Genomic DNA, 144,179 nt, shown 5'->3' with positions numbered 1-144,179 from the left:
TCATACATAAAACCATGACCACCAAATTGGAAAACAAGGACACATAGCAGCCACAGGCTAAACGCTAAACAACAGACCTTTAGCTAGCTAAAAATAGAAGTGAATGAATGAATTGTAACTGTGATAAACTTTGCTGAAGAAAAGTTAGTTATACAAAGTTGTAAAGAAAGTCTTTGTTGAGCCTCTCGGTCCTGAATGACAAAGTCCTCCATATTTTATGCAACTATGAGGCGGCGGGCAGATTAAGGCCCACAGCAGCGGACTTTGACGGAGGAGTCCAGTGGACTCACAGTTCCCATTTTAAGGAGCAGAAAACAAGAAGTCCTCACTCATGCGTTTCTTAGTGATCAATATGCTAACTCGGGGAATGCTAAAATCCAGGCGGACGCTTGACAAAGATGGATAGATTTGCACCGTCCGTGAAATGTCACTGATTCAGTGGAGGATGTCACCTCGGGATCGCTCGGCTGTGTGATAAGCCTGACACATCAGCTCGGGGTGGAAAGTGGCGGTGGAGCCACTCTCTCGCTCCCTCTCCCTTCTTTTCCTGTCAGAGCAGACGGATGACAGCGACCACCACGGCTGCATGTCCGGTGGGACTCCAGGTAAAAGTGAACGCAATTAAAAAAAAATGGATGAGTTGCAATCTGTGGAGAAAAGTCAATGTGTGAGGTTTCGGGTGGTTAGCGGCTTGAGTGGACGCAGGAAAATAAAATCATTAATTTCAAGTGAGGGTTGTCAATCTGGATTTGATAGAAACACTCAGAGCGGCAGAAAGTTTCTTTTTGATTCGCTTGTTATCAAAGCACTTGTTTTTGATTGGCACAAAGTGATCAAATTCCAGCTCGTTAAATTATAAAACGCAGCCACCTCGACACGGTGCGTTAGGCCCACGTCCTCTGTGATATATTCAGACTGACATACATCACTTTGATTTCCAGCACATCACACACTCCTTGCTGGAGATTTCACTGATAATGGGACCAAAGCTCTGTCATTTTATCGTAGATAATGTAATGGCCATAGGGAATGAAGCCATAAAAAACTGGCAATAAAGGTTTTTAATTTTACTGCCTTCCTGCAGAATTTGACCCTTTGTGGTGCCCATGTTTCCTTACGCCTCGAGGCAGGCGCTCTGAAGACTCCTCTCTCTCTATTTGTTCAGGATCAAAAGGTCCGTCCAACAACAAGCGGCGCTGACAGGCCGCTTTGCCGTTTGTTGGGGCCCCCTTCTATTGGACCGCGGGGGAAGGTGAGAGAGCGGGAGCTTTTTCCAGCTTACTGTTGTGCTCATCACTTTTGTCAGAGCGGCTCGTCTCTTGAGACTTTTGGGCAGTTTGTGTGGTCAAAACAAGAGAGGTGGGGAGAACAGCAATCACCACACGGGGGTACTTTAAACCAACCCAGAGTTTAACCCGGCTGTCAAATTCCCCCACACCTTTTTCCCATTCTGATGTTAACCTTTAGGCCGTTCTTGACTGATTGGTTTTGCTTTTGTTTGGCCTCTTGTTGTTCCTGCCGTCTCGCTTCTTTCCACTTCCAGGCAAACGGGGATCATATCTCATATTGTATCCCAAAGACTTCTGATTGTAATCCTGTTGTTTTTCTGAAGGAGAAAAAAAACACCTCCAGCAGCTGACAGGAGACAAAGCACCATCCACCCACGGGATCCAGGGGTAACTAATAGCCCAGGTCAAAATCTGTCCTTTTATTTATAATCCTCAACAGGATGAAATATGAAGAGGTAGATTGAGATGCATAACTTCAGCCCCCCTTTTTTTTTTTTTTTTGAAGCAGGAAGCCCTCAGACACCAAAAATGATGAAATGCTCGGGCTGAGAGGTAAACTATTAATAGACTCCTCCACCTGAAACTGTCACTGTGATCCCCGCTCTACAGCCCCAGCATCCACACCAGCAGCACCTTTCAGGGACCTGTGAAGTGCTGCTGAGAAGGACTATGGCATATGCTGAGGCGCACACAGAGCCTACTGTACAGACGGCACGCTCATCCAGAGACCAATATGTTCCATTATTGATCGACGCGTACATGTGTCAGAGAGCCGATGATGGCAATGTAAAGAGAGAGTGCATGCAGATTCTGACTTCAAATCTCTTCCCAAAGTGTTGTAGAGTCAAATAGAGGATGATAGTAAAAAACAGGCACGGCTGCATTTTTCATGGCCAACTAATTAGCCGTTTCCCCCTAAGAAGCCCAATAAGAGCTCTTGTGTGTGTCGCTGCCGTCTGCTGTGCATAATGAATAAAACGCTCATTTTAAATATTTTTCGGGGACAACTTTTCGGGGATGTAAATCAGCCGGCAGTAAAGTTATGTCAGAGGGAAAAAGTCACTGCCCGTAGCGACCACATTCCACAAATGATCATTTATTACCCAACACTATTTTTAAGGGGGGAAAATGGCAGCCTCTCTTTGTCAAATCTAACAAGGGAATAGCTTTCAGGTGCTTATACCGCCATAACTCATCTCTGTGACCTTTTGAGCAGGAATTAGGGCACTTTCATCCTTGCTCAGGTGCTTGTTGGGGAGTCCATTAGCATTTTTAAAAAGTGCTGCCGAGTGTAAAGAAAAACAGGGAATCTTTCATTAATAGACCCAGTGAACTTTAGCATGTTGTGTAAATTATGAAAAAATGCCCAGATAAGGGATTATTAAGAGTATAGCCACTGACTTTATTTTTATAGCAGCAGGTAATGATAAGGCCAGAGATACACTCGCTGTTGTTTTTGGTGTTTGCGTACACAACCGGGTGTGTCATGAATAAAGTTGTATTATGTACTTGACTTTGCGCTACCTGTGTTTCTGGAGGATTCCTGTAGAGCGGTGGTTTCTCAACTGGTGGGTCAGGACCCAAATGTAGGTCGAGGAGCGGTTTTCAGTGGGTCACGAACATGTGCCTGCGTCAGGGGAAAAAATCATGTCAAAAAGTCAATATGGTTTTTATTTTTTATCTATTTATATATTGTATCTTATTTTTTGTGAGTTTTCCACTCTTGCACTTTAATTCTTGTCTTTAAACAAAGAGGTCTGTTTGTTGGACTGGGGGGGGGTTGTTTATAGGGACAAGTGATACTGGGTTTTTGAATGTTTCTGGGGAAAAAAAAAGAAAAATGTTGACTGCATCCCAATTGCACTTTATGTCTTGCACTTGCTTTAATAAAAATATGTTGAAGAAAGAAAAAAAAAGTCAATATGGTGCTTTTTTAAACATATTTGTTTTGTTCTGTTTTGTTATTCTGTCACATGTTTTAAACCACCTGAGGTCCGAGCTGCACAGTTCTGACTGGTTGGAAAATATCACACATTTGGGTCGCCATGGTTCATGAAGGAGTCGGTGGTGCGTCATGAGGCTAGACCAGTTGAGAACCAGTTCTTTAGAGAGCACAGCAGAGATCTCAGGCCATATACAACTACTTGGTGAGAAGGATGTAAACAAAAAACAGCAACACTCAAGAAGGTTACTGTCATGTTAATACTGAGAGATCAGAACTAACATACTTACATCAATACTCAATAGTTACATCAGATCAGCTCAGGAGACAATAACCAGGACACTACACACCATCAACATATCCCTACTCCATTTCTCCAACATGTTCCTCCATGCACAGGTGTATCAGTCCCGGTGTTTTGGATTAAAGAGTGACCCTGTCAACTGGCGACTTTAAGCCAAACATGTCGATAGATGAAGCAGCTGTTAAAACAGAAAGAGTCCTCGCAAGTGTCTCTTTGTTTAATTGTATTTTTAAAATATTCTCATCAGCTTTGTATTTAGTGAAAATCAGAACAAAAACTAATTTAGCAACGGACCATTCACCTGAAAGTCACCAGTTTGCACGGTCACTCGTTGAACCAAAACACCTGATTTGTTTCCACGTCGGCTTTTTAAATGGAGTTTAACAGTGAGTCTGATGATGCAATGGTGATGACACATCATCCAGACGTGGATGATTCCTGACTCTGTCTTTCCGCTTGTCTCTTAAACTGACATTGTTGTCCCTGCTGCTGTGTTGATTCTGTCACATCCCCTCTGCCTCTACACTGCCCCTGCTGTTCATCTGCAAACTCCATCTTAACGTCACAAACATTTCTGAGGACGTGTGAAACAGACGCAGGGGACGCGAGGCAGCCATCATGCACATAGTAAAAAAAAACTACATCTCAGACATAAGAATGATTTGAGGTCTATTTTAAAGCTTTGTCTATTTTTGCACATATTGAAGAATTGGTGACGACCCTAAGCACAGGCAGAGCAATCATGGATTCTTATTTCCTTTGTTTCAATTGTTTCAGTTCCTCTTTTATCATTATTCTCAAATTCAACATGCTCCTCCTTCAGGGAAATTACACGAGCCAACCCGCCTAATCCCAGTCGAGGTGAGTGCTATTCGGCGCTAGCAGAACCAAAATTAAACATCTGACTGAGATTGCCAAGAGAGACGGGACGCACACGTCTTGTAGCCGGTTCTCTATTTTTTGAAGCTTCTAAATAATTCATAGATAAAACAAAACACGGACAAATACCTCGAGACGTCGTGCTGCGCGGTAAGTTAATCCGACAAAATGAAATAGAACTTTTATCTTGCAGCTCAAATTGAAGCAATACGGTGATATTAAAGTGTGAAAGAGAAGACAAACAGTGCAACAAATTACAAAATGCCAGAGGGACCACGCTCGGTATTACAGAGGACAAGCAGATAGCGTTTCATTTTCCAGTGTGGGACATGCAGTTTAATACTATCCTTATTGTCAATACATTGCAACATGTAAGCTAGTTGGAGTCGTATCAAATCACAAAGTGGATGTATGATGGGTTCTTTTTAGGTTTTTTGCACAGTCAGAAAATCACACAAGACGAGCAAAATGACTGATTATAAAAAAAGGTTAGGTTGGAGTGAACCAAACCAAGGTCCTTCACAACCCCCAAAGTGGCAGATTGTGTTAAGATGTCATACCTCCTGCTGTCTCCTGCTCGTTTTGTATTACCACTTTCGCTGTGATCAAAAGCATTAATCTACAAAAAAGGGGATATCTGAGTGCAAATATCATCTTTAAGCGGCCATTACTTATTAATCTTTGTGTTAGGCCACGGAGACATGTCACCTCGATGTCCTCTGAAAGCAAATGGGCCCGACACTTTGTATTGAGTTACATGTTGCCCTGTTTACTGGAAAAGCAGGTCTTGGAGATAACAAGAAAGGTGATATTTACTGTAGCCTGCGGCGGTGTGATGTGGCCTGCCAAGTCACGGCTCAGGTGGGGTCGAGGAGTGACGAGACGGTGTCAAGAGAGACGCAGCCAGAGACGCATTTACAGAAGTGAACTCTGAGAAACGTACCCGCATGACTGATCCACTTTATTGTGCTTACACATATGATTGTTTCAGGTCATTCTGTAGAGATTGATTCTGTTTGTCTTGGGTTTTATAGGAAGTCACCTTGGGCCCTGTGTCCACCTAGCGTTTTTTCTATTGTTTTCAATGAGTAGAGAGCGTTCGCAGCAGCAAAAACAGCAGAAAAAGTAGCTCTCCAGCAAATGCTTTGATAAAAGAATGATCAAATTATCTCTTTAGATGAAATAGTCCATAACTCCCATGGCTCCACATCCACTGTGAGGATGTCCTACTTTTTCTTAACTTAAATGACGGTAACATGAATATTTGCTTTTCTGTTTTCTTTTAGACTAAACAACGCTTTAAAGAAATCGCTCTTTCCTTTAACAAATCTTTCCTTTTAATTGTATATCTTTTTTTTTTTTAGATCATGCATTTAATCCATTAATTAAAATAACAGACAGAGGAATGATGAGAGGAGTGGTTAGTTGAGGCTTTACACCAGGTGTTTGTGAGTCTTTGCTGTGGCTGAAGGGTAAAAGAGAGTGTGGAAGAACTTAGTTATGGTTTAGGGGTTGTGGATGTGGTTTGTGGTCAGATTTTGGTCATAATGAGAATTAGCATTTTACCGAGAAGACCGATATGGCATTTTTGGGGCCGATACCGATATCAATAATGGGAAGAGAGGAAAAATCAGATAGCGATATGTCAGCCGATATCTTTCTTAGCTTTATGAAATAGATATAAATGTACACATGTATTGCTTTGATCCCTCAAATGCAGTTATCAAAAACTTATATTACGAAGAAAAATGGCCACTCAACAGGAAAGTAACTCACATGTACATGCATCACCGCTTGACACTCTGGAGAGTGATGATGTTTGTTGTAATCCATATAGCGCCCTCTGCTGGTGACAGAGAACTGCTGGTGTAATACAATGAAACTCAAATTAAATACTATTTGACTGGTGAATAGCTTGAGTAATATCTGTGATATGTTGGGCTGGTTAAAAAAATTGTTTCATCAATGCATTGCAATTATTAACGTCCCGATTAAATTCTCGATTCAGAGAAATCCTGAGATTGATTTTTTTTTTCCAGTTGCAATGACACCCCTCTCCACTGGGGACACTGTGGGTGCTGTGAATTCAGGTCAAGCACAATTTTGCACTTTAGATCATACTGTACTTTCATGTTTTATTCTTTGTTTATTAAAGAATGATGCAGTGATAAAATAAAAATTTTGAGTCAGTTTGTTTTAAACTAATACAAACACATAATTATTTAACAAATACAAGAAGGTACTGTGAGTAGTTATCTGGGTATTTCTCTGATCTATGTGTAATATTGAATCGATATCGAAGTATATTGATGAATATCTAATTGTGAGGTTGTTGACATTACCCAGCTCTAGTGATATGTACCATAAATTTTGCCGATAGTCACTGGATAAGCTAATATCGGCCGATATTATCGGCGGTCCGATGAATCTGTCTGGTTTCTAACATGTACTTCTCTGGTTTGATGCATTGAGCATGTTATTTACACTTTTTGAACAGTTAAAAAATCCCAGATGTTTTCCTGATCTGACTTTGTTGAAGTTTTCAAACAGCATTTATTGATTTTCAAAGTTTATCTCTTCAGTTTTCTATATGTTGTGGGTTATACACATAGTTTCTTCCTAGAAGAACCTCTGTTACATCGACTGCCTCATGGCAATATGTGAGAGTGAAACATTTAGAGGCAGAGATAGAGCAGCATACGAATGAGAGCACTTTATGGTTAATAGACTGTTTTGATCGTCATATATAGGACTTGGGAAACAGGTGCAGATGAAACAACTGGAACACATGGTGCAAGCCAGAAGCTCGGCACACCTGTTCCCTTCCTGCTAAACAGCCTCGCAGCGGATCGTCTCTGGAGCACAAAATAACTTCCATATCACACACACACACACACACACACACACACACACACACACACACACACACACATTCAGAGCGAAAACATTTCTCCGATTCTAATAGCACAAAGATGGAGAACAGACATTTGTCCCTTTTAGGGCCAATAGCAATGGTGATAAATGAAAGCAGGACTCTTTCTCTCTGCTGCTGGAAGATCTTAATGTGTTTTCCTTTGGTCTGTGTAGACAGAGCGCTCCGCAGGGAGGGAGGGGAGGATAAGTAACTATAGGAGGTGGTAATGGTGTTGGTATCGGCTGGTGTTGTTTGCCCTAGCTGTATTGAAGCGATGGTCCCTGAGGAGCCTGGCACAGGGAGCCGGGTTTGTCAACCTTGTCTGAGGGACTTAATATGAAAACAACACTAATGAGAACCATTTCCATTGCTCTGTTTATTTTCAGAGATGCATTGAGCGGGGCATACACACGGCTCAGTGATCGCACGTTGCATTGCATTCATTATGGGGCCCTGGATGGGCTACTGATACATTACACACAAACACACTTATAATTGCATTTTTTTTTTTTTATTGTTCGCTGCTACTTTTAATGCTGCTCTGAAGCAAAATGGGCTCCATCTGACCAAACACAATCATAAGGTTATGCATCTGCTCGACGTCTTTTATCCTTTTTAGAAATTGTGACTAAAAGCTTCAAACATAAGAAGTGGAGGAAGAGACTACATCTGTACCCCCTACAGTAGATTCTATAGCATCTGAAGAGGTTTTTCTCTTCATCAATAAATGACAAGCTTCAGCAGACAAGTATCATTTCCTCAAGCAAAATGAATCCTCCCGCGTCCATCTATTCACTCACAGACATGCCATTTTCAGAATCCCTCTAAAGTGACACTACTCCTGAGATTGAAACCACTATTTCATTGAGCAGAAAATTGCTATTGAATTTGGAGCTGAATAATTGGAAGCCATGTTCCAATGCGGCCCCGCAGAGAGAAAAAAAAAAAAAAGACGGTAGAGTTATGTTTTACTGTCACACTCAAACCAATGACATTCTGAAGCTGAGCGGCACAAATGGTGTGTTCGGGTATTGTCGGACGGGACATTGCTCTCCTTTGTATATGAGCCAAAGCAAGCGAGGAGTTGGAAGGCAATTTGGAAAAGGATGCAATTCACTTTGATTTGATAGAGGGGGCATGGACGGGATGAAAAAAATAAAAATATCAGAGAAAGGATACAAGCATTCAGCAGTGTCGTAACAGTTGCTATGTTTGTTAACGACGGATCAATTCTGAGGAAACTTGTTACACTTATTTTGAAAAAGGTTCAATTCTTGATTTCCTTTTTTTTTTTTTTTTTTTTTTACGATTTTTGTACATCTGTTATAGGAAAAGAAGGTTTTGACTTTAATGCCACTTAACATTTAATCTTCAGTTTATTTCACATTTATTTTCCAGTAATGAAATGGAAGAACAATAACTCCACCGTTGGTGTCATTCTCCACTATTCTATTCACCCTTTTTTTTTTTATTAAGTTGATATTATAAATGTCTCAGTGAGGCTGCAAACATTTCTGATAATGTTCAACCAATCAGATTTATTGAATGAAAAATTGTGCAGTAGACGGTACCAAACATGTGATGGAAAGTGAACAAATTCAACAACTTTAAAAATATTTTTTTACACCATTTTTCTTCCAGGCACACATTCATGACCGGCTGTATATGGCTTCTGAACCCACTTTGAGGTCCCGTCCCACCAGCTGAGAAACACTGGTTTAAACCATGTCAACTGCAATACACAGACAGCAACAAAGCAAAGCCTGTTAAAAGCATTCTGTTTTCTGATAAATATCTTAAATCAGGCCTTTAAATGTAACACTACTGTACCTCTTCAGACGTGTGAGATATTCAGATTTAACTTGTATTTAAAGGAAACTCCTTTGGATATATAAACTGCACATTTACAGTATGCATCAGCTGATTTTTAGCGCAGTTTGCTACATGTGGCTTCTTGCCCGTTTACAGTTAGCTCTCTGTGATCAAATAAACACCAACTGGGACAACTGTGGCCTGGTGTTTATTTAGCAGCATCCATGTACAGAGGCTGTAGTCCGGGTTCAAGTCTGACCTGTTGCTTCTTTCCTGCATGCCACTCCAGACTCTCTCTCCCTCCTTTATTTATAACTATATCATTCCTGTCTAAATAAAGGCATAAAAGCCCAAAACTAAATCTTAAAAAAGAAGAAAAAAAAAATAGCGAACAGTTTGCAAGGCTGGATTAAACTAGCTAAAGGTATCGCTGCTTATTAACAGGAAAATTAGAGGAAAATGTTTTTCATTAGTCGTTTAAAAAGCCAAGTAGAAAGTTGTTGTTGTCTGTTTTTAGAAATGAATATTTAGTGCATGTACATAAAGTCATTACAGTGTTTATATTCAAGTATCCGGTTTTAAAGTCAGCACAAAATGCAGCCACCATGTAACTTCACGTAAACCTGTTTTGGTCAACAGTGTTTCTGTTGAACTTGTTTCTGTTTTTTCTCAATCATCACTAACTCCAATAGTGACTACAAAAAAAGTGGAGCTGCAGGCTACCCTGACGCTCCCCTGTGTCACATCCGATGGCTTTATTCGTCCCTTCAGACCGCACTAATGGTGTGGAACAAAAACATTGAGAGGATTGCCAAATTATGTTCCTTTTTGATTTTGATCAGGGCAATTCAAAGCTCTTTTTGATAAATCAAAACATCTAATTGTAATTTGTGACACCCCTAGCAGGTATAGAATATAAATAACATGTTTATTTAACTATAAAAATTAACTGTTTACATGCAGCCCAATCAAAATCGACATCCTCCTGATGTGGCCCCTCATCTTAAAAGGCGTCTTCACTAAATTCTCACAAAGAAAAAAACAGCCACCATTTAAGACAAGAAGAACTGCTTCAGCGGCTCTTTATCTCTTAGCTCTATTTCTTGTGCTCAGCTTGGTGGCACTTCCTCTCTTCCTCCCCCCTCCTCACCCTCCTCCCCCTCCTCCTCCTCCTCCCCGCCCCTCCCCTTCATCCAGTGATCGTTTTGTGAACCCGTTAGCCTGTCATTGGTTTAGAGACTCCAAATGACCCTGTGTTTCTGCAGAAGACTCATTCATCCCCTCCCTCTCCCTCCCCAGGCCACTGGCAATACTGATGACCGCCACAAAGACACACATGCACAGACACAAACACACACACACACATGCACACTTTCCTACAGACATTAGCACACACACACACAGAGGCACTGATGGCGGCTGTGGTTTGCTGGTGTAATGTGCTTTGTTGTGTGAAGGTATCAATCAGAGGGGAGCAGATTATTAGAGTGTCTGAAAGAGATCAAACAATGTTGCCGTCTGCACCCACACATGGCTGATTTACAGGCAGGCTGATAAAGTACTGCAGCTCTCTGTCAGGGGCTACATGACGGCTCGCCGCGCTCTTAGGATAAATTATTGCAGAGGCCCGCGGTAATGTCTCTCCACCTAGCAACCAGCCGCCCCAGCCGCTGCCAGGGGAGCCCTGCCTCGTCTGCCATAATGGCACTGTGTCCGGGGTCAGCAGTTACTGTATCGTAGCAGGATGGGAGGGATAAGTACACACACACACACACACATATATATATATATATATACACACACACTCGCTTGAATGCACGCGCTTGTGCACCATTTCTCGTTTGTCTCCACACCTGCCATTGGAAGCAATGCCAAAAGACACTCAGGGATGACTACAGGAGGACGGAGTGGACACAGGGGAGGTGCTGATGTCTCGCTGCAATTTTTGCAGGAGAGCAACATTTTTGAAAAAGCGACGCCGAGGCGACCGAACAAGACAGCGCCGAGAGAGGAGGGGAAGGCCATTATCCAAAAAATAAAGGCTTGGCAAAAAACATTAAAGACGGCCGTTTGTAACAGTGAGTCTAATATGTGATTGGCTGAGCGGCGATTCTACAGACACATTCTTTCACACTAAGCTGCCTCTGTCTCCGTCCTTATGTCAGCATGCAGGGCCTGTAAAGAAAAACAATCACCTCCCAGCTGATAAGAAGGAAAATAAAAGAGAGGGAAGGGTCATCATTATGTCAGGCAGAAGCATCGTTCCCAGACTTCTATTGAAGGTATAAAGAGCGGACATGACATGATAACCCCATATTACCCATTATGTTTTTTGTTATTTTACTTTTTGCTGAGGAAACTTTTCCAAATAATAAGAAAGAACACATTATCTGGAGCACATATGGGCCTAGCGGTTATGTCAACGCCCAACGTACGGAGACTATAGTCCTCGTCGCAGCAGCCTCTCGGCCTTCCTCCTGATCTCTCCTACCAGCATTTCCTGTCGCTATTCAGTTTTCCTATCCAATAAAAGGCAACAAGGCCCAAATAAATGACGCATTGTCGGATGCTCACTGTCATTGTCTTAGAACATCGTGGTCATTTGTTGTCCATATTGATCTTTGAAGACGTCAGGACACTGACCACAAGCTGCATATAGTTCAGAACAAGACAAACAAACAGGCACATTGGAATAAAAAGACTTTAAATATCAAATTATATGTTTCTTACTATTTTTGTGAAAGCTTTATTTTTCAGGGAAACACCTTAAAACACTGGTTGTTAGGTGTCCACTGGATCCTTCCACTATACCTCCATTAGAAGAGTCTGGTACCAAAGCAGTGTCTGGAAGACTTAAAGCCCCGTTCCACCAACGCTCTCCAAATCCACGGTATATTTAAACATGGTGCGTTTTGTGTTTGTCCTTCATTATCGCTGTCGCACGGAAAGGAATTCTTTAGACCAGGGGTTCCCAAACTTTTCATCCCGCGACCCCCAAAATAACGATGCGAGAGACCGGGGACCCCTTCTGTCCCTGGAAGTGGTTAAAGCATAACGGTGCACACAGCAGCACGCACTAATGGACCTATATCCAAACACTGACATTAACACAACAATAAAAAAATACAGCAGCCTTAAACTAATTGAACATTTTTGTATGTCATTTCACAATAATAGGTCAAATATGTCATTTCCAGTTTGCGTTTGTTTTTGGAAGGTAACTCGCGACCCCCCAGGAGGTCCCGACCCCCACTTTGGGAACCACTGCTTTAGACCAATCAACGGACTGCAGTGTGTCCGACTTCAGCCTTTAGGGTCGAATCGGTGTTCTTGGCACCCGAACAAAAGGGTACCAAACAAGTAGAACGGTACAGATCGGTTTATTTTGGTACCATTCACAACGCCAATAAATGTGTACCAAACCGAACCCAACTGAACCGGACCGCTTGGTGGAAACAGGGCTTTAAGGACTCGTCTACTTTACTTTGATGGGAGTCTAACAGGGACATTATAAATACATATGTTGTCATGACAACACAAAGATTGTAACTGATCCATTTTTATTAAACAAGGCGACATTTTCAGAGCTGAGACTGAGTTCCATTTTTAGATGGATGGACGGGAATCAAACTGAATAAGTCACCAGTCAGAAGTGGATTTCACTTACAGATGACGCATGATTATTTCATATCCCGACGGCCTTTTATTTACTCAAGATGGTTTCTTTTTTTTTTTTCTCAGTACACTGGGCAAGGTCGGAGGTTTCACACAAGGAATTGGCAGGAAAAGACTGAAAGAGAGAGACGAAAAAATTATAGCGAGATGCTAAAAGATGGATGCTGTCGATTGAGCGTAATGAATATTTTACAGAGGCTTTCTCCATTAGTGCTTCTCTGCAGCATCTTTCTGTATATATATATATATAAAAGAGGATATGTGAGAAATAAAAAACAAAAACAAGTAAAAAATACATTCCATCCAGGCGGTGGTCAGGAATTCAGAAACAGGCTTTGGCGAGTTGTCTGCCATTTTCGCAGTGACTGGGTGATCGCCTCCACCCTGCCCCCCACTGCCCCCCCCCCCCCCCCTCCCCTGTGTTATCTCGCTCAAAGCAGTGCCATCCTTCCATTGTAATAATGCCGCTTCCTAGCAGCCCTTGGAATGACCTTTCTTTAATTAACTGCATCTTGATGAGCAGATCTACATAGAATGTGAAGGTTAATTAATGAAGTATCACTGCTTAGTCTTAAAACCATCACCTAGCGGATGACAGCCTGCCCACCACTCTCAATTTTACCCCCCGATCTCATTAGCAATGGTCGGCCAACGGACAGCTCGGCTCTGGCCAGTGGATCTCAAGCAAATTGTATCAAAGCCAGGCCGTTTGATATCTTTCATATGGCTGCGTACAAGCCATATTCTGACTCTACACTTTGAATAATATATGAGGAACACTCACAAATATGCACACACATTCTTGCATCACATTATGTGTTTTTCTAAAGTATGAACGTAGCCGGCAAAACCGCATAAATAATTCAAATGAAGGTAAAATAATATTTCAATTAAGATCCATGTAATCTGTTTCCTGCTACAAAAAAAAACATGACGGATGGTGATGGATAATTCCTGTACCGTTGCACAGTTTCATCTTGATAAGCTTTCGGTTTCCGTGTGATTTCATTTCAGGGGGCGCACTTCAGCGTCGCTTATCGTCGCCATTTGGAAAGAGGATCCACATCAGCAAATGTTGCCCGACTACTAAAAGTGTCTCCGCGTGGCAGTTTGAGCGGGTAAAAGATGGGACGATGATGACTCGGGGTCTACAGTTACAGCACATCTCCCCAAACTGTCTGTGCTCACGCAGCTTCTTTTTTTTTTGTCTATCTATGATCCATCACAGCCGAGCAGGAGGTGAGCTATCACCTCAGTATGCACACAGCACTTAGAGAGCACAAACACTCGGTGGACATGTGACATGATCCATCACCATGGATGCTAGGTTTTTTGTTGCTTGTTGATTGCAAGGTTCCTCCTCTCCTGGGTATCGCAGGCCAGGCGAGCCACCTGGGCTCATTTACCTCCCCACCTGGCCCGGACATTGGAAAATTAAAGTGAAAGTATCCAAGATGACTATCCTGGGCTGGGCTCTCTGGCTCCATTTAATGTTGAATGAGAACCACAGACAAAAGGGAGAGCTTTTAGAATCCATTCAGATTTTACACATAATTGGATTTTGTGCAGATTTGTAGTGTTCTGTCTCAGTCTTAAAGACGAATGGAGATTTTATTTTCAAAGCTTTTAAAGATAGATGCGTCTCCAGGGCAGTGGTTCCCAACCTTGTTTATCCTCCTTGTTTATCCAGCCTAATAAAAGCTGAACCCCCTCCATCCCCACAGGAACCACACCAAAACAGTGATACTTGTTTGTTAAAAACTAAAACAAGCTTTAATTGATAAATGTCTCTTTTTGGTATTAACTAAAAAAATATATATTTTAACATAGAAAGTAATCCTACATGTTATCCTTCTGGCATGTGCAATATTTTTTATATTCTGTTATCTGGCAAGATACTTCTTTTTTTAGACTACATGCTGTAAATACTCCTACCATACATTGCCCCATCTTACCCGAATGACAGTTTTGGTTGTTTTTGGATGCCTGTCATGTGTTTGCACTTTAAGGTAAAGCTAAATCATTTTGTCGTACAATTGTATAACGACAATAAAGACATTCTATTCCATTCTTTTCTACACTGCAACACTTGAGATCTTTGGCACCCAAGGCCCTCAGGTTGGAAACCAATTCTCAAGGGGACATTACTGAACCCGGGGTAATAAAGTATTTCTGATTGCAGGGTGGTCACATTATTCAATATTTCGATGCTTCTCAGTAGCACATGTTTTGAAGGGATACGATCTCAATTTTATTTATGATTAATAGAAATGCAGGTGGTAAAAAAACTACAGGTGTTCAGTCATGTTTTTAACCTAAATCAGAGCAAAATAAAGAGACCACTGTTTAAAATGCACAAATACATTGCCAACATAGTTGTGCAATTTAGACAATGTGCAGACATTCAATGGAAAAACTAAAACGAACAAATATCCGGTGCCGAGGACTTCTCGTTTTTTCCCCTGGAATCGATATCATTTGATTTTTACTGCTATCATCTAAGTTTAAAATTCTAGTATTGTGCAGCTTCTTTTCTCCAATCTATTATGCAACCAAAAACTTCTTATGGTATTTGAAATTATTCATACAATTATCAATTAAATGCTTCCTGAATAAGTTAACAAGCTGTATTCTATTGGACTTTAAGTTAGTTAATGATGTATTAAGCTAAAGAGAGACTAAAGGCATGTGGGGACAAATGGTTACTCCTAATGTCCCTGATATCATTTTGATTACCAATGGTGAGACCGCAACAAAAATCAAGCTGAAGAATATCAACAACTTGAGCTAATGTCAGCTTGGTCATTCATTTAGAGGGAGTAGAAATGGTCGGCATGTTCCAGAGATACATTTTAGGACTCGTACTACTTTGGTTAGGGTCTTAACTCGGTCTCAATCTCTTAAGGCTTGTCTTGATCTCTCCATCGTGATCCACTTTGATCTAAGGCATGATGATTTAGGTGGTCCACAGTTCTACCAACATGATGCAAAAAATGTCTGCCAGCTTTTCTGCATGGTGTGCATTTTTTTACAGACACCTTACAAAGTCTCTAAGTGGCTGTGTGTGTTGCCGCTGCAGTATATAAATGTAGCTCTCCATTAGGGAAGTGTCTCTCTGTGTTTTCCAGCTCTGAGAAAAAAATGACTGAGGCTCTCTGGGTAACCTTGCTTTAGCCCCTAAAGTCAGAGTATTAATGCACGGCTCGACTTCGGGAAAGCAGCGGAGGCACCACAACAAACATCCACATGACAGCAGAGTTTTGACAAGTGCGTGTTTATCCTTTTTTTTCATCCGCTATCTGCAGAATAAAGAATAAAATATGACAGATATACCACGGCCATCTGGATTGCAGCTAGCCCATGAGGAAAGCTACCAGTCTCTATTTGTGTCTGTTAGAGCTACAAAGTTATTGATTCTTACCATTTACCACTACAACCTTTTGACAGCAGACACAAGCACGTATGTAAAAGCTGACATGGCTGACTTTGTGACAAGCTAACAAAGAGTGATATCCCCCTGCTGTCTCTCACTGCTGTCTGTGTATTTATGGATAGAATAGAGGAGAATTTCCTTCCACCTGTGCTCCCATCTATACCTTGTTTTTTATCCACATTGACAATGATTTTCCAAGCCTCATTTATGGATCAAGTCATGAAGAGAGACAGAGTTTTGTTTCCCATAAATTGTTCAGCTTTTGGCAGCGTAAACCCGATCCCTAATTGGTGTAGCTTTTTCGCTTCCACTGATACAGTGTCACACCTTCACTGATGACTGTCAGGTAAACTTTCCATATAGAAGTATTTCTCCGCTGAAGTGTCTATCTGATTTCTCCTTTCAGCGCCTCGAATGACACCCCGCTAAAAGCTGGCACAATACGCTCCCCGCACACACACACACACACACACACACACACACACAAAACGCTGTCACCAAAGACAACTCGGGGAGAGAAGCGAGTGTTTTGAGAGTTTGAAACAAAATAGCTGGTGCAGCATTTCCCCGTTTCCGTCTGAAATCCTTGACACCAGAGGATTTACAGTGAAGTGAAGTGAGGTGGGTTTGCCGCACGGAACAAGCTGTGGGGGCTGAGTTAGCTCGAGTGGGAGGGAGGGATGGGGTCCACACACTACACTCGTGCTGACAGGGATCCTCCCTGTAGCGCGTGCTTTTTTTTTTTCCATTAGTTCTTACTCACTCTCTTGCCCTCCAGACCTGCAGAGTGAGGGAGATTTAAGTGGCCAGTCAAGTGAAATCCCCAAGGTTTGGCAGGTGTGAGGTCTGGCTTCATTATCTACAGACACCTCTGTCCAATTATGAGCCTTTCTCCCTCTGTGACGATGATGATGCCACATGTGTGTGTGTCTCTCTAAGAGTACAGTATGTGTGTGTGTTGCCCCATTGTTATCTGTCTAACTATCACGATTGCCTCCTCCCTCATGACATCATTGACAATTTCACACACGCGGATGTATGTCGGCGCACACACATTCACGCCTCATGCATGCACATACATGCACAGATCTTTTGTTTCGATTAAGAGTCCAACAGTTTTGTCCGTGGTATGGTGGCCCACGATGGCCTTTCCTGGATATATTTCTTTCTAAATGTATGTATTGTTTATTGCTGATATTTAATGTTGTACCTGTACATAAGAGAGCACAGTTAACCAAAGTTAAATTCCTTGCGTGTGTAAGCATACCTGGCCAATAAATCTGATTGTGATTCTGATGTATGTTTTATGACATGTAAACATTTCACAGAAAATATCGTCCAGAAAACAATAGGGCCCGACCGATGTGAGATTTTTGAGGCCGATATCGATATTAGAGAGGGGAAAAACAGCAGTTACCTACATATCGACAAGATATCTTTTTTTAGATCTATTATCAATCTGTAGAGATAGATAGATAGATATACACATTTATTGTGTTAATCGCTCAAATGTAGATCAAACACTTGTGATGAAGACAACATAGTCACTCAACTGGAAAGTGACTGTGCATGTACGTGCATCACGGCTTGACACTCTGGAGAGTGATGATGCTCGTTGTAATCCATGTAGCACACTCTGCTGGTGAAAGAGAACTGCTGGTGTAATACAATGAAACTAAAATGAAATGCTGTTTGACTGGTGAATAAATCGAATACTATCGGCGGATATCTGGGAGAAAATTAGCTGACACCAAAATCGGCCGATATTATCGGCGGACAGATAAATCCGTCAGGCTCCAGAAGACAATACTTGGGGCGCTTGGTTAGAAAATGTGTCATCATATTTTTGTGTTCCACAGAGCACGTTCTAACTCAAGAGTTTCCATATGTATCCATTTCACCCTAATTTATCGTGCTATTAGTGTGTTATCTTTGTTCTTATTGTTCTTTTACTCATAATTCTTTTCAGTGATATTGCGTTCAGAGAAGTGTACAAACTTTTGGTCAACTGTGTTTGTCTTGAATGTGCTGCCTAAGTCAATTTTGACTTTGACTTTTAGTTACCCATACTCTCAGCACTGTCTGCAGTGCATCACAGCTCAGCAGTCCATGGTACGCACTAGAATTGCTTCACACTTTATTAAAAGGTTAATTGGTTTAAAAAAAAAAAAAAAAAACAGAAAAATGAGTCATATGTCAGAGCGTAACTGTTGCAAAATTGATGCACAATCCACTCAGAAAGGTATTTTTTCAGTCACACTCAGAGTATATCTCAATCAGCTTCAAGTATTCACTGAATGTATTGCCCTTAAAAAACAGGTATCAGGTGCATAAATCCAAAAAACATCAGGCACTAGTTTAGATTTAGTGCTGAGGGTCCAAAATATTTAGTCCATGGCTTCATCTCCTTCTGTAGAAGTGGAACAAAGCAACACCTGAAACCTACTTGTGCAATAATGTTAATGATGATCAGGCCCCCAGACTCACTATAAAGAAAGCAAAGAGCCACGATAAATTACGCCCAAACCATCCTGTGATCAACTGTCCTGCTGCGTTTGATACATCTCCACGGCTTCTCCATTTTGCTGACCCACTGGTTCCAAAATGTCAGCGACTGAAAACTGGAGCACTGCCTTGTAAGCTGCTTCAAACAAGCACAGGGACTGCTTCTCTCTAGCCTGATTTTGGACACCCCCTGCTGACACTAAAACAAAAATACAAGCCTACACTCAAGTACCTGGCTGGCTGGACTCCATTACAAATACTTTTTTTGATTCACATTGAAATGCACTCTTAATTAAGAGGAGACGGAAAAGGGATTTTTTTCTTCCTCTATGTTACATTTTACAGCAACTACAGCTTGAATGACGTGATTGTTTACTCTTCAAAAAATTAAAATAAGTCAACTTGAAAGTATAAAAAAAAATGCTATTCTCTTTTAAAAACAGTCGCAATTGTATCTTTATTTTAAAATCGCAGCATGTGGAATACTCTCCTCCTCAGGCTGTGTCCTGCTATTGTCTCTGAAGCCACATGTACTCCTCTCCTCTCTGGTTAGCCTGCACTCATCTGCAGCCCTATCATCTGCATCAGTTGGCAGATACAAAGAACATAGCGCTGTTTTTGCGTGTGAGCATGTGCGCCTTTTGTGTGTAGCACTGCTGCACTTGCTCGCAAATATCTGTGTTGGTGTGTGTGTGTGTGTGTGTGTGTGTGTGTGTGTGTGTGTGTGTGTGTGTGTGTCTTTTTATATGATAGAGTGGGAGTGTTGGAGGCATCTGATGGTTCCCAGACTTTGGCTCTGTTTTTATCTGATGCTGTGATGGCAGCTGTTGACCAAAGGAATTCATACATGTGTGTATAATTTGTCTTATGGCTCTAAACAAACACGGGGGGACTCTGGACATCTTTTACCCCTTCGATTTGACGTGACATGGTGTGTGTTTTGGTTCGCTTGATTATCATTTCGGGGGGGGGGGGTTGTCTATAAATAGAAAGGACCACAAAAGAAGTAATCACAGATTTCTCAGATCGGTATATGTGAAGTGATGCAGGCTAAAGCGTGTTGCATCACAGCTTTGAACTCATCGTGTTGTTTTGCTTTTCCTCTTAATGATAATAACCTCAGGACTGGCAGCAGCAGCGAATGAGCCTCTCCTGAATCGCAAAAAAAAGAAAAAAAAAAAATGACATGAATTAATAATGAGCAAAATTACTCAAACTCTGCACACCACGACCTGCTGCAGCAACGGTGAGCAGCGGGGCCCGAAGGTGACATAGCTGGATAAATATTTGATTTCTAAATATGATTTCGGGGTCCTGAGTCTGTTGTGGGACACTCCTGCGCAGGTTATTGCAGCACATGGATAAACCATTAAGCTTAAAAAGGGGGAGACTTGGGATCCATCAGCAGGCTCTTGTCTGGACAGGATCGAGACTCAGAGATCTGTTTTTTTTTTTTTTGTTGTGTGTGTGTGTGTGTGTGTGTGTGTGTGTGTGTGTGTGTGTGTGTGTGTGTGTGTGTGTGTGTGTGTGTGTGTGTGTGTGTGTGTGTGTGTGTGTAGCAGCCAGCCAGCTTCTGAGGCTTTTCCAGTGAAGTGAGTAGACGGTGTTCTTTGGGTGCCCTCAGGTGGAAGCCTGCTATAATTGCTGTTGACAACCTACAAGTCATTGTGCAATTAAAGCATCTGCCGCTCCTGTGTGGCAGCGGGCTGTGATGCCTTGTGACAGCTCGTAGCCATTAAGCAACTGTAAGCAGCTGGCGTGCCTCGATGGGGGAAAATAATGTGACAGAGGCACTTCTCTCCCCCCCCTCCACCCCCCTATTGTTGCCCTTGTCTCATTGGGGGAAAAGAGGGACATTGCATCACTCACTGGATTCTCGGCCATATCAATAAATGGGAAAGGGCCACGTCTACAAACGAGAACCGGCACAGCTGGACGTCTGAGTGATACTTTGGTTCTGAGAGCAACAAATGAATACGAGCTTATTGTTTTAAAGGACGGGGGGGCTAGAGTGGAAAAACAGTCGCTAGCGTGCAGCGTGCTCGGGTATTACTGCGGCGCTAAAACAATCTGAAAACTGATCAGTTAAGTCAGTCAACAGAAAACAAATTCAAAGCCATTGTGATAAATGATCAATCACACGGTCCATTTCTAATGAAGGAAATTGTCTTTTCATTGTTTTATATGATGATGAAGTTTACTTCGAGCTGCAACAAGTAACCATTAATGGACAGTCAGTTCAAAGAAAACATACAAGGCGACTATTTAATTCACTTTTTCCGTACATTTTTAAGCAACACAGCAAACACAAGCTCATCCCGTTTCATATGTGACAGAATCTGCAGCTTCTGTTTGTCATTTATGATAGTGAATAAAACGTTTGGGGGATTTTTGGAGCTCTACATTAAAAGAATATATATTTGGGGGTCTGGATATTTGGTCGTATCAAAAACAAAACAAATTTAAATCCTGGGGCGCCCGTAGCTTAGTGTTTATGTTGTTCGCCCCATGTACAGAGGCTTTAGTTCTCATTGCAGCGGCCGTGGGTTCGAATCCGACCTCGGCCATTTGCTAGATGTCATTCCTCACTCTCTCCTCCCGATCTCTCTTCAGCTGTTCGATCTAATAAAGGCAAAACGGCCTAAATATATATTGGGAAAAAAAACCCATCTGAATCCAGTTGCACTCTATGTTTTCTACAGAGAAATAGTTGTCGTCTTATAAATAGGATGTGCATGTATATGTTGTAAATATGATCACATTTGGGATTGGATGTTCTTTGATTGGCTTACACAGAAGTGCTGTCACAGTTCTGCTCTACTTCCTGCTTTCCTGCCTCTTGCATTAACCAATAAGTGACTATTCACTGTGAGCAGGACTGTATTTAACGTTTTCAGATCTGTACATGTACTGTTTGACTGAGGACTGAAGACGCAGTGTGAGGAAACGTTAGTCCTTTGCACCTTTTGTTAAATTTGCCTGAAGTGATTTGTGTGCTCCAGTATTACAGTAAGAAACCCACCCAGTATTCATCTACTTACATATAGCTCTGCTTATATTTGTCTCCAGCTGTCAGTCCAATCAATGTCCACTTATATCTTCAGTCCTCTTTAATTAATCTTATAATTTATATTTAAGTCTATCTTGCACTGACTTAGCTGCTCCTTATTTTTGTCATCATGCTCCTGCTCTGTGTGCCTTTGAATTTTCCCCCAGAGACAAATAAAGTGTCTTGAATTGAATTGAGAAACCTTTTTCCAAATATCAAGACCACAAAAAAACATTTGTAATAAAATAATTGGTAACTGCAGTCCATGTTTCCTTTTACTTGTGATGATACACATTACATTGCTGCAGTGTTCCCTCTCCAATAAGGACCAGTGATGAAGTGACTAACTGTTAATCGTGGTCACACTTCTTCCTGAAGGGATTTCTTTGCCACAAGTGTGAAAATCTGACAACAACAAAAAAAAAAAAAAACAGATTTACGATTCTTTTGATTGTAAAACATGAAGTCTGGATCAAAGCAGAGAGAAACACTGGCCTGTTCTCCACTGCTGGAGAGATGACATAAGTCTTTCTTTAATTAAGCCATCTCTGAGTCATTCGTCTGCCACATGTGAGTGTGCTCTTTGATGTACGTTTAAGTGTATTGAGTTTGTGTGGGGGGATTTATGTGCATATGATTTGCACGCTCTTCGGTCAGATCTAATTATTTATTTACTTATCTCCTTTTCATGTCTTGTCTTCCTCTCGACCGAGTCATCAATTTTTCGAAAAATGCCCAAAGAAAACATACTTTCCCCCTAAGATGACATAAACGGTTAGGATGTATTTATCTGAATATACAAGGACGATCCTGACAGAATCAAATCCAAAGAAAGCAGTAATCAACCAGTCAGAGACGCATATAGGCAGCCCCCTGAAAGCCCTTACATTGTGTGTGTGTATGTGCGTGTGTGTGTGTGTGTGTGTGTGTGTGTGTGTGTGTTACCTCCTGTCTGTCTCCAGGATTTGCTGTTTCAGCAGGGAAGGAATCAGTCCTGTGCCTTTGCCGTGCAGGAAAGTCAGCGTAAGGAAATTCCTGAGCTTCACAGTGGCAATCAGGCAGTTAAGGACCTGCCAGTGAAAATGGAGCTGTATGTCAGTCACTTTCATAGCTTATTCACACCAGCACACCACTTCTGGCATAAAAAAAAAGAGGCATTCTCATTCACTCACCCCAACAACCTCATAAATTGCCCTTAGCTATACTTGAAAGACGACAGTGTATGTATGTTTAAGTGTCTTACAACAAACTGCTACACCTGGGGCTCACCTCTCAGAGGAGTAACACAGGTACCACAGGAGGTGCCACCTCTATTTCTTCTTTAATGTGCTAAAGTTGTAGCTGAAAGTGGACTTTCGTGCCAAGGTTGGTTTTAATGATAAATAATTTATCTGCTTTCACAAAACAATACTTTTTGCTTCACTTCAAGCCATTTTGGTGCCTTTTAAAATACGCTTCCACTTCGATAGGTGGCAGTCACGTCACCTTTGACCTTATATGACCTTTTTTCAGAGATGAGGACATCCCAACAGAGGGGCAGAGTCGCTCAAATTTCAATTAATATGAGGAAAATGTTACTTTTTACACGTTACATCATTTCATCCGGGCTTTTGTTCTCTTTAAATGAATTAAAATGAATTTGGACAAAGTGGACGAGCGTTTGAAGGCCACACACACAGCACAGGTGATGCTGCTTTCAAGTACCGGTGAATGACGTATGACACTGTCGGTAATAACAGCGTTTTCACCTTTTTTGTTCATTTAAAATCATTTATGCAATACACGACAACCTTTACACTCAAATTAAAAAAAAAACGACACAAAATAAATTCACTTTTGTTGCATGATCTACCACTCTAAGAGGTTGAATGTTGGCTTTTCCCCCTCGTTGTAAAGGCATCACGTGACGTCACTCGGACGGAGCACGTTTGCACCGGCGCTGCCGTAAACTTCACGTAGCATGTCGTAAAAAAAAACAAAAAAAAAACAGCTATCGTTTTGTTTTCAAAGTAGCAGACTTTTCTGTTCACTGCTGTCCTGACTGTGGTGCGTTTTAAATTGTAAATTGTATTTGTGATTGTGCAGGAGGCCTGTTCAGTCGAGTCTGCACACTTTAACAACATGGTGGACGTCGTGAGGCTCTGAGGAGCCAGAGAATGAGGAAAACCTTCAGCAAAACGAGCACGAACATGGCAACTTACAACGCCGAAGGTAGAGGGAAAACTGCCATTCAATAACAATATACCCTTTCTATAATATCTGCAGGATCTCAGTGGTGATTTTGTCTCAGTTTCAAACAAACTTCGTGTTATAATGATGGGTTCTGTTGTTGTTGTTGTTGTTGTTGTTGTCTGTCTTCTGAAGTCGCTGCAGGGCATTCTGTCTTGGTGGAGGTGAGTCCAGACATCCACATCTGCGGCTTCTGCAAACAGCAGTACAACAATTTCGAGGTGTTTCTCGCCCACAAGCAGAATGGATGCTCTCTGCCCACCTCCGACACATCAACAACTACCACACTGCCAGGTAAAGTAAAGTGCAATTACTACTGGGTTTGTTATCACCTATCCACACACACACACACACACACACACACACACACACACACATGCAAACTGACAGCCTTGTGCACTGTCCTCCTGTCCTGCTTCAGATCCCAGCACTGAGTTTGTATTTGAAGAAACCTACCAGTCGTGTGTTCGGAGAGGTGTCAAAAAGATCCTGACCAAAGCGCAGAAAACACCTTCGAAAAAATTGAAACCGGCCCTGACTTCAAAGAGACACAGCTGCTGTTTCTCAGGTCGGTGCCTCTCGCTCTTTATGACTGTAACACGTTCCCTTTTTCTCTGTACTTCCTCCCCCTGTCAAGTCCCCCAGTCGTTAGCCTTTTCTTTTATTTATCTACTTTTAGATTCACTTTCAACAGGTGCGCAGGCTACACACACACACACACACACATTGTAAAACGCAACAATGCTGATTTACAGGTTGCACTTTTAAGACACAGTATGGCCAAAAAGACATGGAGCGGCATCTTAAAACCCACACCGGTAAGTTCAATCCCCTGTTTTATTTCATTTTTGGCTGATTGAGCACTTCAGTTTCAGATCCTGACATGTGTCTTTTTTTTTTTCTTTTTTTTTTACACGTCCTCCATCCAGGCGAGAAGCCGTTTGAGTGCGAGCTGTGCCACAAGCGCTTCAGTCGACGGGACAAGCTCAACATGCACAGCCGCTCGCACACGGGCGAGAAGCCGCACAAGTGTAAACACTGTCCGTACGCGGCGGCGGACAGCAGCAGCCTGAAGAAACACCTGCGCATCCACTACGACGAGCGGCCTTTTAAGTGCCAGATCTGCCCGTACGCAAGCCGCAACTCCAGCCAGCTCACTGTTCACCTCCGCTCGCACACCGGTGGGTTTTTAAAACATCTGGAGTTCCTGATTTTGATGACTGTATTGATGATTCATTTGTTTTTCTTCTTCTTCTGATTTCCCAGGGGATTCACCTTTCCAGTGCTCGCAATGTGACGCAAAGTTCAAAATCAACTCCGACCTGAAGAGGCACGTCCGCATCCACTCGGGCGAAAAGCCTTACAAGTGCGACTTCTGCGATTACCGCTGCGCCATGAAGGGCAACCTCAAATCCCACATTCAGATCAAACACAACTCCGGGGACTCGCTCAAATGCGGCCACTGCGACTTTCAGTGCGCCAGCAAGACTGCTCTGCGGCAGCACACCCGAGAGCACCAGCCGGTTCAGCCCATGCAGTGCTCCAAGTGCACTTACTCCTGCACCAGCAAGGGGGCGCTCAAAGTCCACGAGAGGATCCACTCGGAGGAGCGGCCCTTTAAGTGCGACTTCTGCAACTTCGCCTCCAAGCAGCGCAGCAATCTGGTCATCCACAAAAAGAAGTGTCACTCGGATAAGCCCGAGAAGGGCGGCAGGGGGACGGGCGGTAAACTAGGAGGGAAGAGCGGAGGAGGCGATCCTCCTAAACTACCTGCGGGCTCCAGGTATCGGGCGAAGCTGGAAGCGGCTCGAGCTTTCTGCTGTGACTCGTGCGACGCTTCTTTTGTGAGGGAGGACTCTCTGCGGAGCCACAAGAAGCAGCACAGAGAAGCTCAGAATGTGTTGCAGCTGCAGACCTGCACCCCGCCCGATGCCGTCAACATGGTTCCTGTCGCGACGTCGCAAAACGGCGCCCAGCTCCATGTTCCTCTCCAGTCCGACTCGATGGCTCCTTACAGCAGCGCGCAGCTCAAAATAATTGTATCGCACCCTCTCAGCCAGGAGAACACCTTAATCCCAGCCACTGTGGATGCTCAAAGTAAAACCAACATGGTTCTGCTGAGCCCAGAAAGCCAGGACATGGTGGTGAACTCTATGATCCATCAAGTCAACCTTTTAGCGCCGATTCAACCCCTCGGTTCCTCCCAAGCCGCAGAAGCCACCGTTGAACCTCAGGCGGTTCTTTTGACGCAGCTGGCTCCTGACGACGCCAGCAGCCAGCTCCACCAGGCGCTGCTGCACACGGCCATAACGGCTCAGGACTCCAGCGGCGGCTCCCAGACTTTCATCACGACCTGCTCCGAACTGGAGGGACTCAACGCTCTGATCCAGGAGGGCGGCACGGAGGTGACGGTGGTGACAGAAGGGAACACCGCCGTGGTTATGAATCCCCCCGACATGGTGTGCGGACCATCGGAAGAGCCAGTTCAGAGGACAGTTCAGAGTGCCTTAACCTGTGAGGAAAGTGCGTTGCTTGTGCCAAACATCACTCTGAGCAGCCAGAACGTCGTCATCCACAGCGTTCCTCTCATAGTGTCCACACAGGCTCAGCAGCTCTCTCCTCACACACTCTATTCAGATTCACACACACTTGAATGAGGAGAGGGTTTGCTGTTTTCTCAGAGTCTAAGACTGTAAACTGCATCATAAGCTATTTCTTCACCAGTAAGAACTCTTAGGACTAAGGTTGCGTACAGTATGTGCAAGCCTACAACACCTTTTTGTTTCTAGAGATTTCATCATGAATTATTTAAGTAAAATACTGTTTAATTTGGAATTCATTGTTGTAGTAGAACCACAGTTTAATCCTCACTGTGTCATGTTTAGCACCAAATATGACAATCCATCAGTTGGACATCATCTCATGCTCAATTTTTAGGTGTAATTTTGTATAAATAGACAATAAATCAACTGAATGAATTCTTCAATTTCAGGTTACATCTCAAAGTAGTAAAAAAATAAATAAAGAATGGAGCCAACAAGCTCAACTTGAAATTGAATGTCTCTGCCATGAATGTCTCTGTTTTGTCCAGTAGGTGGAGGCAGAGTTACACAATTAACAGGTAAGTTTACGCTGAGGTTTGGAGTACCACTGTCTTGAAGTATTGAGTCTGAAATGTATTTTATGTGCAGCTTAAAGGAAATTAACATTTCCAAGTCCCCATTCTGAATCTAAAAAGTAGATGTCTTATATATGTTATAGGAAACATCAGGCTGAATGTCAAGGTTGTCCTTTCTGAAATGCATGCAGCTCTCCCAATGGATTTTCAATAAAGTGCCTTGACTCTATCTATTATTGTGGCCATTTTACACTCAGACATCAGCACTTAGTATCTTCAGAGTGAAGGCTGCACCTTTAATAGGAGTCTCTTATGAACAGGTGACCATTGATTTCTTTGCCGTCCCTCAGCACTAATGGCTCCACTGATGCAGACTCCTACTTTGTTTCTGCTTCAGCATGGCCACAAACTCAGGATGGTTTTTTTTCCAGCTTTTAAGTTTTTACCCAGAGTATGTCGTGCTCTGTACTTTTAAGTGCTAAAAATCAGTCATTAAATAAATACTTTGTACACAACTAATAGCAGAGGACCAAGAATACCACTTTTGATGTTACACATTATCTTGTAACTTGAAAGCTGTGAAATTACTTTTGGTCAATTATAACTCAGTATACTCACTCAACTACTTGACTAAAGTAGCCGACAACATAGACATACTTTTCATGACCACCACCTTTTCTGCTGAGAGGGTTATCCTGTACATTTGACCTCACTGTCTTAAAGCTTGGCCCCAAAGCAAATTAGATGATTAAAGTACTAACAGGATATTTTGAGAAATAAAACCATCTGGTTTCTTGACTGTAAGATGTTCTGAAGTATGAAGTCACAGCTGTCACCCAGCTTAGCTTAGCATAGAGAAGACAGTAGGCCTAGCGAAAGTGAAACTGTGTTTTTAAACTTTGGTTTCAAACGTGCAATAGGCCTACATATTTTGTACAAACGTGCAAAAGCTTGAAGGATGCTGTTAGGCTGATTTTGCCAGTTTGGATAGAGCTAGGCAAGCTATTTCCTCCATTTGCCACTCTTTATGCTAAGCTAACTATCAGCTGTCTGTTTTAAGATTAGAGAAGGCTAAGAGTGGTATTGCCTATGTTTTTGTATTAATACCTACTGTGAGTTATAGCCTATAACTTTGTGTTATTTTTGGGAGGGTAACATCGCAGGTTTTATTTCACTTTCTGATAGCTTAGTCACATCCTTGTCAAAAGTTTGCTGAGAAAATTGAAACCATTCCTTTTCTTTTGTCTGTTTAGGTAGCGACAGTTAGCACACAATTGAGCTTATTATAGGCTAGAGAGAACAGAGAGACGCTCCATGCCTTTTAATGGATGGAGATTTGTTTTAGACTAAGATATGTAAAGGTTTTGTAATTTAGATGTTTTAGATGCACTGGTTTGCTTATTTTGTAAAATTGGACAGAAAAACTGATGACTCATAAATGTCTGTTACATAAAAGCTAGCACACAGCTTAGCTTACTTAGCATTGAGAGAACATAAAGAAACTGATATTAATTGTAAAGCTGCAGCTTGTCATGTTTACACCGACCTCAATTTTAAACAAAAAAAGAATCATTTTAAAAATCCATTTCAATTTTTTTCTGCTAAGCTAACTAGGCCTGTTAGTTTTGCACTTCTGAGTTCAGACAGAATGTTCAATGATTTAATGCAACTCAAACTTATTTTTACTTGTTAATTGGTGTAACATAATTTATCTAAACATTTTTTAATTTAGTTTGATGTGAAAATTCTCTTGTTTCTGTCTGTTACATGTGAAGCTACAGCTAACACACCAGCTAGCTGATAGACGAGAGACGCTAATGCCCATAGTCTTACTTCTTCTTACTGGAGTTAAGACTAAAACTTCATCATGTTTTCACTTAAATGTTAAGCAAAGGTTGTTTTTCTATTAGTGATATGTAGAAGTGGGCTACTGGCTGGCTGATTCCATTAGTTTGGACAAAGCTAGTTTCAGTCGCAGAGCTAAACTAATCATCTGTTGGCTTGAGTTTCTAGACTATAATTGATCCTTAATTTAGAAATATATTACTTACAATTAAAAACTTGATTGTTTTTGAAGATAAGATGCATTTTTACAGTTAACTACCTAGAAGGCCTACACAAAAGTATGGTAATAACCTACACATTAGCTGCCATTTTTCCAACTACAACATAAAAATGCTGCGTACATCAACAGCAATTCATGGTAGAAGCAATTTTTGCTGCAAGATTTAACATTGTACACTTAAACTGTTTAGTCCTGATTGTAAAACTTTCTCATATACTTGTGTAGCCTAAGTTTTTAGCGTATTTTGTTGACATGTGACAGAGCTGATGACCTTTCAAAGTCTATGAAGTGTGATGTAGGCTTACCAGCTATTAAAAATACAAAATCTTGAATAAAAGTATTTAGCCCTTGAATTAGAAATTTAGAAAATCTTGCCTAAAACTAGTCATTTGAGTCATATTGTGCTTGCAAAGCTTCTCTCACTTAATTGTGAACAAGTCCTATACAAGTAAAGGAACATGACTCAAATGAGTAGTGACAAAACGCAGTCCATTCATATTGTTGGAAGCCTTTGTTGGGTCACGACCGGGATAAATTATGCCCCTTGCATTGTCAGTACCTGCACTTGAGCTCACATTCATATTATAATCGCAGCGGTGATCCGTGGTGTCAGCGCTGACCCTTTTGAACATTTTGTGTGATTCCAGGACTAAATTCTCCTCTCATGATCTTCAGGTAGAATTGCAAAAGGAGGAAAAAAAGAGCACCTGAAATTCCATTATGTATGAAGATGAGCGCTATGTGAGAAAAAGTAAGGAGTGCTCTCCTGTGTATCTCTTTGATCTATTATCTAACAGACTTCCAGGCCCTAATCCTGAGCACCCTTGAGGAGTAGAGCCCTTCTTTTTTTTTTTTCTTCTCCCCCTCTTCTGCTCCACATGTGACATCATGGCTGGGTTAAGTGTTTTTTCTGCGGACTACAACATCTTCAGAAATTTGCCAGTGGGGGTTGAAGTTTGAATTATGCTGATGTTAGAATATTTTGCATATGTTTTGTTGGCTTTTTGTGAAATACAAATTGGTGGATTCAACATACTTTAGCGCTCACATTTGGTTTCCATTTTTATCATGGAATCATAAAGTTTTACTATGTTTACAGGTTTGTTTTTGTTTTGTTTTTTCAGAAAGACAGCAGCAGTTTTAAACCATCCTCCCGATACTGTATGGCACTTCTGAGTTCCTTCCTTCCTGTGTTTGAGATGTCAGCCTTTGAATGGGGTCATAAACGTCTCCCCCAAAAAAAAGCAATTTCCACTCGCAGCTGCTTAAAGAAACCGTAAGTTGTGATGCATTCCTTCTGGACATAAATAGATCCAGAAAAAGGGACCAGGTGATGGAAAAGACAAACAGCGCAGGACTAGATCAACACGTGAGCAAATAACTTAAAGGAAGACGGTCGTTTGGAGGGTGTTAAAATGTCAAAGGGATGTAAAAACCACTTAAATTCATTTAGTCTCCAGTTAGCGTTTGGGAATAAATAGATCAAACTGGGGTGCAAATTATTCTTCACAAGAACAATGTGTCACTCTGTTCTGACAATACATGTCTGAACTTTGCTTTGTTTGCACACAATCCACTCTCCCTTCACTAAATGGCATTGAAAGCCTTAATGAAATTATCTGATTGGTAAAAGTATTGATCTAGATTTGGGTTGTTGTTTTTTTTCCAATGCTGGCATCTTTTGCCTGTGACACTATTGACATCTTAAGTGAGTTTTGATTCCTCAGAACACCGGGGAGGGGCTCTTATCTTGTCTCTGTCTTTTTTTTTTTTTTTTGTCTGTGTGATAGAAATACAAGATGATAGAGCTAATTGATTAGCCGGGGAACAAAAAGACACATCACACGCAAAGTGATCATTTGCTAAGACATTATTAGGCGATTATATTGCCCTGAGAGTCGGATCAATCGTATACCTTCAGGGTCAATTCTAGTTGTTTGATCCTTTTCTTTCTTTTCTTTAGATTATAACAAATCTGCCCGTTGCACATGGCAGCTTATTTCTAAAGCTTTGTCACTTTTTTAAAAGGGGTTTTCATCTGAGTGTTTAGGGTGTTGTTTCTGTCTTTTTGTCTATCTTTGCTTGTCAGGAAGCATTACCCTGACAGGCTCTTTTGTTGTTGTTTCTTTCTGATTGAAAGCAGCAGTTTAAGAGCAGTCCTCAGGGGGCAGAAAAATAAGTATAATTTTTGAGCCAATAGGCATGGCCGGAGTGAAAGCACCCGAAGCCCATAAAAGTCCTTTAATGGACAAAGGAATGCTACAGTATCTGCTGCTCTCCACCACTCAGCCTGCGCCTTTTTATAACAATGTCCCCTGTAACGACATGGGCTCCAGCATTTAGCGCTGAGCGTTGCTGAGTGTGATCTTGTGAATGCAAATAACCAGCTATCAGCTAGCTTTTGTGATTCACAAACAAAGACATTTAGCTATTGTTTTCTGCGTCCTGTTTCTGTGCCACTAACCCGACACAAATGAATGTTTGCATGGTTTTGACCGTGCACACGGTGCCATGTATTTAACCAAGAACAATCGCTCAATTGTTGTCTTTTATTCCATATCTTTGTGGGATGCCAGTTGCTTTTTGTAACCATGTTGAGGTGTTAGTTTGCTGTTATCAGATACAGGATCTGTTGTGTATTTTTATTTTTCATTTTGGTTACAGCCGTGGATCGTTCACTCGTGTCAGCACGTTGTTTTGTGTTTGCTCTCCGTCCACATTCTCATCATCTGACAGCATATGACACTGTTGTTTTTTCATTTCCAGCCTTCATAAAGTTATTCTATTCTTTCTAAACATTCAATCATTTTGGTTTCCCTCATGAAGAATTTAAAAATATATATGTTAATTACAAAACCCAAAGTTCTCCTTCCTCTTAGTTTACAACAGAGACAAATTAATATGGATTATTTTATAGACATAGAAGATTACAAACACAAAGTTAAGGTCTTGTAAACCACTGAAGGGGCATGTTAGGTTAGTGTACTCTATTATTATCTCATAGTGTTAACCCGCTGTTTGTTCTTGAATGTGAGACTTTATTAATGGGGGCTGTTTTGGCCAAAACTACAAATTCTGTTTTTTAAAATGACTATTCCTTGAATTAAGGTTTGTCTAATATACATCAAATAAATCAATGATATGAAAATATACAAAGATAATTATTTAGAAAACTGGGTTCTGCAGGATTATGTTTACACTTAGATTGAAGCTCCTCTAGTTTCTGTCCTCTACCCCCCTCAAAGAAATGAAGCCTCTTCTTATATACTACTTTAAACTTCTAAACTTTTTCTATATTTGTTATCACAACCAATGTCAGAATATCAACCCAATTTTTTGTTTTAAAAGTTGCATTACAAAAAGCAGCATTTTTACACTTTGAGAGAATTCCTCTGCTTTCAACAGATGGCTACGAGCAAGCCAAATATTTTCTTTGTTCACACATGCCTTATCCTGAGAAAACAAACACGATGGAAATCTGATCTTTACAGATGCAAGCCATTGTTTTGTGAGTGTGTGTGTTTGTGTGCTCTCACATGCATGTGTGTTAGTGTGTGTGTGCTCAAGCCTGTGTTTACCTTGCCTTTTTTTTCAAAGCACTTAATGCACACAGACTCCGCTGCGGCTAAATTCATTCTTATGCAATCTGGGTAAAAAAAGGGACAAAGTGGTTGGATTTAGTATATTTAATAAAGCCGTGTCAGATATTTGAATTATTGTCAATATTCTGTAAATCTTCACTGTTTAACATGAATTATATTACAAGACGATAGATATTTTTCTGTTGCAAAAATCCATATTGGCAAAACATTAGTTTGGGTTGGTTTCATTGAAGACGGGACGTTACACAATAATCAACATTTGTTCTAACATTTATCATTTAAAATGTGTTACATTTTTTATTTCAATCCCTGCTTGGTTAGTGGTTAATAAAAATAACTACAAGCACAGAAAACAAAACAGACATGATTTCACATGAGCACAAAGCCATTGTCACAACATAGAGAAGCACAAAAACAAAGGCAGATGCACCTGAGCGCTGAAAGTACATACATGCTCAAAAAGGAACATTTTGAAGTAAATTGAGGATGTGTGCATGTTTCCTCATGCACAGAGGTCAGGACATATTTGTAGTTCTTAAACCAGGATGGCTTGAAGAAGTTTGAGTGTATCTTCCCTGTATATTTGTTTTGATCACTGGTGATGACTCAGCACATTGATGGACTCAGTCAGGACCCAGGAAATGTTCTTTGTTTTCATTTTGATATGGTTGATGGTGTCGCAGGAATGGAGAGGTGGAGGGAGGGGGTCATGATGGGGAGGGGGGGGGGGCAGAAGGGGAGATCAGATTAAGGTGTTGTTAGAATATCTCATGTGAAAGATGCAGAATGAGACTCTCTGCATCTCTTTTGTGGCACGTCACCCCCCCCCCCCCCCTTTTTAGATGAAGTCTTCTTTCTGCCACCATAATGTCCACCCGACCCCGTGATCTGAGTCATAGCCTGTCCATATTTGCTGTTTGTTTGACCCCACAAGGGCACGAACCCTGGCTGATCCTTCATCTGAGGACAAAGCTTATGTTTGCAGTGACATCATAAATGCCTGTGCAGAGAAAACAATGGCTGATGAATTCAGCGGGCGTCGGAGCACAGTGGACGGCATGCAGAGACACAGAGACTCGGCCCGAAACTTCCAGAGTCATGGAAAGTTTTTTTTTTTTTCTGACAGGGACCCACACCTTGACCAAACAACACAGAAAGCCCAAAATGCTGTCTGCAGGGATCAGATATCTGTTGGTGTAGTCAGAGACAGAGGCTGGGAGGGTGGCTGGGTGGCTGGGTGTGAGCACGGCCCGGGATCATCAGGTTATATCACTAAATGTTTATATGAAGCTTTGTGGCTGCTGGAGACAGGCGGAGATGGGGCTCTGCTCCTTAGGGAAGAAAGACGCTTTGTTTTTATAGGCTGCCTGGAATGTGTTGAAGAGTGCGGACATCTGCTTTATTAGCATATGTTGATTCCACCCCCAACTATGAATCTGCTGGTGGTCTGATAATGTTTCCCTCTGATATCTGTAAATACAGGCTGGCTTTAAACGGCACATTTTTGCATAATAAGGCTCCTTTTAAAGTCCTTTTCTTACTCATTGTTGTTGTTGTAGTACCCAAATAAAAAAAAACATAAGAAGACCTTTTAAGAACAAAATACAAACATTCAGATTAATTTGAAAGGCAACAGGTTTCTAGTTTTCAACGAAGGGTTGAATATGGATGACCCTAAAGGACAACCTCAAGAAGTATTTGTGATTATTAGATTCCAACTCAGCCAACAATCCACATCACAGTCTGATAAAGTCAAATCTTTATGTCATTATTGCCCTCATTTTGTCATTAAAGGCAAAAAGGCTTATAGAAAAGGAACTTTAAATTCATGAATTTGTTCCATTTCCAGAGGAAAGATTCTTTACTGTGAAAATGTACAAAACTGTATTGTTAAAGTGAAACAGAAACTACACTGCATCAGCAAAAATATTAGCATCTTCTGTAAAGAACCAAATAATCATCTTTGAGCATTTCTGATTCAACTCCCAAAAAAATCAATCTACATTTTTGTCCATTAAAGTCTCATATTTAACATGATGATGCCTCAGCACTCAAAACATTTCTGTCATCTCATCCTCAAATAAAAAGGCACATGAAAAAGAAAACAACTTTAATGCACGCATTAGAGGTCATGTGACATTCTCTAGTTTGTGAAAGTTTAGACATTTGTATAGAGCTAAAAAAAACAAGCAAAAAAAACCCTTGTTTGTAAAGGGGAACTTTTATCTTTGGTTCAGTGTTGGTCTGATAATGTCTCATTCTGACTGTGTTTATTCAATGGCTGGTTGTGGGGGATGTTTGGTTTCCAGGATAGTAATTGGATAACCCAAATGTAAAAAAGCTCGTAACAGAGGAGCTGTATATTTAAAATGTATGAGGAGGAGTCATTGGACGAACAATATGTGCAAAGACTGTATTGAGCTAAATGTAACCCACACTACAAAAGCTCAAACATAGATTTGTGTTCTGTCTTCAGCATGTTATCATATTTGATTTTATCCCGGTCTGGATAGCGTTCTGATGATGTCGTTCCTAAATACAGTATATATCTATTTTAAAATAGCTGTTTTTGCATCTTTCTGTGTCATCAAGAATCACTCTTTATGATCTCATCACTAGCATTCCCAAATAGAAAGCTTGAAATGGAAGAACTGAAAAGCCAAATTTCATATTTGAGGGTTCAGTTGAAAGGCAGACTGCTTCAATGTATTTGTTAGAGTTAGAAACTATAAAAGCTTCACTCACTGAGCTCAGATATGATAAAATATCCTTGAGATGTCATCTTCTGTATGTCATTTTTAAGTGGTATTAACAAGCCCATGCTTTATGTTGTAACTATGAAAATCAGCACATATCTTTATTATCATAACAACTCCCTCTGTGTGAAGTTTTTCATCTGGATGCCAAACTGTGTGGGAGCTAGTGAGGTTTTAGTTTGTCACCTTTACCTCCACAAATTCAAAGACCATCAACGTTTTCAAAGCTTACCAAATGGGGTGTGGTTTGTTTTTAATATTTAGAGCTACTTACATATTTACATTTCAGCCTGGGATTAAGAGGAAGTGGGCTTTTGTTTTGGGTTTTCTTTTTTGTTTTTGAATGTGAAAAGTTTTTGTTTGGCCCACACAAAGATTGAGATGAATGAATGTGCTGCAGAGTTTTGAGTGTAGCTCTCCTGCAGCTTATTGGTGTGAAAATTCCTCAGAGTCATTCTCAAGTCATTTCAGATGCATCCCACCCATGCACTCATACTGGCTCGTGGATTACCATTCTCTTTGTTAGGCTAATTGCATTATTGAGGCTGTTTTTTTGGGGGGGGGTATGGTGGCCCATGTTGTGCAATCTTACATATGGATGGGATTTACATTTTTGCAAATGGAAACGACACTGGCAGTTTCATTTAAAAATCAACATTAAGGCTGATTAAATGTTTTGGTTTGTTACATATTTATAATTGCTGGTTATACTTGATATCATCTTTAACTCTTTTGTAATTATACACTGCTCTGTGCTGAGATACCATTTATAAATATACACTCACTCTGAAGTTGCTTTTAAAACATGGACTATGTCTTTGTCGCTTTGCACTTAGAAAGACACTTTCTTTATTTCAGACACATCGATACACTCATATTTAACAAGTAAGGAAAGATGCACATGATGCAAACACAAATATTTGAATGCTTTAATATAAATGTGAAAAATATAATCAGATAAAACATATAAGAGGAAGCTGTTCAAAGCTTTACAGATCAGGAGCATGCTAATTATTGACCCCCAGCCCCCGGGCTACTTCCTGTTCACACTTCCTCTCATGTCACTCAATTAATGAATTCATGAAAGATGCATCATTTCTCAAAAAAAAAGCAGAGTGATAAAGATCACCTGGCACACACACCTATTAAACAGACCGGCCCTGTGTAACCCAACACCTCACAGGGAATGCACTCAATCAGGCCTATTGTTTCTGCTCACATACAGTTCCTCCTCTGAGATAAGTCTGGCCATGGCTTGCAGAGATAACAACAACGCCTTAAAAGCATGGAAGAGACGCTCACTGTCAACACCTCGGCTTGTGAGATTCCTGCAACAGATTAAAGGTGCAAGTTCAGCTCAGGCGGACATATAAGTGCACGCCATGCTGCAGGATGTGCCTTCATATGCCATTATTCCAGACTAATATTCAGACTGTTAGTCAGGATGAAATGAGGCGAGCTGACGCTTGCGTCCTGACTCACACAGCCGTCTGACGGAGTTCAGCTCCTGAAGAGGCAGCAGTATCAATATTATGGCACAGAGGATGTGAGTCAGGAGGAAGAGAATCCACTTCATTGGGCCGTTATGTGAGTTGAAAGGAAAAGGAGAGGAAGTTGGTTTGAAGATTTGTCACCAGCAGATTTTTTTTGTCTTTGAGGGGGGGGGGGGGGTCGGGGGCTCTCTGCACGGCTCAGGAATGTGAAACATAAAAAAAAAGGAGGTGGGTGTTGGGAAGTTTTTCATAAATAAGTAACCAGCTTCTCTGTTTTTTTTGTGGTGCCATTAAGATAAACAGAAAAAAATACACAATCGTATTTCTAAATTCATATTTCAATTTATGAAAGTGATGCATGTGAGCACCACAGTGCCCGATGAAACCTGCTGTACTCGACTTATGTATGCTTTATTTATGACTTGGACAAAACAGGTTTTGTCTGCTTTCAACATCTCAGAGCAACAGGTAAATCAGAAACTGACCCTTTCCTCTCACCTCATTATTTCATGTCAGGTTTTTTTTTTTTTTTTTTTTAACATTCCTGAAGCTCATTTAAAGGCAGTTGTCTCCCTTTAGACACTCGTCACTGGTGGTGGGAGGCTGATATATCCATCTGCGCCTGCAAAGGGGGCGCTAATCCTCGACAACTGTGCCCCTCTGGCACCGTATCCGTTGCACTGCTGGTTGTGTGATACAATGGGCTCCCCTCCTTTGTCCTTGAAATTGTTTTAATTAGCCCCACGGCGGGGGCTGGGGTGGCAAACACAGGACTGACTCAATGGGATTGACAGATTCACAGGAGCATGATACTGCGGGCTCAGAGATGACAGATACATGTCGGAAACGGACGGTTATGTCACGGATCAAATTGGCAAATCTTGAATAAGTGCAGTTTTTTTTGTTGTTTCAATCACAATGAGTGATTGGTTTGATGCCAGATGTGAGCACAAACCAGGACTGTAATGTGGATGTAGTAGAAGTAGATTATTTCTAATAATCAAATTTTGGTGCAAAGGATTAAGTTAGATGAATTCCAACAAATCCATTGAAATCCATTTTTGATCAAATATTTCTATATGATGCATATGGGCAGGGCAAGGAGCTCCTTGATCCCAACAGTGGTTAAAAAATCTCAACGTTCAGGGAGATGAGCATCCAAAAATGTTCATAATATTTTAGATTTTCTAATAAGTTTAAATCTACTTGCTTTAAGCAAAAACATATATAAAGTGTGTTGACAAAAAAATAGCAGAACTTCAATTTAAGTGCAGAAATTGTGAAAATATGCCAATCAATAAATAGTTTAAGTACATTACAAAGCATAGTCTTTAAACAATTTATCTCAAATAAAAACATGTGCATATGTTTCCATCAGATGTAGTACTGTACCGGAGGATGCAAAGAATGCAAACTGGCTTTAATAATCATGTAAGACTGAGAAACCACACACACCATGACCCCAAAAAAACGACTTTTCCTCATCTGTTACTTAATGCCACAATAATTGCCAAACTCTAAACCAGTTCCGCGTGCTGGTCACTGATGCGGTAAACAAATTAGTTTGCAGGTTGATCAATAAGCCCACTCCACATGCAGTCGCTTGTCTTCAGCGTGGACCACTTGGACCTCCCAGCAGCCGGCGGGACCTGCCGACAAGAAATGATAAGAAGCCGAGTTGTGATCCAAGAGGATCATGTGACCCCCCCTGCTTTAATCTTATACCCATGTCTGTTGTGGGAGTCACTTTCTGTGGCAAAGTTAAATCAAGGAATGTTGGTGGAATGTCAGACGAAGCATTAGCACCAGCTTTTTTAATTGGGGAGGAGCTGCTGCAGCTGAGAGCAAGAACAAAAAAAAGCATCTTTCTCATAGGGGGGGTGGGAAGGGAGGCTAAAAAAGTTTTGCCTTTTTATGTAAATGTTTTTACACCCTCCTATATTCAGCTCTCCCAAGTCAAACACACCCCTCCCCCTGAGTTATCCTCCCCCCTCTCCCTGCCCCCCTGGGAGGAGGGGTGGTGCAGAGAGAGCTCTCAAACCATCTGAATCTCTTTTAACTAAGTGGCCAGAGAGGAATAAGGGCAATTATTCCACAGTGATGCATTCCTCCTCAAACAAGGACACCATGACGGTCAACACGTTGAATATAGGCTGTGATATAGGCCTGCCTCCCATACTACATCTGAGAAACTAAGAGACATGAAACAAAACAGGTTCTCTCAAAGGGCATGCAAGCATGGGAAACAAAATATGTGGGGGGAGGGAGTGCTTACAAAGATTATGCAATATATGCAAATCTACAATATGCTATTTTATCAAACGTGTTAGGGGATCCTCTCTTCTTCATGACCTGAATGCACTTCTCTTAACTACTTTTTAAACACAATTTTTATGTTAATTATTATCAAATGTTTTCTATTGTTTTTCAAATTTGCAGAGTCATGCATGTCAAATGTGACCGGCAAATTTGGTTAAATAATGCACACTGACAATAAAGGCAGTCCCTATTAAAAAAGAGTTTTATTTTATATTTTTGTCAGTGTAAACGTGGACGATCAGTAGAAGAAAAAGAGCGTCTATTTGTGTAGCATTCTGACAGCAGCTGAACACAAATTGAGTTGCTCACAGATGTCGTGGTTCAGAGTCCTGCAGTTATAAACACACCTAATGCTGAAAAATACAGCCGTGGGACCTTTTAAACAGGGAAACCTACAATTAACAAAGATTAATAATGGTGGTCTGGGATGAATACCCCCCATCCCCCCCCCCCCCCCTGTCATTACAGAGTCCCTCAGGCAAAAAAAAAAAAAAAAAAAAACTTCTGTGAGAAAAAAGTGTTTGTTTATCTTCACCCTCCATAGTCATGCTGATTATAAGAAACTGGAGACGTTGCATTCTTGTCTGCGTGGAATTTCAAGTGATGTCCCCCCCCTCCACCTTTCATCATCACTTCATTGAAAATGGAACAAAAGAGGGGCATGTTGGTTATGAAACAATGATGAAGACCGGCACTTTGTTGTGTTTATCCAAAATAAATCAGACAGTGTACATGTATGACATTCTGTTTTTGCAACGTTTTTCAAGACCCCCAAGATTGTGATTTGAGTGTTCCATGACCCCCCCACCTGTAGCCTGTGCAGTATTGATTGCTCCTCTTCTTCTGTGGTGTTTAATGGGGCTCATCGTCGCTACCAATTCTCTCACCATTTCCCCTGAAACTGGACACTTGTGCACATGTATCATCCGACAGAACCTTTCTTAGGAAGCGACTGGAGCATGCAGCCAGAGCTTTTACACTTTCAAAGAAGCAAAGACAATGAGCTCAAGACAAATTTCCAGCAGAGCAGCTGTGTGATGAAAAAAAAAAAAAAGCCCACTTCTCTTTGTCCACTCTCCTTTCCCACCGTCACATAGGGGCTGTCATATGCCGAGCGCTTGTTTGACTGTTTCGGATGGCTTTTTGAATGCATGTGAGGTGGAACCAAACACATTCTCGTCTGTTTGAAAGTCAGAGGGTGTAAAGACAGATGTAGCATCCCTCAACTCCTGCACTCCTACCTCATCTGTGACGTTACATCTGCTGGATGTGGATTTTGAAATCATATCGTTTTGTTTTTGTCAGCACAGTCAGAACCTCTGTTTTGTTTATTTTTTCACAATCATCAACTGTTACTGTTTGGAAATATGCTTTTTTGCTGTTTTCAAAATAGCTGAATCATAAAGTTATTTCCATTTTTAAGGGAGTATGGTTAACGTAAATTTCTAGCTAGCGTAATTTTTCAAATAAAACAAATACACCTTTAAAGTTCACCACATTACCACGCTCACTAACTCCTAAAAAGGTATAATTACCTGCGTTGCTAAATTAATTATTCGGACTTCAGTGCGTCCCAAGCTTGAAGTTGCAACATGAACACTACAAATGTTAGTTTAGATGAACATGCTCTTTTTTTTTTTCCCGGACAAATCAGGAAATATTTTTTCTGGCAAATCTGAAGATTCTGCTCGCTAGCAACGGGTTGGCCTAGCTTAGCATTAAAACTGTGAATTAAAGGGAAACAGCTAGAAAGTCACATGACGGGCGCTGAGACTTGGAGGGCAAAAAGGGGCTTAGGAAAGAAGCATCCATCTTCAGATAGTCAGTGGAGCTGCAGCATGGGCCTTTTAATTTTCCATTTCTTCAAACGGACACATGTTTACATCACCTGACAACCGCAGAAAAAAAACCCCCACAATAATCCGTTATCTCCTCCCTTCTGGGTTTTCTGTCTCAGATTTGGATTCTGTAGAAGCACAGCTCAGGCTCGTCTCCTCATCGGTTAGGGCTTCATATTCAACAACGCCTGTCCCTGGTTTAAGAATTCAAAAATGAAACTGAGACCGATAACTAAGCGTGCAGCATTAAGGCCTATCTCGTCCACCAGGTGTAGCTCCTTGTGACATCACGAGAAAGGAATTTATGGTCTTTGTGATGAGCTAAACTGTAAGCCATAGATTTAGATTGAAAAGGAACCCTTACTGTTTGAGATTTCTAACCCAAGGCATCAGCTTTATAATGTGATAGTAATGACAGAAAAATCCCTTTATCCCTAGGCTACCATTGTTTTTAAAAGCCCAATGCATTTTGGGTAGAGGTTCCACCAGTCTTGGTCCCATTATATTTACCTCACTTTGACATAAACAGCACACCTTTGCAGGAGTGGAAAGTTACAATGTTTAAAACCTGCAAGTCGTTATATTTGGGATTCTTTGAGGTCATTAAAGACGTTTCGATCTCAATTAAATAAAACTATTCCCTGACTTTCTCGAGGATGTATTTACTGTTTTAGATTTGAGAAAAAGAGAAAAAACAATGTTGATACATCTCTGCTCTCCATCTCTCGTGTCTGTATCGTGTTATTAGGCAGAGTCTGTGCGCTGCTGACACACAGGACAGCAGCCGGCTAAATGTGTCTGTGTGATAAGTCCCACAAAAGCCTTTCATCCTGCGGACGCTCGGACAGAGACGCAGACAGGTCAGGGTTAATGACAGGCTGTCACTGCACCTTTAATGTACTATGTGTTGAGTAAAGGCTGTTTACACCTACGCACATATACGTTGTGGTTTTAGATTGGAAATAAAAACTGACATTTTTTTTCAAAGATGAAATCATTCTGATGATTAATAAATGATTAAAAACGACGAGCTGTACATTTATTGTAATGATTTCGGTGTAAAATTCAGTTTTCTGAAAACCTTTTTCTCCCATTATACACGACACAGATTGTTAAATGCTGTTATTTGATGGCGCCATTTACACACTGTATTTACGGTAAAACTGCGCATCACAGCTTAACACTGATGACTTTATCTTCCAAAATCCTGCATCCCACCCCTCCTCTGTCCCCTTCCCTCCCCTCAAACCAAACCAAGTATGAAAATTTCCTTCAGAAAAACAAAACCTCTCACTGTAAGGGAACACTTGTTAAAAAGGGAAGAATGTGCTTTAATTTGTCAAGGGGATCTGAGCTGACAACTTTAGTAAAGTCCACTATAACAACCTTCCAGGGCCCCTGACCTAGGGAGGGAGTGACCCCTGACCTTATTTGGGCCTCTTTTATGAGGACTTTTTTTGGCTCCGGCCAGATGGCTAAACTATCAAAGGGTTTTTTTTATGAGAAAAATCTGCAGGCAAGACTGACGTAGTATATTTATCTCATTGTGTGGAGGACGAAGCCGCTGTAACTTCCGACTCTGTGGAAACAAATTGGGGGTGTGGTTCTGCTCAGCAATGCAAAACATGTGCAGAGTTTTGATTGGGCTCAAAGATATTATCACTTTTTCATGAGTAACATCCAACTTCTTAATATTATTGCAGCGTTTTCTTCGACCTTTAACCTCGGTACATTCAATTTCTCATGTTCAGAGACAAACATTTTTGATGCAATTTGATCAACTTTTGAGTTATTTTTGCACAGATTACAGAGCTCTCCTCTAAATCAGCTCACTATCGACTCGGTGTGCAATCTCTGTGGCAACCAAAAAAAAAAAAAGTTATTGATTTGATGTTGTTGCAGCTCAAAGTCAGACGCTCGTCAATAGCGGCAATCAGACAGCAGAATGAAATAAACGCTCTGTTCTTCCCTAATGTCGCTTGCTCTTCTATTTTCAAACAAACCACGGCCATTTGCTGCTCTCAAACTGAGGTGACAGTTGCTCAGAGATCACAGATGAGCACAAATCAGAGGATTTTTTTTTGCGTTAGAGCAAAAGGGAAGAGTTGTGTGTCCCAGGGTCGCTATAACTCGCTCTGCTCACATCACTCATGTGGCGTCTTTATGAGCGATGGGCTGTTTTGTTGGATTAGGTTTCTGGGGAAGCATTTAAGGGGGCCGGTCTGTAAGCAGAGGGCATACAGGAGCGCACGTTCAAAAATCCAAGACAGGAAATGATGACATGATGTTTGATCATCCGAACACATGTTTGTATGTTTGCTTTCAGGAAAAACTTGACTGTGTGATTGATTTTGAAAAAAAAAAACAACTACAGTATCGGTGCAGTAAAGCAGGAAGTTAATGCCCCCCCCCCCCCCTTACATGCACACAGCTGCTTAAAGCATCACCTGTTTGTTGTTCTCTGCAGAAAGCAAATCAGCTGCTCCCTCTGAGCCTACTCATCATACTGCATCTGACCTCTGGATGAACAGGAACACGACCATTTCAGACATGAAGGAAGAGGTTATACACAGGAGTTTTACAGCCTGAAAACATCCACCCTGTGCATGCTTGTTAAAGGATTCAAAAATGCAAACTAATTCTCTCTTAATTTTGACCTTAAGGGTCTCTGTCCACAACTTGACAGTGCCCACAACCTTCATTTCAGAGAGCTTCTCAACAGCGCTCATTGTTAGCGCTTAGTTGCAAAAGTTAACTTCCACTTCCCTCTGTAATGGCTGTTAAATGTGTTTTAAATTGCTCTGTGTGCTTCATATTTTCTTTAATTCAAGGAAATATCACCAAGAAAACATGTAAACATTGTGAATGAATCATGTCCTGTTGCGGCAGATCTAGACCTGGAGACTGACGAGTCACACTGGCGTTTCCTCTGCCATTGTTGTTGACAAAGCTCACATCAAAAGTCTCGTCCCTTCTTGATTTTGATTGGTCGTTGAGGGAGAAGCGACATAGACAAGCGAGAGAAAAAAATGGACATAGGCAGAGAAGATTTGGCAAGTTTTTCATGGGCGCAACCCACGTTCTCAGCTCTGCTGCTTATCCCACAAATGCATGTTTCTTACAAATGTGGCACCATTAAAAGGGAAATAAACAGGCTTTCCAACGGTATAAGATTTATTGCCAAGAAGCGTTGTTACAACAAAGAAATAATCTACCAAACACTAATTTCCTTACTTTTTGCGCAGTGTTTAGTCAGTTAAATCTGGAATAAAGCATCTCTTCTCTTCTGAGGGTTTTTTTTTATTGTACACTGTCCCTGATTCAAATAAACTAATAAATAAAATAAATAAACTCCTGAGTGTCAATGAATAAGATTCTGATGATGATGACATGATGGAAATTAAAATATGTGAGCATATCGAAAACATGTAAATGTCTCAAATTAAAACCAGAAAATAGAACAAACCTAGAATCTATTGGTAATAATTAAGAGCTTGAGCGGTACATTCAAGTAAAAATGACGTCCTCTCACTACCAAAATGTTTTTTTATTTTGAAAGAAACCGCTCACAGATCCTCCTCCGATACTGAGGTTAATCATTTCTGCACATTGGTAGTTTCTTAAAAGTAACATTTAACCCCTTCTTAACCGGGTAACCCAAGCTGTCCCCCGTCCTGCTCGTTTTAATGCGGCCGCTCCGTCTCCTGATTGCACTCAGAGGTCGAACAGATCTGAAGTCACTGGAAGCAGTTAAAATAATAGGAGCTGAGCATGTGTTTGAGGTTATGAGGAGGGGGGGGGGGGCGGATGGCCCCTGTTACACACACAGCCAAAACAGCCACAGTGCAGGAATACACGATAATAAAAAACAATTATTTATTTTTCAAATTTGTGTGCTTTAAATCTGATCTTGTTTCCTCACTTTGAACTCCATCTTTGCATGAAAGGTCCAATTAGACATTTTCTAATCATTACTATAAATGAATTCATGAAGAAACAAATGTATAGATGTGTGTATCAGGATCCCCCTGAAGGTCTTGATGATGAAATCCAGAAACTATCATTTACACAAACATAAAAAAATATGCAAATTCATAAGATTCATGTTGTTATGTTTGCATTTTATGAACTCTGTACAAAGTTCCTGTTTACTTTCCCCTGCAGGGCAACGGCTCAGCACATGTTCACACACACACACACACACACACGAAGTACACGCGTGCCTGCTTTCATAAATACTCACTCACACACATGTACATAAGCGCCACATGGCTGACTCCTCCCACTTTCATTCACAAAGAGAAGCGTGGAGCGGAAGGGGGCGTGGCTTACCAGAAACTTGTATGAGTCACAGAGAGAGAGAGCAAAACAAGCTTCTACTACGTGCTGCAGAGACTCATTCACTCAGTCTCACACACGTCAAAGATGTAATACAAATATTTTTTTTAGCAATGACTCAGTGAGTTTCAGCTTCTTGATTTTTGACTTCTCAGTTTGATTTGTGTGTCTTACAAATGAGCCAGAATCAGGAGTTCTGGGGGGGGGGGGGGGGGGGGGGGGTCCTACACCTTCACATTTTTGTCTGTGTCACTGTTAAATCTCCCTAAAGCTTGAGAGCACAAAGACCCCTGAGCACTGGCTGGCCCACCCTGCAGATGGCCGGAGGATCAGAGGCTGTCAGCACGCTTAAACGAGCCAAGAGTCGAGGCTTCAGCCCTGCGGGGGAGGACAGAGCCTGAATGGGGCATTTCCACCAACCTCTATAGCCCCCCGCTGGGCATTTGTAAAATGATTTGTGGCAAATTTGTTTAATCAATATGGATGTGGGGGTGTGGATACCCTTCTCGGACAGAAGTCTCCCCCCCTACCCCCTCCCCTCCCTCCTTTTTTTTCAGCCTGTAAACGCTTCAGTGGTCACCATGTATCAGGGAGAATCAGGTTTTTGTTTGTGTGAGCTCAAAACTAAAGAGATGGATACTTGAGAGGAAAAAAAGGTTAATGGTGAGGAGAGAGCTCACACAGGGATCCAAACTAGTCGTACAAGTTTGGACACCTCATCACAAAGACTTGTTCTTTAAATATTTAGCATGTCTGTCCCATCCTGGCAGGGAGACCCCTCCTCTCTGTTTTTCCTCTCTCTCTTTTTAAAGGGTTAAATATTCAAAAGGGTTGTAAAGTTAAACTTTAAGATTCTGAGCTGCAATTTAAAACTTTACGTCCATGAATGCGGAGTCACCCTTTTGGACCAAAACTTCACACAACTACAAAAACAATTTTGAGGAAATATCTAAAAAATTTATCTTCGAGTCAGAAATCCAAACTTAGTATCTTAATTTAAATGATGTCACATTTTTTAAATTATATTTTAAATTATATTTCAATTTTCAATCAAGTCTGAATACGTTTTTTTGTTTTCTCTCTTAGTTTTGATTTTATTGTTTTCTTTAATTTTTCTTTATTCTGTCAAATTTAGGGGGGGCTGGTAGCTTGGTGGTTAATGCGCATCCCATGTATGGAGGTTATTGTCCTCCAGGCGGGCAGGCGGCTCGGGTTCGAATCCGACCTGTGGCTCCTTTCCTACATGTCAGTCTCCACTCTCTCTCTCTCTCTCTGGACTCTATCCACTGTACTATCTCTAACGTAAAGTCCCAAAAAATAAACCTTTAAAAAAAGTTTCAGAGATTCAAAGAGAAATATATGTTTACATGTAATTCTTATTTTTCTCATGTGGCCCTAATTTTCTTCCTTTTATATCTAAATTACATTTTTGTCCATGATTTCATTAATGCATTTTCAACTTTCATCAAGGCATTTTAAAGATTTGTGTGAGCTTTGGGCTCACACAAATTTCAAACTTTGAAATTAAATTTTAGATTTGTGAGGTGTTTTCAGTCGGAGTCTACCGTGTCTGCTGTCCATGAGGAATCAAAAGACGTTTGGTTAGTATCTCCTTTTTGTCTAACTTGTGATTTATCAGTTTTGCCTCTGATGAAGTCAAAACTCCTCTCACCAACTTTGATCACTTATTTAATGTCACACAGGAGAGTGAGGCTGCTTTGGTCTTCACACATGTATTCATTATGTCAGAGTCAGCACCAGGGTCACATTCTATTTTCATTTAGTCTTTGAATAAAAGAGTCTTTTATTGCTTTTTAAGAGTGCATTGATATGTTTCTGTTCTTTTGTATCTGCCTGTGCATCCTGCTGTTTTTACGTCCTGTCAGGTTTTACCAATTCACCCATAAAGTACTTTAAGGGGGGGGGGGGGGGGCGACACTTTTATTCGGGACTACAGATGGAAAATTAGCAACTTGCAAAATCTGCAACCATTTTTTAATTTCATTTTAAATGATAAACACCATCGCACACTGTCCCCTGATAAAGGAATAGGTAAATAAGTAGCCAAAACAAAGACCTAGAAGCATTCTTGTTCTCCCTCTGCATGCCTTCCTGGTTGCTATGTTCTGTTATTATTTACAGCCTCTGCAGCTGGATGTTTCCGGCTCTTCCCCTTTCAATTGTTTGCCTTTATAAACCCCGCACAGCACATAAGAACTTTTGTCACACACTTTGAGCCTATAGGCCCCCTAAAGGCCCCTCGAATATATATTTTCTTCTTCTTCTCCGATCAAAACACGGAGCCTCCAGAGCTTATACAGCATCGGTTCCTGGACAGATGTATGCAGAATTCCTGATTTCATTCTCTCGGCCTGTCACCTCTGAAAGGGGGAAGCAGCACAGAAAATAATCGGCAGAACATCCCATAAGTCTGAATGTGGGGGCAGCAGATGTGGGTGTGTGTGGGGGGGGGTCAACACTGGGCCTCCCCAAGGCCCGTCGGACTATTGTTCAGCATAGAGGCCATTTCTGTGGTTGCCTTAACAACCATAATACACTCCTATCCATGTCTTTGCGCTCATGGTGGAACAAGCTCTGATTCATTTAAACTTTATTGACAAGCAAAAGAAAAGACAAACACAAACAAGTCTCTTTGTGATGTTTGATTTTTCTCATGTACCAAACACTGACCTTAGCGTGCTATTAGGCGCCAAGGAGCAGATACAAAGACTTCATTCTCAGGTGCACAAAGAAAACAAGAAAACTCAATATTTCCATGGATCTTGTGGAAAATGAGAGCAGATTTTTTTTAAAAGCAGAGGCGTGAATACGGTTGGATACAGTAGGCAGAAGCTCGAGGGATTAGGAGATTCTTTTCAGCAGGTCGCAGAAGGCAGTCGATACATCCAAGGTCGGCGACCGTCTTTTGTCAATAACGGCTGTAAAAACTACACTGAGGAGCCTGAAAACCCACCAGGTGTCTAATAGCCTCTGAGCCCCCCAGAAGAAACGACCACATTCACTGTCAAGTGCTTTATGCGGCGTGTTGCTTTTGTGTTCGGGGAAGTTTTTACAATCCAACCTCCAACTGCGCCCTTTGAGACCTGTTTGCTTTACGCTAAACGAGTCTTTCATTAATTGAAACAGAAACATTCAGCGGTTTGTTTATTGCTTCTTCTGTTACATCAGACGTCTGTTGCGTCACTGACTCAGAGGATGAGACGAAATATGTAGAAAGAAAATCCCCTTTAACCTCTTCAGACGACATACTCCAACATAATGTCCAACGATTCAACAATATATTTACGAGATAAATAAAATAAATATGAATTTGTCTACTTATAGCCTATCAATATCCAAACATTGTAAGCTTAAAACAACCAATTCAGACCAATAATATGACAACCCTTCATCAGTCTGACTTTACTGGGGGGGGGGTCAACATTTACCGCAGGTCAACACATTTGTGTGTTAACCTTATTTTCTGCTCTTTGTCCTCTGACTTTCTGACATTTTGAGTGTTTAAATCAACATCAATTTTCTCTTTTCACTTTCTCTTTAGATGCATAAGCTCGCTCTCTCTCTCTCTCTCTCTCTCTCTCTCTCTCTGTGTGTGTTAAAATCATTAATGTTTCATCTGCACCATACTCTTCTCTGGTCACTTTGCCATCTGGCTGCACCTTCCACAAAAACTTCATCCATCAGTGTGACTGAGCACAACATGTGTCCTCCTGCTCCATTAACCAACCTAAACAATAACACAAACCAAGCATGTTCCTGAAGCTGTTTGCTGGATTGTAAAGGTTTGAATTCATGTTTTTTTTCTGAGGTCAAATCATTTTCCCCCCTTTTTTTTCTACAGTTTCAACATTAAGAAGAAACAGTGATATTCACTTTGGACTTAATCCATTTTCTTCTCGTTTTTTCAGCCCTTAGATTGATGTTGTCACACTTGGAAATAACCGAATATAGGCCTAGTGTAACAAAAGTAGTTTACAGCATCCTATTGTGAGACTTAAAGTGCATTCTCATAAGCTAATTAGAAGTGGGAGAGGGCTGATATCCTGCAGGCCCTCTCGCTCAGCACAACCCACCCTGTAAATGTTTATGACCCCCGGCACAGATTGCATCTCAGATCTGCAGGATTGGCCCCCTGTTGACTCACAGCTTGATGGTGACTGCAGAGCTCTCTCTCTCTCTCTCTCTCTCTCTCTCTATCTATCTCTTTTGTTTATTGTGTCTTAAAAATTCTTCAAGTTTGACCTCTTCATGCACAAATCTGCAATAACTCTCGGGAATAAAAAAATAATTGAAATTGAATTAAAGGAAGCAGAAAAGTGAAAGTTGTGGATTTTTACTGCATTTTAAAACAATCCTGAATGTGTGATATTTGTTTTTGTACTTTCACTTTAACGTGTGATTTGAGCTCTTGCAGGCGTGTTATTGTGCAGACTCATCATACTCTTCTTCTGTGATCAGAATAGAGGGTGAGAAGTGGACACAGCGGGGGTTCTCTTCATACAGTGAGTCCTTGTTAGCCCTCTCTAACACTCTATTGTTTATTGATGGTGCTGGTTGTCATAGTCATGCAATAACAAAAGCCTGACTATTGCTTGTGTTTACCTCTGCACAGGAACCACTGGGCAATTCTCCATTAAATTACAGCCATGTGTGGGCCACTGATCTCTCCCCTCACCCACAACACCCCCAACCAGCAACACAGACACACACTCACACAGAACACTGTTTTCCAGGGTTTGAGACTCTTACCTTACTTCAAAACATAAAATAAATTGTCTTTTTGTCCCGTTACAACCTGAAAAAATATCACAAATAAACTTACTTGTAAAATAGAAACATAAAGAGAAGAGGACCTGTTTTTTTTTTTAGAATTCATGAGTTTGTTTATGGAAAGCATAATTTCCTCCAGCCCCAACTCCCCAAACCTCTGAGTCAACGGTGTGAGAGACAAATGAGCAGCCATCTTGTTATCTTTAAGGATACAGATCGAGTTTAAGCAGCGAGCCTTTTCATACTTCCTGTTTCACCCAGGTGTTACGTCCAGATCTGACTGAACTCTCAGCATGCAAATGGAAGCGTTCATTTTGTTTTTTCTTATTTGGGTGCAGTCACAATTAGTATTTAATGGTTTATAATAAAGCACAAGAGGCAGGTTTATCTGTATCTTTAAGTATTGGTTACAGGCAGAAGAATGAGAATAAGAGGCCCTGATAGGTTTCTTTTTCTGTCAGTATTTTCACTTCATTCTCAACATTTTGACTTTTTTCTTAAAAATGCAGAACAAAAAAAAGACAAAATTAAATCCTTCTCCTCTGGTTTATTTTTTCCCCACACTTAGTCCTCAAAACTGAAGGTCTAAGATGGTTATTGTCACCCTGAATGTGGGAAACATCTTTTTCTGGTAGGCTCCATTTAAAAGGGTAAATATTGATTTCCAAAGACGTTTAAAATTAAAATAAATAAAAACGGAAAAAAAGGTAAACTGAAATAAAAGGTAAATGTAGAAAAAATATGGACATCAGAAAATATGAAGGATAAGACAGAGATATACAGATGAATAAAGAGACAAGTATATAAAGGGGCTCTACTTTACTCCAGGCCAGTGGGTCTCAACTGGTGGGTCGGGACCCGAAAGTGGGTCGCAGAGTTGTCTTCAGTGGCTCGAAGATGTAGCCTGGAGAAAAAGACTGAGAAGCACTGTTGTTTTGTCACATGTTTTTTACCGTCTGAGGTCCAAAGTGCACAATTTTCATCAAATATGATTCAATTAATTTATTTATTTGTGTTTAATTGGATAGGCACAGATACAATATACATAGACAAACTGAAATCCAATGTGTGTATCACAGTGTTTATAGCAGATGATGATTTTCAACATCTGTCCCTAGAAGGGCTTTTGTGTCGATAAAAGATTCAAACAGGAAAATTAAAAATTAAAAACAAAGGAGTACACAGAGTACAAGAAGACGAGTAAAACGCTAATGCTGAACTAACCAAGATTAATAAATCTTATTGCTTAGAAAAATAAAACATTGCGTATTTGTCTCGCTGCCCCATATTCAGAGTCCTGTTGTCCTCATCGCAGGAGCCAAAGGTTCCAAAACAACCTCAGGTTTTCTGCTTCCCCACTAGCTCTCAAAAAAATGGCCAAATTTGTATTTTTTTTTAAAAGAAAGGACTATTCCAGGATATTCTGAGTGTTGTTTTACGCTCTTATGTCGTGCACCCTGACTCCTTTGGAATGACTGTCCACACATTATAAAAGATATATTAAAAACATCAGTGTTAAATACATGTTTGTGTATGATATGAGCGACTCAGTACAAAAACACACATTGTGATGTTGTAAGATAAACACATGTTCAACTGGGTGGGTGCGGGGGATGGGGGTGGGGTGACAGAAATCCAGTATATTTACCCTGTGTCCACATATCTATCTCTTTATCTGTGCAGTCAGTTGACTACATGTAGGTGGCACGCTGCATAACTCATACAGCTTTTCAAAAAACTGAACGGGTGAAAGAAAAAAAATATTGGTACGAGAGAGAAAAAACACATCGAAAACCTTTCACCTCGGTGCCCTCATTCTCTATTCTAGGCCGCTGTTACCAAACAAAAGAGCTAAATACATGCGTTCATGAAAAGGAGGAGCGCTATGAAAGGCTGTTTGCTGATCAATAATGAAAACAGTCTGACACAATAGTAATTGCGGTGAGCGTCTATGCTTGTCTTTGCTAGATAATGCCATGTTTAGATGATTGTACAATCACTGGGAACAAAGCGGGGGCAGGGGACATTTCTGTAGAGTCTTAGCTGTGCTGTCATAGAAAAAAAAAGTGGCATTGATTGTTGTGATATGGCTTATATGAATGGGGGGGGGAAAAAACACATAGGACATTGGTAGAAACAACAAAAGGTCAGCTGTGCTGTTTTTCATTTTGTGCCCAGCGTTAACTTACCCTTTCCATGGGAATCAAGTGTAGCATGAAAAACGTCTCCCTTTGTCCTCTGTGTGTGAGTTTAATGACGTTATTTACGACTACAAGGGAGGAAATGTTTTTAAGGGGCACCTGAAGAAAACCAACAGAGGATAAAATAATAAAACAGGATATAGGAAATTCACTCCAGGAGGAATCCTGCATGTCAATGAGCTCCAAAAACTGCTCAACCATAAAGAGAGTGTTTGTGGGTGTCCCGCTGAAAACATCAGAGAGCTGCTGGCCGGGTCTTTCAGGAAAATGTTCTTCTTGTTGTAGTGTTTCTTTAGTTGGCAGTTAATTATTTGCAGTCTTAACACTTGTCATGCGTTTGATTCAATGCAGCGAGCTGAGAATTGTACTGAAATGTCACCATGAATGTTGAATGTTATCAAGTTATTCAGTGTTTCCTTCAAATCTGATTGTAGAAGCATCTCAATTAAAGTCTCAACACCACAAGTTTGAGTACATAGGAAGATACTGTAAGCTGTGTCTGGTATAGTTGACCTCCATAATACACTCCTAAGTTTACAAAAAATGTCTTCCAAACCCTTTTACCTGACAGAAGTTTGGACCACCCGTTTCACAGGATTCTTTGTCTAAGGCCATGTCTTCATGAAAATGATTTAAGCCACAAAACCTTTTGTTATGTTTTGGCTGTTTGTTTACACAACAACGGCGTTTTGGTAGCCTGAAAACATTAAAACATTTAAAAGTGGTTTCCAGAGAGCAACCTTTCGTTTGCCATGAAAACTGGAAAAATGCTGTAACGCATAACGGTTCCAGTCTAAAGCCGTGCACAGGCAAGGTGGACTACAACAACAATGGCGGTCTCCTGATTTCTGTTTCGGCTGCTCACTCGCAGTCGATATTTTCTCAAAATGAACTCACTTTGTAATCTAGAGTAACTTGGAGTAGCAACCCCCGACTCATCATCCTTCCACAGGTGCGTTCATGCGTTAGCCATGTTTACACCTCGCCGCTCTGTGGAAAGAAGAGTATGTGTGAATGTGTGTGTTGTTTTGTGTGTTGTTGATTTTTTATCTGAACGCGCAACTTTCTTTGAAAATGAAAACGATTCAGTTTCCAGCTGACTGCTCTGGTGAAAACTTGTTTTTGTGACAGGAGGTGCTCAAACTTCATGCCCAAAATCATCACAAACTCTGTTATTTGTACTTAATATGAAGGTCAAAGATACAGATTAAGAAAGAGCGAGCAAAATACATTTCTGAGTGGAGGGTGGCTTTAAAGCTCCTGTGAGAAACTCCATTTCCATCTCCTGTGGGCAAAGTGTTACCTTTTGATTTTGTATGTGTACGTCATGTTGTCTGCTGAAAATGTCCTCCTGTTTTTTGTCTTTTAACAGCCAAACGTGTCTCACTGCGAGCCTTAGCGGTTTGATCCTGATGAAGGTCACAAGCCGAAACGCGTCGTTCTAATCTGTTAATAAAGTTGATCTTCATTCTTTAAGCCTTTCACTCTTCATGCACCTTGGTAGTTGGTGAACTTCAATCTCATCTGTGGAAAATGTAAACAAAGGTAGTGTGCTGTGTCTCACTTTGTGTGACACCTCTACCCGGCCACAGAGTATAAAAGCATTAAAGATGACTTTAAAGAAATAGTCCATCTGTTCTCTGATGTTTGTGTCCTTCTGTAGGTCATACTGAAGTATCAGAGTTATGTTTTGGTCTGTTTCATAATCAGTTGAAAATTCCTCACTGGAGCTTTAAAATCCTTTAGTCTGGGGAGCTGGTGGCGTAGTGGTACAGAGGCCATGGTCCTCAAAGCAGGCGGCCCTTTTTCGCACGTCATTCCTCACTCTCTCTGTCCCTGATTTCCAGCTCTATCCTCTGTCCTTTCTCTCCATTAAATGCCCAAAAAGCCCAAAAATAAATCTTAAAAAGATCATGCAAACACATTGGTGAGTGAAGCTGGCCCTCCTCATCTTATTAGAGATCTGGTCTTGTTTCTGTCGACAGTCCTGCATTGTCACCCTGATGTGAAATCCTCCCCGGGTTGTTTCTGAGCCTTTCATCTTTTTTTTTACTGAGTCCTAAAAAACACATGTTCAATTCACAATTCCTCAGCAAGTGTCGGCCTGTTATTGTTAGTGGACTGCAAGGTCGTTGTTAAGCTCCACAAATTACACATCTGAGAAGGCTCGACGCCTCTCCAGCTCCAGATGGGATCTGGAAAAAAGAAAAAAAGGGTCAGATTATAGAAAATAAAAGACGGCCAGATATGAGCGTGTTCACCTATATGACCAGTATAGATGCATTGTTGTCACACACACACACACACACACACACACACACACACACACACACATAGGTCAAGGACACACGTGTGCGATGCTTTTCTCTGCCCACTGCAACAACAAACTCCTTAAACATTTGCTCTCTCTTTTCTTTTCTCATAAATTATATAACTGACCTTGACCATCAAAAAAAAAAGACCACCAAGGACCTCAACAGCTGACCAACAGCCGAAGCTTCAACAAAAAAAAAAACATGTTTCATTACTTTTAACGGAATTTTAAAAAAGGTAGATTTCTTTCACTCTATCACTGTATCTTTTTAAGTATTTGTGTGAAGCTGTGAATTGATTCAAATTGCATTCATCTTTGTTATTTCGTATTCTTCTTAACACTCATTTATATATTAAATCATTTTTTAATAAAAGGACCAATCATACGACCAATCATCGTTTTTCCCTCTCTGGTTCCCACACATGCACTTTTACGAGCGCGCACAGTTTGACTTGTTTAGATTGAACGGAGAAGAAACAGCGTATTCAAGCATAGTTTCTTATTGGGGCAATAAAGCGTCTAGACAGCACTCCCCCCCCCCCCTTTTTTCACCTTCAGCCCGTCCCTTTTAGAGCATTTGTTTATCTGAATATATTGGCTCGTCTTTGTCTTGCACTTATCAGCTGTGGCGTTATATAACACATGTTGAGACATTTTAGGCAGAAATGGGAGGGGGGGGGAATTATCACTTTGACTGTGTTATTTATTTCACACTTTTCAGTTTCAGATTCAAATGGTAATCGTCACATTAACTTTGCAGCTAATCACAGATTTGAATCTACACTGAAGTTTGATTTAGTTTATATTTAATTTATCTTTTATTGTCTTCAAACAGAGACACTGATTACTTAAATACTCTTCTTTAGTTGATCAGATATCCACATAATTATCTTCTTTTGTTGTTTTCTACGGAAGCCAAAAGTGGACATTATACATCCATACTCTTTAATGTACTCCAGCGTCCCATGTGAGAAAAAGTTAATTTCCAGTTCTCTCGACATCTCGACTTTTAACATGTTGTTGTTTTAGGATAATGATGCTGCTTTTTCTGTGATAATGAGTTGATTACTAAGATCTCGAGAACCAACTGAAATAAACTCAGGAAAACTAAGCATCGTTATGCCGGGATAATGTGATAAATAAGTTCAGTTTAATAAATACAAAACCGGAGATGTGCTCTTTATCAAAGGAAAACAATTAAATTAGAATATATGACTGTATGTCCTCTTTGGGCTTCCGTAGTTTCCATTATTGTTTTGTTTTTTATCATTTTAACAAACATAGCTTATTTATTCAATAATCTGCTCTTTATACATTTCTTGTTTTTCCTTAACATGCGCTCAGAACATCTTCAAAACGTATTCACATTCCTTATTTCATTCATATTTTATTTATATGACAATATTTCCTACAGCTACATTGTGTTAAAGAGAGACTGTTACGACTGAATTTCAAATGAATAAAGTATTTCTGATTCTGATCACGATTGCTTCCAAATGTGTTTCAATATTCACACTCTTTATTTAATCTTTCAAAAAGTTGTTTCACATATCGTTTACATTACAGAGGATACACTCAGCGCCCCCTACAGGCACGGAGTACTTTCATTTCGATGGCTGGTTTGACCGTTTTATTTCCCCTTTGCTGTTGTTTTCACAGTTCAACCTTGCATTATTTATGCATGTGCAGCACATTTGCTTGCATTTAAAGGCAGGGGTATGTCATTCTGTAAAACTGGCATGATTTGAAAAGTACCTTCTCTGTCTAATCCCGACCCCTCCCCTGCTTAAAACGCCACACCCCCAACACACACACATGCAAGCACCGCAGGATTACAGAGCGGAGAGAGGACCTCAGCTCATCGCTTTCAACTTTGTTTACCTTGGGTCGTGTCTCATTCAGCGGTATGAAAACAGCTACAGTATCACACTGAATGTAAAAAAACAACAACAAACAGGTAGCAACCATGGCGTCGCTTTTCAGACCATTCAACTCCTTCAGTTGTCGCCATCTCTGAAAACTTCATGAAAGTTTACTCTGGTTCGTTCTCTGCTTCTGTCTTTCTTTTCTTGTCCTGGTTACCGGGGGTCAGGGTGAAGGTTAAGACTGTGTCAGTGGTCATTTGAGCTGAACTTTCTCTGCCATCCTCCGGTAGACGTGAAATATCTTTGGCGGTGGTGAAGCGCTTTGAGTGCAGATTGGCGCACAGGAAGCTATTTGACCTTACCACACCTCCCACTCCGACCTCATGGCAGTGAGAGGTCGGAGTTTTTGCAGGATTACAGCGTTAAGAGGTGACCACTTTTTTTCAGGGCAAAGGATCTATCGATCGCTGTAAATATAATTTTAACGAAAAAAAAAAATATATACTGTACATTGAAATAAAATGACCAACTATACCTTTAATTGATCCAGCTTTTTGCAGCACATTCTTTAATTTGCATCATGTTTCCTTTACTGGATTCGTTTTGGACTTTTGCTTGTGTTCATGAATTTGCAGCCGGTTTCTCCAGGTGTAAATCATTTTGGCTATTGCATGTTTTAAGCACCCTTAAAATGTCTGTGGAGAAGTTGTTTCCCCCCCCCCCCCCCCACACACACACACACACACACACACACACACACACACACACACACACACACACACACACACACACACTTAGAAATAAGATAATCAACTTTTAAAAGTATTTTTCTGTGTTTTAAAAAGGCAACCTTTGTTGCTGTGTTTTACGTTCCATCTCTGTACAGTTTTATCCTGAACATAGCTTTTATCTTTTATAGTTCTTTGACTTTTTGCACAAACATTTAATGTGTTATATAGATGATTATTAACTCTCTGACAGTAGGCATATTTATATATAACATCACTCTTGTTATATTTATGTCTTGTAGGGGCGTTTCCAGAGGGGTGGCCAGGGGTGGCATGGACCCCCCCCCCCCCCCCCCCCCCTTGAAATCTTATTGACCATCCCCGGAGCCACTCCAAATTTATTGGTCATTATATTATTGGTCAGTATTATTGGTAATTTTTCTTGCCAGAGGGGGGACCTATACGTTTAAATCCATCACTCAGGCAGCAGATGTTTGTTTGTCTTGTGTCAATTATTTTTTCATTCTCTCCGCTTCTGCACGAAACATATAATAATTATTGTATCCAAAATAGATTTCCCCACCCAAAATGATGTTAGCTAACCCCAAAGTGCCTGTACAGCAACATTTTAACAGCTCTGTGTGTTCTTGATTTGTCACATTCCTTGTCTGTAAAATGTAAAATGCCAATTGAATAAAATACAAGAAGGACAGGTTACATGTTCTGTACAAACACAGCTCATAACTCCAGGCTCAGGAGATTAATTGAAAAGAGTAAAACCATCGTCTGGATGGCATACTTTGAATATCTAAAGCTCTATAGCTAGTTCTTTGCATATACCAGCATCAGTATACCTACACTGTAAAACACTGTACTCATACCTCTAGATCACTGCTTCTCTTCACTCTTGTTTTATACTCTCTAATTTTCTTTATTTACTTTATGCACCACAATAGCTAAACACCTTTCAAACCCGCTTGGCAATGAATCTGTCCTATAGTGCAACTTTACAGCGTTCGGCCCTCAAAATAAGGCTGGCAGAGACCGGGGACCCCCTCTAGCCCTAGAGGTGATGAAGGAATATAACATAGCAAACAACCATGCACAGCCCGATCCAAACAGAAAATAATTTAACAGCCTAAAAACCATAAAATTATTTATAAAGCAGGTTATTGTAAGAAAGATATAGAAGCAAAATACAAGAAAACTCCATGTAAAGACTTGAGCACTGAATGGACACACAGGTGAGTTCATCTTTAAAAAGAGCAGCTGACACCTGTGTTGTTGCCTTCATGTGCAAACTTACAATTCAAATATTTTTACATGTGAATTTCATTTGCATTTCACATGATTAAAAGGTTTTATGTATATTTTTACACAGAAATACACAGAATTCAATTATTTTACATTTTACTCATTTTTTGTTTTTTTACTCATTTTACTTATTTAAGGCACCCTGTGACCCCCCTCTTGGAGGCTTCTGACCCCCCCCCCCCCCCCCAGTGGGTCTTGACCCCCACTTTGGGAACTACTGCTATAGTGCATCCTTTTTTTATTATAACAAACATCTAGAACTTTATTTTACTTCTTTATTACAGGAGGCGATGCCGGCTCGAATGAAGGTTTTGTTTTCCTCTTTCCTCTGTGTTCTCATCATCTGTGATGTAAAGTGAATTTCCTGGACTGTCTTTGCTCCTCCGTGTTTAAATCAAGCAGGGCCATCTTCTTTAATACATCAACTAAAGCATGTGTTGATTTGGCTGATGTGTTGTCTTTATGGCTGACCTATAGCAGTATATCTCGGGGCCAAATAGTTGCTAAAACAAGACAAACTACATGACAAATTCTAAACATATAATCCCTCTCATAGTTAGAGGTGATGGGGCTTGGTTACAGGATAAATCTTGACTAAACCCAGTGATGTGACCTATTTTTATTGTCTGCATTTACCTGCATTCACATTGGTCAAGTGACCAATGAAATGATACATCCGGGAGAAGACTCAGAGTAACTTACGTGGATTTAAAATCGGAAAACTTCCCAGTCACCACCATGGACAAAAAGAAATCAATTTTTGGGTTTTTTCTGTAAAGCCTATTACATACGGTTGGTGTATGGAACAAATACCATGAAGAAGTGCACATTCTTAATTAAAAGGTGGAAAAACTTCAATTTCCAACCACATCTATGCACCATGAACAAAAGCAAGAGCATTTCTGATTTGTTCACCGTTGTCCAAAAATATTCTGTATTTGATATCACTGTCACGTTTGGAGCTATTTTCTGTGCTGGATGAAATGTTCTTTTTGTCGACCCACATCTTAATAAAGGTGTCAAAAACAGTTGATGTCTCCACCATTGTACTTCTCTGACACTTAATCTGCTTCAACTTTGGACTGTTTTGGAGTATAAATGCACATTTAGACCCTTGCAATCACTAAAGATTGCCCCCGTCATTTTTTTTTACAAACAAAATACCAATAAATCCATCGGCTTCATTTCTTAACAAAACAAAAACAAAACATTAGGGTTAGTTAAAGGAACATCTGTACATTAGAAGGCTATGATAAGACACAAGGGACTCAAGGGACAAATCATTTAAAAGTTTTGGGCACCATGCAAACCTGAAAAGTCAGTAAAGACACGCACATCACTCATTCAGGTGTCGAATCGTAAAAAAAAAACTAAAAAAACACAGTGGCCCCGGGAGATATGCTTATTTATTTGCTACATGCCCGGGCTCGAAACCTTGTGTTCTTTAATGCATCTAGCAAATAAATAAGAATATCTTTAAGAGCCACTGCGCATCATCACCACGCAAACCTTAAAAAAGTTGCACGCGTAAGAACACCAAACACCTGTATGTGTATATTTTGATATAGTACGCTACATGAGAGGAATATTCACACACACATCCGGGTGAATCATTATTATTATATACCTGTATTTTGAGTTAGAAGTAGGTAGGGAGGTGATTATGGACGATTCTGTGTGAATTATTTCGTGCTTGTGCTCCAATGTTGGTGACACTATAATGCTTTTTTTTCTTTTTCTTTTCATGAACAAGGAAAGGAGAGCGATGAGTTGGGTGTTATTAACCCTGCCTCCATCCTGCAGTCCGTCCACTCGCAGGCCTCCTCCCGCCCCCTCCTGCCCACTCCGCTCCGCTCATCAATAGGGGAGCCATTTGAATAACGTGTGAGCGCTTGGACTGGAGCCAATCAGCTGTCAGAGCACCGTGATAAATCGCAATGCATTATTGATAATAATAATTACGGTGACATGCGCATTTCTACTCGAGAGAGGGGGTTTAATTTTCCCGAGCCCTGAAGAATTTGCTTGAAGAAGGGGAAGGAAAATTGTTTGCAAACTCTTTTGCTCCCGATGGTTGCACCATGTCGAGGCGTAAGCAAGCCAAACCGCAGCACATCAACTCCGACGAGCCTGCTTCGTTAGGAAATGGTAAGTTTTTTTTTTTAACACACGAGATATGAGAGAGCTGCTTACCCAAAAAAAAAAAAAAAAAAACTTTACGCCACGCTGTGTTGAAAACTATCGATGTTTTATCTCAAAAGTTTTGGGGGTGGCTGACTTTTACATTGTTCCTCTCGCACTTTGACCTGTTGCTGAGTTGACCAGGAGGATAAAAAACTTAAGCCCAAACAGTAGGATAGGATACTGTGAGCGACGAGAATTAATTTTCAACAGAATACAGGTGTTGCGCGTCAATCCAAATGTTACACTGTAAACTTTTACGCGTTCTTTCATCAAACGGTGCAGTGACCGAGTCGCATCCTTTTGCTTATTTGTAACCTTTTTCTCTGCTTTTGATGTTGGAATCACTCACAAATCACCAGAATCTTTGACTTGTAGGTTTTGGTGATTAGTAGGGGGAATCTCTTTGATCTTTTTCTAAAATTATACACCGAGTATATCGACACCAGTTTACATTGAAGACCTCAGTGAAAAGTTGCGTGGCAAAAAGACTGCCACGGATGTTAATGGCGTTGATGTTCATTCAGATTTGACCAAAAATGTTTAATTTATCATGACGCATCATTTTTTTTTTTTTTTTTTTTTTTTAACATCAGTTTCCTATCCAACCTGTTAAACCGCGTTGAGATGCTTATTGTTTCATTTATTAGATGTGTTAAACTTTAATGAATTGTGTAGTATCAAATATAATCTCTATATATGATATTTATATTTGTGTGTGTGTGTTGATATTTTAGTGTAATTTGTGCGCAACTATTCGCCCTCATTCGATGTTTTTAAACAAAGGTGCCCCAAAAAAAACCGTATGAAATGTGACTCTGGAGTAAGCTGACCTAAAGGCAATAAATCCCCCAGTTTAATGCATGACTGTTTCCTTTCGTACATATGTGGAGTAGAGGTGGGGGATGGAGTAGTGGCCTTTTTTTTTTTTTTGTGGAGACTCTCTGGGTGGGGGGTGCGTTTTTGGTGTTTGCCATATGCAAGCCCCAGCGGACCTCACCTTGTGATTTAGGAAAGTTTGCTGACACGATGTTAAGAGAGACTCAGTTGTGGTTTATTATGAGCGTACATGGCTTCTGAAGATTGAGGTTGAGCGGTTGTTTTATCAAATGCTTAATATTTATGTGCCACACAAGGCCCCCTGAATGTAATGTTTAGCCTGACCTCGTGTCATATAGGCTACCCTTCTAACGGTGATCACATACAGGTCATGCGCCGTCAAGTGGTAAACCAGAGCGTTACCTCCTTATATTTACTTCATAATCAAGTTTTGATATAGTTTATGGTTCAGGAACAAGGTATTCCTAATGTTAACACAGTCTGTACTCTTCTATCAAAGTTAATTGTATTAAGATAATCCTGGAGTAACTGTATGGTGTGAAATGGGGGTGGGCTTAGTTTCTCATAGATCCAAATGTAATGCAGTTTGCCACACTGCTACAATGCCTCCTGGTGAGCAATTAACAAGTCCAACAGTTTCCTTGGGCATATGCAAACAGGTGGTCTACCCCCTTTTCTTTGAGGCATTAGCATTTAACAATACACCCAGTTGTGAAATGGCCTCTTGGTTAGCAGACAAATTAAAATGCACACTTGGAGCACTTAAAGGCTTTCACAAGCTGTGAAACTGCTTAAAGGTATCAACATTGAATCAACCCACCCACCCCTCCCCCTCCTTCTCAGTTTTCTTTTAAAGCACATCTTCTGAAAAGTAAATGAAGTCAAGTACTTTCCTGCCCTGCTCGGTTGCATAAAAACTGGGAAACAAGTTCAGTTAAAATAGATATATGATTGCTTATTTGCAAGCCTAGATTTCCCATAAGTGAGTTTAACATTGCTCTGGTCAAAAGTTATTCCTACCATGTGCCACCCTTTGAAACTGAGCTGATTTTTAGCAAGTGCTAGGAAGTTTTATTTCAGAAACACTGTAATTTAATGCCAGAGGCTCTTTGTCTCCCTGGACATTGTTCTGGGCAATGTCAAAGGTAGATGATTGCCCTCTGCTGGTCTTGTTTACAATAGCCAAATTTAAAGTCCTGAACAGCTCAGTGAAGTGAGTTGCAGTGAGTAGATCTTCTCACTTTAATGATGCAAGGCACACAACTTAAGCCTCAAATAAATATTAATACTTATCACAGTGTGTGAAAGTTTTAATGAGAATGAGTTAACTTTTTGAAAATGGACAGACTATTCAATGGTAGGAACAAAAACATTGTGCATTTGTTAAGTGTAGGAAGGAAATGCCAATCCTTTTTCATGAAAAAAGCATTTTACTCCAACATCTAAAATCCAACTTTTTTGTAGACAAACTGTTCCAATTTATTTTTCTTGAATAATAACTTTGAGTGGATCTTTAGAAAACTATTATTGTATCAATCTTGTTTTAAATTGTCATGGTTGTTAAAAGGCATTCATTTTTATTTCTTTTTTTGTCTCCTTAGGGGTTCTTCGAGATGCTCAAGCTGAGGAATCCGGAAGTGAAGTGAAGAGGTTCAGAATGGACGAGAACAGAGTCTGCAACAAGTGTTGTGCAGAATTCTTTGACGAAGACGAATTTCTTGAGCACGAGAAAAATTGCACTAAGAGTCAGCAGGTGGTCATTATGAAGGATGGAGAAGGCAATGAAGCGTCAGAGGAATATTCACAAGGCTCTCCTGAAGGCCTTACGAGTGACCACGACGACAGCCAGTCCAGCAGCCACTCCTTATCAAACATCAACACAGACCATCATGAAAGACCAGAGGAAGAGCCCAGCATTAATGCAGAGGACTTGGTACAACAGGATCAGGCAGATATGTCTGCTAGCCCTGAGGCTTTCCATCCCTCACATAAAATGCAAAATTCAAATGTCACTCTTGAAGCCATGGCCGACACTAAAGTGGCTGTATCCCAACATTCCTCAAATAATGCTTCCCTAGCCACATCACAGGAGGCCATGCAGACCATTCCCATGATTTTGGAACAGTTGGTGTGCCTTCAGCAACAGCAGCTACATCAAATCCAGCTCACGGAACAGATTCGGATCCAAGTAGCCATGATGACTCCACAGGGTCTCCAGGCATCTGTAGGGGCAGTAATGGACCCCCTGAAAGCCCTTGGTGCACATCTTTCCCAACAGCTGTCCACTGCAGCAGCTCTAATAGGAAAAAGGACCGGCAGTCAGACCCTTTCTCTTGAGGCGATGAAGCAAGGTAAATTACCTCTGCCTGCTGTAATCCCTACCTCTCTGCCTGGAGGCCTGGGTTCAGCAATCTCTAAAACAGACATTTTAAAGGGCATGCCAGATCTCGCCAGCCGTCTACCTGCACTTCTGCCACAATCATCAGGTGTCATGGGTTTCCCTGGCACCTTCAGCAGTATCCAACCAGGAATGGACCCCTCCAAAAAAGTGAAGCCGAAGATGATAACCCAACCACCAGAATCCAAAAATGGGGACTCCTTATTCAAACACAAGTGCAAGTACTGCGGAAAGACCTTTGGCAACGACAGTGCTCTCCAGATTCATTTGCGTTCTCACACCGGTGAGAGGCCCTTCAAGTGTAACATCTGCGGAAACAGATTCACAACCAAAGGAAACCTTAAAGTGCATTTCCAGAGGCATAGAGACAAATATCCTACCATCGGCATGAACCCACATCCTGTGCCAGAACATCTTGATAGTATTCCCACCAGCAGTGGCATTCCCTATGGCATGTCTGTCCCCTTTGATGAGTCAAACGTGACTGAAATGAAGCCCATGATAGGCCATCCAGGTGCTGGTTTCCACCAATCATCCATACCAGGATTGAAAACAACATTTGATGGCTTCGCAGGGGACCCGTTTTCTCAAAGACCCTCCCCATCTGCAAATGATGGCTCCCCTACTGTTTCCTCTAATATGTACGGCCAAGCGACTGGACTGGATCACAATCACAAGGATGCTAAAGAGCTACTTGGTGCCCTGCATCAAATGAATGGCAGTGCCCACCCAGGTGAACAAAGCTCTGGAACTGCAAAACTTCAGCATATGGTGGATTGTCTGGATAAGAGAACCAATGACCCCAATGAGTGCGTCATCTGCCATAGGGTGCTCAGCTGCCAGAGTTCACTGAAAATGCATTATCGCACACACACTGGTGAGAGGCCTTACAAGTGCAAAATCTGTGGCCGTGCGTTCTCCACCAAAGGTAACCTCAAGGCCCATTATGGAGTGCACAGGGCCAACACTCCTCTCAAAATGCAGCACTCGTGTCCCATCTGCCAGAAGAAGTTCACCAATGCTGTGGTTCTTCAGCAGCACATTCGTATGCACATGGGTGGCCAGATCCCCAACACCCCAGTGCCAGAAAACCAATTTGAAGATGCAGAAGCAATGGAGTCGCCACTTCCAGAAGAGGCACCTCTGGAAACCAATGGATTTGAAGCTAGCATGGAGGATCATGAGCCAGAACTGGATCCCCAGACACCAAACCACCTTTCCGATTCCTTGCCGTCAGCCTTGGAGGTACAACCACAGAAGCATGCTGCCTCTGCCACATTTTCGAGCCTTGATGTCTTGAAGAATCTCACATCTGCTCTTGCACTGAAACGACAGAGCAGCACCACATCAGAAAGTGAGGGAACTACCAAAGAGTCCCCTTCAGCTCCTAGGGAACAGGAGTATCAGAATGGCTGCAGCCCTACAGTATCTGACTCCGCTATGTCCCGTAATTCCCCATCCCCAGTAAACACCAACATTACCAGCTGCAAATCTCCCGAGTCTGCTGCTGAGGAATATGCCCGCAATGGGCCAAAACCAGAGCCAGATGGTGGTGTTCACGGTGGCAATGAGTCGGGTGGAGCACTCGACCTCACAGCATCCAGCAGCTTCACTCCCAAATCAATCAAAGAAGAACCCATTATTGCATTCACAAACGGAGACTATGGTGAGTTTTATTCATTCAGAGAAAAGGTATTTGGTACATGCCGTCATGTTGAGTGCTTTGATCTAAATACCCATCCCTTGTTCAAACAGTTCCAAGCAACATGTCCTTCATGAGGATACCATCAAGTCTGGCAAGTCTGGAGATGAAGATCCCTTCAGAGAATCATTTGGGCCCTAATGGTTTGTTCAGCTCTCATATGCCTCAGGGAACAGCCATGCCCTCCTCCATCTCTTCCGCACCGAGACGATCAACCAAGCAGCATGTGTGTCACGTTTGCACCAAGAACTTCTCTTCTGCCAGTGCCTTGCAGATCCATGAGCGTACTCATACTGGGGAGAAGCCTTTTGGCTGCAACATCTGTGGCAGGGCGTTCACCACAAAGGGAAATCTGAAGGTACGTCATTGCTGAAAGTGCCAAATATGTCTTACTATAAATGAGTACTTGGGAAGGAGGTTGTAATAATTGGTGTTTCTTGTGTTTAGGTACATATCGGCACTCACATGTGGAACAACACATCCCGGCGTGGCCAGCGTCTCAGTCTGGATAACCCAATGGCACTGATGGCAATGAGCTCCGAGGCTAAGATGTTGCCAGAGATGATGCAGGCCCCCAAAGAACTGGCTGCTCCTCAAATGAATTTTGACTCCTCCCTGTGGAATCAGTATGCCGCTGCCTTCAGTGGTGGCCTAACCATGAAGACCAATGAAATTTCTGTCATCCAGGGCGGTGGCATCCCGCTCCCTGGCAGCCCTGCCGGTGGGCCTCTTATAGGCTCCACTGGAGGCCTCATGAAGATGGATGGATCCCATTCTGGTTTGCCCGCCTCCATGGCTGAGATGGAGAAAAACAGCTCGGACAGTGTGCCAAAATCGCAGTTCCCACATTTCATGGAGGAGGGTAAAATTGCAGTTAACTAGGCTTTCTAGCCATCCATTTATTGCCGGAACTCAGTTTTTGAATGTCTTCTTTTTGACTGAGGTACAAACAGAGAAAACCTTGTAGAATTCTGCCTAGATTGTTTGACTTTCCAAGTAACTGCATTGCAGCTCTCCCCTCCTGAATGATTCACAAGTGTTATTTTTGTAGTTGAACATGATATAACTACTGTAGTTGTATTTTATTTCATATAAATATATGCGGGTATTTTTTTTTTTTTTTTTCCTGTGACTTTTTTTTTTGTTTTGTTTTCAGAAGTTTGAATGTATAACTTACTTGAAACTGCTTTAATTCTGACTCTCCCTCCTTGATACTTTGAAGGATTTTGACTAAGAAACGTTCAGGGCATGACTTTTAACGGACACCTGGTCTCTGTTCAGAAATAATAGTTTACTGTTTGTATCTATGACTACTTTCCCTCCCATTGTGTGCCATAGATTTTTACAACATTGTACGTTTTTGTAGAGGTTAATGTCATTTGCATGTCTCATCTTGAAGGGGCGTTTGATCAGGTTCAGAGATTATTCCAGTATCTTGTCTATTAAATCAAGTTTTCAACAACTCTGTAATCAATTTCAGATATTACAGGCTGTAACCCATTCGTGTTACATTGGTAGTAAGATACGAAAGTTAATCGTTCATATATTTTTTTGCTAAGTGCCTAACCCCTAACATACATGTTACATGTGTCTCACTGCACCACAAGGTTAAGACTGTAAGACGAAACATGACGGTATGCTACATGGTAAAACTCGCTAATCAAAGTCACCATATTCCACTTGATCTGTAGTCAAATTCAGTTGGCTGAGGTCCGAGGGCTTTTATATACTTTTATGGGCTCATGCCTGCACTTTATTTCAGGTTGAAGATACATTTTATGATTACATTTCACTGCTTTTCATCCTAGTTGTGGAACAAGGAAAGGGCAAATCAACAATTTTTGTGTACTGACTGTAAGATTTCTTTGACACAACCAACTTACTGGATTGTTTGTCTTTGGTCTAGGTTACTTTGTGAACTTGTAGCATCATTAATTTATTTATAATCCACAAAATGCTTGAGTTTCGGGGGTAAGTTCTACCTCGTTTAGATTTCAGTCGTCCTCCAGACCCCCTATGCTCAACGCAACACTGTACATTTTCCTGATACATTCTTGTATACGTGATAAGATTTGTCATTCTAAAACTGCTGAGTTGAACAGTAATGAATGTATCACTGGACACTTTACACAACTCAGAATGGTCAGAGTACTTTGTTGGCCCCTGCTGTACATTCCTTTATCGATATGCATTTGCCAAGTTGTGCCTTTCTTTAGCAAACCATGTCAAAACTACTTTCAAGTTGTCTCTACAATTCAAGTAATGTTGAGCCAATTTGGCCTGTTTACAATGTAAATGGTTCTTTTTGTTTTTCAAATGTTTCCTTCACCTCCATGTTTTCTGATTTTGAAAAATAAAATCAAGGTGAGTTTTTCAATATTTTTCCTGTCATTACTTAACCAGAGAGACTATTACAAAATAATTTGAACAGATACCTGACGATTGCTGACAGTAGGTGGGAAATGTATTTGTATTCTGTCCAGCTAGCTACTGAGATTAACCTTTGCTTGGCACCACACATTTCTATGCCAACATAGGCCAGCTTTGACTGCTCATAAAATCCATTATTTACATCAATTCACATTCAGATGACTTGAGTGAGCTATTTTCTTCTCTTCTCATTACCCATCAGAAGCTATTAATCCTCTGCATTTTGCATCCCAAACAAAAATCTATTTGCATCCACGACTTAAGGTTGTTCTCCAATCATTTGTCCCCAAACCAATGTTAGGTCAACCATACAGTGGCCTATCCCTTACTATTTTGACATCATGCAATTCTCTGCACATTGTCATAATAGGCCACTTGAACTGGAAGTATGTATACAGTGAGTAAATGGTAACACAGGAACACAATGACCAGAAACAACAATAGATGTATGATGTTCAAGTTTTGTTGAGGCTGCTTATTTTTCTTTAAAAAAACAATTAAATGATTTTTTTAAATTACCAAAGTTGAGGCTTGCATTATGCAAATAATACATTTAACTAGCAGTGTACATTCAGCCATCTCTCCATCAGAAATGAGTTTATTCTCCTGATTATAAAAGTTAATACAATCTACACTAGCAATGCTGCTTTCTAGGAATATTCGACATTTGTAAATTGCCAAATGTTTGGAACACTTGATTGCAAAATATTGTGTTTTTATGAAGTGTTTTTAAAATGTATGTCCACCAACCTAACAACAGATAGCTAATATATCAAAAATGGTTTCAACTTTGCTAATATATGCCAACCTCTTTCTGAGCTGCACACTGTTTATTTGGATTCTATGCAAACACAAGGTTGTGGTCTCCTCATCCCAGTTAACCTTTCCGAAGGTCCAACATGATGTCTTAAAGTAGAACATTACATTAGATTAAATTGTAAACAGTTAAGTAGGCTACGTACAGTACATTTCTACTCCAGCAGAGAAACTAGTACTTTCTAACATCAATCAGGAGACCTGGTTACCCAAAAACTGCAAATGAAGGCCTATACATCACCAACAATAGAAAAGGCTAATTCAGTGGTTCCCAACCTGTTTTGGCTTGTGACCCCACTTTGACTTAAAACTCAGGCGACCCCAGACATCCAAAATGCATACAGCTTTTTGCTTAAATTAATTTGTTCTCAATCATGTAATAATTTTTCTATTGTGTTGCAAGTAAACATTAATGTTAGACCATATTTAGTCTTTTTAGTGTGTATTATTTTGGACAGAGGAAGAAAGGCTGGGATGAGATTTCTGTACAATGGATGACAGACGGACAGAGACTCTGCAAGTTTCTTGATTTGGCATTGTCTCTGGTCCACAGTGTGTTCAACATATTTTGATATACAACAGCCTATATTTTTTATGACCCATTTGGGGTCAGGACCCCAAGGTTGGGAAAGCCTGGACTAATTCAAATGTTAACAACAACTTATATAAATTGATTTGAATTTAAAATAAAGGCTAGTGACACAAAACATTAACCACTCCAACTAAATGTTATTCCACCATTCAACACAACATCAAATATTTATCCAGTCCTGTAAAGATATAAATAAAGACATTTGATAATAGTTTATTACAGATGGTACAGTGGCTAATGCTAAGCTAAGCCCCCTTGGTGTGGTTGCTGTAGGCTATCCCAGCAGCCCTGCTCTCCTGCTGACTGCTGATCCGTCCTGCGCGAGTGACAGCTGGGAAGCCCCCGCCCAGAAGAACCGCTCCTGCCAGGCTGCGAGCCTACAGCCTCCACCCCGCTACCCAGGAGCTGCAGGAATGACCGACAATATCCCCCTACAACCCGTGAGGCGGCCGAAGAGACAAGACAATAAAAACAAAAATGGGTAAGGGCGTGAAACAGCTCGGAAATACTAACAAAGAGAACCATTTTATTGACGTATTTCGCTCGTTTGCTTCTGTTGATGTCAGCGTAGCCTTTTATGTTTACAGGCGCGCGGCGACATTGTCTCAATATGTAGCTACACTGTCGCGCTTTTTAAAGAGGAAAATAGAAGTGAAGGGTGACAACAACTTATAACAGATGCATACATGCGTACAGACATTGTGTGGCATTTCATTTTCGCGTTTAGCCGAAACAGAGCTGCTTGTTCCGGGGGAGCAGTCGGAACAAGTGCAATGACGCCCATGTCAATATTTGCTCGGTAGTACGGAGCTCAGGCTGTCAAAGAGCTTGAAACCACGTTGAAATGTAGGCCCCGACCCGATAGAAACCGGCGTCCTTATTTCACATTGAGGCTTAATAAATGCTTTGCAGGTTTATTTTTTTGTGTCCAGCACCAGACAGGGGGCAGGCCTCGTGAATTCTGATGATGAAGGGCAGAGTCAGTGATGAAATGCAGCCAATAGTCTTTATCAGGCTGATGTCACCTCCCTTTACAAACACAGATGAATCCAGATCTGACATTGCAGGCTGCTGTTGTGCGGAAGTATTGTAGATAGTTGCTCAACATGCGTCAAACATGATGAGCATTATGCATCCAAATTCACCTGTCCACCTCTCATAGCTGCACACCCAGCTGTCAGCTTATTCACCTAGCTAAAGCTAATGCACTTTGACACAACAGCCCTGCATTAATCCCACTTTTATTACAGTTAAAATGATAAGTTAAGGTGCATATTATCACTGGTAGTGTAAATAATGGACAACCCTCTCTGTTTAATGTGATACAGTGCAACAGAAACTAAAATGACATCCTTTAAAACGAGCATTTAGTTGATTCATCACCTCCTTTCAATTAGAAAATGGACATTATAAGTTCATGAATGATATGTTGTTTCAGAACAGTTGTATTATATTGCTTATGTGTACTTAATTTACTTTCAGCTAACGGTAGGATATAACCAAAGCTTTAAAGTCACTCATACCGTGGCTGAGGTTAGGGCTGAAAATGATGACTTTGTGCATTTTTACTGTATCTGTCGACTCTTTCTTGTTTTAGTAATCTAGAAAGGTGTTTCCAAAAAAATGTCCATCATGATTCAGCTCTCTTCAACTGTCCCAGTATGCAGGATGCACAAAGCCCGGGCCCTGAAACGTCATCGGCTAAATGGAGTCCAGCCGTCGTTCATTTGATTAATTATACCTGTGCTTTTCCTACCACTGCCTTCAGTCCTGATCTGTAATAGGATGAACTTTACTGTCTCTGTGGGAGGATCAGAAGAGCAACATAAAGCTTATTTATAAAGTGTTTAGTGTAGTTGATTAGGACTTAGTACTTTCTTTTTATTGATGTTTTCAGATTAAAACAAGAAAACAGATAGAGGGCAATATGAAAGTCATGGCTAACATGTTTCATACATTAGTGGAATAAAGCAAATCAGGATTTTTTAATAAGAGCGGGTAACATTTCGACAGTATATGGTCCATTACTTACAGACTTTTATATATTGGTCAGTCTCTCCATGTAGTTTATTTTGTTGACACTTGCAATCCAATCGCCCGTTGATGTTGGGTTTACCTGCTTGCAACCAGAAGGACTTTATGGAGATAATTAGAGACGGGACCGAACCGATCTAATATCGGTATCGGGTCCAATATTGACGTAATTTACACATCGGATATCGGACTGGCGGTGCCGACCAACGTCACAGGTCAAGAAAGATGGTTGGACCCTTTAAACATTCTCAGCGCGTACAGCCTCAATTTGAAGACGTTCAGACTGAACTGTAAGAATTCTCTACAAATCGTCTCCATGACGACGTCCAGACGAGATGGAACAGCTCCTTCTATATGATCAAAAGTACAACTCTTACACTTCACTTTTAAAAGGTTTAATTTGAAAAGCTGATGGTTGTTGCTGCTTCCTGTTTGTATGTGAAGCCTGCGCAATGCAATGCAATCTCAGATTTACTACAGCTTTGTGTAGCCTTACACATAATACCAACAACAACTAAACTTTTAGTTATGATAATAAGAATATCGGTATCAGTATCGTAACATTCAGTATGTGTCGGAATCAAATCAGAATTGGGAAAAAATGGATTGTTGCATCTCTGGAGATAATCATGGTATGAAAGTGATCCGTCACATCGCCTCCACAATGACAAGATGTTTGATCTCCAATTTGACAAAGCCAACAGTGAAGTCATCAAACTGCTTTTGAGTGTGTACCTACTGGGAAAAAAATACAACCTCAAATTATATTTTAAGAAAGAATGTGAAAAAATGGCCAAACACTCGAGAAGATGGAAGAATTTTAAATTGTTCTTATATTTTGTTTATATTGAGTGTTTCATAACTCGCAAAGTACAGTCGTTGAGTTGTTAGTCTGGAGGTCTCTTAGCTCTCAGTCGAATGATCCGGAATGTGATCTCTGGTTGGAGCCAAAGGAGTGGCCACCTGTTTCCTGTTTAAGTTAATATTTATTTTGTAAACCAGATCTTAATGGATCTGTGGCTCTCACTTGTCTGTCCTTGTTGGGTTTGTAGCTTCAAATAGCAACACATTAACAAAGAGATGTGTCAAAGAAATTCATTGAAGATGGAGCCACTACAACGACAGATTCATCATTTTAAGGGATTCCAAATATTTCATCGTAACCTCAGTTTTTCATGCAACTTTCTAGTATTGCCGGTGAGATAGTCCTTATATTTACTTTTCTCACCCTCCTCTTCCTCTCAGGTGTTGTCCGTGGTCGAGATGCTGCGGCATGGGCGACTTCCGTCCCCGCACCGTGTGGCTCGGCCACCCAGAAAAGAGGGAGCAGAGGTACCCCAGGAATGTCATTAACAACCAGAAGTACAACTTCTTCACCTTCCTGCCTGCGGTTAGTATCAGTCAAAGGTCACCCCCCTGACCCTGCTCCCTTTAACCCCCCCCCCCCCCCCCTCCCCCCTCCCAATACCACCACCCACCTCTGTGTTGACTCCCTGTCACTTGAAGGACACATTACTTACCATCTTGTACTCCTCATTAAGGCTGTGTTGTAATCACATCTTCATCAATATTGTGATAAATCCATGCAAAAAAAAACACCCTTGGCAAAAGTCTGAATTTATCACAATAAGTAAGACAACTTTACTTTTAGTGCACACTTTTAGGCATGTGTACAGTTAAGCTATTGGATGGAGACTTGAGCATAATGGCCATGTTTTCACACGGTTTCCATGAAGTCAGATGAAGCTAAAGCGAGCTGTCACTTTTGTTTACACGAGGTTGGTGCGATGGCAGACGTAACCAAACTAGCGCTGGTGCTAACGTTGCTAACTGGACTTTCTACATGCTTACATACATGACAGTTGCTCTCCCACAATGTTGAGGAGCAGAGACGCCTGAATGGACAACTTTGTAAATGAAATGGTCATTGCAGGGTAATGGCGAGAACATTTTTGCATGTCAAGGACATCATGTTTGACTTGGCACGCTCACGACATTGTGTTTTGTGATTTCATGTGGATGAAGATGTTTTTTGAGAATTGAGAGTGTGTGGACAGGATTATGTTTAACCTGCCTACATGTGGACTAGGCCTTCAGTAGAAATCCAAAATGAGCGATGTGACGTTGTTTGCAGAGGATTTACTGTGCTAAGCTGTGTGTTTATGACCCTCACATTTCCCCGGCCTGATTTCCATATGCATTTGCTTTCCAGACATTCAGTTGTCTTACGATCTTCTGAGTTTTTTTTTGTCTATGAAGTCAGACATGTGCCTCAAAATTTGTTTGGAAAGCTGAAGACAAGAGAGATGTGTTTTGCATTGCAAATTGTGCAGATTTTTATTGTCTTTGTTCATGTCAAGAAGTTGTTCTCGGGTTGGACATATTGTTGTGTTTATGTTTCTGTGCATGCTCCCTCTCTCTCCTGCAGCAGCAGCGTGAGGAGGACACATGGTTTCCCTCTGTAGTCATTTTGCACTCTGATGGTAATTAAACTGAGCAAAGTAGTGTCATCAGTGCTAATTTTAAGAGTGACAAGAGCCCCCATGTATATTATTCCATGTGTCTCAGGTTAGCTAACAGATTCAGAAGTAAACAGTGAGCGACATGTTGTTGAATAGATTTTTTTTACTTTTTAACATGGATGATGTAACACTTTTAATCATTAGACTCAATTCTTTGTCTACAGTCAAGTGTTGCTGCACTTCATAGTCAGTTATTTCCTTTTTTTCCTTCGTGGTTATGACTGATTTGGAAAGTGTTTAAAATGTGATTTTATTCTGTTTTTGCATCCCAAATTTTTCAGGAGAATTAACTGAGTTTCAATAAGCACTGTGATCCAAGATGAACACATTATTTTCTCTATCAAAGATTTAATTGTTTGATCTTTTGTGTGTGTCCAAATTCTGTGAAAATCTTCCCTTTTCATTTCCCAGAGCTCTTAATCATCTCTAAAATGTTTGTTTTGTTTGAACAAGCAAGCTTAGACTGTCAAATGTACTTTTACTTACATTAGAGAATCAGAAACTAGAGAGGACTTCATTGTAGTTTTGCAGAGCACCTTTAAATGATCCAATATGAGGCTGGGCGATAAATGAAGTTTTTAAGATATATGGTGGATGATCTTCTTGAAGACTTTGCACCTCTCCTCTTAAAAGACTTCTTCAGTTCTAAACTAAGTTGTGGACGGAGCTAGAAAATGAAGCAAGATCTTCCACCAAGTCCAGTCGCCTTTGGATCAAGCTTTGAATAATTCAACGTTATTTTGCACCTTTTTGTTGTGTTTTATTGTTCGTTTTACTCGTTTTATTCTGTATTTTACTCCGCTTTGCCTTTTATTTGATAACGTTTTTTAAACCTTTACAGCACCGTGTGGAACTGTGGTTTTCTAAATGTTCCATGTGGCTGCATTGTGTCTTGACTTGAAGTGATGTTTAGATGACTGTTCATTCAAAGGTGTTCAAACAAGGCCATGACAAAGCTCATGGAAACATTAACTGCGTAATCATTTTCCTGTTAACGTTAGTCATGATGTTATAAAGTTGTGTCAACAGATGAGAGGCTTAGTCATATGTAGAATAAGTCTTTGTGTTTCATTCTCAGGTGCTGTTTAATCAGTTCAAGTACTTCTTCAACTTGTACTTCCTGCTTCTGGCCTGCTCCCAGTTCATTAAGGAGCTCCGCTTATACGCACTCTACACCTACTGGGTCCCTCTGGTATGTTACATTTCACAATAGTAGAGTCTGTGTTTGTTTAAAATCATACAAACATGGACGCCCTGTGCACAGCATGTGTCAGTTCTTATGTCCTGTGATGACAGGAAGCATCATCTTTGACTGCAAATGAGAAGATTCACCACACACAAGGAGGCCGGATTACAACGCGCTTCACCCGCTTTAGACCTGATGAAGCCACGCGGGTGAAACGCGCTGTTTGTTTGAGTTTCTAAATGAATAAAAAGAAGAAGTCATTTAGCCATCTTGTGTGCGGTGAATCTTCTCATTTGCTCCCAGATTTGTTTCTTTTCTCTGATTAATATTGAGAAATGTTTCTACAAACTAATTTTCTCCGACACTTACTCAGTGGTAAAGTCATTGGTTAGTCGTCATTTCTCTCTTCTCCAGGGTCTTGTTTTGACCATCACCATCACAAGAGAGGCAGTCGAAGAAATACGATGCTACATCCGGGACAAAGAGGTGAACTCTCAGATTTACAGCAAGCTCTCGACCAGAGGTGAGTATGAGAACGACTGAGCCCACGCCGTGTGAGTTGTGTCTGTGTTGTTTTGTTGCTCATTTCTCAGTATACATGAGCGTTTTGTATTAACTGTAGAAGGTTGGTCCTATTAAAACTTATTGGGGCTAGGGGAAACGGTGGCTAATTCAAAGCAGAGATGTAAAAGTGTACATAAGAGGCCTCGGTATAAAGTGCTACCAGCAATAAAAAGCAGGAGACCTCTTGCGGTTTCCATCACTTTGCTCCTTTGATGTGGCAGCTTGTTTTACCCATAAACACAATGACTGGTTGCCTCCATGATAGCCGCCCCCCCGTGCTTATACCGTGCTTTATAGAAACTTTATGACCTCAGAACTCGGTATGTTGTTTTCAAGCACAGAATGAAACCAAATAGCCTTTTTCTTCACTTTTGATAAATTAGATGATCAGTGTCTGCCATGGTTCCCTGTAGGGTTCTCACAATACCAGATATGTTTCTGATTCTAGACATTTGTAGTAACAATTAAATGATATTAACTCCACAGCAACAAAATACAATATTGGATCATTTCTTGTTTTTGATAACCCCCCAAAATATGTACTCAAACTCCTGCACACCATCTGAGTAGCACAAATACTTTGGTACTAAAACGTTGCTGATGTATTTGCTCTCTCTCTCTGTCACTGGCGGCAGCTTTTAGTTAAACGTAGACTGAAGATCTAAACAGATTGCTCCGATGTATCACAAAGAAAACAACCCAATCTGAGAAGCTAGAAGTCGTGAATGTTTGGCACGTTTTGCATGAATGCACTCAATGCAATAAATGAATCATTAAAAGATCGAGATTTAGTTTCTGCTTGCACCGTTTTGACAAGTCGTTGCAGCTTTAAAATTCTTGTGAGGAGCTTGTAGGTGGTTATGAAAAATACTGAAATAAGTATTGAGGTGTTTGTGACCTAAAAAAACAAAAAGAGGACCAATCAGCAGACAGTAACCACTGTAACCACTGAAAGGTGCCAAACGAAGTGATCAACTTAACGCTGCAGAAACAGCATTTTTTCACATTGTCATGACGTTTTTCAATAAGTGACACATTTTAGACTTCCTCGTTTATTTAACAGGGACACATGCAATGAACATGGCTTCATATGTAAACTACAAATTAGATGCCATGCATACAGGTTTCAAGCTGTGGCAAATTTGCAACCCCCGTCCCTGGCTCAGCTTTTAGGATTAACACAGAATCATCAGACTTAAAGAAAAACAGAAATAGTGATACGATACAAATGTTGACATTATAAACTCAAAGCAAATCAGAGAGAGTAAATTAGAAGAAACAGTAAACTGAGGATTGTAAGAGGAAACAGTCGATGCTCACAGACTTGCTTCAGTTTCAGCCACTCTTTTACTGTTTTAAAAAGAAAGGCAGGACTAATTTTTTTGTAAAAAAAAGAAAGAAGCACTACTTGTGTATGTACTGGACAAAATCTGCAGCGATAAGAGGTTCTGCTTTGTCTACAGGGGGCGCTAAAATCACTGCAAACCAAAAGCTCCTCACAGGCTCTTTAAGCATATATATTGAGGGTTTGGCATGAATATATTTTCATATATAAATCTTCATCTTCATCTTCTTGCTGCTTTGTGGAGGAGATGACTATTGTGAAGTCACTTGAGCCCCGAACGCAAAGCAATATTAATTTGCTTTAATGTCTTACACATGCAAAGCCCAGAGGTCAGAGCAGAGGTCAGGGGTCAGTGATCTCCTCCAAACAATTTTGCCCGTTCATTCTGACTGAAATGAGAGAAAAAAGCTCGACTCCCCCGGCATTCTTTCAAATGTGCAAAGGAAAATTGCTTCTCCTAAATTCACAAGGGGGTGAGTGATGAGGCACACAGGACGACAGTTCACCCCAAGAGAAGTCAGATTTGATTTAAACCACCCAGCACAACTTTGTGTGCGTGTCTTAAACCTCATCTCTGAAGGATCAGCTCCATTGATAACTGAACATTGCTGTTGTATTATAGAGAGGGATTGCACATTTGAATTCCTTCTTCTTTTTTTTTTTTGCATATTCAACCCATCAAACAATACTCAAATCATTGAAACACTTCATTTACTTCCAAATGTTTTCTGTTTTGCAGGCACGGTGAAGGTTAAGAGCAGTGGCATTCAAGTCGGAGATCTTATAATCGTGGAAAAGGTTTGTAAGAAAAACCTAGAAGGGTGTAGATTTTCTTTATTTATTACGTTCTATGAAGCTACCATTTACACAAAAGCAAGTAAGGATGCTAATCTTCTGGTGACTGAGGTGAAAGGAGTTAGTAAAGATTTTGTAATCTCGTGATCAATGCTGAGAACTCGGCCTGTCAAACTCAATACATGCACAACAGACTCCAACATAAAGGCCTTTAATTGGATCCTAAACACAAATTCAATTATGCAGCATTTATTGATATCTTTAATTTAAACGTTTCAAATATCTCAAGTTAGCTTGAGTTTGAAAGGAGTCTCTCATGTCCCTCTTGGGGTCTTTGTGCATGAAATATGAGAAGTGAGTCCTGTCTTCAGTTTCCAACTCTGGGCGTCTTCCTGAATCACTCATTTAGGAGCAGCTGAAGGAAAGGTCACACATGTTGTCCCACACGTTTCACTAATATGACTGAGTGATTTAGAGTTATGTGGGGGTTACAAATCATAAAAGAGCGAGAGGGGAAGTAAGTAGCAAACACACAGAGAGGGCTTTTTGAGTTCGGAGAAGGCAATAATAATACATCTTTGTTAGCCTTTATTGACCTCTCAGCAAGAATCCATGCAACACTCCACCTTTTTGAGAAGCTGTGCATGTGAAGTGCACTGCAAAAACTCAAATGTTAGCAACTGTATCTGTCTAATGCCTGGTCTAAAACATGTAATTACACTTAATACAAGCCAAATTCAGCTGACAAGTCCAGACAAACAAGACAAAAAGGCTCAAAGTGCTTGTAATGACAATCTCTGCCAGGCAGCAGGCAAAACGTACTGATGAAGTTTCATCACATCATGAAGGACAGTTCATCTAATTTCAAGAAACGCAACAGTTTTGCTTGTAATACATATTTTTTTAATTTACAGGGACAGTGCATATTAATAAACATTCATGTAAATATGCAAAAGTTAGCCAAAAGGCAAATTTTCATCAGTTGTCTCCAGCTATTTTTTTATAAAAGGCTCCCTAAAAAAAAAAAAAAACATTGCTAAAAGCTACAAATAGAAATATGACAGTAATGAAGCAGACAGGTAAGCAGCCACATGTGAAAATACATAAACCATGCAGGATACACGTAAAGCAGCATTTGGTTAATGTAAAAAAAAAAAAAAAGCATATCATGCAGGACAGACAAGTAGCAGCATTCAGCAGACAATGTACAAAATTAAACAGGTATTAGTAATAGCACGTATCCAATAATCTACTAAAGTAAATGTAAGTTGCACACAACAGGACAACACATACACATGGTATACAATAAAATTAAAGTCCTCATAAAACATTGAGGAGATAAGATGTTTATTTGCTCTTGTCATGTGAATGTGGCTAATATTTAAGTGTCATCAGATGTTCTGATGAGGATTTAGAACAACACACTTGCTAAGATTTGAGTTTTCTTGCAGTGTAAATGTGATGTTTATCCAGTGTAGTGGAGGGACCATGTCGAGCAGAGTGCAAAACCCATGCCAGGGTCTCGTCCAGGCCACGACAGGATGATTTGCAGTAGGGCTTTATTATTTTGACTGACTGGCTGTTTGGTAATGTGACACATGAAAAAGTCTTAAACGTTCCTACAGTTAAAGAGCCGATGAGGGGAGGGTGAAGGATCAGGAAGTGATGTTGAACTCATGTTTTTTTTCTTTTCTTCTCTTTGTAGAACCAGCGTGTTCCTGCTGACATGATCTTTTTAAGGACCTCTGAAAGAAATGGTAAACATCTGCTGGTCATTCATCCAGATCTCCACAACAGGCCGGCGGCCGGGCTGCCTGTCTGGGGAAATGACTTGTTTAAAAGGGCGCTGAGATGCAGGGATTAGCCCTGAACCGGGGCAGGAAGTGCTACAATGTCTAAATTGTAATTGGGTCCAGTACTAAACTATCACTCAAAAAGTTCCTACTCCATGTTATGTGGAGGTGAGACGGACACTGCAGACTAAACATTGTTCTCTTTTCATCTTTGTCCATGACTCCCTTTTTGTCTTTCAAATGAGAAGATAACAAAGGAAAATCCAGGTACATAAAAATCAAATTCAGAGAGAAAAACAAGAGACAAGAGGAGGAGGCCTCATCTGAATAATCAAATATGGATTAAGACAAGATCTCTGTGCGATAGAACCAACTCGACTGGTGTGCTTTTTGCAGCCTTTATTTGCACATATACAAAATACACTTAAGTCCATTTAAAACAACAAACCCCCGGAGGCACTGCTCATAAAAAATCCCATCGCACGAAGAAGCTTTATTTATACCATCACAAAACCCAAATGTGGCTCTGAAAAGAGGAGCTGCATGCATGCTGCTGCTGTTGTTGCTTCTTCCTGTCGGGGGAAGAAAAAACAACAGCTTTGTTTTACTGGAAATAGAGCTGGGTTATCTCTCTTCCATGTGGAGGCCATTAGGTCAATTATGAAGCGCCTAGGCCAGGGTTGGGCGTTTTGGGCAGGATGACGCATGCAGGCCTGTGGGGGGAAGGGTTTTTGGGTGGATGCCTCTGCTTCCATACCAACAGTAATATGCAGCTTTGTCTCATTCACAAAAGTAGCTCCTTTCCATTTGTGATATCATGCTTCAGTATGTCAATGCACGTCTGTCATATGTTTCTGCAAACCTGCAACAGATCTGTGTCAGAGCAAATAATCCCAGCAGCAGTCAAACGGTAATCCTGCTGTTGAAACAGAGATGTAGTGATTTGTACAATCAGGAATGGAGATTGTAATGTGCCTCCTTTTAAAGGTAAAGACAATCTATTGTTGCCCCCTAGGGGTAGAAGTGTTTCCAATAGTGGCAGCTCTTGTCCTCTCCTCCCCAGGCTCCTGTTTCCTGAGGACTGACCAGCTGGATGGAGAGACGGACTGGAAACTACGCCTCCCAGTGGCCTGCACGCAGAGGCTGCCAACCGCTGCAGTGAGTCAAAACTGAAGAGTAGAAAAGAAGACAAGATGTGGGAGAAAATGAATGTAGTGCCTTTTATTTTGTGAAAAAAGAAGAACTTAAAGGATAACCTCAGGTCACTCTTTATAAAGAGTTCTTTGTAAAGTTATCTGCATAAGGCAGATATTTATGCAGAAATTGTCATCCAGTCAAAAGATTAAAAAAAACACTATCATCAAATTTCTTAATAAACAAATTAAAAAGGTGCTATTTTATTCATGGTTACATATGGTTATAGACTGTTGCTACTCCTGAGGAAGAAATCTTCTTATCCGAGGTGGACAGATCTGCAAAATGATCTATTGTTCACTAGCTGAAGGGATTAGATTATTAGTTGATTGATTTATTGAGAGGAAATTGATTTGGACCTATGATGATGGTTAACTTTAGGGCCCGACCGATACTAATAATAGGAAGAGGAAAAGTTCCCATACCGATTTATAGACCGATATATTTTTTAGATCTATCATCTGTCTTAAAAGATAGATAGACATAGACACATATTTTTTTGCAGATCCCTCAATGCTGTTATCAAACAGTTGTGAAAAAAATATAAAATGAAGAGAAGATTTTTTTTTTTTACAGTTGAACAAAATCCTTTAATAGTCAGAATAAAGACAGTGCACTGAAACTCTAATTTAGACATTTAAAAATGAACTATATTAAAATTAATAATGAACGTGGCCAATACTGATAGTCACATGATATGCTAATATCGGCGGCCGATAAATCGGTCGGACTCTAGTTAACTTTTTTTTAAAACGATCAGTGAAAAATCAATCATATATGTAAAATGTGTTTTTCTAAACCCTCTTTGATCATCTGTGGATTTTGTTTTTCTGGTTTTGTTCTATACATTGCAAAGATGAAGATGAGCTTGAGGAAATTGTGATTGTTGATTTTGTAGACTTAAAGATCGACTGATAAAAGTTGGTTAATAATCATCATCAGTTGTAAAAACAATATTTGTCAGTTGCAGCCCGGGGTTAACCCAACCCTTAACGGCAGCTTTTTTTTCCAAACTGTGCTGCTTCTGTCATCTCCTGCTCTCGACGCTCACAGAGACAGGATGTTTTTTCTTGTTTATCTTTTTTTTTTAAGAGAATACAATATGTGCCTCAGGATTGACAAGTTATTCAACATAAAAGAGGGCCATATTTGTCAAACAAGTCTGTAGTATGTATTTGTTTAAAATGTGTCATAGCAGTTTGCCTACTGATTATAGCCTCAAGTGAAGCCTGCATGCAAAAAAAGCCACTGAGCAAACAACGGAGCTGCATAAGCGGTAAATGCAATACATTAAACTGCTAAGTAAAAAATAATTACATAGTGTGTGACAGGAAGTGGTTTTCTCAATCAAATTTGACTGTTTAAGTCACATTTTTGTGTTTCAGTATCTACACATTATATTTCCAGGTATTGAAAAGATATTCACATCCAGGCAGCAGTCAACACGTCTTCTGTTCATAACCATTTTTTTTTTTTCTGGCTGTCTTTCAGGATCTTCTTCAAATCAGATCGTACGTGTACGTAGAAGAACCCAACATCGACATCCATAACTTTGTTGGAACTTTCACCAGGGTGAGTGCTAATGCAACTGTTCACTATGACACTGAAGCCCCCCCCCCCCCCCCCCCCCCCCAGACATGGCACCCCAATCTATTCAAATCAAAACAGAACCAGGAACAGGACAAACAGGACGGCCTGAGTGATAAAATAATGTTTGTTCCTGTTGGATTAAGCCTAAGGTCATCTAAACCTCCTGCTGGAGACTCGGAGCTCATACCATACATGGCTTGCACCCTTTACAGAGGCGCTGCTTGTCAACAGGTAAGGCAGGCAACTGCTTGGGGCCCTAGAGAATTAGGGGCCCCCTGATTGCTCACAAACTGTTAACCAAAGCAGTGGCCCAAGATGTACAAATTTTGCAAAGACAGTAGGAGACCTCCCTAAGAGGGCCCCATCTGACAGCATTCAAATCTGCTTTGAAAACCAAAGTTTGTCAATGAAAGCCAAAAAATGAAAAATGAAGAGGAATTATCCTTCTACTGGAGAGAAAATATAAACAGGAAAGAAGAGGAAGAGGAGGAAGCGTCGGGACTCTGGCAGATATGATGGTTATGAACGCCGGTTTGAGGGCCCCCCCCAAATAGATTTTTGCCTAGGGCCCTTACAGACTCTAGAATCTCCACTGACCTTTTAAGATATTATGCAAAAAGGCAGCTGAATTTGGAATAGGTAAATAGGTGGTGAGAGAAAGTTGGATCTGAGCATAAATTGTTCGACTTGACACATAAATAAAAAGACGTCTTAGTGTGAGTAAAAACCCTCCACTTCACCTAAAGCTAAATCCAGTGACGTTTCATACTCTGTCATGTCTGAACAGGGCTTTGGTGTCATGGAAAAACTGGCTCTGTGTTCACTTTATGTTTATCTAACAAAGATAACCTTTTTTTTTTTTTTTTTTATTGATTGCCCTTCTGCCTCTCCTCCTCACCATGCTCTATAACCATTACAGGAAGACGGCGACCCTCCAGTTAATGAAAGTCTGAGCATTGAGAACACCCTGTGGGCCAGCACCGTTGTTGCCTCTGGTAAATATCTGACAGCTGGTGCAGCTAATAGCCAGGAAGTAGCGAGGGCCAGCCTTTGCTCTTAGCGTGCAGTTGCATTGCTTCCTTCACGACTGTTGATCTGATGACTTGTCTAACCAAACACACACACACACACACACACACACACACACACACACACACACACACACACACACACACACACACACACACACACACACACACACACACACACACAAACTTATCCTCACACATACACAGAGGAAATAACGAGGTAGTCAGACATTAATAAACAGCTCCAGGGGCAGGTAACTAAAATGGTTAAAATGGTGCTTCTTCCACTGCAGACCTGATCCACTCTAAGCCATGCTATCGTATGTAATCCATTAAGCACTTTAAAACCTGCCTCCTATATTCCTAATGACATTAATTCACTTGAAAAAGTCTACCCCTGTCATTATTATAAGTCTGGGAAACATCTTCTTGACACACTGTGTTTTATGTGGTGGCTTTTATTAAATTGACCTGCGGCAGCTTTTTTTTTTTCCTAATGTCTTTTTTCTCCCCCTCTCACTCAAGGCACAGTGGTGGGGGTTGTGATTTACACAGGCAGGGAGCTGCGCAGTGTCATGAACACCTCCAACCCCCGGCACAAGGTACAGTAGCGTGCACCAGAGCCTGAAGACCCGAGTACGAGGATATATTTGTGTTTTGAGTTAAAGATATCTTCTTGTCACTTATTTCACTTTGCTTAGTTTTCATAATAAATACAAACGGAGCACTTCTGTTGATATGACTCATAATGTTTGCTTCTGTTCCTCCTTCTTAGGTGGGTTTGTTTGACTTGGAGGTGAACTGTCTGACTAAGATCCTGTTTGTCGCCCTGGTGGTGGTGTCGCTGGTCATGGTGGCCCTGCAGCACTTCGCTGGCCGTTGGTACCTCCAGATCTTTCGCTTCATACTGCTCTTCTCTCACATCGTGCCCATCAGGTGCGGATCGAGACTCACTGTTTCCAAGTCGTCTCTTGTGTTGGATCTTGTGTGTTTAGAAAGCTAATTAAGTGTTTGTTTTTTAAATGCAGTTTGCGTGTCAATCTGGATATGGGAAAGATGGTTTTCAGCTGGATGATTAAAAAAGACTCCAAGATCCCCGGGACGATGGTGAGGGCGAGCACCATACCTGAACAGCTCGGACGCATCTCCTACCTGCTGACGGACAAAACAGGTTAGACTTCAGGCAAAGCATTTCATGAAAGCAGAGCGAAACTGCCTCTGTTTGTGTGGCCAAAAAAGAACCACACAAGACTAAAATAAGAGGTTATGATGCAGGGGATTTGTGCTGTGGAAGTATCCAGAAGGACAGAGTTAAGTCGTTTCCTACCCTAGTGGGGGTTTCTCTGTGGTTGGGGTTTCTTGCTCCTGCAGACCTGCTACTTATTGGGCCCTTAAATCATAAAAAAAAAAAAAAAAAAAGCCCCAAAGTCTCTCATCCGTACACACCTCCAGAGCATAACACCTCCACCAGTGCACTTCCTCAGGCGCGAGGTGCTACACGTCAGATTTATAGCTCTCAAGCCCAATAAAAATGATCGGCCATTTCCCCGTCCAGAGCTTGAGGAGGCCGGTGGGGTCTGCAGGTCGGGGCTAATGTACGTGCCAGCCCCCCCCTGAGGCCTTTTCTGATACACTGACAGAAAATTCTTTTAAAGTGAGTGTGAGGATACAGAGGTGGAGGCTTCTGGCCCAATCACCATATGTGACATGCAAACTCTTATTTAAGGACACTTATTAATGTTTGGTAATCCCAACGTGTGAAAGATAGCAATGCAATAAGCAATTGATCTCATCCAGGTTATATAAAGAAAAGAAAACTTTCACCTAGACTTTAGAACAGACCAATACCAATGCAAAAAAACATGTGTCTTATTGTTTTTTAACAGCTGCAAACTACTTACTGTGCACAGATGGGATATGAATGCTATGGTTGAAAGGTCAGACTCTGTAAACCACACAGAATGATACCCAAACATTTAATCTTTGCGAAATTTACACATCAAAACAGCAGAAATCAAGTTTATTCTGTGTAAATGTCTTTCTGAGTCTGACTGTCTACAATGAGTAAGTAAGACCCCTAAGTAAGTCCTGCCAGCTGTACTGTTGTCAGAGCTGTGTTTACATCATGTTTACATGGACGGGACGGCAATGTGAGGCTGTTTTTAGTCAAGGACTAGAGAAAAGAAGAACAAATCTGTATGCAGATCTGTGACATGATGCTTCAGTTCATCTTGAAATTGATTCTAAATTGTCTTTTTTTTTTATGCGATCGTCACCAGGAACTCTCACTCAAAATGAGATGGTGTTCAGGCGCCTCCATCTTGGAACCGTTGCATATGGGATGGACTCGATGGATGAAGTGCAGAGCCATGTGTTCAGCGCCTACACACAGGTAAGAAACACAGAGAGAAGAAAAACTGAAAATGAGCCAAATTGTTACAAAAACAAAACAAAAAAAGTTGAAATTCCTAAATCTTGGCAGAGGGTAAAGCAAACAGACAAAGGCATTGTTGTGGGAAACATATCAGTTTGTGATTATTGTTTGGTTGAATGCTTCCTGACCTCAGATGACACCCTTTGTACCCCATTGACACCAGAGGTTAGTGAAGCAGGAAACAGGATTAGCCCACAAGCGAAGCACTGACCGGACTTCTTTAATGACGCTACCATTAACCTCCGGAACGCACGGCCTTCTAAAAATAGCGAGGCCACAATGCAGAGGCCAAAGTGTTCATATTTACTTTGCACATCTGGTTATGTTTACAGGCCACTATGGCAGCAATGATTGAGACGGGGGGAGAGCAAAAAGCAGCTAGTTACTCTGACTGGAACCTGCACGTCTTCATTTATTTGTCTTTTTGATGTGAAAATAAGTTCTGTGGAGCTGAACTAAAAAACAAACCTCATATGAACATTTTAAGTCACTTATACGACTCCTTTTTTTTATTGGTCACATTATTCGCTGTTTTTTTTATTTTATTTTGCAATATCCTTTAGATCTGCTTTTTATTCTCTCCAGCCCACCCATGACCTCCCGGCCTCCAGGGCTCCAGCAGCTACAAAGGTCCGCAAGACCATCAGCAGCAGAGTCCACGAGGCTGTGAAGGCCATCGCCCTGGTGCACAACGTGACGCCCGTGTACGAGTCCAACGGGGTGACGGACCAGGCCGAGGCCGAGCAGCACTACGAAGACACGTGCAGGGTCTACCAGGCCTCCAGCCCAGATGAGGTACGACGGTCGGCCGCACAGAATAACGCACTCACCAGTCCAGTCACATTATGATAGATAGAAATATCCTTGCTTTGATTAGAAGAAAAAAAAACACATTTATATATAAACCATTTCAATGTTCTTCAAAAACGTAAACAATCTTCCAAAATATCTAAAATTACAGGACTGTGAAAATCAGGGCCGATACCGATCGTTAAAGTAACATTTCAGCCGATGGCAGATTTTGAAATCGATGTTTTAAGCAATAAGTACCAAGTGAAAGTAAAATTAATAATTATATTAAGCTATGTACAAGGCGCAGGTAATTGAAGATATCAGTAAATCAATTTTTATTTGTGTAGCGCCAATTCATAACAAGTGTTATATCGAGACACTTTACAAAAACAGGTAAAAGAGGAACCTAAGATAGTTCATGAGCTCCCAGGAAAAGATGTGGGTAGTAACAGAGAGAGAGAGAGAGGAGAGAGAGAGAGAGAGAGAGAGAGAGAGAAGAGAGAGAGAGAGAGAGAGAGAGAGAGGAGAGAGAGAGAGAGAGAGAGAGAGAGAGAGAGAGAGAGAGGAGGAGAAGAGACGAGTAGAGGAAGAGAACGAGAGACTGAGAGAAGAGAGAGAGAGAGAGAGAGTGCCAGTTCCCCAGTTTGAGCATTGTGATCAATAGCTTGTTTGTGCAAATTCTCTTATCAGAACATAAACTGTAGCCCGTGTATCTCATGCTGAAGCTCATGGCGATCCAAATCAACAAAACAAACAAACTACCGATCTCAGGATGGAGGAGTGTGACAGTCGAGTACATTATCTCTCGAGTGTTGAGAGGGAACATCCACAAAGCCAAACCCCCATTCCTTATTTATGTCCATGATTTGTTTGCATATTCTTTGAACGTCAGGAAGGAGGACTGCAGGATTTGACTCGATCCATTTCCTGCAGCATAAATACGGATTTCCTTAATGTGCTCCCCAGCCCATTGCACTTCTGCCCTTTTGAGTTTCCTCTTTGATAACGTTGCTCAATAGAGCGCAGGACAGCTGTTGTGATTAAATATCTGCGGTTGATATTGTTGGAGGAAACTCTTTTTTTTTTTCTTCTTCTTCTCGGTCACACGGGATGAAAGTCTTAACAGTTTGTTCTTGAAGAAGCAGAGCCCTGAATGGTGCATTGTATCTGTTCATTCTAGGTCGAGATTCAGTTTGCTTTCCTACCACTCTCAGGAAGTCTTAATGTAGGTCTGGTTTTTGGCTTTGACCTACCATGGACACAATGTCAGTGCCTGTTGAATGCATGGTTTTACCAATAATGTTAAGGCATACTGTAATTATTCTAGATTTTTGTTCTCTTGTTTCAAAGTTAGGCTCATCTTCTATTGACCTACATTATGTGTGATTCACCCAGGAGAGTTCATTTCTGAATCACTTTGCTTTACAGCTCATAAAAGAACGTGTCAGCCATGTGGTGGGTTTTGCGTCAAACAACCGTTTTCAGTCCCATTTAAAAAAAAAAAAAAAAAAAAAAAAAAAAAAATCTGCAGCCAACCCAGACGCTGCTATTACAAGGTGGTGCTGCCGTCGTGGTTAAATACCAGATCCAGAAATGCCTTCGCAGTGACTATTTGTAGACTGTGACTAAGATCAAACTTCATATTTCCCAAACCTGGATGACAAACTTTATGGTAGTCGGAGCTTTTTCTGACGTTCAAAGCTCTCCCAGTCAGGCATTGCCAGACTACATGATCATCTCTTTCCAAAATAAGTCATTTCGAAACCTTAAAATTTACATTTCTAAAATCCACTTTTGAAAAATCGGCAAGTTGTTTGTTTTCTTTCACCTCAGTACATTTGGCCTGCTCTGCTATTAGACCTGCCAGAAGATGTTTGACGGATTAGGTATGTTATTTAGCGTCTGGTCTGGAAGGTATCGGGCGATGTTGTCTCCCCTCTATTTCTCTCCACACACACACACACACACACACACACGTTAGCTTAGCGTCATTAATGGATGGCTGTGTCCTTCAGAAAGAAGCAAACAAAAAATATATATATATTTTCAGTGGAGACATGAACATTTCCCTCGTTTATCAGTCAATAGTGTTCGAGTGCTGAAAGAGCTTGAGCTATTGATTAAGTCATGAATGGTTACTGTGCTCTCTGACATCCGGCTCGGCCCAAAGTGGCCTTCACTGTTTTCTTTGTAACTCAAGTAATGGAACATCATATTGATATAATGGCTTTACCATGATGAAAGAATAATAAAAACCCTGAACAGAGTTACTTTTCTGCTCTTGCTGTGTGTACCTGGATGACAAAATGTGTTGCTAAAACATTAAATATAAGCTCTAACATGAATCTAAAAGCACCATCCCTCCCCACCCACTGACCCCCCCCCCCCCCCCCACTAAAGCTTTTACTACTTGTTGTTGATAGGTGTCGCTGGTGCAGTGGACTGAGAGTGTCGGCCTGACTCTGGTGGGAAGAGACCAGTCCTCCATACAGCTGCGGACCCCTACTGGACAAATCTTGAACTTCACCATCCTGCAGATATTCCCCTTCACCTATGAGAGCAAGAGGATGGGCATCATAGTGCGAGTGAGTGCTGAGGTGTTGTTGTTGTTTTAGTGATCGGAAGTTACATCGTGTCCATTTTGCATTCCTCTCACTTTGAAGAAATTGAATTCCAAGTTTGCAAAGTAACTTTTAAAACAGTTTTACTTATCTGTGGGTTTAAATGACAAACAGGAAATGCAGGTTTTTAAATTTCCTCTAAGAGTGGCCTTAGACACACATGGCTACAACATGTGTGGATAGAAAAAAGAAAATCTGAAAGTGATTGTTTTTGCCGCTGACATGTTTAGATTGCAAAAAAAAACACTGTCAGTACAGAATAACAGAAAAGGTTTCTGAAGGAATCTTTTTCTAAAGTTAGGATCAGATTTTTTGACCACAAACAGTCATTACAGCACTCTATCTTCAAAGCCAGCAGACGCCATCGACGAAAACAGTCATTTTACTTTGCACAACATGCAGCAATGCTGGTCTATCATTGGCTTGATTCTTTAGTGTGTTTGTGCTATTGCGTTGTGTTTGATTTGAGTTAACCCTCTGAAACACCAGAGTCAGACAATAAAACAAACAAGCTAACCGATCAAGGCAGCATCAGGCCAGCAATTCAGGTTTCCTGGAATCTCAAAAAATAACAGTTTTTCTCAATGGAGTCTGGTTGCCTTGAGGACATTCATACACTGTAAAAAACTTTAAAAGGTTAGTGTCTTTAAATCTTAACTTGACTGAATTTACAAATGAAGTTGAGATGGATTTGTATTAATTCAAAACTAAGTAAAGATCCTTCCTAGACAAACTAAGTTGTGCTTTTAAGCTTTTAGTTTATTTAACATTCAGTTGTTTCATCAGCACGGTATTTCCTTTATTTAATGACCAAACTAAGATGATTCAGATTCAGATTCAGACAACTTTATTAATCCCAGAAGGGCAATTCAGTTACGCAGCCTACCGAGTCATTGTTGCTATAGGTAACCACTGCTCCAAATAGCCCTATCCTATAATGTCAACATAGTTATATATTCATGTTTGATTCAACTTTCATATGAGGTGTCTCCTTTAAACTCTTTCAATCGTTTTTGTATGTTGGAACACTTTACATTCGCTGAGATAACTTAAACTATAAAATACTGAGTTGTCCCTTTACGCTTACTGCTGGTTAAACTGAATATGAATCAGGGCTGTGCTCAAATATCGATATGGTAATATCTCGTCATGTGCTCCTTGCAAATACTGTACAAGTATTGATAAAGAATCGATATGGATGCAAAGCTTTGATGACAGTTTTGAAATACACGTTGACCTATGGTGCAGTTCACAATAACACTAAATATCAAAATATATGAATGTAGTTATAGGATCTCTGAGGACCAGAAGTGAAGTGTTTGAAGTTGTAGGATCCTTAATATGACTCTGCTGTTATTCTCAACAATAAAGAACAGCTGTTGTAGGACATGGTCATTATCCAAAATCAATGAGTATCACCATATGTATCATATCCTGGCCTCTGTCTTGTGGTACGCATCATATCATGGGGTTGTGGGAAATACCCAGCCCTGCTATGTTACCATAACGTGTTGTTTTTTACAGTGTATGTTAGAGCACGTAAACCTAACTAAAAGGTCTATTTATATAGCAATCCTTTCTTTGGCCTATCATTAATACCCCAACATATAAAACAATAGAGCCACAGTTTATGAACACTGGAGTTCCCCTTCATTAATAAGAGTGATTTCCTTCAGACACAGTGTGGGTCAGTGCTCGTTGCTAGGAGGGTAATTTTGGTCTGTACACTGACTTTAACAAGACAAACAGCAGATAATAGGATCGGTATTTAAGCATATTATCTGAGAAAAACCTCACCTTTACTAACCTGTGACTAACTCTGATGACTAATATTATTTGTATTGGCCCTGTCTAATGCTAAGGAAGCCTGGGATTTTAAAAAGTCAACTTCCTTATGAAAATATTTTCAGACGTTTTTTTTTTGTTTTTTGTTTTTTGAAACCCCGTGAGGATACCAAAATAAGTTGCGCATTTCCAGGCAACACAGAATCACAAAATAGTGCACGTGCACCTTCGCTCACGTGGGCACACACTGGAAATCCTTTCTGAGTGGAACACACTGGAGTGTTTATTTTCCTATTTCGTCTCAACCTGAATACAGTTGTGTATTTGTTTTTGTTTTAGGACGAATCCAACGGAGAGATCACTTTCTACATGAAGGGTGCTGATGTGGTGATGGCAGGCATCGTGCAGTATAACGACTGGCTGGAAGAGGAGGTATTAATCCTTCTTTTTCCCCACCTTAGACATGATAAAGATGTTAAAAAACAGAGATTTAATCCCTGTTATAAAAGCTTCAGACATTATTAGACTTTGCGACATGCTAAATCCAGATGTTGCTGACTGTTTTCTAGTGCGGAAACATGGCGAGGGAAGGCCTCAGGGTCCTGGTGGTCTCCAAGAAGTCTCTGACAGAGGAGCAGTATCAAGACTTTGAAGTAAGTGGCAGCTCAGGAGATAAAAGGCTGATAACAGTTTAACATGTAGTTCCCCCCCCCGTCTTGTGTTTGATGAAGCCGTAACAGCTGTAAACTTCAGAGATATCAACAGATGTGAGACATTCTCTTACTCACATCAAATCTCCAATCGGGCTGATAAAAAAACAGCATGATATGTTCTGCAGACATGTTCAAGTATTTGGAAATGTCAGAGTGTGTTGTTTGGTAATTAGAGGGTCCGGTCCGTGCCACCCGCCCTCCCACACACACACACACACACACACACACACACACACACACACACACACACACACACACACACACACACACACACACACACACACACACACACACACACACACACACACACCCAGACCCAGGCCCCACTCATTGTTTGAGCAGGGCAGGGCTTGCCTCCCCCTGCAGTCTTCAAGCCCCAGGCCCCTCACTGAAGTGTATAATTGTGTGAGCAGAGCTGGTGGGCAGCAGTGAGTCACCGACTGAGTCACACACAGAGTTTGTGTTCCTGTATGAGTCACCCTCAAATTGTTTTCGCTTTATCTCATTCCCAAATTGCCCTGGAGTTGGAGCGCCGAAAGAAGGGCGTTAACCAATTGATCACGGCTGTATTTCCAGATTTTTCTAAAAAACATTGAAGTTTTCAGGGGCTGCTTGCAAACAAATAATGGGGTTGTTTGAGTAGCTTGATATGTGATAGCATGACGTCTCGGTGCATGTTGAATGGTGTGTTTCATGCTGCACACCGTTTCATCTTCAGCGTGGGGAAAAGATCTGCTCATGTTTGCGCACTGGGCGAGGATCCCCCGTTGAAGTTTCCTGTACATTCAGAGTGTTTCTTGTGATTCTGAAAGCTTCTATTTTATACAGTTTTTGCTGATATTTTCTCCTTCTTAATACCCTGTTACTACTTTCGTTTAGTCTCTCAATGATTGTATTTTACTTCACAGAATTTTATCCTCTCAAACTAATAAAAAAGAAATTCCCTACTTGCTCCCAAGGCACGGTATGTACAGGCCAAGCTCAGCGTGCACGACCGCTCCCTGAAGGTGGCCACAGTGATCGAGAGTCTGGAGATGGAGATGGAGCTGCTGTGTCTGACCGGGGTGGAGGACCAGCTTCAGACTGATGTCAGGCCCACGCTGGAGATCCTTCGCAATGCAGGCATCAAGGTCCGAGGGGGGGGCGGGATTGCTTCATAGCTCATAGTAGCAACAATTTAGAAAAACAAAAAACATAATAGTAAGACCAGAACATGTGTTTTTAATGTCCAGATACATAAACATGCATCATGCTTCTACAAAGTAAGATAAAAGAAGACTGGGGGGAATCTTGATGCTTTGTAAATGAACTTTGAAGTGATGGTTTGTTGGCACACTTGAAGTAGTTTTTGTAGTAGTTATTTATTTATTTATTTTTTATGACTTTATTGCAGGCTTTTTTACTACATTTCAAGTTGTCATATTTCTTTACAAATTTTGTTCATCCTGGCACATTTTTATATATAATTTTTTAAACATACAAGAATACATACATGAAATAAAATAATAAAAAAAAAAATCCAAAGAAAAGGTACGAAGAGAAAAAAATAAATAAATTAAGATTCAGAAAGAAAAAATAATACTAATAATAAGAAAAAAAAACATAATAGTAAGACTAGAACATGTGTTTTTAATGTCCAGATACATAAACATGCCTCATGATTTTACAAAGTAAGATGAAAGAAGACTGTGGGGAATCTTTGGTGCTTTGTAAATGAAGTTTGAAGTGATGGTTTGTTGGCACACTTAGAAAATATTTGACCACATTTTTGTGGGGATGAGTATTTTTTTATTTTTCTGCACATCAATGGCATGAATGAAATGAATCAGCATTTTAAACTCTGCTTTAACTTTCTGTAAGACATCCAAAACATCCAGCAAATAATCAAAGTTACGCCTTGTGTTTGTGTTCTGTTTTCTGCTTAATTTCTTCAGCAGTTACAGTTTGATTGATTTGGACAGTTGTTACAGTGCCTGGATTATTTAAACTGTTTTAACAGATACGGAGAAACAGTTGGTTTATGTCATAACAGATTCAAACATATTGTTCTTCAATCATCATATGCATTTATAAAAAAGACGTTTCTTTCTGGTCTCTTTGTAGGTTTGGATGCTGACAGGAGACAAGCTGGAAACGGCCACATGCACCGCAAAGAACGCCCATTTGATCACCCGCAACCAGGACATCCACATTTTCAGATCTGTAAGTGCCTGGATGAAGACCCCTTCTTCCTCTTAACATGTTATGAAGTGGGTTGTAGTTGATTTTAGTCCCACAGGGTTCATCCTAGTTCACTTTAGCGGTGACAGCTTCCTGACCCCCGTCGACCTGCGGGCATCCATACTCTGAGCGACCCAGGACCATGAGCTGGTGGTCATATGGCCCCACAACAACTATGCATGCAGTACAGGGCCAACATCCACAGCTGAATAAATCACCTCCCACCAGTGAAAGCATCCAAACCACTGTCAAAGAGAACAAACAGGCCTTCGCTCACACTCACACACACACACACACACACAGGAGAAACCAGCTGAACCACTCCCAGAGGGAACATCCACAGGGCTCACTTCCTAATTTGTTTTGCAGCTTTTCTGACTCTCACCGCCCCGGCTTTGATAGTTCCCCTCCTGCTTTCCCCTCTGGAGCCGTGCCAGAGCAGAAGGAGCGCCTGCCATATAGGAAGGTTACAACTTGCGTACAACTGCGGTTAACTGGAAGGGAATAACAATGGCTGGCAGGGCTTGAAAACCCCCTGTCCCAGTGGACGGGGGGAGTGCTGACTGGGCCTGCAACACATACATCTGGATTAGTTTCCTGGTGGGGTCCTGATGTGGATTGACGTATGAATAGTCAGCGGTTGAAGGATATTCATTCCAGAGCATAGCTCTTGTTGACGGATTAACACCATGCCTTGTCAGAGCTGCATTTTTGGAGAATGTTTAAATCTATATTTGAACCTGACGCCATTGTTAGAAACCTCAGGTGATTTTAGAATACAGAGGTTTTCTTCCCCTCCCAGTTTACATTCCAACTTTTCCCAAGATTGTGTGAACAGTTTGCTTGAAACCTCCCATTTTAACATTCATAAGAAGAACTACATCCATAACTAATGACTTTATTATTAGGCAAATCATGTTTTGTAGTGGCGCTGCACGGTGATGCAGTGGTTGGAGAAGGTTCCTGGTTTGAATCCCTGTCACACAGGAGCCTCTCTGTGTGCAGTCTGCATGTTCTCACCTTTGCTTGTGTGTGTTCTCTCTGGGTACTCTGGTGAATATAACGATATTATTTAACAAAAATCTGTTTTTTTATTAAGTAATATTTTCAGGAAATCGTAACCAGGGGCCAAAAATGGATAACAGATAATTGACACTCACTTTTTGGTCGTGTGTTTGACGTTGTCTCTCACAGGTTGATGGTGAGAATTGACCGCTGTAATGAGCTAAAAAAAGTCTGAGACAAACCAGATATAAGAAATGTTACATTAAAAACATATTCAAGTGTCTGTTCAGTGTCATCGAGCCAAAAAAAAAAAAAAGAATGATAAAACAAATAGAGAAAATACTTATGCAAATGTAGGAACACTAACATTTGTTTGTGTCCTCATGTTAACCTCCAACAATGTGTCTATGTTCAAACAGTTATTATATCATCATCACTGTCAGCAGAGAAAAAGTCTGACAGATATTCTCCAAAGGTATACTGGATAAAACCCTTCGTTCAATAGAAGTGTAGATATATTTCAGGTCAAACATCCGGCCTTATCAGTCTGTTGGATGTTCTGCGAGAATTCAAAAACACAGTGTCACTCTTTACAGCTACCGGTCTGATAGCAATCAGGATGCACAGCCTGACAGAGGAAAGAAACGATCAAAGATGACAATCTAAGTGTTTTGATTGTGTGTGTGTGTGTGTGTGTGTGTGTGTGTGTGTGTGTGTTTGCATTCATGACTGTGGTTGTCATTGCTCTAGGTGACAACCCGAGGGGAAGCCCACCTGGAGCTCAACGCCTTCAGGAGAAAACACGACTGTGCGCTGGTGATATCGGGAGACTCGCTTGAGGTAAAGCATTCTGTGTGTGTGTGTGTGTGTGTGTGTGTGTGTGTGTGTGTGTGTGTGTGTGTGTGTGTGTGTGTGTGTGTGTGTGTGTGTGTGTGTGTGTGTGTGTGTGTGTGTGTGTGTGTGTGTGTGTGTGTGTGTGTGTGTGTGTAACCCTCCTCCAACTGACTCGTCTCTCTTCATGAAACTCTATTTTTGATGCATGATAATATCACTGCTCTGGAAGTGGTCTCTGTGGTTAGACTCTCTCTCTAATCCACAGCAGGAGTTAAACTGTAACTGTCTTTTGTTGAGATGTGCAGTTTCGATCGGTTACACGTGGCGGTCTTAAGATGCTCACCTGTCCGTTGCGGCGGCTTTTCCTGCAGGTTTGTCTGAAATACTACGAGTACGAGTTTATGGAGCTCGCGTGCCAGTGTCCCGCTGTGGTTTGCTGCAGATGCACCCCGACCCAGAAGGCTCAGATAGTCAAGCTGCTGCAGGAGCGCACTGGCAAGCTCACCTGCGCCGTAGGTGAGTAGAAAACATCAACGGCCCAACAGCTTTTTCATCAGAGTGTTCAGACTGTTTAGATTTCAGCTGTTTCACCATTTAACCTCTCCTACTTCTTCTTCTTCTTCAGCCACAAACCTCAAACCCTCGTTCATAATCAGCTCTCTTCCATCCTTAATCAATATCAATCAAACACTTAACACAAATAAGTAAATCAGAAGAATAGCACTAATTTAAACATGCAAAAGTTTTAATATACAGTTCTGTTTATTACTTGATGATGACCCAAGGTGTGGGGGATAATTAGTATTGTCTCTCTGAAGGGAAATTTTAACTTCAATTTTCATTTCTAAGCAGGAAATGTTTGGTTGCCTTAAAATGAAGTGTTCCATTCATAAATGTTTGTTTTTTTACACTCTTTTGTATCGCATCATATCAGAGGCCACGCCCCTTTAAGCCTTTATCTGGTAAATTCCTATCAAATGTGTCATTTCAATTATTTTCGACCGTACCTCTGATCACTTATCAGGCCGCACTAAGGGAGCGTCTTGTGAAGTACGCTTGGACAATGCTCTTCCAGAGTTTGTATCGGTGAGTCACTGATGTGAATCCTGACACCTCGATGGCTTTTGTTTTTCTCTTAGGGGACGGAGGAAACGATGTCAGCATGATCCAGGAAGCCGACTGTGGCGTGGGAGTGGAGGGAAAAGTAAGACTCTCCAAACTCATCCCTTCACACTGACGTGCCGCTCTCACAGATTCTGTTGCTCTGTTTCCTGTCAAGATCTCTCTCATGTTCAGAGACAGATGATTCCTCTTTTCTTTTTCTTTTTTTTGAGGATCTATTGTCTGAGAAGAGGAAGCAATAATGACAGGATGCTTTTGTGCTCGAGTAAACGTATAAGAGTGTCTCTGAAGTACACCTTTTGTACTTCTCACAACACTGTCAGACACGAACTTCATACACGTCGGAAATAATCGCTTATGGAGATGTTTTTGACTTATACAGAGAATTTTCTCACTTCTTTTCTTGCTAAGACTTAGAAGTAAAGATTAATATAACTCCCTTATTATGTTACAATGTTACAATACACTTAGCAGACCTTATTATACAGATGAAGTTTCACACAGCAGCTTGTTAGCTTAGCTTCATATAAAGATTGGAAACATTGAGACACAGAAGAAATATTGATGATTTTACTTCTAAGTTTAAAAAAATATTTAGTATTTTATTGAATTTTAAAGAAATGTTGATCCAAAAATCAAATAATATATAAATGTAATTTGTTCACTAAAGGTCAGAAAATATTGATTTTTGTAAAAATCGAGATTCTTATCTTCTGAGATTTGAAATAGATTCACAACTTTTGCTTTTTTTTTTTAATAGCAATTATATTACAGATTAGCTCAAAGTGCTTTCTTTGAGGTTAAACACACACCACAGTCATGAATAAAACATCAGTTACCACTCAAGTGATCATACACACACACACACATTTAAACATAGTAATTATTTGTATGCTTAGAAGAATAGGTAGATATAGTAGTGATGGACCTCAGGTCAGCAGGAAGACCTCCACCTGATGACCTGAAGGTCCGGGTTGGGTTGTAGTATTTGAGCAAGTCAGAAATGTAGCCCATCATCTGGAGTTTTGGACTATTTTCTGACTAATGGAGAAAACATGTGAAGAATGATTAATAATAAGACTAATGCGTCCTGTTTATTACAGATGAATTAACAGTACTTGAAATCTGCAGCTCAGATGCTGAAAGGATTCTGTATTTTAACTTTATGCTTGGAGGTTTTTTTCCACCTTCAGTCTGAGATTTGTGTTTCCAGTTGAACTCGCTTCATGTTTGTCATTTTAAACCAAAAAGGTCAACGTTTCAGGTCAGTGAATACTTCTTGCAGCTTGTCCTCACATCCCTCTTGTGCTGTGTGTTTGACAGGAAGGAAAGCAGGCCTCATTGGCCGCAGACTTCTCGGTGACTCAGTTCAAACATTTAGGCCGTCTCCTCATGGTCCACGGTCGGAACAGCTACAAAAGGTCTGCAGCGCTTTGCCAGTTCGTCATCCACAGGAGCTTGTGCATTAGCACCATGCAGGTAGGACACAACTCAAACACGGTTTTTAAGAAGAAGCATGTAACTCAATCATACCTATACCCCACAACATTTACAGAATATGTTGTTTTGCATAAAATCAAATTGTCATTAATTTATCAAATAATGCTGTCGAACATTAGAGAGAAAGAGGAAGACTTGTAATAAAGCTAGATCAACTATGTGTTAGAAAGGTGGAAATAAAAATGAAATCTGCTACACAGACAGAAAAATATAAAAAGAGCTCTCATTCCCTTCTGACTAAAGGGTTCAAAAACTTCATAATCCAGAATGCACCTGGGCTAGTTGCCTTCTAAGGCCTAGCCAAGGCTTGACCAGCACTTCTGTTAGGTGATGACACATAAATACAAAGCAGGTTTGTCTAGTGTTGATCTGTCAGAGATGGAAAAAGTGATAACACATCATTTTTTTGATAAAATTCGCTGCAGCAGAAAGACTCCACTTCAGTTTTCATATGTGCTCAATTACCACAGCAGCCGCACCAGCAGTCCCCAGGCTGGAGCCGTGCAGCAGTCTTTTGCTCTTCTGCATGCAGTAATTCCTCCACACTGTATTCTAGCTCACATAAGTAACCCTGAATGTCTGACTTCTATGTTACATTATTAAAATCAGAGTTTGGCTGTTACATGAGCAGGGAGCTTGTCTTGTAGTTAACACTGAGCAGAGTGAAACATTGTCCGTTAACGTATAATATCAATATTAGAGTGACAAGCAGCTGGTTGAAAACCTGCAAGTTTCCCCTTTTGACTCAAAACTGAGATTGAAAATGTAACTCCCACAAAATGATGCTGCAACCAGAACAAATGTTCAGTTTAAAGTGTTAACAACGGCTTATGGATACTTTGACTTTGTGTATTCAAAGAGCAGCGTTTCTTTTATAACGGATAATAGTCTAAAAACTTCAGAGACTATGAATCCTACATTTAAAGAAGACAAAATGTTGTTGAGTGATTTGCTGTTAGTTCAGGTTAGAGTAAGCACTGAAAGTTGCTTGCACTAGGATGAAGAAGGTGCCCTCAGCCCTCAGCTTTAAGTGTTTTGCACAGTGAGTCAAAGCAGTCATAAAATCTTTATAAAAGCATCTGAAAAAGAACGTGTGCTATGTTAAGGTGTGGGCAGAGAGACGTGGGTTATGTTTATCCACAACACCTAGAATCTAAATGTGAGGAGGAAATGATTGGGGTGAGGCAGGGAGACGTTTCAGGGGTGGCCATGGAAGGGTGGAGTGCACCATGATGACTCAGAGGACTTAGCCAGTGGTGCCCTTCTGAGCCCCCCCTCAACGAACACACACATTCACACACAAAATACACAACACCGTCCAAAAATCTCATTCCCATGTCCCGGTCCAACCTCAGCCCCCGCCTGGAGGGACAGCACATGACTCACTGCACGGTGGACTTTGGGGTTTCAGGGAGGCCCTCCTCCGCATGTCTCACATTAACACCAACCACAGCCGCAGCTGTGACCCGTCTGCTGTGGGGCCGCCGGGATGACAGGCTGACGGCTCAATACCGGCACCAACCATATGTTAAAGACACAAGTTAGAATTAGTCAGAGAGGTTTCACTCTCTCCGGCAGGGTGCTGCGGTAGAGAGAGGAGGATATCAGTGTTTGAGTGTGGTAACCTTTTGATATGTGTGTTGCAAAGTTAGATCGATGTTATGTCTTGATTTTTCTTGCATTTCTGTGATGAAAAAAAAGAACTCCTGGCTATTATTTCTACCAGTGGGTTTTCAGGAAGTGATGCTCCTCATTTCCTCCTCTATCATCTGCAATGTTATTTTATGTCATAAAGATTTCTCACCAGCTATTTTGGTTGTCTCTGTTTCTTCAGGCCGTCTTCTGCTCTGTTTTCTACTTCGCTTCAGTCCCACTCTACCAAGGATTTCTGATCATCGGGTGAGATACAAACTCTGAATGACGATGACTTATCAACAGAGCATTTGGCCGCCTTGTTCCCATGGCATTTCCTCTGGGTGTTTGACTGTTGAAATGCGAGTAGGGGGGAAAATCTGAATATATTGAATACTGTGCTGACACACAGTGAAATGTGTGAAACTCATTTTATCTGGACCATGTCCCCCCCCACACTGTTGTTTCAGATACTCCACGGTGTACACCATGTTCCCCGTGTTCTCTCTGGTGCTGGACAAAGACGTTAAATCTGAGGTGGCTATGTTGTACCCTGAATTGTACAAAGATCTCTTAAAGGTATGTATTCCCTCACTGGGACCACTGAGCTCAATTCAACTGACAGAAATCGTTAGAATACAGAACTCTAAATGCGCAGTGGTAAACATGATTGCTCTTTTCTTCACACAGGGACGACCGCTATCTTTCAAGACATTTCTAATATGGGTCTTAATAAGTATCTATCAAGGTAAGGAAGAGTCTAAATGATGCATAATAACATAGAATAAAAACAGATTAAAAAAGACAGTATATCGAAACGAGTAGTCAAAGATCAACAGAGTGCAAACATACTGAATCATAGAGTCACTAAACACTTATTTTTAAAGATTGGTGTGCCTCTAGGAAGTGTACTGGGACATCATGGGGTCTTTGTCGGGGATAGACGGTCCCTTAAAAAAAATGTATTTCCAGTATAATTCCATCATTATGGAAAACAAGCAAGAATTAGAAAGTCACATCTCCTCAGGGCCTCGTTGTCTTTCTGAGTTTGTCCCTCTTTTTAACTCCACAGGAAGCATCATCATGTACGGGGCGCTGCTGCTCTTCGAGTCAGAGTTCGTCCATATCGTTGCCATCTCCTTCACCTCCCTGATCCTGACGGAGCTGCTGATGGTGGCTCTAACCATCCAGACGTGGCACTGGCTCATGATAGTCGCCGAGCTGCTGAGCTTGGCCTGCTACGTCGCCTCGCTCGTCTTCCTGCACGAGTTCATAGGTGAGTTAACGCCATTGTATAGTAGGGACATAAACTCATATATTAGACACACTGAGCCTGATTTTTTATTATTTAATTTTTGCTGCAGCCTCAGTGATGTGTTTGTGTTTCTGCCGACCTTGAAATAGTACGTCAGCACTCCGCAGTGAGGGGAGGACATGCTTATTCATATTACGCCTCTGGTGTACAATAAGCTGAATATTAGGAAGGCTAAAGGTCAGAGCAGTGAAAAATTGTCCTCCTGTAGTATCGAAGGGGAAATGCCAACCATCCTGTTAGTTTCCTTTGCACTGCCAAGGTTTATGTTTTTATCACAGTGACGACGGGTTACAAAGAAACAGACTCACCGCTAGAAGGTCGTGTTGTTGGCATTTATACAACTCTGTTACAGCCTGCATGTTTCCACGCTATTTAACTTCTATTTACTCGAGCTTGCAGGAAAAAAGAAGCCAATTTTAGTCATGCCAAATTAAGACGCGCGACTTCTACAATACTCTAACCGATAGAATTCCCAGTCTTTATTTTCAGCTTTATGTGAGGCGTGGATTTCCATTTTCAGCCTACAATCTCGACCACTGAGGATCATGACTGGCATGTGGTCAAGTGAACCCTTTTGGACAACTTTTTCTCCTTCTTGAAGTCAGACTGGAATAGACTTTATTCCTCTGATGCATGGACAGTTCAAACACTTAGTTGGACAGTTTCCAAGTCAATTTGCTCAGGTTTATTTTTCTTTATCCCTCCTTTAGGGACTGAAATTGTTCCAATGCTGGAAGATTTTTGAATGAACTTTACTCACTTTTCTATGCCAGAGGTTTTCAAATGCTAAGATAAAATTTGAGTTGAAACTGTTGGATGTTTTACCCGAGTTTTTTAGACAACCGCACGATTATTTTGCGGTTAGTTGGTACATCGTTGGCGCTGCAGCAGTGGCGTTCTCACTCACAGAGCGCAATGCTTCTTATAGGAGCCTTAAGTCAGTCAGTCAAACATGAACACAGAAATGTTACAGATGTTTTTTATAGTCAATAAGATTTATGCTTTCTAATGTTTTTAAGAAACTCATTAATCCACTTTGAAATCATTCAGAAACAAACACTCCTCATACCCGAGGAACGATACTGAGAATCCTCATATTTTAAGTTTTCTTGAAGATCCAGAGGTAGTTGTTTTTATTTCTGTTTTTGCAAACAGGGACTTATATACTATACTATACTTTGGCAAACATGTAGTTTTGTTTAGCCCATAGATTCCTCCGTCTCCACGGCAACATTATACTTTCCGTTTACAGCGCTCAAACCCTCAAATTATGGTAACTGAAACCTAGAAAGCACGTTCTTCCCTGCAATACGATTCCAGATATACAGATGTGACCTGACCTGATTTTTGTCAAATCTCAGTAAACCTACGATTACAATGAAAGTGTTAATTGTTCAAAACTTTGCATGAAATACATTTTTTAATGATGCTCAGAAGTGTATGTCTGTATCCTTTCCACCTCATTCTGACCTGTGACTCTTCTGGTCTGTGGCAGACGTGTACTTCATCACCACGGTGTCGTTCCTGTGGAAGGTGACCGTCATCACGCTGGTGAGCTGTCTGCCCCTTTACATCCTCAAGTACCTCCGCAGACGCTTCTCCCCTCCTAACTACTCCAAGCTGACCAATTAAAGACTCGACAGGAGCCTCCGGGTCTCTCTTCCCTTTTCTTGTGTGGAAAAAAAAACAAAGATGGCTGTCTTCATCCAGCAGAGCCTGCGCTTCTACCAGAGAGTCAGACGTGGATCTTATGCCCTTTAATTTATCAGACTCTGAGACGTTGAAGACAAACAGTTTTGTGTGGGACAGATTGTTTACTGAGAAAAAAAAAAGTGAAGCACTTTAACTTGCTACTGATGTTTGATGCAAAGGCCGACTGATCATTTCTGTAAGTGGAGAACGACTGCAGTGAATTGTGGGTTGAATCAGTTCAACCAAACGTATGATTGCCAGCTTTCAGCGCGCAATTATAAAAATCTGCTCGTCATAATACACCTTTTTAGCCTGTTGGGAATATGTGGAGGCACCAAATCAGTAAATGATGCAGGTGAAGTTTGTTTTACAATGTCAAAAGTCACATCAAGGAAAGTGAAGGGAAAAATGTTTCAGTCCTGTGAATGTGTCTTCAGTGGTGGAGCTGATTTCCTCTCATCCTAGTTCCAGCTTCAAGCTGACTCTATTGTTAAACACTGATCTTGACGGAGTTGATTCACGCTCTCCTTAAACAGTGACTTCTAAAAAAAAAAAAAAGAAGCAGTTTGAGAAATACACGGTTTCAAAAAAAAAAAAAAGTTCACCGGCTAGACTTTGCATAAAACAACACGTCTGCAAGTTTGTGTATTTGTCGGTGCGTCACGGCGAGGTGGAGCAGTTGTTTATTTTAGCATGACCCGTGATGTCTGATGTTAAATCTGTCATTTGTCTCTTTGTACACGGACCCCTTTGAGTTGTTAGTGTTTGTGGAGCGCGGTCACAACAGCCGCGGAGGAGAGTCAGTTATTTGTAGCTGTTTTGTCCGCAGGAGGATTTTTTGCAGCCAGTCTTGTGGCTCCTCGGCGGGGCCCAGCGCCGGCCGGCCCGCTCTTCAGCGTTGCATGATGACTCACTGTAACAGTGACCTAAAGCCATAACTGAAAATATCACACTGACTCCAGTCCAGTCGTCTAATCCAGGGCGCCCCCCCCCCCCCCCTCACTTCTGCTAACCTCCACAGTTCAGCTGTGACAGAAAAAAAAGGGAACAAATCACCTCTGCTTTGTCTAATACAATGTGAATATTGTCAATAAGTATTACTAATACTGCACACAGAGAGAACAGAAAACACCACACTCCTCACATTTCATTCCACCTGTGGTCTGAAGGTGAAGAAGAGACTGTAAATAATCCGCAGCTAACAGAATAACACGATCACAGTCGCACACTTCAAATCCTTTCAGGCAAAATGTCACTTTTGCGTCGGATCTAAAATGTGTCAAAATGAGCGACCAGGGTGCCATAAATCATCATTTTTTTTAAACTGAAATCTCAATCCAAACTGAATTCAGCGAGCTGTTTGCACAGACTTTTTCTTTTTGTACAACTGATTATTTATATTTTTATGTTGTCAAAAGAATAAAAATTATGCTAAAATGGTTTGGTTGCTTGTAAATAACCTGTTTGTTTAATTTATTAACATGTTTTATTTAATGGTGTTGATCACACTCAAATGAGCGGAAACAAAACAAAAAAAAAGGGAGAGCTGTGTTGATGTCAATGTTGTGATGATGAATAAATCTCATGCTTTCTTTACTTGTGACACTCATTTCCATGTAGACCTCCACCACATCATTTTTTTTTCTCACTTGGATATGATGGCTGGTAATGATCAAACAATGTTCATAACTTTTGTTACCATGGCAACTGAAAAACAGAAGTTGTAGACGGCCAATAATGTTTAATTTGTTGTTTTCAATCATCAAAAACAGTGAGCAAAATCCTATCCACTGTCTTAATTGCAGAAATATATCACACAATGGGGCGCCGGTGGCCTGGTGGGTGATGCGTGCGCCCCTTGTACAGAGGCGCTGGTCCTCTGAGCGGCCGCCAGCCTGTGGCTCCTTTCCTGCGTGTCATTCCCCACTCTCACTCTCTCTCCTGATTTTCCTGCTCTGTCCACTGTCTTTTCTCCAGCTAGAGGCATAAAAATCCCCAAATAAACATTTAACAAAGATATATATATATATATATTGCACAATGTATTAGTGAGACTGTGTGTAGAGGTTTGATGGATTCATCCCTTTCCTATGCACCTGTCTCATGAAATAAGGTTTTTTAAATTTCTCTGTGGTGCTTTTCAGTATCGATCACTAAACAAACAGTGATTGTGTCATTTTTTTAAAACATGCTGTAAGTATCCCAAAGTTTTGATAACCTTTATTCTATGTGATGATTTAAAATGGTTAGACGACCAAATGAACATTCAGGAAAGATCGATTGTTTTATTCTGTCACCTGAGACTTTCCCGCTTGTGTTCCTCGTCTTTACCCACAGCCCCAAGTCCTCATCCATCCATTATCTATACCGTTATCCCGTTCGGGGTCGAAGGGGTTGGAGCTGATCCCAGCATTTGGCGAGGTACACCCTGGATTGTTCACCTGTCGATCACAGGGCTGCCATACAGACACACTCACATTCACACCTACATACAATTTAGAGTCACCAGTTAACCTAACAAGCAGGAACGAGAAGGAGAACCCGGAGAGAACATGAAAACTCCACTCATAAAGGCTCCTCTCCAACGGGGGATTGGAACCAGGAACCTCCTCGCTGACAGACCACTGTACCACCGAGCAGCCCCCCGCCCCCTCCCCCCTCCCCCCTCCCCCCCAAGTCAAAAACTTAGTGCTGGTTTCAAATACAGATTCTTTGTTTTTGATTTTGTAAATGTTTCCTAAAAAGCTGGGCCCCATAGTTTTTAACAAACATGACACAACAGAGTTTTTCCAGCTCCAGATTAAACGTTTAAGAAAATGTTTTCATAAGGATTGAAAATGTTGTTGGGATGTTCTTTTGAGTTTGAAAGGCAATAAGTAACTAAGGAAATCCATTTTTAAGATGTACTGTGTGACTAAGAGATTTTGCAACGATCTGAAAGACTTTGAAGACATTGGAGGTTTTATGAGTGAAAATTGTGACACAAAGCCACCAGAAGTAATAATGCAGCTTAATGTGGTTTAATGACCCTCTCATGAACTATAGAATTGGAAGCAGCTGGGCTTAATGTGGCCTTTGATGGCTTAGTGGGCAGAATTGAATTAAAACCAAGGGTATCCCAAATTGTTGCCTAAGATGAGAATAGTAAGGAGGGGAGGAAAAAAAAAAAGAAAGCAGATTTTTGTGAATAAAACAATTATTTTCCTTTTCCCAGGGCATCCCTCGTACACGGAAAGTGAATCTGCACCGAAGCTTTCCTCAACAATTTGCATGCAAAAACAATTCTGGTTATTTTGGTTGTGTTCCACGTCAGTTCTGTTTCTGATGAGGTGTGAGTTACACAGGACATGCTGTGCAGGAGGAGGAGGAGGAGGAGGAGGAGGAGGAGGAGGAGGAGGAGGAGGAGTCGGGGTGTTTGGCACGCTTTCACCAGAGGAGGGAGTCCCTGATGCCTGGAGCTGTTGCTGCTGCTGTGTTTCACTCTCCTTCACATGGGCACAATTTAAAAGTCTCAGGTAACCCACAGACACACACTGATACTCCAAACTATACAGAGAAAAAGTCAAACATTAAAGGTTTTACTCCTAGGAGAGACTTTCACCACTTTTCTCTGTTTTAAAGTTTGTTTTTGAAGGAAAGTGGTTTATTATAGTGATAAACGTCTATGTGACAGTTCAACCCAGAGATGTTTCTTAATTGGAATAGAGTTATAAACTAAACTGGAATTTTCAACTTCGATGTAACACTAGTAAAAATAAAAATGTTCTAAATCTGGTCCAACAAAGATTAGAAGTCATAGGAAACCAATTTTCAAGATTTATTTTTGGGCTTTTTGTGCCTTTAATGGAGAGATAGGACAGTGGATAGAGCTGGAAATCAGGGAGAGAGAGATTAGGGAATGACATGCAGGAAAGGAGCCACAGGTGGGATTTGAACCATGGCCTCCATACATGGGGCGCGCCAATACCCACTGTGCCACCAGCGCCCCATATGCGCCCAATTTTGTTTAATTTCTTGTTTTTTTTTTACAACCAAACATTTGAAGCAAACTTCTCCCTACAGTCTACGTTGCACAACGTCATTGTCAAAGTTGTGATGTCTTTCTTGTAGAGACAGTTCAGTGGACAGAGTCAGAGATCAGGGGGAGAGAGAGAGTTGGGAACACCATGGAAAAGGAATCCAGGATGGATTTGAACCCGGACCCGTCGCCTTCAGTAAACCAGCCTTGCTGATCATGGGGCTCAACACCAACCACTAGGCCACTGGCGCCCAGAAAGTGCATAAAAACATTTATTTTTTTGTCAATAAAGGAAAATTAAGAGGAATTCTTTGTTTGGGAGTGAAAAAGAAAAGATGAAAATATTAATTAACACTTGTTAGAGGGCACCCAATGAATTTTTGGCTCGGGCACCAACAGACCCTAGAACCGCCACTGAGAGTGTAGACGCCTGATAAAGGTTCAGAGGGACCGAAACGTTGGGATTGATGCTTAGCAGGAGTAGTGTGCCGGATTTTTTATATATATATTTAACTATTGAAGATTTTCTGTCTTTATTCTCAGTTATAAAATCGTCTTCCCCTTCTTATATGACCACGTAGTAAAGCTCCTCCGTGCTGCATGTTCATATTAAAACAACAGTGGATGCCCAACTTTTTTTATTTTTTATTTACTTGTTCCATTGCCCACGTGCGTAAGTGAAACCATTAAAAGAAACCATTTGGGTTAATCAGTCCCATGAAAAGTGAAATTCCAGCCCAGAATCAAGAGAGCTTCCTGCTAGCCTCAACATCCGTGGTCTTTCCTCTTTTTTCTCCCTTCACTGAAAGCCATCTACGGAGGCCCCACTGGTCCACTGCCAAATCCACAATCCAATCAAAGTCTTAGTTTATTTTGAAATTTACTTTGCATTTTTACAAGGTTAGGATTTTCAGGCTTTAACAAGGAGTCGCTCACGGCTGTTGCGCAACAAAATCCCGGCTAATCACCACAAGGTCGATGCATTTTTATCTTTGGCACTTCAAGACTGGAATTTGTTTCCAGCTCGGAAACATCTTACACGCTGCTCCCAGTGGAACGAGGCAAAAAGAGAGAAAGAGAGAGAGAGAGAGAGAGACGAGCATAAGTGTGTGAGAGAGTATACCACAGGCTGTCAAAGGGTCCTGACTGAAGCAGTTAATACAAATGATAGCATGGAACCATGTGGGATCCAAATACAATCTTCAGGCCAAGAGCGACCACATCGGCGAGGTCGCTGGGCCGCCGCCAGTTTCCCTCAGAAAGAGCTGAACAGCGCCCGCACTTCTGGGTCACGTCGGATTGGTTCTGGGCCTAATAAACAGGAGGCAAAAGAATACACGTTTTGTCTGTAAAGTTCAGAGACACAAAAAGTAGAACAACTGATTGAGTTTTTATTTAGATAAAGTAATAAGTTAAAACATTTTTATCAGCTGTTACTGTGAAAAATATCTGTACTTTGACTCTAATTAGGGAACTTAAAAAAATCACACTCCATAGAGAATAATAAAAAAAACTATGCCAAACATGATGAGCATTACCTTACCTGATAAATCAATATATAGTTTTATTTACTTTACTTTATAGTTTTTAACACTTTACATGAAGGCCAGGTCTCCACTGTGCTCTTTGTACTTTTTCATCACATTGCGTCTATCGTGCGAGATGTGCACTGATGTAAAGAATCACTGTTATTGTTCCATCTATCACGGCTGTAATCGGTGTTCTTGATGGGAAGGCAGCCCATGGTAGCTGAAGGTTAGTAAGATTAAGTAACAAGGCACAAGGAATTATTATTCTGGGTTGAATTTGGCGACCCCTGTTGACAAAGAGGATGTCGAACTTGTCCATAATTCGTTTTTTCTAGCAAAAAAACAAACACGCTGCCATCTTTTAACTGTCAAGCTAACCCCCCTCGTCTAACAGCTAATACGTCTATTGTCAAAGTGCAACCGCGCTGTATCAAACTTACACCTTCATTAGGTTTAAGTTGTTCATATTGATTCTGCAACAGGGTAATATTGATGTCAAAATATGTGAATTCAAATCGCCTTACGGTGTTGTGGAAGAGTGGGCGAGCACGGCACAGCAGGAGCTCCACATACACACACAGACAGACATGCGCACACACAGCGCTGTTCTTCCCCGCTGTCTCCACCGATCCTGTCTCGCCCCTGTAACGCCTCCGTTTGTACCATAGCAGCACGCTGTCCTGCCCATAAACTTATTTACAAAAATGCAATTCCCCCCTAAAAAAGTCCTCCGATTGAATGCCACATTAAAACGTCCATCTTTAACTACAGTTTGTTTTTTTGTAACACAAACCCTTGATGGATGATTTGGAGTGACGTCAACTAATAAACAAGCTATGAATTGTTGACTGCACAAAGATTGTGCTCTGTGTAAACATTGGATTGTGGCAATGACAGGCCCGCTCAAAGAAACATTGCAGGGCATGAACACACACACCCTCCTCTGGCACTATTTATAGCTGTGTGTGTGTGAGGAATGCTTTGATTTGTGTTAGCACCCACGGCTGTGTTAAAGAAGAGCTGCAGATGTGTTTCCCTGCCTCTCCCTGCAATCTCTGAAGACACTGGTTAATGCCTCCCCAAACAATCGAACCAAACCACCCACCTCACTTTAAGATGCACCGGATTAAATTCATTTATCAGCTGGTCAAAGGAGTGATTAATTCTGATGGTTGAGGCTTGTAGTCAGTTGAATTAATGGTTTTACAATGGGAGGAGTGAGTTTTTCCTTTCAGCCGAAATAGGTTTCTCTCACTTTGTTTTGACGACCAAGTATTGACTTCTTCATCTATACTGTGGTGGTGAGAGATACAGAGGGATGTTAAAGCTATGAAATTCTGTTGGATGGGATTGGAAACCTGGACAACACAGAAATAGTGCGGACGAGCAGGGGGGTTGATATTGTTTCATCTGATTTCATAATGCTGCGCTCAAAAAGGGGAAAAATCCATGAGCTTGTCAGCCACTTTTCCACTGCTTGAATTCTCTCTACAAACAGTCGAATATCGATCACAATCCTGTTACATAACGAGGAGGGTTTTCACCCACTGTGGATGTATATAGTTTCCATGTTGGTGGAACATATTAGTTCATTCATACAATTCGGAAAAAGAAGGGAAATGTTTTCCAGGGCTCTCAAGTTGTGGCAGGAAGGAAATAAGATTCCTTATTGCACAATGACATGCCAGCACTGCACCCAGTCTGAAACCCTGTCAGTATAATGTTCTGAACAACCTCAGTGCTCCTGGTCTAACAGCTAATGATGATTAAAAACCTGCTTTAATCTTATATGTTAGATTGTAATTATTTTAAAAATAGTTAGCAGACAATCCTTAATCCATGAGTCACTCTCCTTTAAAACATATTTTTAAACCACTCCGCTGCTCTTATGAAAGTCTTCCTCCTCTAAACATGTTTGAACTTGTTAAATAAACATCTCTTGTCAAATGTACACATCAGCCATACAGTATGTTACATTATGATCGACAGTCTATTAATCCCCTGTAGGGAGAATTATTTGCCACCAAATCCTAACTCACACAGACAAAGAATAATGTCGACATGCATTCACAAATTCATTCAGAACCTTCAAAAACCAAAATAATATGGGTGCTTTGGGTTTAATACCATCCCCTTTTCAAACAATAATAGACTTACTTAAAAGAAAGTTTGCTTAAAGGCTTTATATGGGATTTTTTGATCCAGCAGATGTCGCCCTTGAGCACCTGCATGAAACCAAAACAACTTGCGGTGCATTTTTGTGTTAGCATGCTAATGCTAGCGATCTTTATTATGCTCGTATCTTCACACTGCATGTAAATTTACCTGAAATGAGCGTGATCTAGAAACACAGTTAAGCAGTGAGTACAGTATGTTATTCTTCTTTTCTCTAGTCCCTCAATTAAACAACTTTTATACACGAGGGGAGGAGTCAGCCGGCCGTCCCGGCAATGTAAACAAAGTGAAGATAGGACTCTGAAAACTCTGAAAACATCACAGACAGTGGGACTCGGGTGTTACAGCCATTGTAGACAGTCATGACTCACAGAGTTATTTTCAGAGGATAGACTTGATTTCTGAAGTGTCCATACGGGATAAAAGTGCTCAAATTCAGGTCCTGTTCTAAAAAAAGAGCAGCGCCACCAAGTTCACTGAAGGTTAAGTACTTTGTCCGTACCGGGCTGTAAGGGTTATTAAATCTGCTGTTAAATTAGCCGTTTTAATATGCAGCCTATTGGGGATTGACTCGCTTTTGGCACCAGCCTCAAGTGATCGCTTAAGGTACTGCAGCTTTTGGTGTCTCTATATTGGCTAAATAATTTAGCCATGATGGTTGGAGCTGGTTAATTGTTGGAGTACAACCTCATCGTCTAGCTCTGTGCAAGGAATGGAGAATTTCCAACAATGTATAACTTTATGTAAAGCAAATGATTTTCTGGGTTAACTTCTAATTTGAACTGCTTGAAAGAATAAGTGGTCTAGTTGTGACAAACTAAATCAGAATTAAAGAGGGGAGGTAGTTACATGTACCTGGCATATATTAGAAAAGCTAATGGTCCACATTGAGGCCAACGTCCAGGCCTCCCTTTGCCCCCTGAATTTCCTTCCAAAGTTTTCCATGAGACATGACACAATTAACCATTTCCATATTGAAGTTCCACTGCTCGGGTTTAAAAGCTCAACCACACATGGTACACTTGGAAAACTCGAACAGGGCAATGCTCTAACCCAGACAACTCTACCTCAATGAGCTGTTTTTACAGTGATGGAAAATACTGCATGAACTCGGAAAATGTGGGGAAGGAGAGAAAAAAAAAAAGAGAGAGACGGAAGTGCAAAGTCGGCCGTCTGGACACAGGCGGGTTTTCCTTTTTCCTTTCTCAAGCGTGTGCCGTATTCATTAACTCATTCATAATTTGGGGTTGCATAAGAGTTCCGTAACAGTGGAGGAATTTACACGTGGAAGACGAGGCTCCTGCTGGATGATAACCCCTAAAAAACACAAAAGGAGCCACCTTGTTCAACCAGAAGTCCAGGACAGGATCCCTTCACTCAGACTAATCCATGTCTCAATCCGAAACAGATCCTCTGATCAACCCCTCCTTCTTCTAGTACACACATTTTCCTATGAATTGCCTTGAGTCTGACATGTCTGATTGAAGCACTGAGCAGTCGACGAGGCCCTGCAGACAGCTTTAAACATGAAAAATAGTCGAGATGTTTCACTTCAGACTAACAGAAAGCATATTGTTTCTCAGTTTGTTTGTTATTTCAGATTTGTGTCAAATTGCTGAAAGTTGTGTGTCACAGTTGGGGGCGTAGAGAGAAACCCGATCTGCGTCTTTCATGGTGAATTCTTGGTGATATTTTAGTCTTTTTGTATTTATTTCAACGGGCAGTGTCGTTTATATCTGACAGAAAACAGCAGCTTTCAACAACATTTTTAGGACATTTCACAAAAGAACTTCACCACTGGAATAGTGCTCTGTCATGGCGGCAACAACAACTATACAGCAAACACCACAGACTATGTTTAAACATTTCAAAATGAAGCCATATTTTCTTATTTTAGATCAAGCTGAAGTTGGCTAATTCTGTTAGATAATCACGTTACCTATATAGGAATATCACATTGTACAAAAGGCCTTTACATTTCAATGTACAGTATTTGTTCTTATTGTAGGTGTTTCTGTTTAATCTTTACAATCTGAGTGGACTAAACTCTCTTTGGGGCTCTGTGAGTGTGCACACTGCACTGATGTTCCTGTACATCTGGATTCAGAAAACACATTTAAAGCATAACAAAGCTCCAATGTGCTGTGAGTCTGTAACCAACAAATTGGGATCATCAATTAGACAATACATGGAATAACAAAGCCAAGAAAAGCCTCACCAAGCCACAACTTAATATGTATATACAGTATGCTGCTACTCCTATGTAACAGTAGACATTTTACAAAATGAATATTTACTTTTTTGGCATTGAGGATGGATAACAATAGGAAATAACGAAGCTATAGAAAGCAGCATGTTAGCTTAGCTTAGCTTAGCTCATCATGTGGTTGGAAAAATCTGCTTTCAAAGACCATAGAAAGTGAAATCGACATAAACAAAAGTTTAACTAGTGAATACATAAGTTTGGCTGTGCTGGTCGTCCTTAAGACAGAGCCTTCCCAACATGCTTCATGTCATTATTTTAAGCTAGCCCGCTAAGCTAACCACCTCTAGCTTCTAGGCACTAGCTCCATATTGAGTTGAAGGATAAGAGACTGGTTTGAATCTCTTCATCCAAGCAAAATGTGTTTGTATCATTCAACGTGTTCCACACATGTTTATAAGAGGACATTGTTGTCATGGTTTTTAATATTCAGTCTTCTGTTTGTCTTTTCAGGCCCAACTATCCCACCTGTCCCGCCTTCAATGCAAGTTGCACCTCCTCCCCAGTTTATTTACCTTTTACACCAACCTCTCCCATGTTGACTTTGTGCTTATTTGTACTTAAACTTAGCAGCATTGGGATTACCGTCCTGTTAAAAATCCTGATCTAGGTTTGACCCTGTTCTTAAGGATTCTTTATTTTTGCTAACTTGTGATAATGAGTTATTACTCTCCTTCGTACCTTTACCTCATGAGTCTTGCTTCAAGATCAATTTTTGTCTTTGTCAGTGACAAACACACTGTGGACATTTGGAAACTCTATTCACCATTTGGAATACATTCAAATGGTGTGATGTGCTAAATCCAAACATACATCTGTGTATTTTCTCTTTTTTTCACTCTTTATTTTGGACTCTATAAAGTAAGCACAGCACTGCACTAAAAGCAGCAGAGCAGGCCTGAATTCATGGCAAATAAAAACAGTAATGTATCGTTTAACTTGGCTCTTCTGGATGGTTTATTCTACAGTTTCCTCTCCTGGGCAATGAGTGAACTAGTTTTATGTTAAAAATAGCTCGCTTTGCAACATTTTCAATTACCTGCCTTTGAGCACTTAAGCAAATATATGTAGGCTCAATTTCAGCCTTCTGTGTGTCCCAAACACCTGAACACTCCTCGATGAATACTTGTGACAGGAAAGCAGCTTCTCCCCTTTAAGCCCTGTGACAGGTTTAGTTGTCCTGCTTGATTATTTTAGGAGCTGCGACTCTAATATCGTCCGTTTAGAAATCAAAAGTGAACCTTGACAGACGAGAGCTATTAATATATATGACGGCACATAAACTGAGACATGACTCAGACAAGTGCATAAGATTAACTCCTGGATTGTTTGGCAACAGTGCAGTGAGGTCTGTGTTGGATTTAAAGTAGTATGAGACAGCTCATCAGATATGCTGTGGGCTAATATCATCATCAGTGTTACACAAGAGAGACTTTATTTTAGTACTTTTTGTACAGGTTCAAGACTCCAAAGTTGAACGTTTCTTGTGTTCTAGTGTTGCTGAAGATTCATGTGGAAATGAAAAAGTGAGTCTGTATTTTTGGCATTCCAAAACATCCATACTTTTTTCCCCTTAGATGCTTCCTTATGTAACTTATAGTTCAATGGAGAATATGTCTGGGGGTCAGTCTGTGTCGCAGTCGTGTTCATCCCTTTTTTTCCATTCAAGTATCAGAATATGCTGCAGATTTCCATTAGGAAATGGAAATATTAGATAGTAGCCGCTTCACGCAGTGGAAACAATGGGATTCTCTATATTCCATGTTCAAATCTGAACTTTGCCTTTTTTTTCTTCTTGACAAGTAAACATTTAAAAAGCCATATTGTCTCAAATTATTCTCAAATTGGGAGAAAAGTTGAACTCTTCCACAGTCTAGCAGACAGTGTTAAGTACATTTCATATAGTGGATCCTGTAATTCAGCTTTAAACTATTTAGCCCCCCCCGTCTCTCTCTCTCTCTCCCTCAGCGTCCTACAGTAATTTTTTCATCCCCACAATGAAGTTCTTGTGTGCTACTGTCTGAGAGAAGCCGCAGAAATGCCTTGGCGCAGGACTCGGAGACGTCATGGATTCCTGAGTGTGGGGCTTTGCAGGAAAGCCCTGAGTCTCCGACATGGACCGGCTCCAGGTTTCCATGGCAAAGGCGCACAAACAGGAGGAAACACTGAGGGAATCCCGTTATTTTACAGCATTGGAGCATTATAAACACCCAGAGCGGGGGAAGGAAGCCGCTCTTGATACTCAAGTAATCCTTATAGAGCTCTAGGAAGAGGGACTTCATACCAGATCCGCTGCTGGAGCTGATGCGGCTGCATGTTTTCAAGTTACAGACACGGAGTTTGCGCGCAGCTGCTGTATCGCAGCTTGAAGTTTTTTTAAACGTGTACTGACTGAACGGGTTATTTTTTTTAATCCAGTTTCGTCTTCTTTTAACAGTTTAAACTGAGGAGAGCTTCTTCTTCCACGGTCATTAGCGGAACTTATTTTTTTTATTTTTCTGTCTTTTTTCGACTTTTCTTTCCCTCTCCAGATGTTCAGAGAGGCTTGGAGGCTGGCACAGTACCACACCATGAGGTCCATGGATCAAGGTACTGCTGAAGTGTTGTGATTATCTGGTAATCAAAACATTTGATTTCTTTTAATGATAAGAGTGGTTTTAGCCGTAAAGTCTGCTTTGATTTGAGCTGTATTATCATGTGTCATTAACAATGTTTGGATGTTGATGTGTGGAGGCAGACACACTGACGCGCTTTGGCTGATCAGCATCACAGACAAACACCTACTGACGATGAAACAAACACAAAAAGTATTCCTGGCAGTTACGAGTTATTTTAGGTTGTGACATGATGTAGATCTAAAATAGATGGCATCAGCGTGTTTACATATTTTTAAATCGTCTGTGTTCTGTATAGTGGGTGTGACTAGATATCCACTCATGTTTCCCTAATTAGTCTCATTAAAACATGACACACTGTACATTGTTCCCAAACCCTCAAAAAGCTTCATCATGATTGACAGCTTGAATAATCCCTCCTATGTTTTATATTTTTCATTTTGTCATATGGTGCGTTTCTTTTTCCATAACTTTTAACGTCAAAATTATTATTTTTTAAAAGAATATAATAGTCGCTAATTCAAACAGGCATGGCACACAACCAGACAAATCATATAACTAAATGTTTTTAAATCGGGGTACACGGTGTGTATGATTTGCTGAGTGAGCATTCAGTGTTGGACCACAGTGGGTGGGAGGAACGCCCCACTGGATCTGAGCGGCGTCTTGCGTGAATCTGGGGATTCCCTCAGGAGTCCCGACCTGTGCGTATTTTTACGCACTGTTAACGAGCCCCAATGTACATGAAACCTAATCCAAAGTGTTTCATTTTTGATTCATTTCTGACCACTCTGACATGTGTTACTATACACACGAGCCTGATTGATCGGCCCCTGTCGTGTTTTTTTTGTTTTTACGCAGACGTCTTGTCAGTTGTTGAACAGGTTTATGAAGGTCAGCACCCTGCTGTGTCACTGCGACGTGTCAGACACCCGGGGGCAGCATCAGGCTGCACACACACTGTCAAATGACTCGTAATCTGTCTGAGCGGGGCAGTAGTTCATCAACACCAAGCTGCACTTTCTTTTCTTTTTTAAATGTTTGTTTTAATCTTCGACACATCAGCGAGCAGCGGAGGCGTGATCAGACTCAGAGATAAACCTCCGAAAAAAGTCTGCATTCAGAGTGAAATTAGACCCGCCTTCCTCTGAAAATAAACTACGAGCGCGCTCAAACAGGAAACTCGGTGCGCTTCACCTCCTGCAAGCTCACCAATGCATCATCTGACACTCGAGCAGCAGGTTTACCCAAAATCCACATCAGCGCCGCCGCAGCAGCACCTGACCCGCCGCGTTCCCCCCCCGTCGCTTCACCTGAGCTCTGAGGAGAAAACACACACTTAAGACAGATGACCTCTTTTTACGACGAGAAAGACCTGAAGGAAGAGCTCAGTCGAGTCAACTGTCCCGATGACGATTTGGAGTTTGAGTACTTGTTTGAGTATGAGCCACCTTGCAGCGACTTTTCAGGAGGGAATCAAGGTTTGTCCGAGGCGTTCTGGCACGTCACCCTCTCTGGGTTTATTTGTAGGCTCAAGATTATTATCTGACCTGCAGTGTTTTATTCATGCGAATGGATAGGTGAAACAGGAAGTAAATTGACAGGCTGCTTGATGAATTATTCGCCATGAGAGGGAAAAATGTCAACATGAAGAAGCTTTTTTTATGAACAAAGATGTGTTGTTTAAAATGTGTGTTTTTAATGACCTGTGAAGTTGTTGGTGTATATTAATTCATGACAGCAGTAACTATTAAATCTCTGGCAACTTGCGCTGATTTTGTAATCTTCTTCCTGCAGATGATCCAAACCTTGCATCTCACAAAGTCCTCAGTCCTGAGTCTGAGCAGGCTTTCCCTCTGGAGGAGGCCTCCCCGTACGGCATCAAGTCCTGCAGCCCCTCCTACGGCGACCACAGCACCGAGGTTCTATCAGGGTATGAAAACCAGGCCAGGAGCTACCTGGACAGTACCCGCCCTGCAGGCCTGGCCCTGAGCCCGCGGATCGAGATCACCCCCTCCCGCGAGCACTACAGTCATGGTCGGGACTCCCTGCAGAACCAGCACCTGAACATCAGCCCCAGACCCACCCTCACCGTGCCCGGCCATGATAGCCTCTCCTACCGTGAGCCGCAGTGCCTGAGCCCCGCCAGCAGCAACTCCTCCACCAGCTGGCACTCTGAGAACTTCTCCCCCTGGGCCTCTCCTTGTGTGTCCCCCAGCAGCGGCCAGAACCCCGGCGACCTCTGCCCCCGACTCCAGAACATCCACACTGGCTCGCCCCGCACCTCCCCAGGAACGTCCCCTCGCACCAGCCTAGCCGAGGACGGCTGCCTGCAGGGTCCCCGTTCTCCCTCCCCCAGACCGGGCTCTCGCTCCACCTCTCCGCAGGGGAAACGCACCTACGACATGTACAGGAACCCCGGCCTGGCCCCTGCTGGGCACCGCTCCCGCAGCCCCTCCCCTCACAGCGGCCATGACAACCACAACATCGGCGCCCACTATTCACACAGCAGCCTGAGCGATGCCATGAACGGTTTCGCCCAGCCCAGCCTGGTGCCCACTAAGATAGTCAAGACGTCCAACCAAGTTTACACTCTGTACCCGGAGAACCACGTCGAGGGGAACTACCTGGTGTCATGTGACCAGGACATCAAAAACAAACCAGCAGCAGAGCCCTTCTTTGTCATCCCCCAAATCTGGTCCAAGCCGATTTCCAGCATCTGCAGGTAAACAAGCTGGAAGACCAAGACCAGTAACGACCCCACACACACAGTGATGAGCATAACATAATGATGTCATTTCTTCTTCTGTGTCCCCTCATGTTCTGCAGCATCCCCGTGGCGTCTCTCCCCCCGCTCGAGTGGCCGATGCCGCGTCGCACAGACCAGTATGAACTCCACATCGAGGTCCAGCCAAAGCCGCATCACAGAGCTCACTATGAGACGGAGGGGAGCAGGGGGGCGGTCAAAGCCCCCACAGGTGGACATCCTGTCGTACAGGTATGACCAAACAAGGATTCAAAGAACAAATTAACCTAATTTTTTAATCAGAACCTAAAAAATGTAAAATCAACCACAACTGGAGGTGCTGAATTTGAGGATTCAAGGTCCTTCTTGTGTCTTTCTCCAGTTGCCCTGCTCTTATGTGATGTGCATTTAACCACCATTTAACACTCATTGCCTGCAGGCATGACTTAAACATTGCTATGAAGGCTCCTGTTTTATAGAATACAAACAATTTCCTATTTATTTGACTGTATCAGGGTACCTCTGATCCTGGTATCTGTGGCCTTAAACAGGATTAAAGTCAAACATACTGGACCTCTTGTGCTCGCTCTTGTGAGGAGTTTTTTTAGCTGGTTACGAGGCAGACTGAAATTGATATTGATGCCTCTATTTGACCCCCAAAGCAGAAGGGACCGTCAGTGGAAAGACTGACTATCTGTATGAAGTTAGTTCTAACGTCTGAAACCACAGCCGGGTGGGTGGGGGGGGGGGTGTATGTGTCAGATGAAGTGACAGACTGCATGCTGCAGTTTTTTTAACACTATGCAAGGCAGAGTTTCTTGATAAGCGATACATTACATAGGTACACTAAAAAATCCGCAGAGATAAGTTACTGCTTTGTCTACAGGGGGCGCCAAAATCAACACAAACCAAAAAGTTCCTCACTGGAGCTTTAAAATCAGAAGACTGATATGAATAAAGCTGCTTTTCAAAGTGCTGAATGAGCATTTTATGACGGCGCTTTGGGTCAGGTTTGTCTATTTTAATCAGCCGTTTTGGGTTTTGGGAGCCTGAGGGGCCCGTCCTGATGGGAGGCCCTTGTGTGTAATGTTTCCTGCTCATTACGCACCAAATGCAACCTGGTGTTAATCCCCCGGGGTCTACTGTATTAAAATGTCCCTGTGTGTGTTTAAACTCTCATAGCAGCTTTATTATTATTTTTCACTCATCATAACAGTGAAAGCAGGTCTTAGCCCCACACACACTGTAACCGCCCCATAGACTCACAACTGAACTCGGATCGTTGAGCACCACAGACTGTCTAATTTGCCTATTTTCAGCGTTTGCGCTTTAAATAGTCTGCTGTTGTGCGCCCTCACCCTCACCCCGCCTCTGGTGTTTAACCACACAAACAGATCTGTGTTCATGTTGTCTTTAACTTCCTCTTACTGATCTGGCGTGTTGAAACACTCTGTCTTTCTAGACATGTGGTCAAGATAATTATGGACGAGGAAAAAGCACGTTTTTTTTTCTTCTTCCTGTTACAGTCACAACTCGGGTTGTCACAAAACCAGATCTTTAAACTTTCATAATCAAAATACAACAATATCTACAGCCTGTTTCGATTACCATGGCAACAAAAACAGAAGTAATGTCTTTACACTTTCTGTTCTCTTAATTACCAACATTTGGCAGCACACTGTCCAAATTTCAACTTAAGCAATGTATTGTGCAATTCAGACAGTGTCTTTTGTCTTTTGTCTTTTGCTCGCTGTTATAAAAAGAGAGATTAAAAAAAAAGTCTTGCATCATATTGAGAGACCAAAGTGACATAAGAAATGTAATTTGCTGACCTGACACTAACTCTTTCTCTTGCAGAAACTTTGGCTTTAAGATATAATTTACGATCTTGAGATTAAAACTCTTTTAAGTCCCTTCTTAAGAGACACTTTTTACGAGCCTTTCCTGATTTTTGTTGATTTTAGATTGTTACTATTTTCACTTTTTAGAATTCCTTTAAAAGTATTTTACAGTTCTTTTTAAAAGGGGATTTTATATCTTAAAGTGATTTTTATTCCTTAATCTTGCCTTGCTTATTATTGACCTGCCTGTTTTTATGTTTGCTGTCCTTGTAAAGCACTTTGTAACTTGTTTTTGAAAAGTGCTCTATAAATAAAGATTATTATTATTATTATACGATCAATCATAAAGAATAAAAAAAAGGAATATTTTTGGCTATTTTATGCCAGGCATTTTGTGCCTTTGTTGTCGAGACAGGACAGTGTATAGTGTTGGAAATCAGGAATCGAGAGAGGAGGGAGTGACACTGGGGAAATGAGCCACAGGTTGCACCTTTGAACCTGAGCCTCTGTACACACAAAGCACTAGGCTACTGGCGCCCCTCAATCATTCATGAAAAATTGGGATAATATCATTTAGAAACACATTTATTAATGAATTGTTAAGAATTTTAACAAACCTCAGTCTCACCTCTGAATCTGAACACAGCATGCTGAAGCGAGCTGTGACACACATTCAGCCGGTTCTACTGCCAAGAATAGTTTCAACTTCCCCTTCTCTGTGTTACTGTGGCAACATTTCAAAGCTGTTTTTTGTTGGTGATAGAAGCGGCTTGTTGGAAATAAAGCTTCTCTCGCATCTTTTCCAAAAGCCTCACCCTGAGGTCAGTTCTGCCTGGTTTGCCCGTCCAATCAGATGGTCAGGCCTGGCTAGACACGGCTGCACTCCTTCACCTCGTCTCTCTCCCTTCCTCTTCTCCTCCTTTTTCACTCTGTTTTTCCTCTTTCCCATCTCTCTCTTTCCTTCATTCTCTCTCTCTCTCTCTCTTTCCTTCTCTCTCTCTCTCTCTCCTGAGCCTCGAACCCTCCACTTTTCCAACGCCGCTCTCTTGTCATGACTCACTGCTCCTGCAACTGCCATGACAACCAGTTGAGCGCTCACATGGCCTGCTGAGTGTTTGCAGTCGGCTCCCTCTGTTTCACTCTGTCAGTTACCTCAACATCGGCCAGCATTCATTCATGCGGCCGTAGTTCTGCGCACATTCACCATCTGAGATCATCTTTTCTAAAATATTATTGATGAACATGATGCGTGTGGTTTTCCTAAAAAAGATTACAAGAAATACAGCACTGCATTGAAACGTTCTCCTGTGGCATTTTAGAAATAAAAAAGGAGACACTGAAAAGCTCCCTGTTGTGGTTGGGGTTTTTTTTTTTTTTCAATCTGCTACAACTCCATGGTGCTATTCTAGGATAAAGGTTAGACACGTCTGTGTTTGCACAAAAGGCGGCATTCAGATGCAAGCTGGCGCCTTGTGGTTTTTTGCAGGTTTCCTCAGGAGGCACTGTCAGGTTGAGAGTAACATCTCTGTCTTTCTGCCTCTTTGTCTGTCTCTGCGGCTTCGCCTTCTCATTTCTGGGACACAACACTCAATTAGGTCTAATGTAAGAGAGCGCTGCATACTGGCAAGAAACTGGCTGTATAAAGGTATCAGGGTACAGGGGCTATAACTCAAGGCAGTGTTGACTTAGCAGTCTTTTGACTCTAGTACAAGGAACTAAATGTATGCAACAAATCTGAATTTTAAATGCAATCAGAGGAGGGTTACATCCAACTAGGGACGGGTCTGGGTCCAATTCAGATATTGATTATAATGAGAGAAAAAAATCAGATACCGATATATCGGCCAATATCTTTCTTAGATCTATCTTCTATCTGTTAGAGATAGATATATAGATATACACATTTCTTGTGTTGATCCATCATATGTAGATCAAACAGTTGTTGAAAAGATAAATAAAGAAGACAAGATGGTCACTCAAGGGGAAAGTTACTGCACATGTATGTGCATTACTGCTTAACCCTCTGGAGAGAAGTTTAAGACAATGAAACTCAGATGAAATGCTTTTTGATTTGTGAATAAATCTAGTAGTGCATATCTGCAACAAAAGTAGTCCATACTGATACTCACTGGATTTGCTGATATTGGACGATATCATCGGTCGGGCTCTACATCCAACATCACACTAATTCTGTGCAAACTGAGTTAAGGAATTCATATTGTACTTGGGGGAAAATCCTTTTTGTCCTTGTCAACTTTTTATTTTTTATTTTTAGGTTTTATTTTTTGGGGCATTTTGTGCCTTTATTAGAGAGATAGGACAGTGGATAGAGTCTGAAATCAGGGAGAGAGAGAGTGGGGAATGACATGCGGGAAAGGAGCCACAGGTCGGATTTGAACCTGGGCCGCCCGCTTGGAGGACCACAGCCTCTGCACGTGGGGCGCGCGATCTAACCACTGCGCCACCAGCGCCCCGTCCATGTCAACTTTTACCTTAAAAAGTTGATGCAGCGTTTCAGAGAACACTTTCAGTATGACACACATCATATTGCTCATTTAAAGACACACTCCTGTATGTGAAAGTCACCCCTCCTGAATCCTTCATACTGTTTTGCAGAAGCCGGTACTCTCCGGGAGGGGATCTTTCTTTGTTGGTTTCAAGGCTTCATAGATAAGAGTCATGTTTTCTACACGTGGCTCTGACAGTGACTTCTTGTTGGGGGGGGGGGGGACAACATCTGGAAATGCAGAGTTAGGACAAACCAGGCTGTTTTGGAGTGACTCAGTGACTCATTTCCTTTTCATCGCTTTAAAGTAACTCTGTTTTTTTTCTTTTCTTTGTGATGCAGTTACATGGCTACAGAGGCAAGGAGCCACTCGGCCTGCAGATCTTCATCGGCACAGCTGACGAGCGCATCCTCAAGCCGCACGCCTTTTACCAAGTCCACCGCATCACCGGCAAGACGGTCACGACAACCAGCTACGAGAAGGTCATCCACGGCACCAAAGTCCTCGAGATCCCCCTGGAGCCGAAGAACAACATGAAAGCAATGTGAGAATACGACAGACGACGTGTGGTTAAATCTTTGAATCATTTTTGAAAATCTGCCCGCTTCATGTTTTCATCACCATATTTACTGCTCCATGCAGAATCGACTGCGCCGGGATCCTGAAGCTGAGGAACGCCGACATCGAGCTGAGGAAGGGCGAGACGGACGTCGGGCGGAAGAACACGCGCGTCCGCCTCGTGTTCCGCGTGCACATACCTCAGCCCGGCGGACAGCACGTCTCTCTACAAGTGGCCTCGCATCCCATCGAGTGCTGTAAGCAGCTACACATAAATCAGTTCCACAGTAAGATAAGCTTCTTGTGCTGTTTTACCTCCTTCCAAAAAAATGGAAAAGCAGTGCTGGGTGTGTTTTTTTACACCCCACATGTGCTGCTTCCTGTTGAGGTCAAACTTTACACAGAATAAACATCATGAAAAAAAAAAAAAAAAAAAAAGGGAACCCACATTCAAATGAGCGTGGTGGAGCCAAGCTGATAGTCCAGAGTCCTGTGCACAAAGACACCTTTATGCAGCCCCGGCGGCGTTCATCCAGTAGGTGGGCGCTGCGTGCGCATGCGTGTGCGTGTGCGTGTGCGTGTGCGTGTGCGTGTGTGTGTGTGTGTGTGTACCTGTTTGTATGTGCACAGTAGTAAAGTCTGTGTTTGGGTACATCAGTACATGTGTACACTGTGTTATTAAAGCACCTGGTGTAATCAAAAGACAAACAACGGGGCCCTTATTCAGCTTTGACCAACACCCTGGTCGAGACGTCATCTCCGTTATGACACAGTTTACTCCTGTCATTATAAAAGTCATGACGCAGATTAAAATATTAATTTATAAGTGTTGTTCCCCCGTCTGTTTTCTCATCACAGAATGGACTCATTCAGTTCCTGTGTGTCGCAAGATGGAACTTCAGGGAACAAACGCTGTCAGCGAGCGTAGTTTACGATGACACCATGCGTTACAGTCTGTCAGGGCGATAAGAGCGATGTGTCAGTGACGGTGTGTTTGAGGAGGTCTGGGCCCCCCTGATGGGTGTCGCCTGCCTGAGGCTTCTGTAATTGTGCGAAAAAAAAAACTGTTCAAAGGTCGCGGGGGTGTTTGTCAACGCCTCAGCTCGCATCAGTGAGCGTGGAGTTTCAGCTGAACTAACGGGTGAAAACTGAGAGACGAGGAAGTAACATGTAGCACAGAGCATGAATGTGTCAGGTGACATTTGCCTCTTAATAAGCTTCTTTTTTAATAATTCTGAGTATGACATAAAATTCTGAATCTGTTTGTTCCTGCATTAAATATTCAATATTTGCACTCAGTGGAGCTGAATGACCATATTATTAGACCTTTCACAGAAATATGAATATATATATAAATATAGGTATTCAAGTTTCTCTGATAAATGCTGATATGAAAGCGTTTAAGGCAGAAAACAATGCTTTGATTGATTTGTTTTTTTTTCTGGTTTGGCTCAAGATCTCTGCCTGTCGCTGGTGCCAGTGGCCTAGTGGTCTGTGCTCGTGCCCCATGTACAGAGGCTTAAGTCCTCTGGAGCGGGTAACCCGGTTTCAGGTCTGTCTCTAAAGACCAAAAAATAAAATCTATTGATTCAGGAATGTCAACTCTTAGATTGTCCATCAGATTATGCTCAGACTTTAGTTTCTTGATAAAATGATTAGTTGACTTTGTTTACAGTCACTCTGTTGAACTGAGTGAATATTTCTTTTGTTTGTTTTCTGGTCCTGTCCGCCTTTAATAAACAGGAAGCAGAAGAATCACAGGTAATATGAGGGCAGAGGCGATGCTCGTCAACAGGCAGGGCAGGCAACTGATTGGGGCCCCAGCAGTGGCTTACAATGTGCAAAGTTTGCAATGACAGTAGGAAACCCCCCTAGGTGGCTCCATCTTGCAGCACTCACTCAGATAATACTAAATGACTGAATGATGCTCGTCTAACCACAAATATGGTGGATAGACACTTTTATAACATATCTTCCACTAAAAAAAAAATGTGTTAATGTCAGATTATTTATAACATAAAGGGGACAAACGCTGTTTGGAGCGGCCCCCTGTACATTTTTGCCTCGAGCCCTGACAGACTCCAGATTCTCCACTGTATGGGGGCGAGCTGGATAATCACCTATCAAGGGGGGCAGGATGAAAGTGGAACCTGCAGCCTATGAATGCATGGAGGACTGTAGCCTCTGTAAATGATGTGTTTGCTCTTCCAGCGGGGCTAAACAGTCGCCCTCTGAGCGATCATCTTATATCTTATTCTTATATTGCATCAAAGGAAAAGAGTTTGGATGTCATGTGGATCATTTTATCTACATTTGTGAAAACATACGCCTGGCGGTTTTGTCATCTTTGTACACTAGGATGAACCCATCAGACTTGTTCCTCTTATTTTTTCCCCTTTTCTGCACTGCACTGCATGAACCCAGATGCAAATTTGCCTGTTACCTTCCTCCGTTTGTGATTTGACAAATTTATAATAATGCTTACTCAAACTGAGAGCGGGGACTGTGATCATTGAATGACTCAGCGTCGCCTCTTTATTGCGAAACACAGTCACTTCTTGGTAACAGGTAGTCGTGCTTTAGTGAGAAGTTGCAGGTTGCATATTTTTCTCGCTGTAGTTTATGAAAAATAAAAAAAGTCCAGCCGGGAGATGACGTCTTCTAATGTTTGGTTTAGTGTAACTTCAAATTCATGAATGTTGACTATGAGTTGAAACAGACATTTGATATCACATTAGAGGAGTCTGAAACTCGATCATCATTTCTTTCCTGCTGCTGGTTATTGTTTTCTTTTGTGCAACATGCTCATGCAAGTCTAAAAAAACGGGACAGAAAAATAGACAGTGAATGTAAAACACAGCCCCTTTGTGTGTCCCTGCAGCCCAGCGTTCAGCACACGAGCTTCCCATGGTGGAGAAGCAGGACATGGACAGCTGCTCCGTCCTGGGAGGCCAGCAGATGATCCTGACCGGGCAGAACTTCAGCTCCGATTCCAAGGTCATTTTCCTGGAGAAAACCCAGGGTGAGTGTGCGATGTCAAATCATGTCATCCCATAGTATCACTCGCAATCTGTGAGCAGGAGCAAACCTTACAGTGCCTCAGAAACCAAACCCACGACTGAATCTTTGAAATCTGTGTGCGTCTGTTTCCTTCTGCTTTTACACAACACAGTGTCACAGAGAGGCCAAAGCACATATGATACAGAATAACTCAGAAGCAACAGCCATACCTGAGATGCGTGTTGGTAACGTTCATGTCAACACCGTCATCACAGTCGAGTTATTTGCATGATCCACATGATAACATCGCGGCTTCACTTCCTTTTGCCCTTTTCGTCCTCGCTGACTTCCATGATGTCGTAACACCCACTCGGATGAGTCTTTTTGTTTAAAACATTTTTTTTAACTGAATCAGAATCAGTTTTTATTGCCAAGTTAATTTACACATGCAATGAATTTGACTTGGTGTTTTGTAAGCAAAGGAAACAAAATCAAAAATGGAAAGGAGCTTTAAAAACAGCACTGCTGCTGCTGACAGGGAACTTTAATGATGCGATGTAAGAAAGCTTTATTGTCAGCTTTTTGTTCAATATTAAAAAGGAAATAATATTCAGAAAAGGTAAAGGGGTAATAATGGATTTGAAGCATCTAACAATGTAAATTCTGGCTGGCGTTTTTTTTGTTTTGGATTTTGAAAATTTCCAAAAAATCAGAGAATCGAAAAAGACAAAGTACTTTGAGTTTTGTGTTGTATCTTTCATCACAAGAAGTTCACTGATTTACACAAGTCATATATCTAAAACTTCACTTCTGTTTGTTTATCAGTGTGTCTGTGCCGCTCTGGGATGTGTCGCCTCTTGTAACACAGTTTTAATGAGATTTGTTTGGGATGAGTGACAGGGAGACTATTAAAGGAAGGTGTGTGTTTATCACCTGCCGTTAATCATGGACACTTCTGTTTACCTCTGGCTGCTCCGAGGCTCTGCCGTGTGGACGCTGATGTTAAAATGCTTGTCTGATATTGTGACTCACTGACTCCACTTCTGTCTGAGAGAGAGAGAGAGAGAGAGAGAGAGAGAGAGAGAGGAGTTGTTGGCTTTTAAAGTTCAGGCACTGAAGACTCAAGACTTGGACCTTTTTTTTTCTGCTCTGGGGTTCCCTGCCGCTGTGTTACGACACACACCACAGTAATGGATAGTAAGACGGAGATGGAAAAAAGAAATCTAACGAGGCAGGATTGCCATGGTTTTTTGAGTTTCTGTGTGACACAGAGTTCTGGAGCAGTGCAGCTGTGAAATCCTTCTGATCCAGGGACAGCTCAGCGTCTGGCTGCAGCTCCTTTTGGACAGGGAGGGCTGTAACAGAGGAAAGGAAAAGCTTTCCCCCCCCCCCGGCCAAGTCAAGCCTGCTCTGGCTTTTTCTCGCCGTTTATTCCTCCCTCTGTTTTCCACGTTGTTACACAATAATCCCCTGAGGGAGAACAAGAGTCGGGGTATCCCTGCAAACAAACGCTCGGAGCCAAGAAAGCAGTAGTCATCACGTTTTGTAAGACGTTGGAGGGAGTTGATCATATAAAACAAAAGTTAAAGAAAAAAAAAGAAGAACGTCTGGCAACATGAGTGGAAGCCCCCTTTCCTCCTGCTGACTCATTTCAGCCATGTGTTTGTAATTTAACAACTTGACAGAGGGTTTCCCACCTTCCAAGCTCTGCAGCACAACACACACTCATGTTGGATCATGTGTCGGGGCACATGGAGTTAACATTTACTACTTTTTCACCTGGATGACAGCTTGAATGTGATCTGATGAAGTGTGATGTAACAGAAACCATAAGCGTTGTAGACTAGGAGCAGCTGAAAACACTCGCAGTTCTCATCACGTCTCATCTGCTAATGCTGAATTTCTGAGGAGGCAAAGTGTGTCATTCTGATTTATGGATGAGTGTACACTGCAAAAAACTCAAATCCAGGGGCCCCAGCAGTGTAGTGGTTAGTGCACGCGCCCCAGTATGGAGTTTGTAGTCCTCCAAAAGGGCGGCCCGGGTTTGAATCTGACCTGTGGCTCCTTTCCTGCGTGTCATTCCTCACTCTCTCTCTGATTTCTGACTCTATCCACTGTCCTACCTCTAAAATAAAGGCACAAAAAACCCAAAAATGAATCTTTAAAAAAAACAAAAAAACAACTGAAACCCTGTCAAATGAATTTTTTAATTTCTATTAAAAACGTATCATTACACCTAGAAGCAAAATTCTTGTTAAGTTTCTTGAAATTAGGTTTTTATCTTATTTCAAGAAGCTTAACAAGTTCATTCGCTTGCTGCATTGTCAGCTATTTTTACTAAAACAAGCAATTCAGGCCTTTTGTTTTTTTTAAATAATTAATTTTTTCTTTTTATTTTATCTGGGCTTGTTAGCTGAATGAGGCTTATATTAAGTGAAATGAGAAATTAGACCAATACACTTCTTAAGATTTGCATTTTAACAGTGTAGTTTGGACAAACCTCCAGGTGATCTTAACCTTCAGGTGTGCTTGGTTGTGTAACATGACGCTGTTTTAGTTAGAAGTAATAATATCAACAAACAGGATGGGTGTTCCCAGGAATTCGTCAAGGTAGCTGCAAATCTCCCTGAAACGACGTCATTCCAATATATAAACAAAAGAGTGCTTTGCAAACAAAAGAAGAAATCAGAAAAAGGCTGTCGAGACAAGACAACAGGAGATCAGTGTTTTGTGGTTTTAATAGAATTCTTAAAGTGTGTTCTTCTGTGCTGGATGTTTCCCATCACAAAGGCAATTTCTACATTTAGTGAAGATTCAGCATTTTCCACTTTTTGCAAACTAGAGACTTGCAGAGTTGCACCGCTGTGCAGGACATCTTGAAACAATTTACTTTACTTAACTTTACAGCTCAGTAAATCACCAGATTGTTCAACATTTTGGTTCTCACTTTGCCTCTTTTCCTTTTCTATAGATGGGCAGCAAATCTGGGAGATGGAAGCCACAGTGGACAAAGATAAGAGTCAGCCGGTACGTCTTTTACACCACTCTGTGAAATATACCAAACATTCACAGATCTTGTGGTCTAAAAGGTTGAATTGAAACAAAAAGACCTGACTGATAACGTACCCTGTATTGTCTTGCAGAGTATGCTGTTCGTGGAGGTGCCGTCCTACAGAGACACGTCCGCCTGTCATCCCGTCAAAGTGAATTTTTACGTCATCAACGGCAAGCGGAAGCGCAGCCAGCCGCAACACTTCACCTTCACGCCGCTGGCATGTAAGACGGCAGCTCAGCCTTTCTCATATCGTGCTATGGTATTCAAATAAAGTGATAGATTGATAGTTTTTAATGTGGAAAAGGATTTAACAATCAATCAGACTTTTCATAAAATGACAATGTGACACATGGTGCATTACATAAAAAGTGCAGGCCGTTTGGAGATTTTCCCTTCATGACATCACAAAGGGCAGTAACCCCTCCCCCAGGTGGGTGTCACTCCCACAGCTAGGTGTTTGTTCTGCCCTCTGTGTCTGCCTTTCACTGTAAACAATACAGTATGATGCAAGAAATTCCCATCCAGAGAGGGGGCGTGGTTCAACACAGCTCATTTGCATATTTATTATATATTTATACAGCCACAGAAACAGCCTGTTCTGAGCACGGCTGAAATAGAGGGGTTTATAGGCATGATCAAATACAGGATCAGAGTGGATTTATGACAGGAAACTTCACACACATGTTTTGAGGAGCTCTGAGACTTATTTAAACTGGTTGAAAATGAGGAGAATATGTCACCTTTAAATAAAGGAACTGATGAAACTGATGAAATGTAAAATAAATAAATGAGGTTACATCAGAAAAAATAAATCAAATGATTTTAAAGCCAAACTAAAAAGATAGATCTTTGACTTTTTTAATAACTCTACACTACTTCCTCATAATATTTACAGCCCTGTTTCATTTCTTTCTGACTCCCTCACAGCTCCATCCATAAAGACGGAGCCTTTAGATGAGTATGAGGACCACATGGGTTTCACCATGCCTCAGATCTTGGGTTTATCCCCTCACTCCTACTACCATAACCCTCGCAGTGCCCTGCATCCAGACAACGGCCTGATCTCCAGCATGGCGTCCTGCCAGCGCCTCAGCTCCAGCCTCCCAAACCAAGACGCTCGTTTCCAGCAGCAGAGCCCGGCCATCGTGTACTCCCGCGGGGGGAAGAGTCTGAGTGGCAGCCCAGGCCACTACCAGCAGCCTGGAGGGATGATACCCGACCCACACCGGTCCGTCCTCGTCCACACGGGCTCTCCTGCCCAGCCTGTCGGTCCCATCAGCGCAGGCCAGCACCCGTCCATCATCCAGTTCTCCCCGACCAATCACCACCTTCTTCGAGCGGGAGACGCTCACTCTCTCCCTCCTGCGGAGCCCGACAGCCAGCAGATCATCTACTGCGATGGCTACTCCCCGCAGGCAGCCGCCGCCCACTCGCCCACATCCCCCCAGGCTCAGGCGGCGGTGCCCAACACTCAGCACTATCCCACCGTGATCCAGCAGCAGCAGACAACGTTCGCTCAGAAGGGGCCGCAGAAAGGCCGAGGTCCGCCGGGCGCCGGGGAGATGGAGGCGGGAGGAGACGGGCAGAGGAGGGTGACGGTGAAGGAGGAGAACTTGGACCAGGCCTACCTAGATGATGGTGAGTGTAAGTTCATGCTTTTATACTCTGCTTGAGTTATTTGCCTGACTGTGTCTTGTAGGATTTCACAATGTTAAAAAAACCTGGAATGTGTGATGACACAGAAATAATCACTCTCCATAATCCATCCTCTTCCTAACACTCAGTGTTGAAGAGGACATTTTAGCTATAGAGAACAAACCATATGACGTATTTTACTCTATACATACAGTTCTTATGACTTTCTGCTGTTTGGCATGTTTTACACGAGGGATGCCCCTCACACATGAGTGACTGAGAAAAACAATGATTGAGCGGTTTACAGACAGATTGCACAGTTGAGTTAGATTCTACAATGGAGAAAATAAAAAGAACTCAAACCTTTAAGCCTTATGTAGTTTCCCTTTAACCACCCTACCAAACTGTTCCACCTATTGTCTTTTCCACACACACACACACACACACACACACACACACAAACACACACACACACACACACACACACACACACGTCTGCCTCTGCTCTCAACACAACACTCACAATAAAACATCCCCATGATCAGAGTCGGCACATGAAACCTGAACCTGAAAAACACTGTATGAATTGCAATGCATAAGACAATGTGTTTATAGCAGATGTTTACATCCAGATGTGGATGAAATTAGGTTTTTTTTTGGCGTGCAGCCTAAAGGGTCTTTAAGAGGTGACAGACGACAAGTGATGGATATGGGCGACTGCTTTCTTAGAAATCGATGTATGATAAGACTCGCCGGCAGAGGTATGTCTTTGCCTCAGAACAATTCAAGGATATTTACAATATCTCCACAATCTCCTTTAAACACACACTCACACCGGTTTGATCTATGTGCAAAGCCAACCGAACACGCTCACACTGTTATAACAATCCTCTGCAGGAGGTGCAGTCATGTTCCACTAAAGGTGGAAATAACAGGGATTATGACTCATGTGTTTATACTTGTGCTTGTCAACCCCATTAGCCTCTGACTGAATTAATGTCGGGGCCACATCCAGCAGCAGGCAGGAGACTCAACCTGCTCCTTACTGTGGAGTTAAAGGTTCTTCAAACTATATGACGCTTTACAATATAACCACTTTATTATTTAGTTTAGGTCAGCTGGGTGAGCCAGGCAAACTCACTCTACAAGGCAGTGAGGTTGTTTTTATGTTAAGCGTGGGCTCGTCCTATACCCAATTTCTAAACTTCGATACCATTCTTGTGAATATGAAATGATATTGATCGGTGTTTAGATCCCACATCAACCAAAAAACATGTCCTGGACTCTCAATGTCTTCTTCCAAATTGACAAGAAATGCGGCCAAATTCATGAACCTTTGCTATTTGTGCAGTGAACACGTCGTTGTCTCTCAGCTTTCGGTTGAAAATATGACTTTTTAGTTATTTTAAAGCTTAGGTATATCTTCACAATCATGAACATGACAGGGGATGTGCGGTTTTAAAACACAGAGTGTCAAAAGGTAAAGGAGTATTAAACATTGAGACCACCTGAGTTCAGTGCTGGTCACTGGGGTTCGTCTGGCCCGGCACACCTCAGGAAACAAGCCCTCTCTCTCTCCCGCTTTAAAGGCAGAGAGGGAGGGAGAAAAAAAGTGTCACTCTCCTGAACCGCCCGGACATGTTGACACTGTTATGAAGTGAAAAACAACTTCCATGGCAACCATTGTCAAACAGTGGAACGGGCTGCCTGGGAGAGCTGGGGAAAGCCTCTTTGTTTGTTATAGTTGGCTGCTGCTTCTCCTTGGCCTTATGCCCCTCGATTCTGCGGGGGAACCCACCAGAGGATTATCTTTTTTTCCGACCGCGGGATTCTGCCAATCTGGCACAAGAAATTCCTATTTGCAGCTGCTCTCCTCCAGAAAACCGAGCCTGATCTCTGTAAGATAGCATGGGGAGGGTGGAGGGCAGTTCGCAGGAAAAGGGAAGGGGCTGTCCGTGTTTGAGTGGAAAAAGTGAAGCGAAGAAAAAAAAAAAAAAAAAAAAGGCCAGCAATGGAATTTGTGTTTTTTGGATGAGATGTACAGGGTTTCCCTCCGCAGTAAACAGCAACAGGGCTGTGAGCTGTGAATTTACAAGGAACCTGAGGCGCAGTGAAAACTGAGCCGCCCTGTTTGATCCTCTCATCATACTAAAGTGACGGCCAATCAGCTCCCCTGAGAGGCCTCTGCATCTTTGTTCAGATTTTTTTTTTTATTTTAATAGCGCATCACCCTCCTCTGTAAGTCTCATAAAAGTAAATGGCAGGATTAGCGAGTTATTTCCTTCTTTTGCCGTCTTTGATCCCAAGAACAGCAGGTGATTTTATTCATTTTTGGCTGCGGCACTAACTCGGTCAGGGACTTGGGTTGGGAGTTGGAGAGTATAGCCGGTTCAAGTCCGGACCAAAACATGGAAGTTGGTCTGGTTGCTGAAGAGTTGCCAGGTCAACCTCCTCAATACTGCTGAGTTGCCCTTGAGCAAGGCACCGAACAAGTGTGTAGCAGATCCACTCTGACCGGTGCTGTTTGTGCACGAGTGTGAGAGAAGCATGACTCTCAATAACAGAGTGTAAAACCAAAGTATGTACAATAGAAAATTAAAAAACAACAAAATATTTAAAAGCAAAATGACACTACACAATACTATATGATAGAATAAACCTTACACTGCCTCTACAGTAGAAGCAATGAATAAAATCTATAGAAACAAATACAAATCTACATGTAAGCAAAGATGCACACACATGAAAACCATAAAGACATATTGCACAACATTTGCATAAAAATGCTCATTTATCACTCTTAATAAACCTGCCTACATGCAAAACAAATTGGGATTCCCCAACCTTCAAAAAGTGAGAAGATAAACATCAAAAATCCCCCGAGTTCGCCTGCAAGGGTGTTAAAGCGTGATCATGACCACCAAACAATTCTTTGGACTATAACCAAAGAGCGATTGTCAACATTACTCATCGAGATCGGTTTTAGTCACTTAAAAAAAGACGAAAAAAAAAAACGGGTGAAGCCACATCCTGGTATCGTCACAATGCTGTGGTCGATAACTGTCATCTCTGAACCGCCTGAATTGTCTCAACTATAGTGAAGAGTGTTAAATGAAAGTGAGGCAGGTATTTCATCTTTGTAGCAGAACTTGTCTCCTGATCTCTCACACACAGAGAGGAGTTTTTATACTCAACCCTCGCACAAGTTCCCATGCATCCTGTTTGGGGCCCCAACAGAGTCTGCATGAAGAATGATCTGTGTTATTTGTTTTTGTATTTGTTACATCATGCAACTGAGAAATGTCACTTGTAGGAACCTGCTTTCCCCCTTTGCAACACAAAGGTCAGGGGGGAATTTGGCATAGCTAACTGAGTTGTGTGCTGCATACTTTGCAAAAAAAAAAAAAAAACACTAAGAGAGCGAGTGGCAGAGCCTACAAGGCAGCGAGTGACAGATTTAGTGGGTGTGGAATAAAGCCCAGAGGCAGTGGAGCAGGTGAAATTGTTCCAGCAGGTAGAGAGCATGCAGGGCAGGAGAGATAAAGCACACAGCAACAGCCCCGTGAACACGCATTAGTCTCAGCTCACTTCAGTCCCATTTAGAAAGGCTTGATCAAATACACAGCTAATGTGTATCTAGACGGTGCTACAACCAGTGTGATGATGAACACATGACGACGACTCCTTCAGGACGCTTAAAGAGATACTTCACCTGTTGAAACATGAATCTGTACTGACATTGGGTCATATATGTAGAAATGTGAAATACTTTTTGAAGTTGGTGCCTTCTTGGCCGAGAAAAGGCAGAAAGTGTCTTTTTGGCTCATGTGGATGAAAATCCCAGAATGCACAGCACCGCACTGCACTGGAAGCTCCTTTTCAGACTCAGAAATACAAAGATTTCCCATCTCAGGGGGGAATGAGGGCGGGATGCACGACCATTCAAAAATACTACCAGGTTTCTAATGATACAAAGATTAATGCAAATGGGTGAAGTATCCCTTTAAACTGTTTAATTCAGAGTTTAAAACGCCTTTATTTCAGATTTTAAGAATAGATATCTTGACCTACACTCCCTGTCCATTTGTACAGGGATTTTACAACACAATATGATATGATATTCAAGATATCCAACACATATTGGTGCTAAATATTTTTTAAACCATCTCTGAACATAAATAGCCTCGAAAACTAATCTGAAATAACGACTTCCTTAAAGGAGCTAAGAGGAGCTCCCTGCATGTTGCCCTCCTCCTACAATTTAAATCAATGATTCCTTTAATATACATTCTGGTGTGAGAGATGTTTTACACTGTTAGGCCCTGACACACGGTGGTTAGCGTTGTGGTCAGCCTCCACTCACTCTGCTTTCTCTTTTCTTCTTTGGTTTTTCAGCTTGGTGCTTTCATTACACTCAGCACTCTCTGGAATCACCCCAGTCATATAAAACCCATGAACACACTGTACAGCCTTCTGCACACAAACACAAACACTATATTAACATGCAAATGATTGCAGACGCACAAACAAACACACACACACAGTCCAGCTCGCAGCAGGCTTAGTGCGCAGACTGAGTCAGCTACTGTACACTCTCTCTCTCTCTTTCTCTCTCTTCCAAACGTTGGTCGGTAAACAGTCCTTCTTATTGGTGCAGAACTCCGGAGCCAGACACTCACCTATTGAACAGACTAGCCTGAGTGTTCCCCGTATACCCAGACTCAAATAGCTGGCCCGTGCCAACCCTTCATTAGTTTCAGTAAAGCCCCTCTCTGTATGTGTGCCCCGCTGTGGTGCTCCTCTGAGCTCGATTTTATATACGCAGGAAAAAAACCCACCGTGGCAGCGCTGAGGAGATGAAAGTTTCTCCTAAGGCATTTAGGTGTCAGAGGGGATTCCTCTGCAGACTAAAATAAACAGGGACGCTGACGTTGTGACGACAGCAGAGCGCCCCCAGTTTGGCGGCTCCTGCAGGTTTTTGTGACTCTCTTCAGATTCTGCTCTGGCTGTAAAAATGTGCTCAGTGTTGAGCTGCTGTTCTGTGTGGGTTGATTCTCCCTCACATCTGCAAACGATCAGAGAGAGAGAGAGAGAGAGAGAGAGAGAGAGAGAGAGAGAAAGATGAGTCTGTTACATGGAGAGAATCTCTTTTGATTGCTTGATTTCGATGATGCAACACTTTCTTACAGTTTTACTTCATCATTTGAAATCATGTTTTTTTTTATCAGTCGATTCTTTGTTTTTAACTTCAACTCTTGACTGCTAGTAACCGTTACTGTTTTAACTGATTTAAAGATAAAAAGATAAAGATAAACTTTATTGAGCCCCCATGTGAGACATTTTTTTGTCACAACAAGAAAGAGAAAATAACAAGAAGTTAAAAATCAAACATATGTACATCAGTTAAATAAAGGGAGACAAAATACAATAATAGAATAATACCAGGTATGTACACTTCCACTTCGTCATTTACTGATGAGCTGTGCTGATATTGTTATGAATGGGAGGTTGTACCTGATTTAATTCCACATGTTTTATAAATTGCATCATTTGACTCTTCTAAAGGTTATAAAAAAAAGAGGAAGCACGAGCTAACAGTGTGGAGTTCCTCTACATCTACAAGAAATCAGTGAAAGCTAACAGAATCGAGCAGCCTGTGACTGTGATATCTTATAGAAGATTTTGAATCCTTCATTTATCCTGACATTTTAAAGCAGAATAGTTTCACTTATAAACAGTTGTAATCAAAATGGTTTCAATTAAATATGAGGGTACAGCCGACCGCCAATGAGCTTAGCCCAGGTGAGCATGAAGGTTGAAAAACGAGAGAAACAGAAACGGCTTTCTTTTCCCAAAAGATTTGGCGGTTATTTCCTCGTGAATCTAGAAAAAGAGCTTATCAAATATAATAAACAAAAAATAAACTTTAAAAATATATCTTAACAAGTTTTTTACCAACGTTTTTAACATGAACACAAGGATGATGCTAGTTCAAGTCCATTTACCGTTTTGGGGCTTTTTGCCTTTATTGCGCAGGACAGTGGATAGAGTAGGAAACAGGGGAGAGAGAGAGAGTGGGAAATGACTCAGGGGGAAAGGAGCCACAGGTCGGACTTGAACCCGGGCCATTCTCTTGAAAAACTTAAGCTTCCATACATGGAACTTGGCCTAACCGCTAGGACATCTGCACCCCAAAAAATATTATTTTTTTACAAGCTAATATCTCTGTGAAGAAATTACTGACTGAACCCCCCAATGTTGAAAAAAACAACCCAATCTAACGGTGTAACCCGTTACCATGGTAACTAAATCACAGACACAGTATTCTCTAATGACTTAGTTACAGGCCAAAAAGCTTTTTTGGCCCATTTTGAAATACTTATATTACTCATCGACCCTTAATGAGTTCCCCGAGGCAAAGTGGAAGCAGTGGCACCAGCCTGTAATGTCTCCAAGTGCCAGTGTACACACACACACACACACACACACACACACACACACACACACACACACACACACGCACACGCGCACACAGTAGGCTTCCAGGGTCCAAACATCAGAGCTCAACACAGATGGCGAGGCCTACATGAAGAGCGGTTACAACATATCGGTCATTCCTTCCTGCTGGTTAGAGAGCTACCTGTTCACAGTGTGACTGTGATTTTTAACAGGCGAGCAGATGACCTGCTGGCAGCCTCACACGGTCACAGTTAGCTACACTTTCTCTTCATGTTACACTACAGCAGTGCTTAAAAGACAGAAATTCATACGCATGTTGGTAGATAAAAAAAGCTGTGTGTTTCTATCTATGCAAATTCGCAGGTCCGTCCCTCTCTGCCGTAACATTTATTTATTCAGAGTAAAGACTTTCAGTGAATCCTAGCAGATCATAGTCATCCTTTGTCCAAGGAGTTTGAGTTGCTGCTGTGAGGCTGCAGATTCAGCCGACCAGCATGTAGGATGAAGAGACTGAGGAACTCATTTGTCCCTGCTGCTATCAGCTTTATAAACTACTAATTGTGTTGCTTTTTTTCCATCTTTTTATCTATTGTAATTATTTATTGGCTATTGGACTTTTTACTTCTTAGTGTCCTACTTGTGTTGTTTGCTGGCTGTATGTATGTATGTTTTTTTACTGATGACAAATTGCCTTCTCACAGCACAGACATCATTGAGCCACAACATCATAATTTGTATTTCATTTTTTGATTAATGAAACCGGTTTTCTGCCTTCCTCTTCACATTTTGATTCTATATTTAGAACGACATCACCACAAGTTTCCTTTCACCCCCTCTTCCTCTTTTGTTGATGTGTATACACACACTTGTGATGATCTTAGAAACAAAAAGTTATCACTGGGGAGCTCATGCATAGCTCTACCTCTAGTGGTGATTCAATGTATATGCAGCGTTTTAATCTGCCTTCTCTTAAAGCCTTGCACAGAGACGTAACTTGAACCATTATTCCTCCAAGGAATCTTCTAAAAAAAATAATGAAAACATAGAAGAGTAATGCGCCGGGATTTTTTTTGCAAGTTATTGTGACTTGACTTTGATTCTTCTACCGCTGTCTAACATCTGTCTGTTTCTTTCTTTTACAGTGAATGAGATCATAAGAAAGGATCTGACCGGCGTTCAGGCCAGAGGACAGACATAGAGGAGGATACCCAGAGGGAAATGACAACATACCCCCCCCCCTCCCCCCACCTCCCATTGGACACACACAAAGACGGACACACGCAGTCTCTAACCTTCGAGAAAGGTGACGCACATCCACCAACAATAAGGCCGTCTCTTCCTCATTTACTTTACCCGCAGAGATAGAAGTATCAGCTCCCGGCTGCTGTGTTTGCTTTGGATTGTTTTCCCCCGCAATAAACACTCTCATTTAGCAAACAGGAGAAATCATTTGACCCATAACGTCAAAAACAAAAGACCAGCAGGTTCATGAGAACCGACAGGAGAAAGTGCCTTATTCAATGTTTTTATTTCAATTCCTGGATCAAGTTCTTTTACTTTAAGGGACTCATGCATTTAAAAAAAAAAAGAAAAACATCCACCCCCAATAAAAATATTAGCTTTACTCTTCAGGCAATAAAGTCACATTTACTACCAAGTGGATCAAAGTAGCATGCAGCAGCTTCAAATGATTTCATGTCTAATTATAGGAGTTTTGCAAGTCAGCAGCTAAATGGAATAAAAATCCCAAATAGAAAAAGTGAGACTTGTGGTTTAAAGTTTGTCACCAGTTTGTCATTTCGTTCTCGCTCCATGTGTTTGTGTTTTTAACGTGTGTGCTAAGCTAACACGCCGATCATCTCATTTGAAAGTGCAGTTTTTTTCTAAGCGAAGCGAAGCGCACACTGCCTTAACAGTAAACAGAGGAACTTTTGTGACGCCCCCTAATATGCACTGTTTTTTTTTGTTTGTTTTTTTTAAAACAGGGGGGGTCCATGTTATCACGTTTTATATCTCAATCATGTGAATAATGTACTGTTTTTTTGTATTTGTGAAATATATATATGCATTGCATTTTATTCAGCTAATAGTGCCAAAGATACTTTCCAAGAGAAGATTGAGAAGATTTCTACTCGCTAATTAAATCTGCGATTATTTAAAAATGTATTGAAGGTTTGCTACACTTAAATTTACAGACGGTCTTGTTTTTTAATCCAAGAAAAATCACATGTTATATTAGCGTCGCTACAGATTGTGATCATTGTAATATAGTCTGTATTTTACAGAATATTCCAAAGCATATACTTTGTGTATTTTTCTGTATAGTTGAATTTTGAGTCCATCCATAATGACAATCAGAGTTAACAACGTGTGCAGAAGCTTCATGCACACGTAACTCTTTTCTGTTCTCGTTCTGTTCGCACAGCAGGAACGTAGATGTTTGTGCTCGTACAGACCGCAGCCCACGTTTAAAAAGTATATTTTGTAATATTTTTGATATTTTACTGGCTGGATTGGAGCGCCGTTATTTGACTGTATATAGAACGATGTTGAAAATGAAAAAAGAAAAACGCCTAAAAGCAGTAAAAAAGTAAGACTGAATCTCAATGTTTTATATTTAATAAGGATCCTATTTGACAGAACATCAGAATGGATTCTTATTGAGCCAGTACTGCACAAGTGCATTTGACATTTCTTGAATGTAACCTTTATTAAATATGTTCCCCTTCTCTGTAAATATGTGTTACAACGTTCGTCCGTCCACGTGCATCGATATAAACTCGACTTAATTTGATGTCTGTCAGTCCCTCCTGTTTATAATCTAACCAAAGCTATAGTCATCATCATATCTTTTACCTGTTTTATCACAATCATAAAAACATCTGAAGGGAATTCTGACACATTACTTTGAAGCTTTAAGTCTCTCTTAATAGTTTTTTATTTTTGTTCATGCATTTTCTTATTATTTGATAATATCAAAGACATCTTTTGCAAAGAAAAAGGGATTCTTATTTTATTCTCTGTGTTGATAGCTGTCATGTATTGTTTTATTTTGAAAGTCTACTTCACTCTGTGCCTCCCTAAGAAGTCTCTGTCTCTGCTATCTTTTATAATTAAAGTAGCAATAAATAATACCCATATTCATCATGTCTGTGTCCTTGTTTTATGTATCGTTCCTTTGCAGTCGTTCTTGTGAATGAATGAATGAGGGCGGCAGTAGCTCGGTCTGTAGAGACTAAGGTTGGGAACTGGTGGGTTGCTCGTTCAAGTCCTGGTGCAGATCAAGGCTGGAATTGTTCCCGGCAGCTGGAGAGGTGCCAGTTCACTTCCTGAGCACTGCAGAGGCTTAAGCAAGGCACTGAAAGATTGGATGGCAGACAATTGCTTACAACTAAACTGTGATAAAACAGAGGTCATTATATCTGCCCCTGGGGCTTTTGTCAAGCCTGTCCTGCACAATCCAGGCATTTATTTTGGTCAGTCTCTGTGACTTGACCATCATATTAATAGTCTAGTTTGCTCTTGTTTTTATCAGCTGAGAAACAGTGCCAAACTTAAGCCCATTGTTACCACAGCTCAGATGGAGATGATTATTGGACGCCTTCATTTTTTCCAGTTAGGATTACTGTAAATCACTTTTTACCTTTCTTAACAAAACATCTCTTCACTGTTTACAATGAGTAGAAAATGCTGCAGCCAGACTATCAACCAGGTCCTCCAAAAGGCCACATATCACTCCAATTCTGTTTTCTTGAAACTGGTTTCCCATCAATTGTAGAATACAATTCCAGATTCTTGTTATCACTTTTAAAGCCCTGCATGGACCAGCACCGGCCTACGTCACAGAACTGTTACGGCCTTACCCCCCCCCCCCCCCCAGCAGATCCCTTAGGGCTTCTGATCAGGGTCTGCTGGTAGTCCCACACACCAGACTGAAGACCAAGTTCAACTTTTCAGGTTGTAGCGCTGACACACTCTAAGATTTGTGGGAACTGTTGACTCTTTTAAAAAAGCATCTTAAGACCTATTTGTTTAGATTTGCTTTTGATGAATCTGTACTGATTTTTTCTGTTTGTTCTCATCCTTTCATAAAGCTCTTTGTGACTCTCTGTTCTTGAAAAGTGCTATATAAATAAAGTTATTATTATTATATTGTATATTTTAATTCAGGAATTAAACAGTGTGTGTATAAGCTCAGTTCAGAGCTGTCTCTTAAGTTTCTCTTCTGTCTATTAGAAGAGGAAAACTAAATTGATTTAGCTTGGGCCAGTATCAGACGGTGACTCATCAAATGCTCCCTCCTGACCTGGAGCAGGAGCAGACGGACTCATCAGAGACCCAGGATGTTTGTATATGTTTTAACACGGCATTAAAATAACCAATAAATTACATTATTGACATAGACACAGTTGTCCATGTGCAGCACACACACACGGTCTCTAACTTCTTCCTCCCTCAGACACAAAATAACAACAAGCAGGGGGCCCTCACATGCCCGGAGGCTGTGGTTGCCATGGAGACGGCTTGTTTGGTTCTCAGTCCAACGACTCTGTGAATGAACCTTGTGTTCAGGAAGTCTCTGGTTATGACATCATCGAGGGTGAAAAAAAAAAAAAATTAAAAAGAAAAAGCAGCACGTGGGCTTCTTTGCATGAGGCGTCTCACAGAGTCCCACTCAGACAGATATGACACGGTGACTCATCCGGCCTTTAGAGCCCCCGATGGTGTCATGAGTCCGGGACCGTGTGTACAGACTAACTGTGTCAACTCAAACAAGAAAACCAAATACATGATGAGCTTGGCATTTCATTCATTATCTCAGAAAAGAAGAGTGAGCTCATAGTGACACGAAGGGCATGAAGCTGATCCGGCCACATTCTGAGAATTGTAAAGAAATATTCCACAAGCTCAGATTTAAAATCCTGAAAGCTGAATCAGGAATGTCTGTATCACACCAACGTTTAATCCTTTCATAGTGGCAGATTTTAACATGGTTTAAAGTTTAAAAAAAATAAACATGAAATGGTGTTGGGGTGAGCGGCAGAGCGGCAGTACAAGAGGCTGTTTGTGTGGAATAAGGATGACATTGTCCCTCTGCAGACTCTTCTAAATGTTCTGAAGGATTTTTTTCAAAGAGACATGAGTCAGTTTCCTGAACCTCAGGTACTGAATGCTAAAGTATGCACTCCCATTGAACTTGTTAGGTGGAGCGCACATGGAACAACTTTGCATCAAAAACAGAATCCAAATAATGGAAATGATTCAGTGATGAACGCTGACATTATAATTATTTATTTTTGTGCCTTTGGCTTTTGGCTCTGCAGGATAGTTGGATTTTTTTTTTATTTTATCCGAGAAGCAAAATATTATTTCCATTGCACATGACCTTCACTACTTTACAGACTTCTTTGATCCACTTTAAGGTATTTGTGTCATGATTTTTGTTTTGCATTTTGTATTTGAGTTTCCCGTTTTATCCCAGTGTTGCTTGTTTCCCTTGTGTGTTAATGTTTCTTAGTTTTAATGTTAATTAAAGTTTTGTCTTCAGTGTCTTCTGTTTTATTTTGTCATTTCTTATCCTCGTGTATCTCTGTGTTTTGTTAGAATCTTGAGTTCTTTGTGTCTTCAGTGTTTCATGTATTTAGTTTGTAGATGTCCTCAGTGTTTCTTGTATTGGATTCCTGCCTCTGTGTTGATTGCCCTCATTGTCTTCACCTGTGTTATTAGTCTCACCTGTGTTTGATTACCCCTGTGTCTATTTAGTCTCTGTGTTTCTTCCCTTCTGTGTCAGTTCATTGTCGTTTGTCCGTGTTGTATGTCAGATGTGATATGTTAGCTGTCAGTCTCCCAGTGATTCCTTGTGGCTTACCTTTATTCCATTTTGACTTTTCAAGATAGTAAGTTTTTGTTGAAATAAATATTTTTATTTTTTCGTTCTGCACTTGGGTCCAGTTCCTGATTTTCCACACCCATGACAATTTGTCCATTGTTTGTCCCGCGACCTGCTGTGACTTTAAGAAAGGTGAGTGTAGTAAGTCTGAGTGTCTTTGTCTGTACTGCTTTTTTTAACCTTTCTTAAAATGTTCATCTATGAACAACAGAACCAGGAAGCTTACTTCCTGTGATGGTCCAAACATCAAACAAAGAGATGAGAAACTTAAGTAAAGTCCAATCTTACAGGTTTTACCTTCTCAGTCTGTTTGATAAGAACTAGAAGACAGATAAATACAAGACTCCTAAAATCAACAAACTTGGGTTTTCTAAGAAGCTCAAACAAGAAGTTCTGGAGTGAAAGAAGAAAGTCTAAAATGTGCTAAAATAAGCAAATGC

At 41.2% G+C, this 144,179-nt stretch overlaps 4 protein-coding genes across 7 annotated transcripts; all 4 read left to right on the top strand.

Annotated features, from left to right (window-relative positions):
• The first annotated feature begins 23,751 nt into the window (after positions 1-23,751).
• Positions 23,752-27,084, top strand: zfp64 (zinc finger protein 64 homolog (mouse)). 2 transcript variants are annotated; one of them, XM_065961659.1, is made up of 6 exons: positions 23,752-24,013; positions 24,167-24,325; positions 24,453-24,599; positions 24,787-24,849; positions 24,961-25,212; positions 25,298-27,084. In XM_065961659.1, the coding sequence occupies exons 1-6, from the start codon at positions 23,959-23,961 to the stop codon at positions 26,686-26,688; spliced, it is 2,067 nt and encodes a 688-aa protein (XP_065817731.1). In that variant the 5' UTR covers positions 23,752-23,958; the 3' UTR covers positions 26,689-27,084. The 2 variants fall into 2 exon arrangements, with proteins under 2 accessions (XP_065817731.1, XP_065817732.1); XM_065961660.1 differs by lacking the exons at positions 23,752-24,013; positions 24,167-24,325 and having other exon boundaries at positions 24,463-24,599; positions 24,711-24,849.
• Positions 27,085-60,663: 33,579 nt separating this feature from the next.
• On the top strand, positions 60,664-68,271 carry sall4 (spalt-like transcription factor 4). Its single transcript, XM_020650898.3, has 4 exons — positions 60,664-60,921; positions 63,396-65,858; positions 65,948-66,252; positions 66,342-68,271. The coding sequence occupies exons 1-4, from the start codon at positions 60,855-60,857 to the stop codon at positions 66,774-66,776; spliced, it is 3,270 nt and encodes a 1,089-aa protein (XP_020506554.2). The 5' UTR covers positions 60,664-60,854; the 3' UTR covers positions 66,777-68,271.
• A 1,783-nt stretch (positions 68,272-70,054) lies between these two features.
• LOC109996646 (probable phospholipid-transporting ATPase IIA) lies at positions 70,055-105,044 on the top strand. Its single transcript, XM_020650885.3, has 28 exons — positions 70,055-70,213; positions 73,012-73,156; positions 75,367-75,480; positions 75,889-75,997; positions 78,123-78,181; positions 79,884-79,935; positions 81,035-81,129; positions 82,657-82,737; positions 83,675-83,750; positions 84,309-84,385; positions 84,559-84,719; positions 84,812-84,954; positions 86,063-86,175; positions 86,803-87,012; positions 89,433-89,594; positions 91,755-91,847; positions 91,985-92,068; positions 93,088-93,258; positions 94,232-94,330; positions 96,104-96,193; positions 96,559-96,703; positions 97,327-97,391; positions 98,633-98,788; positions 100,644-100,708; positions 100,912-101,020; positions 101,132-101,189; positions 101,514-101,717; positions 103,252-105,044. The coding sequence occupies exons 1-28, from the start codon at positions 70,146-70,148 to the stop codon at positions 103,386-103,388; spliced, it is 3,141 nt and encodes a 1,046-aa protein (XP_020506541.1). The 5' UTR covers positions 70,055-70,145; the 3' UTR covers positions 103,389-105,044.
• A 10,454-nt stretch (positions 105,045-115,498) lies between these two features.
• Positions 115,499-140,996, top strand: nfatc2a (nuclear factor of activated T cells 2a). Of its 3 annotated transcripts, none has more exons than XM_020650897.3 (10): positions 115,499-116,022; positions 117,846-118,773; positions 118,878-119,046; positions 123,484-123,686; positions 123,785-123,957; positions 126,582-126,722; positions 129,672-129,727; positions 129,844-129,976; positions 130,683-131,399; positions 138,992-140,996. In XM_020650897.3, the coding sequence occupies exons 1-10, from the start codon at positions 115,965-115,967 to the stop codon at positions 139,045-139,047; spliced, it is 2,634 nt and encodes an 877-aa protein (XP_020506553.3). In that variant the 5' UTR covers positions 115,499-115,964; the 3' UTR covers positions 139,048-140,996. The 3 variants fall into 3 exon arrangements, with proteins under 3 accessions (XP_020506553.3, XP_020506551.2, XP_020506552.2); XM_020650895.3 differs by lacking the exon at positions 115,499-116,022 and adding an exon at positions 117,136-117,529; XM_020650896.3 differs by lacking the exon at positions 115,499-116,022 and adding an exon at positions 117,139-117,529 and having other exon boundaries at positions 130,683-131,393.
• Positions 140,997-144,179: the final 3,183 nt, after the last annotated feature.

The sequence above is a fragment of the Labrus bergylta genome, chromosome 12 (assembly GCF_963930695.1).
Source record: "Labrus bergylta chromosome 12, fLabBer1.1, whole genome shotgun sequence".
Lineage (NCBI taxonomy): Eukaryota > Metazoa > Chordata > Actinopteri > Labriformes > Labridae > Labrus > Labrus bergylta.
This window is presented reverse-complemented; position numbering and strand designations above follow the sequence as displayed.

Bases quoted from the DNA above. Each gene is read 5' to 3' on its own strand.
- zfp64 (XM_065961659.1), top strand. From the start codon at position 23,959: ATGAGGAAAACCTTCAGCAAAACGAGCACGAACATGGCAACTTACAAC. The intron at 24,014-24,166 runs GTAGAGGGAAAA...TGTCTTCTGAAG, and splicing joins GGCAACTTACAACGCCGAAG to TCGCTGCAGGGCATTCTGTC. The intron at 25,213-25,297 runs GTGGGTTTTTAA...CTGATTTCCCAG, and splicing joins TCACCTCCGCTCGCACACCG to GGGATTCACCTTTCCAGTGC.
- sall4 (XM_020650898.3), top strand. From the start codon at position 60,855: ATGTCGAGGCGTAAGCAAGCCAAACCGCAGCACATCAACTCCGACGAG. The intron at 60,922-63,395 runs GTAAGTTTTTTT...TTGTCTCCTTAG, and splicing joins GCCTGCTTCGTTAGGAAATG to GGGTTCTTCGAGATGCTCAA. The intron at 65,859-65,947 runs GTGAGTTTTATT...TTGTTCAAACAG, and splicing joins ATTCACAAACGGAGACTATG to TTCCAAGCAACATGTCCTTC.
- LOC109996646 (XM_020650885.3), top strand. From the start codon at position 70,146: ATGACCGACAATATCCCCCTACAACCCGTGAGGCGGCCGAAGAGACAA. The intron at 96,704-97,326 runs GTGAGTAGAAAA...TTTTTCTCTTAG, and splicing joins CAAGCTCACCTGCGCCGTAG to GGGACGGAGGAAACGATGTC. The intron at 101,190-101,513 runs GTAAGGAAGAGT...TTAACTCCACAG, and splicing joins CTTAATAAGTATCTATCAAG to GAAGCATCATCATGTACGGG.
- nfatc2a (XM_020650895.3), top strand. From the start codon at position 117,397: ATGACCTCTTTTTACGACGAGAAAGACCTGAAGGAAGAGCTCAGTCGA. The intron at 118,774-118,877 runs GTAAACAAGCTG...CATGTTCTGCAG, and splicing joins CCGATTTCCAGCATCTGCAG to CATCCCCGTGGCGTCTCTCC. The intron at 129,728-129,843 runs GTACGTCTTTTA...ATTGTCTTGCAG, and splicing joins ACAAAGATAAGAGTCAGCCG to AGTATGCTGTTCGTGGAGGT.